Source organism: Mobula hypostoma, chromosome 10 (genome assembly GCF_963921235.1).
Source record: "Mobula hypostoma chromosome 10, sMobHyp1.1, whole genome shotgun sequence".
NCBI lineage: Eukaryota > Metazoa > Chordata > Chondrichthyes > Myliobatiformes > Myliobatidae > Mobula > Mobula hypostoma.
Window position 1 is genome coordinate 57,595,915 of NC_086106.1, and position 127,646 is coordinate 57,723,560.

Consider the following 127,646-nt stretch of genomic DNA (forward strand, 5'->3'; position numbering starts at 1 on the left):
ATGATGGCTCTTTTCAGTTAGAAAGGAACAGCGTGTGCGTGAGTGGATTTTAGGTGAGTAGGGGGTTGCACAGGTCCAGACCCACCCTCTCGACATCCCCTCCCAGATCCAGCGGCATGGTGGGGTCCAAGACGGCTGGGGGGAGTTCTGTTGCAGTGAAGGGCCAGACCAAGCTTCGATGCAAGAGATGCCCTTTCCGCGCTTCAAGACACGTTTGCTAGAAGGCTGTTGACCCTACGAGAGGGTTCATTTGCCCTTTGACAGGTCTTGTTTATCATCCTGCAGGGTGTCTAGCCACCCTCCTCCTTCCTCACCAAGCAAGCCTGGTGGGGGAGCCGGTTTAGTCGCCTACCACCCGAACATGCGACAGGTAGTACTGGTTTACATGGTACCAGTAGCACTCAGACCAGTAACCTGACATTACATTAGTTCTGCTGCAGTTAGTGTAACACCCGTCTGTGGATTGAAAATGGACACTAGCGATTGAGGGTAATCTCGCTCCATCACAAATACCGGTTGAAATGTTTTATGCCCAAACCAGACTCAAACCCTCCCTGTCAATCTATGCATAATTTTCCTCTGCGGCAGTCAGGGGACGTGATGAAAAGGCAATGGGGCGTTCACTTCCGTCACTCAGAACGTGACATGACTGCACCTATACCATAAGGTGAGACATCACAGACAAGCTTCACTGGACCTTGTGGATCATAATGTGAGAGCACAGTGTTTGACATCACCATTTCCTTTGTCTTCTGGAAAGCTATTTCACACTGCTTTGTCCACTGCCATTTCTTCCCGATCTGTAGAGATGAGTTCAAGGGGTGGAGTACAGCTGGGTTTGGCAGGAACCTGTTACAGTTACATAGAACATAGAACATAGAATAGTACAGCACAGTACAGGCCCTTCAGCCCACAATGTTGTGCCGACCCTCAAACCCTGCCCCCCATATAACCCCGCACCTTAAATTCCTCCATATACCTGTCTAGTAGTCTCTTAAATTTCACGAGTGTATCTGCCTCCACCATTGACTCAGGCAGTGCATTCCACGCACCAACCACTCTGAGTAAAAAATCTTCCTCTAATATTCCCCCTTGAACTTACCACGCCTTACCTTAAAGCCATGTCCTCTTGTATTGAACAATGGCGCCCTGGGGAAGAGGCGCTGGCTATCCACTCTATCTATTCTTCTTATTATCTTGCACACCTCTATCATGTCTCCTCTCATCCTCCTTCTCTCCAAAGAGTAAAGCCCTAGCTCCCTTAATCTCTGATCATAATGCATACTTTCTAAACCAGGCAGCATCCTGGTAAATCTCCTCTGTAGCCTTTCCAATGCTTCCACATCCTTCCTATAGTGAGGTGACCAGAACTGGACACAGTACTCCAAGTGTGGCCTAACCAGAGTTTTATAGAGCTGCATCATTACTTCGCGACTCTTAAACTCTGTCCCTCGACTTATGAAAGCTAACACCCCATAAGCTTTCTTAACTACCCTATCCACCTGTGAGGCAACTTTCAGAGATCTGTGGACATGTACCCCCAGATCCCTCTGCTCCTCCACACTACCAAGTATCCTGCCATTTACTTTGTACTCTGCCTTGGAGCTTGTCCTTCCAAAGTGTACCACCTCCGGGCTGAACTCCAGTTATTGACAAATCCTAAAAAGGACCACAACTGTGGCATGTCCTTTTGAATTTGGGACATCCAGTGCTTCTTGAATGACCTCAGAACACTTGTGTAAATCTTGTGCATCAATGGTGTGACCACAATAAGTGATATTTGGTTTAAAGAATTCACACTTCTGTTGTGTTCTGAGCCCATAATCTTCTAACATTTTTAACACAGTCTTAAGATTTTTGTCACACTGACTGGAAATAAGGATGTCATTCAGGTACATGGACAACCTTGCAGCACGTGGCCCATCACTTTCTGACAGGGTGAGGGTGCAGATGCTACTTCAGAAATAAGCTTATTACAATGATAAAGTGCTTTGGGAGCGTTTATTTTGAGAAACACATTGGACTCTTCTTCCCTTGTCATCTGTAGGTAGGCTGCAGCTAACTTTACATTGCTGAAGTGTTTCACTCCAGAAATGTTTGCAAATATATCCTCTATCACGGGCAAAGGGCATTGATCTACTTTCAGTACTGGGTTAATGATGACCTTAAAATCCCCACAGAACCTGAGAACCCATCCTTCTTGGCTACTAGGACCACTGGTAAAAGGAGAAAAGCTGATTCTGGCTGGTTTGGTGTGAGCAGTCCAACTTCTAAGCAAACTGTACAATTTTCCACTCATTGCATTCAGTAACACTGGCACTCAACTTTCATTGGTGATTTCATTTGCTTCAAAATACTGCTCAATTCATTCAGTGTATATCATCCAATTATCTGTTGTGTAATCAAATACTGCTCAATTCATTCAGTGTACATTATCCAGTTATCTGTTGTGTAACCAAATGCACCTATCCTTCTGATGTAAACAGCTGACATTTTGGGCCAAGACACTTATTCAGGACTGAAAAGGAAGGGGGAAGATGCGAGAATATAAAGATAGGGGGAGGAGAAGGAGGACTAGCTGGAAGTTGATAGGTGACGCCAGGTGGGTGGGAAAGGCAAAGGGCTGGAGAGGAAGGAATCTGATAGGAGAGGAAAGTGGACCACGGGAGAAAGGGAAGAAGAAGGGGTACCAGGGGGAGGTGATAGGTAGATGAAGAGAAGTGGTAAGAGGCCAGAGTGGGGAATAAAAGAAGCTGAAAGGGGGAGAGAAAAATTACCAGAAGGAGAAATCAGTGTTCATGCTAGTAGGTTGGTGCTACCAAGATGGAACCTGAGCTTTTGCTCCTCTACACAGAGAGTGGACGGATTGTGACACAAGAGGATGCCATGGACCAACATGTCAGATGGGAATACATAGAACAGAGAACAGTCCTCAACACAACAGGGACAGGCCCTTCTCTCACAATGAGCCAAACTTTCTCAAAGTTAAATCAAAAACACCAAAAATCTAATCCCTCCTACCTACACAATGTCCATATCCCTTCACCTTCCTCACATCAATGAGCTATCTAAACGTCTCTTAAAAGCTTCTAATGTATTTGGCTGTACCACCATACCAGGCAGTGCATTCCAGGCATCCTTCACTCTCTGAGTAAAAAGCTTAGCCTTCACAACCACTTTGAACCTACCCCTCTCACCTTCAATGCATGCGCTCTGGTATTAAACATTTCTACCCTGAGAAACAAATACTCCCTATCTACTCTATCTATGCCTCTCATAATTTTATCAACCTCTATCAGATCTTCCCTTGGCCTCCACTACTCCAAAGAACACAATCCAAGTTTATTCAGCCTCTCATGATAGCAGATGCCTTCTAAACTAGGCAGCATCCTGGTAAACCTCTTCTGCACCCTCTCTAAAGCCTCAACATCCTTCCTATAGTGAGGCAACCAGAGCTCTAAGCAATACCCCCAGATGTGGCCTAACCAGAGTTTTATAAAGTTGCAACATAACCTCTCGACTTTTGAACTCAACACCTCGACTAATAAAAACAAGTATTCCAAAAGACTTCTTAACTACTCTATCGACCTGCATAGCCTTTTTCAAGGAGCTATGAACTTAGATCCTAAGATCTCTCTTCTGAAGAACATTGTTAAGCAACTTTCACTTAACAGTGTACTGTCTCCTTGCATTTGTCTGACCGAGGTGCAACACCTCACATTTCTTTGGGTATAACTCCATCTGTTATTTCTCTGCCCATATCTACAACTGATCTATATCATGCTATACTCTTTGCCACTCTTCAACACTATCCACAACTCCACCAATCTTGGTATTATCCACAAACTTACAAACCCACCCATCTACATTTTCATCCAGGTCATTTACATACATCACAATCAGCAGAGGTCCCAGCACAGACCCCAGCAAAACTCCACTAATTACAGACCTTTAGCTTGAATAAGTCCCTTGAACCACTACCCTCTCCCTTCTGAGCACAACTGAGTTCTGAATGCAAACAGCCAAATCACCGTGGACCTTGTGCATCTTAATCCTCTGTATTAGCCTCCCATGGGGGACTTTGTCAAACGACTTACTAAAATCCATGCAGACAACACCCACAGACCTACTGTCATCAACCTCTCTTGTCACCTTGTCAAAAAACTCAATTGGTAAGACACGACCTACCACACACAAAGTCATGCTGGCTCTGCCTGATTAGGCCCTGGGTTTCCAAATGCTCATATATCCTATCCCTAAGAATTTTCTACAGTAATTTCCTTACAACTGACGTGAGACTCACTGGTCTATAGTTGCCACGATTTTCCCTTGTTCCCTTCTTAATGTCGTCGAGGTAAAACATTAGCCACTCGCCAGTCCTCCAGGATCTCACCTGTTCCTAGAGAGGTCAAGAACCCTGCAATCTCGTCTCTTGCCTCCTTCAGTAACTTAGGATAAACCTCATCAGGCCCTGTGGACTTATCCATCTGAAAGGTCATTAGGAGGCCCAACACTTTTCCCTCCTTGGCCTCTAAATTCCCACTCATATTTATGCAGACAGCATGGGGATAAGCTGTGTGGTCTGGAGGAACACCAACACCTGTGAGCTTCACTCTAAGTTTAAACACTATCCTGACAAAATCTTTTGCTGGTTTTATGCTGATCAAAGAATTAGAATTTTATGACTAATTGTCAGAGACAATCTTTTCACCACCTTGCAGTTTGAGGAATTACTAATTAAGTAATCAGGAGCAGTTTTGGGCTTCACTTTCACAATCTCACTTTCAACAGTGAAAAATAACCTCTACATCCATACCTCCCTCTTATAGTGTGCATGTTACTGCTGTAGTGACCGCAACCAGGACTGGTTTACTGCTGCGGTGACCACAACCAGGACAGGTTTACTGCTGCGGTGACCACAACCAGGACTGATTTACTGCTGTAGTGATCACAACCAACCAGGACTGGTTACCAGAGGCTTGGACTGTTGATCTATTCCATTCGTCACAAATTACCATGGGAACTGAGAATGTAAATTTGTTTAATTACTTGGATTTTACTCTATCAGGTAGGTGAGGTTTCAGATAGGAATTGGCTAGGACTGCGGAGAAAAAGAGGGCAGTAGAATAAAGCTGATGGGATTTCTCCATGAGGAGCTAATTGGAATCAATGGGCCAAACAGTCTCATTCCATGTGTAACAATTAGGTAATTCTAGGATTCTACAAGTGCAGCTATTATCAGCTTGCTCTTCGATTCTCTGAACTTCCATGGGAAGCCTTCCCTGGTTTGCTGTGGCATTCACCTGCATATGATAACAAATTTGCAGTGGCCAATTAACCCAGCAGCCCACACACCCTTGCGATGTAGGAGGTAATCCATTTAAAGGTTAAAGATTGGCTTCATTTGTCACACATCCATTAAAACATACAGTGAAATGCATTCTTTGCATCAAAATCAAATCAGTGTTGGGTTGTGCTGGAGTCAGCCTGCAAGTGTGGCCGCGCATCTACTGCAAACATAACGTGTTCACAACTCATTGATCCGAAACGTACGTACATCTTTGCAATGTTGGAGGAAACCAGAGCACCTGGAGGAATCCAACACAGTCATAGGAGAATGGACTAACTCCTTATAAACAATCGAACGCCGGTATTAGAGCCGGTGGGAATCAAATGTCGGTATTAGAGCCAGTGGGAATCGAACGCTGGTATTAGAGCCAGTGGGAATCGAATGCTGGTATTAGAGCCAGTGGGAATCACATGCCAGTGTTAGAGCCGGTGGGAATCGAATGCTGGTATTAGAGCCAGTGGGAATCCCACACCAGTGTTATAGCCAGTGGGAATGAAACAGCGGTATTAGAGCCAGTGGGAGTCACACGCCAGTATTAGAGCCAGTGGGAATCACATGCTGGTATTAGAGCCAGTGGGAATTGAACACTGGTATTAGAGCCAGTTGGAATGAAACGCCGGTATTAGAGCCGGTAGGAATCGAAAGCCGGTATTAGATTCAGTGGGAATCACACGCCGGTATTAGAGCCAGTGGGAAACGAACACTGGTATTAGAGCCAGTGGGAGTCACATACCGGTATTAGAGCCAGTGGGAATCACATGCCGGTATTAGAGCCGGTGGGAATCGAACGCCGGTATTAGAGCCAGTGGGAATAAAACGCCGGTATTAGAGCCAGTGGGAATGAAACACCAGTATTAGAGCCAGTGGGAATGAAACAGCGGTATTAAAGCCGGTGAGAATCACACGCCGGTATTTGAGCCAGTGGGAATCTAACGCCGGTATTAGAGCCAGTGGGAATCAAACACTGGTATTAGAGCCAGTGGGAATCAAACACTGGTATTAGAGCCAGTGGGAATCAAACAACGGTATTAGAGCCAGTGGGAATCACATACCGGTATTAGAGCCAGTGGGAATTGAACGCCGGTATTAGAGCCAGTGGGAATTGAACGCCGGTATTAGAGCCAGTGGGAATCACACACCGGTATTAGAGCCAGTGGGAATCACACGCCGGTATTAGAGCCAGTGGGAATTAAACACTGGTATTAGAGCCAGTGGGAATCAAACAACGGTATTAGAGCCAGTGGGAGTCACACGGCGGTATTAAAGCCAATGGGAATCACACGCTGGTATTAGAGCCAGTGGGAATGAAACGCCGGTATTAGAGCCAGTGGGAATCACACATCAGTATTAGCGCCAGTGGGAATCGAATGCCAGTATTAGAGCCAGTGGGAATGAAACACCGGTATTAGAGCCAGTGGGAATCACACGTCAGTATTAGCGCCAGGGGGAATCGAATGCCAGTATTAGAGCCAGTGGGAATGAAACACCGGTATTAGAGCCAGTGGGAATCACACGTCAGTATTAGCGCCAGGGGGAATCGAATGCCAGTATTAGAGCCAGTGGGAATGAAACACCGGTATTAGAGCCAGTGGGAATTGAACACTGGTATTAGAGCCAGTGGGAATCAAACACTGGTATTAGAGCCAGTGGGAGTCACACGTCAGTATTAAAGCCAGTGGAAATCGAACACTGGTATTAGAGCCAGTGGGAATCAAACACTGGTATTAGAGCCAGTGGGAATTGAATGCTGGTATTAGAGCCAGTGGGAATCACATGCCGGTATTAGATCCAATGGGTGTCACACGCCGGTATTAGAGCCAGTGGGAATCACACACTGGTATTAGAGCCAGTGGGAATTGAACACCGGTATTAGATCCAATGGGTGTCACACGCCGGTATTAGAGCCAGTGGAAATCACACGCTGGTATTAGAGCCAGTGGGAATCACACGTCAGTATTAGCGCCAGTGGGAATCGAATGCCAGTATTAGAGCCAGTGGGAAAGCATTGTGCTAACTGCTACATCACGGCGTTGCATTAGGCCACCCCATGGAAACCCAGGTGACAGGGATAACATGCAAGCTGTACACAGATAGTCTCCAAGGCCAGGAGTGAGCCTTTTGTTTCTGGAACTATAAAGCAGAGGCTAAACCCAAGATGCCACATTGCAATCTGACTGTGCACCACCCCTGTAGTCCTATCAACTTTGTCATTTTTGTGACACCTTATCACCTTTGTCGAAACGGTGACTCTCAAGTTCATAACTTACGACAGTATGTAATCAGACAATGGTCCCGGTCTCAATCAGTGCTGAAATATTTAGCTTTATGGAGCATTTCAGTGGTTTCTCAAACCACCTTGTATGCTTCATTAATACAACAGATATTGCCAGCCTGCTAATAGGGAGAAAAAGAAAAAAATTAGATTTCCCCTCAAATGCATATTGATAAAAGTGACATAATCCTGCTATGTCCATTGAAGGCTTATTACAGGAGGCTGCAATGCTGAAGGCAGTATTGCTGTTGGAATTAGCTGAAGGCTGATGCTGAATGCAACATCACAGGATCCTATAACGCTGGAGGCAGAGACAGTGAAGGTAACAGGATTCCCTAAGGGTTCATTTGCAGGTTAAGTCAGTGGTGAGGAAGGCAAATACGACATTAGCATTCATTTCAAGAGGACTGGAATATAAAAGCAAGGATGTAATGTTGAGACTTTGCAAAGCACCGGTGAAACCTCACTTGAAGTATTGTGAGCAGCTTTGGGCCCCTTATCTTAGAAAGGATGTGCTGAAACTGGGGAGGTTTCAAAAGAGGTTCATGAAAATTATTCCAGCATTGAACGGCTTGTCACATGAAAAGCATTTGATGGCTCTGTATTCACTGGAATTTGGAAGAATGAAGGGTGTCCTCATTGAAACCTATCAAATGATGAAAGGCCTTGATAGAGTGGATGTGGAGAGCATGCTTCCTATGCTGGGAGGGTCTAAGACCAGAGGACACAGCCTCAAAATCGAAGGGCATCCTTTTTGAATGGAGAAGAGGAGGAATTACTTTGGCCAGAGATTGGAGAATCTGTGGAATTCATCGCCACAGACAGCTGTGGAGGCCAAGTCTTTATGTATATTTAAGGTAGAGGTTGATAGATTCTTGATGGGTCAGGGCATGAAGGGTTCTAGGGGGAAGGCAGGAGATTAGGGCTGAGAGAAAAAATGGATAAGCCTTGATGAGAGGGCGGAGCAGACTCGATGGACCAAATGGCCTAATTCTGCTCCTATATTTTATGGTGTTATGGTCTAAGGCAATTTTGCAAGAGGCAGCAATGCTGAAGATATTAATGTTGCACCTTCATTAGCAATGTGTGAAATTTGGTTGTGTATTTAAAATTCAATACTGCCAGCCTACCCAGCTTTAGGCTGAAAATTACAGATACTTAGTTGAGAAAATTATGCCTATAAATTTAATTGTTTGAGAATCTGTGCAGAATTATGTAGCACACCATTAAATGCATGAAGAATAAGAAAATGAGTTGAGTGCATATGAGTTATAAACTTAAACCTGGCTGAACGCAAACGTGATGGGGCTATAAACATACCTGCACACATTGAGCCCGGTTAAGTGGTTTGCTGTCTCTATCCCTCTGGTTTTTTCCAAGTTTCATTCAGCTAAAACAGCAATGAACATCTCCCCTCAGGTCATTAGCCATGCTAGATCAGATCTTCACGTTGTCCAATGAAAACCTGCATTTCAAATTGTACAGATGTCAGACTTCATTGGAATTTTTTTTTAAGGTTTAGCCCTTAAAAGCATATTATTCTTTAGTTTTTGCAGAAGTATCAGCAGGCCCCATTCCCTGAGTGGGGTGCAAAGGTCGAGGTGGTTCAATTGCTCAGTGGCCTTGTTTTAAACATCTCAGTGCTTGCAATGCTCATTGTCGAAATGCAGGTGGGATCGAACCCTTGAACTCTGGGAGACTCTATAAGAAATCCTGCCTTTGCTTTTGATTATCTCTGCATTAATTTATAGGTTTGGAAAAGGCATCAAACCAGGCTCACCAAGGTCCAGTAGCAAACATACATCTGTATCTACTCCCACTCACTGGGAATACACCACATCTTCTAAAGGAGCCAAGGAAGGTTTAACGATGACACATTGAATGAGGCTTTGAAGAGACAGCTGTCCATCTAGAGATGATTTAATCGAACAAGAGGTTTTTAATGGCTTTTGGTTTTAATGCAGCATTGGGTATCTGAATCATATAATTTATTTGGACATCAGGGTTGGACAAGAAATAACCAGGTTCCTACCCAAAGCACCAAAGTAATAACTGGAGTTTTTGGATAACAGAATTTAGAGAGCAGGGAAGATAAAAATATGTAAGGAATGCAATGTCTTGGTGTAATGTGGGGATCAAGCAAAGGAACAAAAATTGGAAGAAAGTGGTTGGGGATCTTGTTCATTAGCAGTTATTAAATCCAGTTCATAAATAATATTCTTTTGGCAACGGTTATATACTTGCTTTTACAAAAGGCAGTGAAAATGTGAGATTGAAGAAAATCAAGCTACTTAGATCAGTGGGTGGTGGGACAGGCACACCCGAAATCTGTATCAAGGCATAATGGGTGAACGTTAGGTGATAATGGGTGAATATTAGGTGCTCTGATGAGTGGCAATTCCTGTCACTGAAGTGTTTCCACAACCTGTGGACTCACCCTTAAGGACTTTGCATCTCATGTTTTCAATATTTATCCTTAATTATTTATTTATTTGTTTGTTTGTTTATTTATTGTGTTTGCACAGTTTGTTGTCTTTTGCCCACTGGTTGTTTTCCTGTCGGGTATGGTCTTTCATTGATTCTATTGTGTTTCTTGGATTTACTGTGCATGCCCACAAGAAAATTAATATCTGTTGTGTTCACAATAAAACCATATATTAAACACAAATTTAAAAGAAAGAACTCAATTAGAACAGAAAGAAATCCATTTATGTGCAAAGTGATCCTAGTGTTTCTAAGCTATTTACTAGGGTTGAGGTGGTCAAGAACCAAGTGGTTGAAGGGAGGTAACTGTTCTTGAATCTGGTTGTGTGGCACCTCAGGGTTCCATACTTCTTGCCCAATAGTAGCTGTGAAAAATGGCCTGGCCCGGACACTGGGGATCTTTAATGATGGATGTTGCCTTCCTGAGGCAGCGCCGCCTGGTGGTGGGACGAGGTGTTCCTGTGGTCTATTGGGCAAAGTCCACTGCTCATGGCAGCTTCTAACGTTCCTGCCATCAGTGGTGAGGACCACAAGTGTGAGATCAAGGGAGGCAGGGGAGCGTTTGCAAGATTGCCTTGAATTAGCAGACTGGACCATATTCAGGGATGCATCTGTGGATCTGAATGAATATGTCACAACCATTAACAACCTCGAGAACCAGAAGGCCTGAATGAACCAGGAGATGCACAGTCTCCTGAGGGCTTGATCGGAGAAGTGTAAGTGCGAACTACAAGACTATCATAGGAATGAAAAGGCAATTCCATGTGCTGTTAGAGTCACAACAGCTATGGCAGGGTCTGCACCTCCTGATGAGCTCAACACCTTTTATGCTCGCTTTGAAAAGCAGAATAATACCACACCAGTGCAAACCCATGTGGTGTTCAGTGATTCTGTAATCTCTGTCTCAGAGGCTGACGTCAGGACATCCTTCAAGAGGGTGATTACTTGCAAGGTGTCAAGCCACAGTAGTGTACCTGGCTGGCTCCTGAAAACTTGTGCTGGCTAACCTAACTGGCTGGAACATTCAGTCTTCAATTTCGAACTGCTGTGAGCTGAGTTTGCCACCTGTTTCAAAAGGGCATCTATCAGACCAGGGCCCAGGTGGAGCAGGGAGAGCTGCCTCCTACCACTCATATCCAATGTGACAGAGAGCTTTGTAAAGTTGGTATAGCTAGGATTAACCGCTGCCTGTAATAGTCCGGTCCGTGAAGTCTGCATTCCGGTTCACAGTCCGGTCTGTGGAGTCAGGACTCCAGGTTTTCCAGCTGTCCTTTGTTTTGGTTGGGTTAATCATAGCACCTGATTCCCATCTTGGGGCTTGGAATATAAGCAGCCTTGGGGTCGAGTGTGGGCTGCTGGTTTGTCTTGTCAAGATCCCCTGGGAGAAACCTGCTGGTGGAAAGCTAGAGCAGCCACTTGCTATCTTTAGGCTGTGTTGGAGAACCATCGCTTCATGAAGCTTTGCTGTCGATAGTCGGAGCTGTCTTTGTGGTATGGATTTGGCTGTTTCCCGGGCCAGCTGAGTGGCCGTCAGCCACTCTGAGCTAGGTAGGGATCCGGCTGTTTCCGTAGCCAGCCGAGGTTGTTGGCCGTAACTGTGACTCGGAGCAACCCCGATGCAGAGATGGACCTGTCTGTCATTCTTCGGTGTCTGTCTCCTCTTGTCCTTGCCTCTGTGGGATAAGTCTGACCGTTCTGCCGTTACCTGATGGATGGACCTGTCCCACCTTGGTGTGGAGATAAAGTTGAGTCCCGGCTTGTCTAAGGATAGGTCCCAGCTCTATGTCTATGTACTGTCCAGTCTCATGTTAGTGTCGTGTTAAAGATGAGTCCCGGCTTTTTGAAGGATAAGTCCCGGCTCTACGTTGATGTACAGTTCCCAGTCTGTCTCCGAGCTCCAGCCTCCGAGTTATCAGCCTCAAGCCTCAAGACCCCAGCCCCCGAGTCCCCAGTGTCAAGCTTCAAGACCCACCCCAGCCCCCAGCCTCCAGCGTCAAGCCATGTCATGTCCTTGCCTAGTTCTGGGGTCCGAGACCGAGGCAAGACCAGGTTCTGGGTCCTTGTCCAGTCTCTGGCTCGGAGTCCAAGCCCAGGCTCCTAGTGCATAGTTCCTTGTCCAGGTTCCCCGTTTCACGTCCATGTCCTAGCCCAGGTCCTGCATCCTAGTCCTGTTCCTAGTACTTCAGTGTCTGTGTCTTGCATTTGGGTCCATCCTCAACACCCCCCTTTTGTGACACTGCCTGAGCAGGACCTGGACGTGACACGATTTGCTTGCTGCCACAACAGGTTTACAGCGAAGACATACTCACTGGTTCTCCACATTGCCTTGGAGCACCTGGACAGGAGGGAAATATATACCAGACTGCTGTCTATTAATTTCACTGAATACCATCATCCCCTCAGCATTAATTACCAAGCTTCTAAACCTGGGCCTATGAACCTCCCTCTACAACTGGCTCTTTGACTTCCTTATCCGGGGACTACAGTCAGTGAGCCTCGGTGACACCATCTCCTCGTTGACAGGCACACCTCCAAGATGTGTGCTTAGCCCACTGCCCTCCTGTCTCTACACTCACGGCTGTCTGGCCCAGCACACCGTGTATAAACTCGCCAATGACACTACTGTTGTTGGTGGAATCTCTGACGGCGATGACAGGAGTGAGGTAAATCGGCTGGTTGAGCAGTGTCACAACTACCTTGCACTCAGCATCAGCAAGACCAAGGAATTGACTGGGAATCCAGAAAGGGAAATTCAGGAAAACACACACCAGTCCTCACTGAAGGGTTACCAGTGGAAAGGGTGAGAGGGTTCAAGGCCTTGGGTGGCCAGTGTCTTGGAGAAGCTATCCTGGTCACAACACATTGATACAACCACAATAAAGAAATGTCATTGATTCCGCTTCATCAGGAGCCCGGTAAGATTCGCTATGTCATCAAGGATCCTTGCAAATCTCAGTAAGTGGACAGTGGAGAGCATTCTGACTGGTGTATCACAGCCTGGTACGGAGCCTCCAGTGCACAGAGTTGCATGAGGCTGCAGAAGGTTGTAAACTTGGCCCTTTCGATCAGGGCTGCAGCTCTCCCCGCCATCAAGGACATTTTCAGGGGGCAATGCCTCAAGAGGCTGCACCCATCACTAAGGTCCTTCACTGTCCAGCGCATCCCCTCTTCTCGTTACTATCACATGGGTGGAGTACAGGAGCGGGAACTGCCATGTTCAGTGATTTATGAACCGCTTCTTCCTCTTTGCCACCAGATTTGCTGAACCCATAAACATCATGATTAATTTCTTTTGCACTATTTCTTTATTTTGTAATTTATAATAATGTAATGTCTTTGCACTGTAGAGTTGCTCCAAAAAGCAAATTTTGTGACATACAAGTCAGAGATTATAAATCTGATTTTGAGCTCTTTAGGTTTGCTGACTTTGAGGGAGGTGGCATGTCACCTCTCAGCCAGGTGTCCTGTCTCACTCTGGTAAACTGACTGACTGCCACCTGTAATGCATCCAACAACAGCTGTGTCACTGGCAGATTCGAAGATGGCATTGAGCTGAGCTTAGCCACACAATCGTGCGTTCGTAGCGTGTCAAGCAGGGGGCTAAGCTTGGGATCTTAAGTTGCACTTGTGCTGAGGATCGGCAAGGAGGAAGGGTTATCCTGTTTGTCTTGTTCACCATCTCGTTCACTCCTCGCTGTGTGAATGTCTCAGCAGCCACAGAAACAGCACCTCTTTCAAGCGCAGTGCAAGGGCTTCGAGCAAGGCTGACAGGCTTGCATTTCACAGTTAAGTTACAGCCTCATACCCCCTGCTAATCCAAGCACTCAATTAAGAGCACACGTTGCACTGGGTGTGGGTAGAAATCATTGTTATGAGGAAGCAGAACAAATCCCCAGGCTGAAATTTACAGCTTATTGCCAATCAGAGACTTCAGATGCAATTAGTAAAGGATACAGAATGTAGGATTCCTGAATTTGGAGCAGGACTTCCTTCAACTGACAGCAAAACAACATTTGGACTGTGGGTAGTTATAGAACATACCACAAAACATCCTCAAGATAAATAACTACATGTTGAATTTTGGAAGAGTTTCTGACTTCAGGGTGTAACATTTTGATATTTAGTGGTCTTTAATGTGGGTGGAGAGCTCGTAGCTTTCTCTACGATATGGAATGATTTTTTTTCATTTTCATCAACAATTGAAACATTAAATAATTAAAACCTACACTAAAAAATGAAAATACCTTGCGATTGTAAAGTAATGTGTAGGATTTGGGAACACTTCCAAGGTTTAAAGATGAGGCATCTTAGCAATTCATTCAGCAGTGATATATAATGGGTCCCATTTTATGTTGCAAGTTGTTCAGTTCCTTTCATTATACTGGAGATGTTTTTGATCCCCATTAGCTATTTTACATTTTTTATTATTCTGTAATCCCTGAAATTACCTTTTCTAATTAGAATTATTCACATGTGAATTGCTTAAACTGCATATTAATACCTTTCAAGAGACATTTTCCAGAAGCTCACACAGAATTATAACTTCAACAGTGCTTTATTTGCTTGCTGTTGTTAAGTATCAGAGTAACTCTCCGATAGTTAAGCACTAAGAACATTAAAACAATATCTTTTTGCCATCTCTATCAATAAGTATACCTCCAGTGTCTCTGTCAAATTATCATATTATTTGCTTTCCCTGTCTGCATGTTTAAAATGTTTTATTCCTGCCATGTTATGTGTTTGTTGTTATTACATCAATTCTGCTGCTTATATTTGAGAGTGTTAAGTAACAGCCTATATTTAGCATTAATATCCATTTTTTTACCCAAATCATTGGAACAATGCAGAATTGGCTCCCTAGGATTTGTTTGCAATCTCTGCAACACCTTATAATTTTAGAGACTTATCAAAAACTTTACTGAGGCTTTTTCAGCTTCAATTAGGAAATATCCTGCCACGCATGTACAGTTTGATTTTGATGCTTTTAGTTCATGCTTTCCTGAAAATTCTTGAAAATAGAGCTGCGTTCTCACAGCGCCATAGACCTGGGTTCACTTCTGACTCAGGTGCGTCTGTGTGGAGTCTGCACGTTCTGCTTGTGACTGTGTGGGTTTCCTCCCAGCGCTCTGGTTTCTTCCCACTTTCCAAAGACACACTGGTTGGCATGGTAATCGGCCGTGCCAGTGAGTGGTAGAATTGGGAGGAAATTGATGTAAATGTAGGATTAATGTTGTTCTGGTGTAAACGGGTGGTTAATGGTTGGCACGGACTCAGTAGGCTTAAGTGTCTGTTTCTGTGCTCAAGTTTAAAATCTTGTTTACAGCAGATACAATCACACACGAGCTCCCCAGTCTGCCTTCGATCATCTAGACAATCAAAGAACATACATCAGGCTGCTGTTTATTGATAACAGCCCCGTGCCCAATGCCATCATCCCATCACTATTAATCATCAACCTCCAAAACCGGGGTCTCTGTACCTCCCTCTACAAACGGCTCCTTGACTTTCTTATCAGGGGACCATAGTCTGTGCAGATCAGTAACAACATCTCCCCCTCACTAACAATCAGCATCGTCTAACTGCTGTGTTCCGAGGTTTTCACCTGTTTCAACAGGATGCATGTTCAGATCACTATCTCGCAGGCTGAGTGGTGTCACAGCGACAACCCCACATTCAACGTCAGCTAAACCAAGGTCACTGGTGAGCAGGCAGCTTCAAGTTCCTGGATGTTAACACATCAGGTATATTCTGAGCCCAACGCACATGGAGGAGGCATGCCAGTGGCTGTACTCAGAAGTTTGAGGAGATTCAGGATGTCGCCAACGACTCTTATCAAATTTCTATAGAAGTATGGTGGAAAGTACTCGTAGCTGTTGATCACGGTCTGGAATGAAGGCTCTGATGCCCAGGACCACAAGACACTGCAGAGAGTTATACTCTCAGCCAGCTCTGTCACAGGCACAATCCTACCACCATCTACAAGAGGAGGTGTCTGAAAGCAGCATCCATCACTGAGGACTCTCACAATCTTGGACATGACCCCCTTCTCTTACCATCGGGAGGAGGTACAGGATCCTGAAAACCCACGCTCAATGGCTCAGAAACTGCTTCTTCCCCTCAGTCACCAGATTTCTGAATGGTCCGTGAACCCACATGTGACAAAGTAAGGGACTTCACAGCATATACAGTAAGTCAATTATAACAAATCTGATTCTGCATTGAGAGATTGCACTTAAACACAGTGTCATCTGCTTTGCTTCCAAGAACTTGAACGTCTTTTTTAACATTTCACTTAAGGTAATTGAATCTTTCCTTGATCTGGGGTAACAGACTTGGCATTGCCTTCTTCAATCCTTGGCAAACATGGCTGCTTTCCATGACCTGGACCACGGCCTTGAGTGGTGCGTGGAAAACTTAGTGCTCAGTCTCTCTTGGATACTCAAAAATTGCTTCAAGGAACAGGTTCTTTTCCCTACCACTTCCTGAAGTTACAGGTCACACCCTCCCTCAAAGTTCAAAGTACTTTCATTATCAAAGTATACATAGAAACATAGAAAACCTACAGCACAATACAGGCCCTTCGACTCACAAAGCTGTGCTGAACATGTCCTTACCTTAGAACTGTCTAGGCTTACCCATAGCCCTCTATTTTTCTGAGCTCCATGTAGCCATCCAGGAGTCTCTTAAAAGACCCTATCGTTTCCGCCTGCACTGCCACCGCCAGCAGCCCATTCCACACACTCACCACCCTCTGCGTAAAAAAACTTACCCCTGACATCTCTTATGTACCTACTTCCAAGCACTGTAAAACTATGCCATCTCGTGCTAGCCATTTCAGCCCTGGGAAAAAGCCTCTGACTATCCACACGATCAATGCTTGTCATCATCTTGTACACCTCTATCAGGTCACCGCTCAACCTCCGTCGCTCCAAGTAGAAAAGCCGAGTTCACTCAATCTATTCTCATAAGACATGCTCCCCAATCCAGGCAACATCCTTGTAAATCTCCTCTGCACACTTTTCTATGGTTTCCACGCCCTTCCTGTAGTGAGGCAACCAGAAATGAACACAGTACTCCAAGTGGGGTCTGACCAGGATTCTATGTAGCTGCAACATTACCTCTCAGCTGTTAAACTCAATCCCATGATTGATGAAGGTCAATGCACCATCTGCTTTCTTAACCACAGGGTCAACCTGCTCAGCAGCTTTGAGTGTCCTATGGACTCAGACCCCAAGATCCCTCTGATCCTTCACACTGCCAAGAGTCTTATCACTAATGTGACATCATATTTGACCTACCAAAATGAACCACTTCACACTTATCTGGGTTGAACTCCATCTGCCACTTCTAAGCCCAGTCTTGCACCCTATCAATGTCCTGCTGTAATCTCTGACAGCCCTCCACACTATCCATAACACCCCAAACCTTTGAGTCATCAGCAAATTTACTAACCCATCCCTCCACTTCCTCATCCAGGTCATTTATAAAAATCACGGAGAGTAGGGGTCCCAGAGCAGATCCCTGAGGCACTCCACTGGTCACCGACCTCCATGCAGAATATGGCCAGTCTACAACCACTCTTTTCTTCCTGTGGGCAAGCCAGTTCTGGATCCACAAAGCAATGTCCCCTTGGATCCTATGCCTCCTTACTTTCTCATTAATCCTTGTATGGGTTACCTTATCAAATGCCTTGCTGAAATCCATATACACTTCTTCTACTCCTCTACCCTCATCAAAAATCACATCCTCAAAAAATTCAAACAGGCTCATAAGGCACGACTTGCCTTTGACAAATCCATGCTGACTATTCCTAATCATATGCTTCTCCAAATGTTTGGAAATCTTGCCTCTCAGGATCTTTTCCATCAATTTACCAACCACTGAGGTGAGACTTACTGATCTATAATTTCCTGGGCTATCTCTACTCCCTTTCTTCAATAAGGGAACAACATCCGCAACCCTCCAATCCTCTGGAACCTCTCCCATCCTCAATGATGATGCAAAGATCATCGCCAGAGGCTCAGCAATCTCCTCCCTTGCTTCCCACAGTAGCCTGGGGTACATCCTATCTGGTCCCGGTGACTTATCCAACTTGATGCTTTCCAAAAGCTCCAGCATTTCCTCTATCTTAATATCTACCAGTCTGCTGCAAGTCATCCCTACAATCGCCAAGATCCTTTTCCATAGTGAATACTGAAGCAAAGTATTCATTAAATACCTCTGCTATCTCCTCCAGTTCCATACACACTTTTCCACTGTCACACTTGATTGGCCTATTCTCTCATGTCTTATCATCTTGCTCTTCACTCAGTTGTAGAATGCCTTGAAGTTTTCCTTAATCCTGTCCGCCAAGGCCTTCTCATGGCCCCTTTTGGCTCTCCTAATTTCATTCTTAAGCTCCTTCCTGCTGGCCTTATAATCTTCTAGATCTCTATCATTACCTAGTTTTTTGAATCTTTTGTAAGCTCTTCTTTGTTTCTTGACTAGATTTATAACAGCCTTTGTATACCATGGTTCCTGTACCCTAACATCCTTTCCCTGTCTCATTGGATGTACCTACTCAGAACCCCACGCGAATATACCCTGAACATTTGCCACATTTCTTCCATCTGTTTCCTTGAGAACATCTGTTTCCAATTTATGCTTCCAAGTTCCTGCCTGATAGCCTCATATTTCCCCTTGCTCTAATTAAACACTTCCCTAACTTGCTTGTTCCTATCCCTCACCAATGCTATGGTAAAAGGAGATAGAACTGTGATCACTATCTCCAAAATGCTCTGCCACTGAGAGATCTGACACCTGACCAGGTTCATTTCCCAATACCAGATCAAGGACATTCCCTTCTCATGTAGGCTTATCTACATATTGTGTCAAGAAACCTTCTTGAACATACCTAACAAACTCTACCCCATCTAAACCCCTTGCTCTAGGGAGATGCCAATCGATATTTGGGAATATAAATTATACAACCTTGAGATTCATCTCTTTACAGGCAGTTACAAAACAAAGAAACCCCAAAAGAATGCATTAAAAAAAAGATTGTCAAACACCTAATATGCAGAGAAAAAAACAAGTCATGCAAGCAGTAAGAGTAGGCAAATAGCATTCATAACTGAAGTTTTATGAAAGACACCAAGACAGGCATCCCTGCCGCCGGAGCAGAGCACAGTATCAGTCTCAGTGCTGAGGTGCAAAATCATCATGGAGCTGTCAGCCGAACCGAACAGAACTGAACCCTACCATTGCCTCGAGTCCCAACACCTTGGCACTTAAATCGTCCAAGCGTCAGGTCGTTCCTTGTTCTTGGACAGCCCTGAGGCCTGGAACCTGCTGCCTGTTCAGCCCGTACCCGACCTTTCCAGCTCGGCCTGGTGTTTCAATCAGTCAGACATCAGGACTTCCCTCGCTCCCATCGTGCCTCTGTCTCCTCCCATTTCCGCTCCCCTCGCCTCACCTCTGCCTGCCTCTCTATTGTTAGTGGTGATGGCTATCAATAAAGTGTTATTTATAAGGTGTCTTGTAGTTTCTATTTGGCTGCCATTCAGTAGTCGCTGGGCATCACCAGCGCCACCTTGAACTGGTGTTGGGAGTACTCAAGCAGCAGGAGCTACTATTAAAGGCCAAGTAAGTGTGTGTTGGTTCAAGTGAGAGTGTGCTGGGCCAGGTGAGCATGTAACAGGTTGGGTGGGCAAGTGCTGGTTCAAGTGAGCGTGTGTTGCGTAGGGTAAGCATGTGTTGCATTGGGTAAGAGTGTGTTGGTTCAAGTGAGCGTGTGTTGCATTGGGTGAGTGCGTGTTGAGTCAGGTAAATGTGTGTAAGGCTACATAAATTCTAAACTGCAAGGTGCAATTTAACATAAAGAAGATTGAGTTTGTTCAGGCAGAGCAGGGATCAGAATATATTTAACAGTTAAAACCCTTTGTAAGTTTAATTCAAGTGTGGGTTGCAATTTCCATGTACAACACAGCTGCGGACACATCAGATGTCTGGGATCTAGATTCAGAATCAGAAAACAAAAGGGAAAGCAAAGCAAAAGTAATTTCAATATAGGCATCACAGCGGAATATTGAGACATGATCCCTGCTGTGGATTACTATAATCATACAGAAAAAGGCTGAGGAATGTCAATGAAGTCTGCTGTAGCAGAAGCCATTTATTAAATTAACATCTTCTCGCTCTTCCTGATGGTCCCTGCCTTTGAGGAGGCGCTGGTATACCTACCGTACAACCAGTCACCTGGTGTAGCTGAGTGCGGTGCAGCTCCAGGTGAGGAGTCAGATAAATTGTTTTAGGAGTCTCATACAGACCCAGGTAAGAATACCAGGTTTTCTCCACAGAAGGAGACACAGGACCCTGCAAAAGCTGGAAACTGGAGCTTAAAGTCAAGCTGCTTGGAAAATCTCAGTGGGGGAAGCAGCATCTGTGGAGGGAAAGGAATTGTCGATGTTTCAGGCCAAGACCCTGCACCGGGACTGGTCATTCTGAAATACCAGAGTGAAGATTTCCTTTCCCTCCTGAGATGCTGCTGGACCCACTCAGTCTCCCCAGCTGTCTGTTTCACTCTCCACTGAGGTTCATTTTGACCTGCAGTATCACCAGCCATGCAGACTTTAGATTTAGTTTCCACCCTCATTCGTCCCTGCACATTTCATATCCTCTAAACGTTCGTCAGTGCAAACAACCTATATTCTATCAACTCTGGCCTCGTGTTCAACCATAATTAACAGTATTGGTGGCTGCACCCTGATGTCACAGAATTCCCTTTTGAAACCTCTCTATCCCTCTGCCTCTTTCCCTTTTTAGGTTGTTGTCTCTTTAAATCACCTCTGAGGGCAAGCTCGTGATCACTTTCCAAACATCCCCCAATGTGCAATAGCAACAAGTTTTATTGAATCACACATTTATGAAACAAATTGCGAGTTCACCTACATTAACAACGTGTTGTAAATGTTGGTGATTAATAATTAGTGAGCTAATGGGTTCTCACAAGAATCCACCAACAGCAAGTTAATACTTGCCCCCAGTGCATTCCTAAAACTGAATGAATATCGCCTGAGTCATTAATCCCACCTCCCTATAACAATTCCAGTGATAGATGCCAGTTCACTGAATCCCAAACCAAAGATGCCTCCATGGTGAATTTTCAACCAAGTTCCACCAACTCAAACAAAGCCTGGTTCCACGTAAATATTGAATTTGTTTCATGACCTCTTGGACATGTGTTCTATATTGGGTCTATATTCAATTATAGATCTTAAGAGGACCCACCAAGAGACTTGCACTTAGAACATAGAACATAGAAATCTACAGCTCAGTACAGGCCCTTTGGCCCGAAATGTTGTGCCGACCATGCAACCGACTCAAGAAACTGTCTAGAATTTCCCTAGCACATAGCTCTCTATTTTTCTAAGCTTCATGTGCCTATCTAAGGACCTCTTAAAAGACCCTATTGTATCCATGCACCCATCACTCTCTGTGAGAAAAACACACCCCTGACATCCCCTCTGTACCTACTTCCAAGCACCCTAAAACTATGCCCCCTCATGATAACAAACCCTGGGTAAGAGCCTCTAACTATCCACACGATCAATGCCCCTCATCATCTTGTACAACTTTATCAGGGCACCTCTCATGCTCCGTCACTCCAAGGAGAAAGGGCCAAGTACACTCAACTTATTCTTATCGGGTACGCCCTCCAATCCAGGGAATATCCTTGTAAATCTTCTCTGCACTCTCACTATAGTATCCACATTCTTCCCGTAATAAGGTGACCGGAACTGAACGCAGTACTCCAAGTGGGGTCAGACCAAGGTCTTATATAGCTGTAACATTACCTCATGGCTCTTGAACTCAATCCCACGGTTCATGAATGCCAATACACTATACGCCTTCTTAAAAACACTGTCAACCTGTGAAGCAGCTATGAGCATCCTGTCAATACAGACCCCAAGATCTCTCAGATCCTCCACACTGTCAAGAGTCTTACTATTTATATTATATTCTGTCTTCAAATTGGACCTATCAAAATGAACCACTTCACACTTACCTGGGTTGAAGTCCATCTGTCATTTCTCAGCCCAGATCTGCATCCTATCAATGTTTCTCTGAAACCTCTGACAGCCCTCCACACTATCCACAACATCCCCAATTTCTGTGTCATCAGAAAATTTACTAACCCATCCTTCTACTTCTTCATCTAGGTCATTTATAAAAAAATCACAAAGTGGACAGGTCCCAGAACAGATCCCTATGGAACACCACTGGTCACCGACCTCCATGCAGAATATGAACCATCAACAACCACACTTTGCCTTCTGTGGTCAAGCCAGTTCTGGATCCACAAAGCAAGGTCTCCTTGGATCCCATGCCTCATTACTTTCTGAAGGAGTCTTGTGTGAGGAACCTTATCAAATGCCTTACTGAAATCCATATACACTACATCCACTGCTCTACCTTCATCAATGTGTTTTGTTGCATCCTCAAAGAATTCAATCAGGCTTGTAAGGCACGACCTGCCCCTGCCAAAGCCATGCTAACTATTCCTAATCAGATTATGTCTCTCCAAATACTTTAAATGCAATGCAAGTAAAATCAGCAGCTTGGTTTATTGAAAACTTGGGCTTTGCATTAGAAGATTAGCAAACCTTCAAATGCCATCTCTGAGTTATACTTGTAAGTTTGACTAGTGTGTAACTGGCGGTGGGAGGGGTGGTTGCGGGGGGGTTTTCTTTGTAAATGTGCAAAACTGGTTGGCAATAGCTGGCAGTCCAGTGGAACCCAGGAGAAGAGCTTGTTCGACATCTGATCCATGATTTGCCGTATCAAACTGTCAGTGCTGGGCTGGAATCAGCGGAGTAGGGTGGAGCTGACACTCAACGTTTGCAGAAATATTTAATGTCATTACAAATTTGCTGCACACTTGAGTGCTTGGCGGAGGGTGCGGATGCATTTTTGCTGGTGGGGGGGAGTGATTGTCACTTTGCTGCTGCTTGTGCATGGGAGGGGAGAGCTGGAGGGGCTTTGGGGTTCTAACATTTAACTGTCATTCATTCTTTGGGGCACTTTTCTGTTTTCATGGATGCTTGTGAATGATGATGTGGAGGCCAGAGCAGGTTATATTTAAGAAAGAGATAGAGAGATTTCCAGGCACAAAGGATATGGGGAAAGAAATGGTGTTGAGAAGGAGGATTATATTTTAGGTTCCAAATGCTACATGTTAATCTTTGCTTTGATGTTTCTGTTTCCTTGTTAAAGCATCGTTCCAGAGGAGTTTTGGCTGTTGAGTTAGACTGGAGAAGTTGAGAGCATTCCTCTCTGAGCAGAGGAGGCTGAGGAGAGATTTGATAGAGGAAAATGAGGTCACCTTGGGCTTGACAAGATCAGGGGTATCAGTAGAGTGAAGTTGTTCCAATTAGTCAGCTCAGAGCATAAGAGGGATGCTGGGAAAATTGTTTCATGCAGTAGTTTGTAATCCTGATCCCAACACCTGGAAAGGACCCCGTGATGGAAAGAGTATATAGGGTTTTCACAGTAAATTAGTTTGGTACAAGCAGGAGGATTGCTTGATCAGCCAAACAGCTTTTCACAACGATGTAATATTTCTAGAATCATCCCACACTAATCCCATTTTTTTCATTCTCCCCACATTCTAATCAACTTCCCCTCCACCACACCCCGAAGATTCTACCACTTACCTGCACACCAGGAGAAATGTACAGTGGCTCATGAACCCGTCAAACCGCATGTCTGGAGGAACGTGGGAAGAAACCGAAGCACTTGGTAACGCACGTGGTCGCAGGAAAGACGTGCAAAGTTCTCATGGACAGTACAGTATCCGAGGTCAGGATTGAACCCGCGTCTCCAGCAGTTCTACCCGTTGCACCATTCTGCCACTCTCTATATGGGTGCGACTGTTATGAGGTTAAGTTTGCAATGCGGTGGGGAAAATGAACCATTTGCTCTCTTTGGGATCAGGGAATGTCCTACCACCTCTCCCTGGCACGCTGCTTTGTATTTATCCCCAGAATGTAAGATCCTCTCTATGGGAATTTGCTGTGTACAGACTGACAGTCACCCTTCCTATCTTACAATATTTCATCGGCTGTTAATATCCCGTGGCTGTGCCTGATCGAGATAAATACAAGTCTTATCCTCAGTTTGGTTGTGTTGTTCTTGTTGAACTGTGATCAGCTGGAGGAGGAGAATTCATTGAAACATGCCTGGCGCTGAAGAGGTTATATCTCTCAGTCCCTCCCTCTCTCCTCTTCCCTCGGCGTGTAGCTCTATTCTGACTTTCTCGCTCTCTCTAACAGCACTGGCTGACCTGCGGAGTACATTCAGCAAGTGCCTACAGCGGCTCCTTCCCGCCCCCTCGCTCGCACTCTGCGCCGAGGTACGGGGTCCGGACAGGCGGCGGGAGCGACTGGACAGGACTCCATGCCTGGACCGAAGGATCGGCCAAGGGGAAGGCATGAAGCGATTGGGTATAAGGGTTCTGAGCACCACAGTTTTCCTCTACTTGTTGGAAGCAAACGGTAGCCTCAGGTAAGTGTTCAGGACCTTGGACAGCGGAAAAGGAGGAATTTGAACTGTTCCATATAAAGTTTAATCAAAAATACTCGACCATTGATTTAGCTTCAGATAATGCTGGGTTACTATGTCAACCAATATTCTTAAAAACAAAGCGACGCGTGACCATTCTATTCCAGTATTACTGCAGTTGATTTATTCTGGACTGTGGGGCGCTAAGCGTGGGTGAAGTCTCCTATCTCAGCATGCTCAGCAGAAGAAAGTTATTTGGTCCCAGACCAGTGCCTAGGAGCAGCTCTCTCTGGCCTCTGCCTGCCCCCATTAAGCCCCCTTATTGTGGTTTGATGAGAAATATATAATCTCCAAATAGCCACACTAGACAGAGCTTTTATATTCTGCAGCCCAAGTACACGTTTAAATGTTCATAGAGTAGTCCAATGCTCATTATATACCATGGTCGTATATGAAGGAATATTCCCCAAAATATTATGCAATATGTGAATAGCAGAAGTAGACAAAAAAAAACCAAGTGTATCATATAACTGTGCTATACTGCATATAGGAGACTAGGGATAATGCAAATACAAAATTTGTGCACTATGAACGAGCCACAGCATTGCTGTGGAAGATTATCCAGCAGCCAGTCATCTCCCAAAATACTAGAGGATGGGCAATAGCATGCTGAAAGACAAATGATTTCGGGAACAGTTTGAAGGTTGATAGTGAGACTGAGAGGCAGAAAGTTTAGAGGGGCAGATGGTGGGAACAGCCGACCAGAGGCAGAGCACTAAAATCTAGGGGTGTGTGAGAGCCCAGAACAGTGTCAAGGTGACAGAACATTGTAAGATGATGGTGTAATACACAGGGAGTGGAGAGTCTGCAAAGAATTTGCAAATTTGAAAATGGAGTTTCTGTAGTGACAATGCTCGCATCACCTTGAAGTACTTCATTGGCTTTGGTAGTGCACGTAGCTGGATGGCGTTAGGAAGACCACAAACATATTCAGTGTCATATACCTGTAATGAAGAAGTTACATGTATAATAAATAAAGGCATCCGTTAGTCTTGTGAGACCATGGATCTGCGCCTGGAGAGTCTTCACTCTCCAGGGCGCAGGCCTGGGCAAGGTTGTATGGAAGACCAGCAGTTGCCCATGCTGCAAGTCTCCCCTCTCCACGACACCAATGTTGTCCAAGGGAAGGGCATTAGGACCCATACAGCTTGGCACCAGTGTTGCCACAGAGCAATGTGTGATTAAGTGCCTTGCTCAAGGACACAACACTTTCCCTTGGCTGGGACTCAAACTCACGACCTTCAGGTAGCTAGTCCAATGCCTTAACCACTTGGCCACGTGCTCACAAGTTCCATATAATCTCAAGATTATAGTTCCACCAAGCCATAGAGCTGCACATGCAGATTCACTAACAGTGACACCACGTTCTGTCATGCACACACATGCATAAATGCACATATGCCCAATCACACAAAAGCTTCAGCTATACACGTATGTATGCACAAAACATATAGATACACAAGGGTGCATCCATGCACGCAATTATAATCCGCACACACACCAAGGCACAATGCATATATAAACATGCATGCATACAGACATGCGTACTTATGTGTGCATGCACATATGCACGTACACAGTGACACAATGCACACAGACATGTGGTTATACTCATACAGATATGCACATTCACACACATGCACACAAACAGGCACACCTAAAGACAGACAAATCAACATATAAGCACACATGTATATTGTCATAGGTATAAACACACATGCTCAGACACCCACATATGCTGCTCTGCTGTCATTCCTGCCAACATCTCTTTCCAATTTATTTTCGCCAACTCGTCTCTCATACCATAGTAATTTTCTTTACTCAATTGAAATACTGCAATATCAGACTTTCTCTCTATCAAATTTCAAGTTGAACACAATCATATTGTGATCACTGGTTCATAAGGGTTCCTTTTCCTTAAGCTCCCTAATCACCTCTGGTACATTACATAACACTCAATCCAGTATAGCTGATCCCGTATTAGACTCAATGACAAACTGCTCTAAAAAGCCATCTCGTAGGCATTCAACAAACTCACTTTCTTGAGATCCATTACCAACCTGATTTTCCCAATTGACCTGCATGTTAAAATCTCCCTTGACTATCATAACATTGCCCTGCTGACACGCCTTTTCTATTTCCTGTTGTAACCTGTGGTCCACCTCCCAGCCACTGTTTGGAGGCCTGTCTATAACTGCCATCAACGTCCTTTTACCCTTGTAGTTTCTTAATTCAACCCACGAGGATTCAACATCTTCTGATCCTATGTCGCATCTTTCTACTGATTTGATGCCATTCTTTACCAGCAGAACCACGCCACCCCCTCTGCATCCCTCCAATACAATCTGTAACCATGGACATTCTGCTCCCAACTACAACCATCCTTCAGCTGTGATTCAGTAATGGCCACAACATCATACCTGATCATCTGTAATAGTGCAACAAGATTATCCACCTTATTTCTTATACTCCGTGCATTGAGATATAACACTTTGAGTGCTGTATTTGCTACCCTTTTTGATTCTACATCTCTAATGCACTGATACTCACCCTGCTGGCTTTAATTTTGTCCTATCATCTGCCTGCCCTTCTCGACAGCTTGACTGCATGCCATCTTTACTTTTTTACCATCTGTCCTATCCTGAGTCCCTTCACTCTGGTTCCCAACCCCCGCCAAATTAGTTTAAACGCTCCCCAACCGCTCTAACAAACCTGCCCGCGAGAATATTGGTCCCCCTTCGGTTTCAGCTGCAACCCAACCCTTTTGTACAGGTCATATCTCCCCCTGAAGAGAACACAATGATCCAAGAACCTGAAGCCCTGCCCCAAGCGTCAGCTTCTCAGCCACGCAATTATCTGCCAAATTATCCTGTTTCTACCCTCACTGGCATGCTAAATAGTTGAAAAGAAGTAGCTGTTTTGAATCTGCTGTTGTGGGTCTATATGTTTAGTTTTCCCTGAGGTACACCCACCACTGATGTTAATTCAGTGCTGTTAATTCCCAAGTTTTCCCAAATACATTTCCCAATATCTCTCAGGTCACCTGATCTCAACCATGTCTCATTAGGACTAACTGTGGCCTTGTGTATCCATTGGATTACTATGGCCCGTTGTCCCATGTGGTTCATGCCAATTCCATGAGTCCTGTCCCATTCTAATTCCTGTTCCTTACTTCCATCAACTCCCCTCCCATTTTCCCACTCAGCTACACATGAGGAGCAATTTATGACAACCAGTTAACCCACTAATCAGTATTTCTTTGGGATGAAGGAGGAAACCGGTGCACTTGTCAGGGAGGGGAACCTGCGGTCACAGGGAGAAAGTGCAAATTCCACACAGTCCCCATCAGAAGTCGGCATTGATCCTGGGTCTCTGGCAATGTAAGACGGCAGTTCTGCCTGCTGCATCACACTGAGCCTGAGAGAGAGGTAGCCCGTGTTAGCCACTGTGCCGTTTTCATTGCTACTCCTACCATGAATAACATATACCACTGCATTGTCTCCCCATCCAACAGAAGCTCTGACTGCTTGATTCCTCTCCAAGGGACGGGGAAGGGGCCGAAATCAAGAAGAGAAAGCTTCGTAACCAAGCATTCAGTCCTCATCTCCCTTTCCATTTCACAGGCCAGCACCATCAACAGAAGCTGAGAGAAATCACCCCACCTCTACACCACTGTCTCCATCTGACTTCCTTGACAAGCTCATGGGGAAGACCTCAGGCTACGACGCACGCATCCGTCCAAATTTCAAAGGTAGACTTCTGTGTCCTCCTAGACTGGGATTTTCTTTTTCCAGCTCCTGTTGTGCTCTGGGGTTCCTCACACCCTGGCTTTCCTCCTGCAGCTCTGCTCCTCCTGCCTCTGAGTCTCCAGAGAAGGCCATTCAGCCCATCCTTGAACTGCTGAGCACGGTGACAAGGATGGCCTCTTGTGGGTCTTCACTGAGCCTTGGGAACCCAGGGACAGACCTTCCCATGTTAGGAATGGCTCCATTCAGGTGCTGGGGGATCCAAGTGAAATATTTACGTGTTATTGGTCAAGTACTTTCATCAATGGGGAGCTGGAGAAGGCAGAGGTTCCGGCATTGCGCTGGGTCACAGATGAGGGGCAGTCCCTCCAGTGAGAGAGGAGGAGGAGGCAGGTAAGTACTTGCCCTCGTAATACAGAACTCAAGAACAGGAGGAACTTGGACCAGGAGCAGACCATCAACCCCTCAAGCCTCCCCCATCCTTCAGTATGACCATGCTCACCTATGGAGGCCTCAACTCCCCAGGGTGGAGAAGGGGAGTTGATTGGGATTTGGAAGGCTGTACAGAGAATAGGAATCTGCTTCAATAAGGATTCCAGGGAAGGATAGTGTGATCCTACTCATAAAACCTGGCTATTCCTGAGTTCATCACACAAACATTGGAAAGTGACTCCTCAGTCCCTGAGGTCAGTTCCAGGCTGAGGTGAGAAGGCTTTTGCAGAGGGGATGAGGGCCAGGGATGGACAAATGATGGTACAGTATGGTCTAATGAAAGGATGGGTCAGGTTTGAGAGGCCAAGAGATCTCCAGCTTTCTCACGGAATCAGAACAATTACAAGATCATGAGGACACGGGTGATGGTCAGTGAGGAGTGCCATTCTACCCGACCCTCCAGCACTGGTCACTTCAGGCAGTGAGCTTGCCACAGTCTGGTTGAAAGTGTTCTCCTGGGTGTTATTTAGGAAGCCTGCATCCTCTGTGCCTTTGCCCCAGGTAAAGTCCGGGTCAAAGTCTAAGTCGGGTTTATTGTCATATGCACAGGTGTGGTCACGTCACAATCACACAGCATCAGAAAAGCAGCAATCATAAGAAAAACACAAATTAAATATAAATTACACACATTTTTTACAAGAACACAATTTGGAAGGAAGTCTATTTTAGTGCAAAGTGATTCAAGTGATTCAAACCAATCAATGTAACTGCACAGGTTATTTAGTATGTCTGAATAGTTCTTACATTTTTATCCTTTTCCTTGGGTCATTCAAAGTTCAAAGTAAGTTTATTACCAAAGTACATATATCACCATATAGAATTCCGAGATTCATTTTCTTGTGGACATTCACAGTAGATACAAGAAACACAATAGAATCAATGAAAGACTGCCCACAACAGGATAGACAAACATTCAATGTGTAATGAGCTCTTTGTGCTTGTGTGGGGAACCGGAAAGTGTTGAGCTCTGATGTTTTCAGAACTCCTGAATTGGTTAACTGTTGTTTAATGAGAGTCGTTTAGCGTTCCTTGTGTTTTTTTTTCTCAAGCAACTCTCTCTTTGTAATGCGGTCTCCTGTTGCTTTCTGGTTAAACTTGTTGGGTTTATTTTAATAGACTTGGGGGTTCCATGTTACTTGTACTATTCAAGTGGACACTCAATTGGTGGTAATCTAGGGGTCCTAGTTTTGAGAATGCGGTGTCACTCAGCTGAGCCACCAATATCCTGTTGGAATTCTTATGAATAAACTTAGCTCAACGTCTCTACCTCGGAGTTTGTCTTTTCTCTGCACTTGGGTTCTGACATTGCCGGTGCACAATGTGCAAAAGAATCAAATTGTGCAAAAAAAAACAATAATAAATAAATATCGAGAACAGGAGATGAAAAGTCCTTGAAAGTGAGCCCATAGATTGTGGGAACAGTGTAGAGATGGGGTGAGTGAAGTTGAGTGAAATTATCCCCTCTGATTCAAGAGCCTAATGGTTGAGTGGTAATAACTGTTCCTGAACCTGGTGCTGTGAGTCTCTGTACCTTCCTGATGGTAGCAGCGAGAAGAGACCATGGCCTGGGTGGTGAGGGTCTTTGATGACGGATGCTCCGTGTAGATGTGCTCAATGGTGGGGAGGGCTTTACCCGTGACGGACTGGGTCACAGTCACTACTTTCTGTAGGATTTTCCATTCAAGGGCATTGCTGTTTCCATACCAGTCTATGATGCAACCAGACAATACATTCTCCACCACACATCTATAGAAGTTTGTCAAAGTTTTAGGTGACATGCCAAATCTTTCGTGGGAGATTCTTCGCAAGCTTCTAAGGAAGTAGATGTGCTGCCATGCTTTCTTTGTCATGGCACTCACATGCTGGGCTCAGGACGGGACCTCTGAAACACTGACACAGAGGAATTTAAAGTTGCTGATCCACCCCACCTCTGATTTTACCCTACCCACTCCCCCAATAAAAACTGGCTCATGGACCTTTAGTTTCCTCCTCCTGCACTCAATAATCAGCTCCTCGGTCTTGCTGACGTTGAGTGAGAGGTGGTTGTTGTGGCATCATTCAATCTCCCTCCTATGTACCAATTTGTCACCACCTTTGATCCAGCCCACGACAGCAGCCTTGTAATACTTGCAAAGCCTAACTGCTCCTGATTTGTTCTTTATTTCAACCCAGAGTCTCAGTTGTTTATCCCTCTGACTGAGATTCTATATTTAACCAATAATGCCACACACCTCAGCCTTTATTGTCCCCACACCTCCTTGAGCTTAACTAATAACATAACCAGAAACATTAAACTTCCAGATCCTGCCCTCCTTTAACCATTGATTTCATTTGTCCATCTGTGCCCTCATCTACCCAATTCAACAAAATGCTACCATTCATGTTTATAACAGCAAACGCAGACTGATACTTTCTTGTCAAATTTATAACCAACCTTTTCACTGGTTTTCAAACGCTCCACTAAAATGTCTACCTTCTATTTCCAATACTGACGTTCTCCCATCTGAATTTTTGCCCAGCTTTTCACCCTCCTGCTGAGTGGGTTAAATCCTCCCCAAAAGCAGTTGACAGCCTGCCCACCAGATTCGTCTTGGTCCTGTCTGAGGACCTGCTCGGAACTGATGCCAATCCTCCGTGATGCACCTAACAGGTTAAATGCGACTTATTCCTTCCTTCCGGGATGGGTTCAAGGGAGATAACAGCTCCTCCTGTTCAGATGTAACAGCCTCAAGTGGCTGAATGCCCTCCTCTATTCCCAAGTCCTCAATGCAAGTCAGAGAAGGTGACAGAGCTCCTCCTCTTCTGATGCACCTCCCCATGGAGTCTAAGGAAAGTGTTGTGGCTAATGGAGACTGATCACTTCACTTCACTTCACGGAAGGACTTCCTCATGGTGGTGACTCAGACACAACAGCCTTCGGTCACACCTTCCCTGACATTCCCCCAAAGGAAGCAGGCAGGTTGGAGAAGACTGACCCATTCGTAACTCCTCACATCATGAAAGAGTCCATACCTGCTGTAAACAGACCCAGGCTGACCAGGGGCCAGTAACACCAGAGCCACAACAATGCCATACAACAATTATTTCCGACAAAAGGACCTAGCCACTTTTCTCTGGCATTATCACCCAGCAAGTGTGAGGGCCGAAAGCTACTCTGCCTGCAAGACTCAACAGGCTGAATGGCCTTGTCTACAGTGGATCAAAGAATGCTGACTGGGCCTCTGTTCCTTCCACAGTTAATTATTTATCCTTACTAAATATTCCAGAAAACAGAAACTAGAACAACGATGTTGGGGGGTTGGCTTTGGTGGATGTTAGTGAGAGATTTGCTTATAAAGCCAGTAAACGCAGATGAATCAAAGATTAAATCAATTGAGTTGGAGAAGGGGAATGGGCTTTCATGGACAGATGATATGCTGTGGAGACATTACTGTGTTACTGGACAGGTGGTGTGTTCTGGACTGTTCCTATAATGCTGATATTTTCTGGAGCATTGAGTGGGTGGAAGGAATTGTGTGATTTGAGGGAAATGCACAGAGTTAACTAACCCATTTTTCTGTTGAAATCGCCAGCTGTGCCTAACTACCACTGGCATCATCTTCAGATTTTTCTAACTCACTTCATCCTTTGTTGCCAAGGGCAACACATGGGCAGGTTAGTCTTGGAGAGTGGCCAGCCATCCTTGACTTTTCAGGCCTCTGACGTGGGGACCAGATGTCGAAGCTAGCCCACCAAATGCGAATGTTGTAAAGGACTTCGTGTTCCAGGAAGAGCAGGTCCTGAAACAACACAGTAGAACCATTTAGCCAGCCGTTTGCTTTGGTCTGCCAGGGCCACAGTACCGCAACCACAACAGTGGAGGTAGAGACTGCACATCCTGCATTGGCCACAGGACCCACAGAGCAGAAGGGGAAGTAGTTCACCCTCCATTCTCAGGGGCTTCCTGTGGAGAGAAGGAGTACCCCCTCACTGGAACAACTCAATTGGCAATAAAAGCAGAAAATGCTGAAAAGCTGAGCAGATGAGGCAGCACTGGAGAAAAATTAAATAGTTGATGTTTCTATTCTCTGGCCCTGCTTCACTTGATCTGATGAAGGGTTGGGAACCCGAAACATTAACTGTTTCTCTCGCTACAGATGCTGCCTGCCCTGCTGAGTCTTTCCAGCATTTTCAGACTTGCAGTCCCTGCTGTCTTACTGGATTGACTTCAGATGGTACTTTATTAATTTGGCAAGGGAGCCTCATCTCCCTACTGTGGAGACACCAAGTAAGGATCTGTTCAGAACTCACTTCCGCAGCCATTAAACCAATAGTTAAATTTAAATTTGAGATTGACTGACAGAATCAGGGCTTTTGGCTCACTGAGTTCGTGACAACCACCGAATACTTGTCCTAAAGTAATCACATCTGAAGTAACTAAGGAATATGGGGAAATGGTGGGTGGGAAGCTGAATAAAACCAGACGTGATATTAATCGTGGAACGTTCTCAAAGGATTAAATTATGGTGCTGTATTTGTGAGTAGGTCACTGAGGAGATTGAGGGGAGTCTGGTGCTTTGATAGTTCAGTAGTTGAATTGGTAAAATGGAAGTTCATCAGTTCAAAGGGATGGTTACAATGTAGATATTGAATTCCAGCTGAAGTAAAAGATGGTGTAAATGTCTGCATTTCAGACTGGAAAGAAGTGTGAAATGGTGTTCTCCTGTAAATTTTATAAGAACCATAGATCTGTTCACGTGCATGAATGATGTGGACTTAGGTATAATGAGGATAATAAGCATGCACATTCCAAAACTTAGCAAACAGTGAGGAAAGTTGTAACAGGCATTAGAGCTCATGAATCAATCAGAAATACCAGCATGCTCTCAGTAAAAGAGATTTCACACAGAGAAGTATAAAACTGTGTCGTGGGAGGAAGAACAGGAAGAGGCAAAGTAAGCTGATTGATTACAAGCTGCTATAAGACACCCGGGGCGTACAGGAACACATTCGCTAAGTGGCAGAATAAGTTAGTACTATTAAGAGCCTCTTGAGATGGAGCAGAAATTTAGGATCCTACTGACCTTCACAAGCCATGATTTGGCCTTGGCTGTAGTATAGTGTTCAGTGGATGTTGATTACGTGGACTTTAACAAGGCATTTGACAAGTCTCGCATGGGAGGCTGGTCAAGAAGGTTCAGTCGCTCGGCATTCAGGATGAGGTAGTAAATTGGATTAGACATTGACTTTGTGAGAGTGGTCGTAGATGGTTGTCTATTATGACAGGAGGCTGTTACCTGACATGCCATAGGATCGGTGCAGGGTCCATTCTTGTTTGTCATCTCTATCAATGATCTGGATGATAATGGGGTTAACTGGATCAGCAAATTTGCAGATGACACCAAGATTGGGGATGTAGTGGACAGTGAGGAAGGCCATCATGGTTTGTAGGAGGATCTGGATCAGCTGGAAAAATGGGTTGAAAAATGGCTGATGGAATTTAATGCAGACAAGTACGAGGTTTTGCATTTCAGCAGGACCAACCAGGGTAGGTCTTACACAGTGAATGGTAGGGCACTGAGGAGTGTGGTTGAACAAAGGGATGTGGGAATACAGGTCCATAATTTGTTGAAAGTGGTGTCACAGGTAGACAGGGCTGTAAAGAAAGCTTTTGGCACATTGGCCTTCATAAACCAATGTACTGAGTACAGGAGATGGGATGTTATGTTGAACTTGTTTAAGACATTGGTGAGGCCTGATTTGGAGTAGTGTGTGCAGTTTTGGACACCTACCTGCAGGAAAGGGGTAAACAATGTTTAAAGAGTGCAGGCAAAATTTACACATACATTGCCAGGTCTGGTCTGTGTTGTAAGGAAAGATTGAAAAGGTTTGGATTGCATACTTTAGAATGTAGAAGATTGCTATAGATTGGATACAAGTACACAAATGTATGAGGGTTATAGATAGAAACATAGAAATCTACAGCACATTACAAGCCCTTTGGCTCACAATGCTGTGCCGACCATGTGACCTACTCTAGAAGTTGCCTAGAATTTCCCTACCGCAGAGCCCTCTATTTTTCTAAGCTCCATTTACCTGTCTAAGGGACTCTTAAAAGACCCCATTGTATCCGCATCCACCACCTTCGCAGGCAGTGCATTCCACACACCCACCACTCTCTGAGTGAAAAATCTACCTCTGACATTCCCCTTGTACCTATTTCCAAGCACCTTAAAACTATGCGCCCTCATGTTAGCCATTTCAGCCCTGGGAAAATGCCTATGGCTATCCACACGATCAATGCCCCTCATCATCTTATACACCTCTATCAGGTCACCTCTCATCCTCTGTCACTCCAAGGAGAAAAGGCTGAGTTCACTCAACCTATTCTAATAAGGCAAGCTCCCCAATCCAGTCAACATCCTTGTAAATCTGCTCTGCACTCTCTCTATAGTATCCACATCCTTCCTGTAATAAGGTGACCAGAACTGAGGTCTAACTAAGGTCTTATGTAGCTGTAACATTACCTCACGGCTCTTGAACTCAATCCTATGGTTGATGAAGGCCAACATACCATCCGCTTTCTTATCAACACTATCAATCTGCACAGCAGCTTTGAGTGTCCTATCGATATGGACCCCTAGATTTCTCAGATCCTCTACACTGCCGAGAGTCTTACCATTAGTATTATATTCTGTCTTCAAATTTGACCTATCAAAATGAACCACCTCACACTCGTCTGGGTTGAACTCTATCTGCCACTTCTCAGCCCAGTTCTTCATCCCATCGATGTCCCACTGTAACCTCTGACAACCCTCCAGACTATCCATAACATCCCCAATTTTTGTGTCATCAGCAAACTTACTAACCCCTCCCTCCACTTCCTTACCCAGGGTCATTTATAAAAATCACTCAAAGAAGAAGACTCCCAGAACAGATCCCTGTGGAACACCACTGGTCACCGACCTCCATGCATCAGGGGTCCCCAACCTCTTTTGCACCGCGGACCTGTTTAATATTGACAACATTCTTGTGGACTGGCCGACCGGTGTTGGGTGGGGGGGGTTGGTGTTACTCACGACTGGAATATAGGTGATAAGTCAACTAAGTCACTTATAAGTGGCTAATACACTCAATTTCATGTCTAAAAGGGTTTATCTAACGACTTTAATATTAAACACACAGCGCATATTTTCTCTGTATGAGTATATAAAATCTTTGCGGCACACCAATATCGCTGAATCAGTGGGAGCCCTGGGCTTGTTTCCCTGCAACAAGACGGTCCCATCGAGGGGTGATGGGAGACAGCGATACTCGAAGGGGGTTCCTTATGTCCAGTCTATTCCGCAATTTAGTTTTCGTTGCATTCATTGCAGAAAAGCTCGCTTCGCAGAGATATGATGTTGGAAATGGAAGCAACGTTTTCAGTGCTTTCGTGGCTGTCTCAGGATATTTAGCCTTGACTTTGATCCAGAATGCTGGCAGAGATGTTATGTCAAACATACTTTTCAGCCCATCGTCATTTGCAAGCTCGAGGAGTTGATCTCCTTCCCGCGCTGACATGGATGACGCGTGGGTAATGACCTCGCGTGTGTTCAAGTTCCAACAGTGGGCGTGACAGGGAATGAGGAAAGGTGCAGCTGACTCCTATCGCCAAATCATATCGTCTCCTCGCGGCCCAGTAGCACATCCTGGACCGCTGCCTTGCAGAGTATGAACCATCCATAACCACCTTCTGTGGGCAAGCCAATTCTGGATCTACAAAGCAAGGTCTCCTTGGATCCCATGCCTCCTTACTTTCTGAATGAGCCTCGCATGGGGAACCTTATCAAATGCCTTCCTGAAATCCACTTAGACTACATCCACTGTTCTGCCTTCATCAATGTGTTTTGTTACATCCTCAAAGATAGAGTAAATGCAAACAGGCTTTTTCCACTGAGGTTGGGTGGGACTGCAACCAGAGGTCATAGGTTAAGGGTGAAAGGTGAGAAGTTTAAGGGCAACATGAGGGGAAGCTTCTTCACTCAGAGGGTCATGAGAGAGTGGAATGCACTGCCAGCGTAAGTGGTGCATGTAAGCTTAATTTCAACATATAAGAGAAGTTTGGATAGTAGAGGTATGGGGGGCTGTGGTTCTGGTGCAGGGTGATGGGAGTAGGCAGTTTAACTGGTTTCGCTATGGACCTGATGGGCTGGAACGCAACTTTCTGTGCTGTATACCAGCGGTCCCCAACCACCGGACCGGAAAGCATGTGCTACCGGGCCACGAGGAAACAATATGATTTGGCGATATGAAACGATATGAGTCAGCTGCACCTTTCCTCATTCCCTGTCACGCCCACTGTTGGAACTTGAACACATGCGATGTCATTACGCACGCGAGGTCATTACGTGCACAAGGTCATTACGCACGCAAGGTCATTACCCACATGTCATCCATGTCAGCGCGGGAAGAAGATCAACTCCTCGAGCTTGCAGATGACAATGGGCTGAAAAGTATGTTTGACATAACATTGCTGCCGGCACTCTGGATCAAAGTCACGGCTGAAATTCCTGAGATAGCCATGAAAGCACTGAAAACGTTGCTTCCATTTCCAACATCATATTTCTGCGAAGCGGGGTTTTCTGCAATGAATGCAACGAAAACTAAATTGCGGAATAGACTGGACACAAGGAACCCCCTTCGAGTATCGCTGTCTCCCATCACCCCTTGATAGGACCGTCTTGTTGCAGGAAAACAAGCCCAGGGCTCCCACTGATTCAGCGATATTGGTGTGTTGCAATGATCTTATATGTTCATACGGGGAAAATATGCGCTGTGTGTTTAATATTAAATTCGTTAGATAAACCCTTTTAGAGACGAAATTGAGTGTATTGGCTATTTATAAGTGACTTATACAAACAGTTGACTTATCACCTATATTCCAGTCGTGATTAACATCCACCCTCCAGCTGGCTGGTCCACAAGAATATTGTCAATATTAAACCGGTCCGCGGTGTAAAAGAGGTTGGGGACCCCTGCTGTACACTTCTCAATGACCCCATGACTCCAGGGCACCACATTTTGCGAAGGTTTGGAGCGAGTGCCGTCAGTTGTCCCTGAGTGTTTCCAGGATTTATTGGAGGAAAGGGATGATGAAGTGCTGCTTAACTGTTTAACGAAGTAGGAGCATAGAGATTAAACAGTAAAGCAGCAGCGTGGACACAGAGCTAGCAGCACTGGTGCACAGTCGTTTACTTAGAGAAACCGGAGAGATGGGAGAAGGCTGAGTGAAGAAATCAACATGATGTGGAATTCTGTTAGAGTTTGCCAGGACAGACTGCTTCCACTGGCAGGGATGTCATCAGCAGTGCAAACTAGTTCAAGAGTCATTCAGACAACATGGAGAATTTACCAAATGGATCTTACTGAGGTCTAAAATGCACGTCTGAAGGAAAGATTGAAAGTTGATTGCCAACAGGATTTAAAAGGATTATGGGAGAAACATATACTTGACTAACAGAAAGACCAGAGAGCTGAATTAATTAGAAAGTTCTTTTGAAGCTCTGTTCCCCCACCCCCCAGCTCTCTCTCTCTCCACCTCCCGTCTGCTTCTCACCATCTCTCTTTACCTTTGCCCCACTCTCTAGCCATGTGTCTCATTTTATTTCTCTCCCTCACTCTCATAATTACTGTTTTCCAGGTCCACCTGTGAACGTCACCTGCAATATTTTTATCAACAGCTTTAGCTCTGTGACTGAGACGACCATGGTAAGCACTGACCCGTCAACTCCCCAAAGACACCCAAGATACCAGGGTCAATTTACAGTGGCCAAATGACCCCGCAACCCAAATGACTTTGGGATGCAGGAGGCATCCAGAGCACTTGGGGGAAACCACAGTCACAGGAAAAATGTGTAAACTCCTCGTAGACAACATCGGAGGTCAGGATTGAACCTCAGTCTCTGGTGTTCTGAGGCAATGTGTCAACCCACTGCCCACAATGCCACCAATTTCCTTGGGCAATAACTGCTGTCCTTGCCGTAATCCCAACATCCTGTGAAAGGGACTAAATGAATGGAGCAGTAATGGTGAAAGTCTTCAATCTGTAACGTTTGATACCATGTTTGATTGCGTCCCACAGGACTATAGGCTCAATGTGTTCCTGCGGCAACAGTGGAACGACCCCCGTCTTGCATACAGTGAGTATCCTGATGACTCCCTTGACATTGATCCTTCAATGTTGGATTCCATCTGGAAGCCTGACCTGTTCTTTGCCAATGAGAAAGGAGCCAGCTTCCACGAGGTGACGACAGACAACAAGTTATTGCGCATTTTTAAGAATGGCAATGTCTTGTACAGCATCAGGTGAGAGCCGTTGTTTTGTACAGATGTTGATTAAACGTGGGATGGTGGAGCAAAGCCGAAAACGTTCTCCTTACAGCAGAAAGTGATAATAAAATTTCTGCAAAATGTCTAAACAGGTGGAGTTTTGATGGAATAAAGAGTGGGAGGAGCGTTACCTTTTATCTGCTCTGCGTCTGAGATGGTCACAGTAATGTCAAGAGAACTTTCCTCTGATCGTAACTGCTGTGGGAGAGTGTGGTAGGATGGCACAGGGGAACTTTACTCTGGAATAATCACTGCCCTGGAATGGTTTGATCGAGTGGTACATCTAATGCACTGTACCTAAGTTGCAAGCGTATGATGGGATAGTGGAGAAAGAATATACTGTTTACTAAGTCTGTGTTGCATTCTTGGAAGTGCTATCCTAACATTAAACTCATGCTTGCCCTCTTGCTCAAGTGGACACTAATGCTTGGAGCAATGCTGGTGCCTTTTTCAACTTGGGCTGTGACTTAGTCAGGTCTTTTCTCTCATGGGTTTGCCAATACCTGTTGAATATATTTGTGTGGTGATGGATTGTCTCATAGTAATCCTGGCACGTCATGTATGAACCATATGGCAATGTTCCCAAAAAATGCAAAATATAATTGCAAACCTCTAATAGATCAGGCCAATTTAGGCCTGCTTTAAAACTGGTTTTGATCTGTGATGGGTATCATCTGTTCCCACAACCATGACTATGCTATTTAAAGTGCAGTGGTCATTTATTCTCAGAGCAGGAGACCAATACTGAGTGCCATGTGCAGGAGACAGAGAGATTAATGTTCGGTGTTTAAACAATCTGACTCTCTGATACCAATTCACCTTCTTTATAGAACAGAACGTAGAAGAGCACAGCACAGAAAAAGACTCTTCAACCCATGATGTTGCGTCAAAATAATTAAGCTAATGATACCTAATCCCTTCTGCCTACTCAAGATCATCTCCCTTTATTCTCTGCATGAACCTGTCTAAGAGCCTTTTAATGCCAATGGCTTCACCATCAACCTTAGCAGTACCCACCACTCTCTGTGCGAAAAATTTCTCCTTTGAACTTTGCCCCTCTCAACTTAAATGCATGCCTTTTATTTTTAGACATTTTGCTCCTAGGATAAAAATACCAGCTGTCTACTCTCTGTCGCTCATAACTTTATAAACTTCTGTCAAGTTTCCCCTCACTCTCCACCTTTCCACCATGGTTTATCCAAGCTCTCCTCAAAGCAGGTGCTACCTAATCCAGGCAACATGCTGGTGAGCACGTTCAACATTGGAACCCAACTCCGTAATCAGCTATTTCAAGGCTGGCTTACGTGTGGCGATTTCATTCTGAATCAACCAAGTCTCACTTTCAGTCACTTAAGTCAGGCTAATACAGTGCAGAGGGGAGGTTCTGCCAGGAGTGCTACCTACTAGGGCAGGACGGTAGCCCAGTAGTTGGGCTAGTGGACATGTGTTCAAGTCCTATCGTAGTAGCTGAAGAATTTAAATTTGAGTTAAGCATTTTGTATTAGGTCATGTATAATGATGACCACAAAACTAATGGAGTGTGGAAATGTGGATTGGGTTCAAGGAATCTGCTGTCCTGACCCAGTCTAACTAGATATGGGTGAACCCAGACTCTGATGTGGGCTAGCAAGCTCCTCAGTCAGGGTAATTAGAGATGGCTAATAAATGCTGGAGATGGTCGGATGAATAGTATAAAAGCTCAGATCCCTCAGCCTTGGACTCAGTCTCGGGAATAGTCCCCAACTCTGGCACTTGCTCCCTGCTAGACCATTACCAAGAACGCATCAGACTAACCAGTCAGACGCTATTCCTTCTGTCACTGCAGGCTCACCTTAGTTCTCTCATGCCCCATGGATCTGAAGAATTTCCCCATGGATGTTCAGACATGTGCCATGCAACTGGAGAGCTGTGAGTAAATGGACCACATGTTTAACTCAGTGTGTTAACTGATCTCAGTCGCCCCCTCACTGCACTTTGTCCTACCGCCTCGAGACGTTCTTTCTCTGTTGTTTTTAGCATCTCATTCTGCCTCTCTGCAGTTGGCTACACAATGAACGATTTGATATTCCAGTGGCTGGAGGAGGAGTCTGTTCAAGTTGCCGAGGGTTTAACACTCCCACAATTCATCCTGAACGATGAGAAAGACCTCGGTTACTGCACCAAGTCCTACAACACAGGTGAGGGGGCTGCTGACACTCACTGGTAGAGTTTAGCAGGGCAAGAACAACTTGTGACATCATAGTAGGCCATTCAGCCCATTGTTCCTGGGCTGGTAACCCTAATCCAATTTCCCACATGAGGCTTCTCAGTTTTTCAGTACACTGAGGATTTCCTCCTGTGTTAACCTTTTAGGCAGAGAGTTCCAAACACTTCTAGGGGATAACCTTTCCTCATTCCCCTCTTAATCCTTCCACAAATGCTCTCAATCTATTCCCTGGTTGCCAAGTCCTTCCTAATTATTGTATGATTTACATATGATTTTTTTGTATTCTATCTCTGAGCAGCAGTGAACTATCTAATTGGTCTATCAGAGTTCTCTTTGGGAACTAGTTGACTTGATCAGCATTTCTGATCTGGCTGTTGTTCACGGTTGCACTTAATTAAAAAAATCCCGCCCGTCATCACTTTACACACCTCAGTAGAACCTCCTTTCGGCCTCCCTACTTCCTGACCTCTCCAGCTTTTCCTCAGAGTTACTATCTTTCCCAGCCCGGCACAGTCCATCTTCAGTGCAGCCACACTTTTCCCTTAATGTAGTGACCAGAAAACTGTACACAGTGCCCAAGACGTGATGAATTTCTGGCTTTTCCATTTGATCGATGATTAGGTTTGGCTGACTAATGACCCAAGTATTCTATATACCTCAAGGCATGAATGTTGTCTAAGAGTCGAGCTGGATATTTTTTGTTTTAAAAAATAAACTTTTTTCATAACAATATATTAAGTAAGATACAATACACCCAGTAAATCTTTACCATCATTGCATTATCAAGTCGTCAGATCATCACATCATGCACAAACCAAAGTGACCTCCCAACAGAAGACTTCAAGTGTGCGCAGGGCTGTTACATGGGTGGCTTCTCTCATTTGGCTGTGCTCTGTTCCATCTCAACAGCCAGCCAAAAGGACCACAGTATTGAACATCCTACCCTTAGTAAAGGTGGGAATGGGGGGCTGGCTCACTCAGACCACCTCAAGGCCTTTCATTGAGGGAGTCACTGGTTAAGAGGTTCCTGCAAGAGTAACTGCACCCTGAGCTCAGAAACCAGGATGAGTTCTGTTTGAATCCCATCCCCCAGCCACGAGTTTCCACCCCACCAACTCCAGCCTCACCACCACCATTACCCCAACGACAACCACCATCAACCCCAGCACCAGCAAATTGACCCACATAACTCGCTACTAGCTGGCCCGCTACTACCACCCTCAATACTCATTATTGCCTCCACCTCTGCTCCTCACTCCTTCCACCAATGTCACCATCCTCACTCACACCCCAGCTTCCTGATCACCCCCCCAAACCTACTCTCTACCCCGCCACGACCCCCAGCGCCTCTGCGCACCAGGATGAAAGGGATGCAGAGGGAACGTCCCCACCCCCCCCCCCAGCTCCATACCCAGGTGAAAAGGAGCTCGACAGTGAGAGACTTGGGAGCTCCTCATTAGCAAGAGGCCACTTGACCCTTCTAGCCTGATACCCCCGAATCATGGCAGATCTGTGGTGATGCTCTCATTGCTGATCTTGGTTTCCCAGGTGGACGGTTTCTGGGGGCTGGAGTCTTGGCCAATCCCATGGCCCGGGATGTTAACAATTGCCCACATGGAGAGCAGCATCAGCAGGTGGAGCTGTGTGTGGTGTGAGCTGTAATCTCTCTCTGTTCCCCTTTGTCTGACACAGGCAAGTTTACCTGCATTGAAGTGAAGTTCCACTTGGAGAGGCAAATGGGCTACTACCTCATCCAGATGTACATTCCCAGCCTGCTCATCGTCATCCTATCCTGGGTGTCTTTCTGGATTAATATGGATGCTGTTCCGGCCCGGGTCGGACTGGGCATTACCACTGTTCTCACCATGACGACGCAGAGCTCAGGCTCCAGGGCCTCACTACCAAAGGTCAGCTCATCTCCGCTGAGATCAAACATACCAGTTATCGTAGTCACAGAATCACACAGCAAGGCACAGCCAATCTCATCCATGACAGTCCTTTGGCCCATCTACTTTCATCCTATTTGCCTGCATTAGGAACATATCCTTCTGTCGTTGCCCATTTAGGTGCCCATATGAATTCTACTTATCCGGGCCAGGTGGAACTTAATGCAGGCAAGAGTGAGGTGTTGCACTTGGCAAAGACCAACCAGAGTAGGACTTACACAGTAAGCGGTAGGGCACTGAAGAGTGGTAAATAAAATTATCGAAGTTATAGATAGGGGAAAATGCAAGCAGGCTTTTCTCCACTGAGGTTGGATGAGACTACAACTCGAGGTCATGGGTTATGGGTGAAAGGTGAAATGTTTATGGGGAACTTGAAGGGGAGCTTCTTCGTGGGAGCTAATGTGGGCAAATGGGATCAGTATAGGTGGACACAAAAGTCAGCATGGACATCTGACAGGCCTGTTTCTGTGCTGTAGGGCTCTCTTATTCCACAAGTACATCCACTGGTTCCAATAGATCTCCTGTTTGCCCAATCCAATGATTATTTTAGGTTGTTAATTTTGAATATTCATCTTACTCCAAAGTCTCTAGCTGCTCTATCTACACAAGTCCTCGGAACGAGTCAGAGGATGCCTTCCAGACTACTAAAGGGTTTGGTAGGGTAGAAAATGTAACAGGGATACAAAACAGAGAGCGGCAGGTATAAGATAATAGAATGGAGAATTCAGGAGAAGCTACAGGTGAAGAAACCCATTGTGTTTTGGGAGGGTGAGAAGATGGGGCTTTTGCACCAGTTGTGAGTATCCCCATGCATCTCGGGGTTGAGAGGATAGACACTGCAATATGTGATTTAGCAGAAGGTGATCCAATGATCCAATCCCACACTAACTCCAAACTCGTTTACAATACAAGCTGGGGAGAGGCAGAGCTTTTACAATTTGCCTCTATCCCCTCAGACTACGGAAGGAAGAAAAATAACCAGAGTTTCTGGTTCACCATCCTGCAGGTGATTAGAATATGAAGAATGGGCTGTCGATTGACTGGAAAAGCAGCCCCACATCTCCCTTGCCTCAACCCATACACAACTACCGAGCTGCAGATCAGTGAAAATCCTTGCTGCACTTCCTTTGCCTTTCCCTGTGGTTCATTCAACCAGCTTGACCCGGCGGTAATCATCATCTTTCACCCAACAGGTCTCCTACGTCAAAGCCATTGACATTTGGATGGCCGTGTGTCTCCTGTATGTTTTTGCTGCTTTACTTGAATACGCCGCAGTCAATTTTGTATCTCGACAGCACAAGGACTTCGTAAGGCTACGGAAGAAGGAGCAATCGCAAGTGGCTGTGAGTCTCAATCTTCCATCTAAATCTGTTTTTACCTTTCTCGGGGTCACTCTGCTGTCCAACCCTCAGCACCTACTCTCTTATAGTGACTTCAATAGGTCAATAAACCCAGCGTGTGAATGCCGATGGTAACAAGGTGAACAGTTACTTTCTGATAGACAAGTAGGAAAGCTGTGTACCACCAAGACAGAAAGATCCTTACATCAGCAAAAAGATGTAGGGGAACAAACTAAACAGATTATCATAGAGTCATACAGTTGTACAACTTGGAAACAGGTCCTTTGACCCAATATACCTTGCCAAACTACCATAATCCCAGCTTCCCTCTTTAGGAAAGCACCCTTCAATGCCTTGACTATTCAAATAACTCTTAAAGGTGATTGCATTTGAGTCCATCACCTCTTCTGGCAGTTCATTCCAGATATCAACCACTCTGTGTAAGAAACTTGCCCTCCAGATCTGCTTTAAGCTTCCTTCCCCTCATCTAAACCTATGACCTTTTGGTTTTGATACCACAAACAAGGAAAAAAGTAGTTCTGACTATCTACCTATCTATGCCTCTCATAACTTTACCTATCTCTATAAGGTCACCCCACAACCTCCTGCACTCCAGGGAAAACAAGCACAGCTTGTCCAATCACTTCCCATAGACAATGTCTTCCAATCCAGACAATATCCTGGAGAATATCCATCCGAGGGTCGTCAATTATCTTATCAGTTAATTTTAAAAAGTAAACAAAGGCCTGTTATTAATTTCAGGAGGAATTAATTGAACAGTAATAGAAATGTGTTAAATTTACTCAGAACATTGGCATGACCACACCTTGTGTATGTGATACAAAACCCAATATATCAGAGCTAGCAATTGAAAATAAAAATAGTAAAAGCTGAAACCACTCAACAAGTCAATCAGGAAGTGCGGAGAGAGAAACAGCATTAATGTTTCAGGTCAACAACCTGGTCTGAGCGATGGTTGTCAATCTGAAACAGTAACTCTAATTTTTGAACAATACAGGGAATAAACTAAGTTAACATTTTTATTTGCAGACTGAACAAATAAAACTCAGCAGTTATGATTTATGAGCAAATCTATTATTAGCTATCATTAATAATTAGTACATCTAATAACTACTTCTGCTACTTATTGCTAAAATCAGCCAATTGAGCAATCAATAATTGGTTAACAATCAGTCATATTGAGCAATCAATGAGTGATCAATCAGAGATCAATAACAAGCAATAAATGAGTGATCTATAAACAATTTTTGTTTGATCAATGTGTGATCAATAGTGGGCAATCAAGAAGTGTTGGGCAAGTGATCAATAGGGGGTCAATGCAATCAATGGTTTCAATGAACAGACAATTGGGATCAATGGCTGATCAATAAGAGGCAATGAATAAACAATCAATGAGTAATTAATGGTTGATCAGTAAGTGATCAATGTTTTTTATGAATTGACAATCAATAATAGGCAATTAATGAGCAGATGCAGCAACTTTGAGTGAAAGGCACAGGGAGTTAATCACAAACTGGTGTATCTGTGAGACTGACAAAGCAACATAACTTGTCAGGTTCTAGTGATGAACTGCAGTGAAGTGAGTTCTTCAATTGTACCACAAGATGATGGTGACATTATGAGTGCATCAGCACATGTGTCAGATACTGTACATGCCATAATTCTTCTCATCAAAGTCAAGCCCACATCATATAAACTTCTCCCCAAGAGCTGTCTGTAAACGTCCTCCCTTGGTGAAGTGAGTGAAGAGCTCAGGCCCACAAAGTACCCATGCCCATCTCCTATTTTTTTATAGTTAAGTTAGTAGGCTTGTATTCCGTACAGGACAACCCTGCTTTGCCTGGAGATGTGCCATTGCTGGTTGTAATGAGGGATGTCCAACCACTCTCCCTAATCCTCATCTCCTTTGCTTTTCTTTTCACTGGGCCATGTGCACGACGGGTTGGTTAACCAGGCAGAAAGAAGAGACTCGCTAAAGCCTGAAGATGATCCAAAGAGCCGGGAAGCAATATTCGAGACAGCAAACCAATTCTGCAGCCTGGGCTTCAAGGTAATTTTGTGTTGTGTCTGTGACCTGTACAAAGGGAGATATGCTCTCCTTTCCACAACTGATTGAACATATGGTCTGGGCATATCTGGATGGATGGAGAACATCCTGGAAAGTGTTAGATTATGGTGCACAAAGACTATGTGGTTTCCTGAACAGGCTTACTATCAACGTGGGGTTATAGTGGACATGTGGTTGGTGGGTGGAGATTAGAGAAGGTCTGGGTGAGGGCTGAAAATGGTGTGGGAGGCTGGATGTGTTGCGGAAGGGTGTAGTGAGGTAGGTTAGTACTGGAGGAGGATGGATTGAGGTTTGGGATGCGGGTGGGGGGTGAGTGTTTTGTGAGTATGTGGGATTATGAGTGGATGAGGGTGCGGGTGGGTTGGTAGAGTATAGGTGGGTTGGGATTGGAGGGGTGTGGGGGTGTGGGGATGTGGGTCAGGATTGGGGGTTGGGGTTAGGGGTGTAGGGATGTGGGTGGGGATGGGGGTGTGGGTGAGTTCTGCTGGAGGAATGTCGATGGGTTGCAATGGTGTAGGGTTGGACAGGGTGGGGGTGTATGGTGATTGGGTGTAGTGTGGCCTGTAGAGGTGTTGGGGACTGGCATATGACAGGTCTGGGTGTGGGATGGGTTGGGATGGGTGGAAGGCAGGAGACAAGGAAAGGGAGCATAAAGAGATCAGAGGGAGTGTCAAAGGAAAAGAGAAAACTGAAAAGGAGAGAGATTAGACAGGAAGGAGGATTGATAGAGAGGAGAGAAGCAGAGAGGTACCTAGAGGAAGACAAAGTGAGTGATGGAGAGAACAAGACAAAAGCTGAACTTCCACTGGGAAGAGAGGACCAAGTTGTAATTGGGATTGAAGGACAAATAAAACGCAAGTGAGGGAAATTTTGAAATAAAATCAGAAAATCTGGAAGAAGTCAGCAGATCAAACGGTATGTGAGGAGAGAAACAGAGATAACGTTTCAGTCCAAAGACTCTTCATCAGAACAGTGAAACGCAGTTCATTTACTGTAAGTTTTTCCTAAAGTAACCAGCTACGACAAAAATAATGATATAAAATAACTTCTCACTATTAGCATCCTATGGAAAATGAGGCAAACTAATTCTTTACAAATGCATGTAAACACAGTCAACAGTTAGAGTTATGGTGCAAGACTACATCACTGGAGTGCGATTCAACAGGAAACTTCACAACTAAAGGCTTTGAATCCTTTCATCACTCTGGGAAAGAACACCTTGACCCCCTTCACTCACATGAGCTGCTTATCACATTGGGACATCCCAGCCTGATCGGTATTTCCAGCCCACCAGGGAGTAGCCCTTCTCCCTCCATCGCCAGTGGCTCTGCAAGCATGTCCTCTGTGGCCCCCTGGCCCAGGATCTCACTTCTATTAAGGTCGTGTTTTGGTTTACCAGCTGCCCTGAAGTGGGCATCTAGATGGTGCTCAACATAGACAGACAGAAAGAGAGAGAGGACATTGCCTAACACAGTGAGGGCAAGAGGTAGAGAAGGAGAAAAAGAGAGGGTAAGAGGACTAGAGAGGGGGAGTTGACGATACCCAACATGGAGAAAGAGGGTAAGGGAAGGACGGAGGAAATGAAGTTGGGAGAGAGAGGACCATGCCTAACTTACAAAGAAAGAGTGAACACCAGTATTGATGACTTAGAGAGGATAAGAGGGCAGAAGTGAGAGACCTAGAGGACTCTGAAAATAACTGTCCTGTTGTAGAGAGAAGTGTGCTTGGGCTGAAAGACTTGCAGGGAGAGGTCTACATGAGCATGTGTGTTCGCTCACCACTGATTGCAGGGGTGTGCTGTCTGTCATCTCCTGACGGATATCCTTGCTTTGTTCTGAAATGGCAGGTTGCAGAAGTGCAGGAGGAAAACCGTTTCTTCTTCCAGGGCTATGGCCTGGGGCACTGTGTGCCTGTGAGAGATGGAACAGAGCTGGAGGCGACAAGCCTATTTCAATCTGCACAGCGCCCACCGAGGGACACAGAGTCCATCCGACAGAGATTCGTGGACAGGGCAAAGAGGATTGACAAAATCTCCCGAGCTGTTTTCCCAGTCACATTCCTGATTTTTAACATTTTTTATTGGTTGACGTACAAGATCATCCGGCAACGGGATATTCATGAGGTTTAAATCTCCAGGGTGTCTACTATTCCATGCTCCATAACCGCATCACACACACCTTCACTTACTCTCTTACACACTCTCACACACACTCGGAGGTGGCCCCGTGAGCAGAGGACGGGTGGTAGATTCAGTAACTCCATCACTATCTGTTGATCAGCTTCCCCATCTCCGATATATCATCTCTTCAACCATGGCTACAATCTTCTCATTTCCATTTTTAATCTTTGTCAAACAACTTGACACTTTGTGTTAAATGTGAAGTGTAAGTTCAACTTATTGCATCCCTTTAATAAATCCATGAAATGGTTATTTATGATAAACTGTACCATCGATTAATTACTTGCACATGGAAAATTATAGAATCAATTAATGACTCTCAAGGACAGGTACAAACACAGTTATAGATTTAGCTAAACATAACTGTATTCAGTACCAATCTTTTCTTAAATTACAAACTCTACCTTGTGCCTTGGTTTTCAGACGACATTGTATCCTTTCTCTCAGTGAATCCCTTCACGCTGCCTTTCTCTGCTAGAGTTTTGAGAGGTCACACTGTCATCTCTTCAGCCTCTTCCTCTCACCCTGTACTTCCAGCGCTCACAGTTCTGCTGTGACTGCTTCCAGCTCACCTGTCATGTCCCAGCTATGCCAATATCAGGGAAACCATGGCCACTGTAAGTTCCCCACAGGAAACAGTGGAGCTTCAGGCCCACGTGTCTTCCACAACGCAGCCCTCCCTGAAGGCACATGTTCAATCCGCAGTTGATTCAAGCCATTCCGTAACTCTGTTAAAAACAAGCACCTCCTAGACACTGAGCTCCTTTCCAGGACGCCCTCAGGCCCCCTCCTCTACAACGGGATTAAACTTGTCAAACCCAGCTGATGTTACCTCCTATCGCCCTGTGCTGAGACATCCCCATTCCAGCTTCCAGTGGAGCGACACTGGATACTCCAAACTGACCATGAGCTCTTCCTCTGCTGTTTGAGATTGTCAGTGCTCCCATTGCACAGCTGTCCAAGTGATCTCCTGGACCTGCACTGCTCGGTGCAGTTCCTCCCTCCCTCTGGAATATCTCTCCCTCCCTCTGGAGCATCTCTCCCTCCCTCTGGAGCATCTCTCCCACCCGCCGGAACATCTCTCCCTCCCGCCGGAACATCTCTCCCTCCCGCCGGAACACCTCTCCCACCCGCCGGAACACCTCTCCCACCCTCCGGAACATCTCTCCCACCCTCCGGAACATCTCTCCCTCCCGCCGGAACATCTCTCCCACCCGCCTGAACATCTCCCCCACCCGCCTGAACATCTCTCCCTCCCGCCGGAACATCTCTCCCTCCCGCCGGAACATCTCTCCCTCCCGCCAGAACATCTCTCCCTCCCGCCGGAACATCTCTCCCACCCTCTGGAACATCTCTCCCTGCTCTGCTGTAACATCTCTCCCTCTCTCTGGAACGTCTCCCCCACCCTCTGGAATGTCTCTCCCACCCTCTGGAACATCTCCCCCACCCTCTGGAACATCACTCCCACCCACCGGAACATCTCTCCCACCCTCTGGAATATCTCTCCCTGGTCTGCTGTAACATCTTCCCCACCCGCCGGAACATCTCCCCCACCCGCCAGAACATCTCCCCCACCCGCCGGAACATCTCCCCCACCCGCCGGAACATCTCCCCCACCCGCCAGAACATCTCCCCCACCCGCCGGAACATCTCTCCCTCCCGCCGGAACATCTCTCCGACCCTCTGGAACATCTCTCCCTGCTCTGCTGTAACATCTCTCCCTCCCGCTGGAACGTCTCTCCCTCCCGCCGGAACATCTCTCCCTCCCGCCGGAACATCTCTCCCTCCCACCGGAACGTCTCTCCCACCCTCTGGAACATCTCTCCCTGCTCTGCTGTAACATCTCTCCCTCCCGCTGGAACATCTCTCCCACCCTCTGGAACATCTCTCCCACCCGCCGGAGCATCTCTCCCACCCGTCGGAACATCTCTCCCACCCTCTGGAACATCTCTCCCTCCCGCCGGAACATCTCTCCCACCCTCTGGAGCATCTCCCCCACCCGCCGGAACATCTCCCCCACCCGCCGGAACACCTCCCCCTCCCGCCGGAACATCTCTCCCTGGTCTGCTGGAGCATCTCTCCCACCCTTGAACATCTGTCCCTGGTCTGCTGGAACATCTCTCCCTGGTCTGCTGGAGCACCTCTCCCACCCTAGAACATCTATCCCTGGTCTGCTGGAACATGTCTCCCTCCCTCGAACATCTCTCCCTGGTCCGTTGGAACATCTCTCCCTCCCCCTGGAGCATCTCTCCCTCCCTCGACCATCTCTTCCTCCCTCTAGAACATCTCTCCCTCCCTCGAACATCTCTCCCTGATCTGCTGGAACATCTCTCCCTCCCTCGAACATCTCTTCCTGGTCCGCTGTAACAGCTCTCCCACCCTCTGGAGCATCTCTCCCACCCTCTGGAGCATCTCTCCCTCCTGCCGGAACATTTCTCCCTCCCTCTGGAGCATCTCTTTAACTCGCCGGAACATCTCTCCCACCCGCCGGAACATCTCTCCCTCCCGCCTGAACATCTCTCCCTCCCGCCGGAACATCTCTCCCACCCGCCGGAACATCTCTCCCTCCCGCCGGAACATCTCTCCCTCCCGCCGGAACATCTCTCCCACCCGCCGGAACACCTCTCCCTCCCGACAGAACATCTCTCCCTGGTCTGCTGGAACATCTCTCCCTCCATCGAACATCTTGCCCTGGTCCGCTGTAACATCTCTCCCTGGTCTGCTGGCGCATCTCTCCCACCTTTGAACATCTATCGCTGGTCTGCTGGAACGTCTCTCCCTCCCTCGAACATCTCTCCCTGGTCTGCTGGAACATCTCTCCCTCCCCCTGGAGCATCTCTCCCTCCCTCGAACATCTCTCCCTCCCTCTAGAACATCTCTCCCTCCCTCGAACATCTCTCCCTGGTCTGCTGGAACATCTCTCCCTCCCTCGAACATCTCTCCCTGGTCCACTGTAACATCTCTCCCTCCCTCTGGAGCATCTCTCCCACCCTTGAACATCTATCCCTGGTCTGCTGGAACATCTCTCCCTCCCTCGAACATCTCTCCCTGGTCTGCTGGAACATCTCTCCCTCCCTCGAACATCTCTCCCTGGTCCGCTGGAACATCTCTCCCTCCCTCAAACATCTCTCCCTGGTCCACTGGAACATCTTTCCCTCCCCCTGGAGCATCTCACCCTCCCTCGAACATCTCTCCCTCCCTCTAGAACATCTCTCCCTCCCTTGAACATCTCTCCCTGGTCTGCAGGAGCATCTCGCCCTCCCTCTGGAGCACCTCTCCCTGGTCCGCTGGAGCATCTCTCCCTGGTCCGCTGGTGCGTGGTGCCATGACCTCTCCACTAATGGAAGGTCTCTAACAACTGCCTGGCTCCATTGGCACGCATCATTCACCAGCCTGCAGTGAATGGTCATGAGCCCTCAAACATCCAGCAGTCAGTACTGCCAGCCATGGCTTTTGAAGAATGTGTTTGATACTCAAGGAAGGCCAGCCTTTGCCAGCATTGCCCACCATCCCATTCTCCACTACTTGGTCTCCTCATAGCCCTCCACTCTTTCTCACACACTCCTCTCAATCTCCTTACCATGCACTCCCTGTGCATCTCCTCAACTTCTGTTGGGAAAAACTCACCTTTAACTTTACTGAATTAGCCACTAACACAGTGTGTCTACAAGGTCAGAGGCTGGAATCATGCTTCTAACTCCTAACACCCCTAAGCCCTTGCACCATCTACAGGGCTCAAGTCAGGAGTGTAATCGAACACTCTCCAATCACCTAGACAAGCCACCAGGCTAAGCACGGCTCCAGCGCCATATTTGAGTTTGCTGGAGACACCAGTGCTGTTGGCCGAATCAAAGGTGGTGATGAATTGGCATTCAGGTGGGAGTTTGAAAATCTGGTCGAATGCTGCAGGAAGAACAACCTCTCACTCAACATCAGCAAAACAAAAGAGCTGATTATTGACCACAGGAAAACAAAACCGGAGGCCCATAAGCCAGTCCTCATTCGGAGGTCAGAGACAGTGAGGGCTGGTAACTTTAACTTTCTTGGTGTTATCATTATCAGAGGATCTATCCTGAGACCAGCACGTAAGTGGCATCACAAAAAGGTACAACCGTGCCTCTACGTTCTTAGACATTTGCACAGACTCAGCATGTCAAATGTCTATAGACGGCCAGTGAAAAATATCCTGACTGCTTGCATCATGGCCTAGTATGAAAGCACCAATGCCCAAGAACAGAAAATCCTACTTAAAGTGATGAACACAGCCCAGTCTGTCCCTACCATGGGCACATCTACAAGGAGCACTGCCACAAGAAAGCAGCGTCCATCATCAGGGAATTCCACCATCCAGGCCGTGCTCTCTTCTTGTTGCTGCCCTTCAGCGGGAGCTCAAGTCCAGGTTCTTTCAGAAGTGAGCCGGACACCGGATTGCATAGAGGGTTTAAAAGAAGCAAGTGGGAGCAGTCAACAATTTTTCTGAGTCACAGTCCAGTGGAGACACTGGATTGTGTAGAGGGAGAGAGAGTTTAAGAGAAGCAAGCAGGGGTGGTCGGCACTTTTTGTGTGCCACGGTCCCAAGGAGACATCGGATTGTGTAGAGGGAAAGAGAATTTAAAGGCAGCAAGGTTGGCATTTTTTTGCACACTACAGTCCTGAGGAGGCATTGGATTGTGTATAATTAGTCACTTGGCGAGCACCAATGAAAGAAAGTTAGGTTTAAGTGGAGCAGCCACTGTGGGAGCGGGCCAGTGTTGGAGTGCAGCGTTGAGGCTTTGGTTCTCAAGGCTTCAGCAAGGAGAGGCGTTGGATGTAGTTAGAATTTTGTTTATTATTTATTATTTCTTTCTTTTTTATTGCACACTTAGAGCAGTGGGGATGCCAGGCAGGCTCCTCGTGGGATGTGAGGAGGGAGGGAGACCTCTATCACTGACTACTACACATACAAGAAGTGCTGCAGCTTCTAACAGACTGTGTTATGGAGCTGGAGCTGGAGCTGGATGAACTCCAGATTATTTAGGAGATGAGGGGTTGATAGACAGGACATACAGGGAAGTAGTTACAGTCAAGATGTAGGACGCAGGTAACAGTGTGACCATCAGGAGGGGGAAAGGAGATAGGCAGTCAGTGCAGAGTACCCCTACACCCATTCCCCTTAACAACAGCTTTGGGTACTGTTGGGTGATGCGGGGGGAAGTGTGAAATGATCTAACAGAGGAAAGCCAGGAAAGCCACAGTGATCAGGTCTCTGGCTCTGTGACTCGGAAGGGAAGGGGGGTGGGGTTGTGGAGGAGAAGAGGCACTCTGTGGTGATAGGAGATTTGTTAGTTAGGGAAACGGACAGGAATGAGATTCCCAGATGGTTTGTTGCCTCCTGGGTGCCAGGGTCAGGGACATCTCGGATCGAGTCACCCTTAAGTGGAAGGGTGAACAACTAGAGGTGTGGTCTACGTTGGTACCAATGTCAAGGGCAGGATGGGTGACGAGGTTCTGCAAAGTGAGTTCATGGAGTTGGGTACTAAGTTAAAGGGTAGAACCTCCAGGGTTGTGATCTCAGGATTGCTACCCATGACACGAGCTAGTGAGGCCAGGAGTAGGTAGGTCATACAGTTTAACACATAGCAAACTAGTTGGAGTAGGAGGGAGAGCGTCAGACCATTGGTTTCTCTTCCAGGGAAGGTGGGATCTGTACAGAAGGGACAGCTTGCATCTAAAGTGGAAGGGGGTTAATATCATGGTGGCAAGGTTTGCTAGTACTGCCGGGGGGGTTAAACGAGAGTTCAAGGGGGATGGGAACCAGGGAACCAGAGCACCAGAACAAACAGTGGTGTGATACAATGGGTGGCAGTGTGAAATATGAGGAGGATGTTATGAGAATGCAGGGTGACTTGGACAGGTTGAGTGAGTGGGCAGACGCATGGCAGATGCAGTTTAATGTGGATAAATGTGAGGTGGCAAGAATTTGGTGGCAAGAACAGGAAGGCAGATTACTATCTGAATGGTGTCAAGTAAGGAAAAGGGGAAGTACAACGAGATCTAGGTGTCCATGTTCATCAGTCACTGAAAGTAATTGTGCAGGTACAGCAGGCAGTGAAGAAAGCTAATGGCATGCTGGCCTTCATAACAAGGGGAATTGAGTATAGGAGCAAATAGGTCCTCCTGCAGTTGTACAGGGCCCTGGTGAGACCACACCTGGAATATTGTGTACAGTTTTGGTCTCCAAATTTGAGGAAGGACATTCTAGCTATGGAGGGAGTGCAGTGTAGGTTCACGAGGTTAATCCCCGGGATCGCGGGACTATCATACGTTGAGAGATTGGAGCAACTGGGGTTGTGTACACTGGAATTTAGAAGGATGAGAGGGGATCTGATTGAAACATATAAGATTATTAAGGGATTGGACACGCTAGAGGCAGGAAACATATTTGCGATGTTGGGGGAGTCCAGAACCAGAGGCCACAGTTTAAGACTAAGGGGTAGAAAATTTAGAACCATATAACAATTACAGTGCGGAAACAGGCCATCTCGGCCCTTCTAGTCCGTGTTGAACTCTTACTCTCACCTAGTCCCACCGATCTGCACTCAGCCCATAACCCTCCATTCTTTTCCTGTCCATATAGCTGTCCAACTTAACTTTAAATGACAACATCGAACCTACCTCAACCACTTCTGCTGGAAGCTCGTTCCACACAGCTACCACTCTCTGAGTAAAGAAGTTCCCCCTCATGTTACCCCTAAACTTTTGTCCTTTAACTCTCAACTCATGTCCTCTTGTTCGAATCTCCCCCACTCTCAATGGAAAGAGCCTATCCACGTCAACTCTATCAATCCCCTTCATAATTTTAAACACCTCTATCAAGTCCCCCCTCAACCTTCTACGCTCCAAAGAATAAAGACCTAATCTGTTCAACCTTTCCCTGTAACTTAGGAGATGAATCCCAGGCAACATTTTAGTAAACCTCCTCTGTACTCTCTCAATTTTATTGACATCTCTCCTATAATTCGGTGACCAGAACTGTACACAGCACTCCAAATTTGGCCTTACCAATGCTTTATACAGTTTCAACATCACATCCCAACTCCTATACTCAATGCTCTGATTAATAAAGGCCAGCATACCAAAAGCTTCCTTCACCACCCTATCCACATGAGATTCCACCTTCAGGGAACTATGCACCATTATTCCTAGATCTCTCTGTTCTACAGCATTCTTCAATGCCCTACCATTTACCATATATGTCCTATTTAGTTTAGTCCTACCAAAATGAAGCACCTCACATTTTTCAGCATTAAACTCCATCTGCCATCTTTCAGCCCACTCTTCTAACTGGCCTAATTCTCTCTGCAAGCTTTGAAAACCTACTTTATTATCCACAACGCCACCTATCTTAGTATCATCTGCATACTTACTAATCCAATTTACCACCCCATCATCCAGATCATTAATGTATATGACAAACAACATTGGAACCAGTACAGATCCCTGAGGCACACCACTAGTCACCGGCCTCCAATCTGACACAGTTATCCACCACTACTCTCTGGCATCTCCCATCTAGCCACTGCTGAATCCATTTTACTACTTTGATATTAATGCCTAATGATTGAACCTTCCTAACTAACCTTCCATGTGGAACCTTGTCAAAGGCCTTAATGAAGTCCATATAGACAACATCCACCGCTTTACCCTCGTCAACTTTCTTAGTAACCTCATCAAAAAATTCAATAAGATTTGTCAAACATGACCTTCCACGCACAAATCCATGTTGACTGTTCCTAATCAGACCCTGTCTATCCAGATAATTATATATACCATCTCTAAGAATACTTTCCATCAATTTACCCACCACTGACGTCAAACTCACAGGCCGATAATTGCCAGGTTTACTCTTAGAACCCTTTTTAAACAATGGAACCACATGAGCAATACACCAATCCTCCGGCACCATCCCCGTTTCTAATGACATTTGAAATATTTCTGTCAGAGCCCCTGCTATTTCCACACTAACTTCCCTCAAGGTCCAAGGGAATATCTTGTCTGGACCCAGAGACTTATCCACTTTTATATTCCTTAAAAGCGCCAGTGCTTCCTCGTCTTTAATCATCATACTTTCCATAACTACCCTTCCTGTTTCCTTAAAACGGAGTTGAGGAAAAACTTCTTCACACAGAGGGTTGTGGTTCTGTGGACTGCTCTGCCTCAGAAGGCAGTGGAGGCCAATTCTCTGGATTCTTTCAAAAAAGAGTTAGATAGAGCTCTTGAAGATAGCAGAGTGAAGAGATATGGGGAGAAGGCAGGAACAGGGTCCTGATTGTGGATGATCAGCCATGATCACAGTAAGTGGTGGTGCTGGCTCGAAGGGCTGAATGGCCTACTCCTGCACCTATTGTCTACTGTAATTGTGGCAAAAGGTGTTGCTCAGCCTACATACAAAGTCAGGAAACAAAAAGCTGAGCATGCTGGGACTAATATTCGGAGCTGCGTATATTACAATGCAAGGAGTATCGCAGGAAAGGTGGATGAGCTTGTGCAGTTGTGACATTGCAGCCATTATTGAGACTTGACTGCAGGTGAGGCAGGACTGGCAGCGCAATTTTCCAGGGTTGATTTAGGTATGATAGAGTGGAAGGGATTAAAGGGAGGAGAGGGCAGCATTACTGGTCAGGGAAAATGTCACGGCAATGCTCAGTCAAGGCAGACTGGAGAGCTTGTCTAGTGAGGCTTCATGTGTAGAACTGAGGAGTAAGAAAGGGGTGATCACATTAATTGGATTATATTACAGACCACACAACAATCCGCAGGATTTAGAGGAGCAAATTTATGGACAGATCACAAGCTGTTGCAAGAAACACAAGGCTGTGATAGTAGGTGATTTTAACTTTCCACATATTGCGTTGGACACTGATAATGTGAAAGGGCTGGATGAGAAAGAGTTTGTCAAATGTGTTCAGGAAAGTTTCCTTTATCAGTGCATAGAAGTTTCAATGAGAGAGCGTGTGATATTCAGGAAAGAGGCAGGGCAGGTGACAGACGTTTGTGTAGGGGAACACTTTGCATCTAGAGATCACAATGCCATTAAATTCAAGGTAAGGGACCTCTATTGGTGCAGCGTGACCTGTACAAAAAGGACGGGTTACACTTGAATCCTAGGGGGACCAATATCCTGGAAGGGAGATTAGCGGGGGCTACTGAGGTGACTTTAAACTAGAATGGTTGGGGGGTGGGAATCAAATTAAAGAGGTTAGGTGTGAGGAGGTTAGTTCACAACAGAGGGATGGGAACCAGTGCAGAGAGACAGAGGGGTGTAAAGTGAGCATAGAAGCAAAAAGTACAAAGGAGAAAAGTAAAAGTGGCAGGCCGACAAATCCAGGGCAAGCATTAAAAAGGGCCACTTTTCAACATAATTGTATAAGGGCTAAGAGAGTTGTAAAAGAGCGCCTGAAGGCTTTATGTGTCAATGCAAGGAGCATTCATAATAAGGTGGATGAATTGAAAGTGCAGATTGTTATTAATGATTATGATATAGTTGGGATCACAGAGACATGGCTCCAGGGTGACCAGGGATGGGAGCTCAACGTTCAGGGATATTCAATATTCAGGAGGGATAGACATGAAGGAAGGGGAGGTGGGGTGGCGTTGCTGGTTAAAGAAGAGATTAACGCATTAGAAAGGAAGGACATAAGCTGGGAAGATGTGGAATCGATATGGGTAGAGCTGCGTAACACTAAGGGACAGAAGACACTGGTGGGAGTTGTGTACAGGCCACCTAACAGTAGTAGTGAGGTCGAAGATGGTATTAAACAGAAAATTAGAAATGTGTGCAATAAAGGAACAGCAGTTATAATGGGTGACTTCAATCTACATGTAGACTGGGTGAACCAAATTGGTAAAGGTGCTGAGGAAGAGGATTTCTTGGAATGTATGCGGGATGGTTTTTTGAACCAACATGTCGAGGAACCAACTAGAGAGCAGGCTATTCTGGACTGGGTTTTGAGCAATGAGGAAGGGTTAATTAGCAATCTTGTCGTGAGAGGCCCCTTGGGTAAGAGTGACCATAATATGGTGGAATTCTTCATTAATATGGAGAGTGACATAGTTAATTCAGAAACAAAGGTTCTGAACTTAAAGAGGGGTAACTTTGAAGGTATGAGACGTGAATTAGCTAAAATAGACTGGCAAATGACACTTAAAGGATTGACGGTGGATATGCAATGGCAAGCATTTAAAGGTTGCATGGATGAACTACAACAATTGTTCATCCCAGTTTGGCAAAAGAATAAATCAAGGAAGGTAGTGCACCCGTGGCTGACAAGAGAAATTAGGGATAGTATCAATTCCAAAGAAGTAGCATACAAATTAGCCAGAGAAAGTGGCTCACCTGAGGACTGGGAGAAATTCAGAGTTCAGCAGAGGAGGACAAAGGGCTTAATTAGGAAGGGGAAAAAAGATTATGAGAGAAAACTGGCGGGGAACATAAAAACGGACTGTAAAAGCTTTTATAGATATGTAAAAAGGAAAAGACTGGTAAAGACAAATGTAGGTCCCCTGCAGACAGAAACAGGTGAATTGATTATGGGGAGCAAGGACATGGCAGACCAATTGAATAATTACTTTGGTTCTGTCTTCACTAAGGAGGACATAAATAATCTTCCAGAAATAGTAAGGGACAGAGGGTCCAGTGAGATGGAGGAACTGAGTGAAATACGTGTTAGTAGGGAAGTGGTGTTAGGTAAATTGAAGGGATTGAAGGCAGATAAATCCCCAGGGCCAGATGGTCTGCATCCTAGAGTGCTTAAGGAAGTAGCCCAAGAAATAGTGGATGCATTAGTGATAATTTTTCAAAACTCGTTAGATTCTGGACTAGTTCCTGAGGATTGGAGGGTGGCTAATTTAACCCCACTTTTTAAAAAAGGAGGGAGAGAGAAACCGGGGAATTATAGACCGGTTAGCCTAACGTCGGTGGTGGGGAAACTGCTGGAGTCAGTTATCAAGGATGTGATAACAGCACATTTGGAAAGCGGTGAAATGATCGGACAAAGTCAGCATGGATTTGTGAAAGGAAAATCATGTCTGACGAATCTCATAGAATTTTTTGAGGATGTAGCTAGTAGAGTGGATAGGGGAGAACCAGTGGATGTGGTATATTTGGATTTTCAAAAGGCTTTTGACAAGGTCCCACACAGGAGATTAGTGTGCAAACTTAAAGCACACGGTATTGGGGGTAAGGTATTGGTGTGGGTGGAGAATTGGTTAGCAGACAGGAAGCAAAGAGTGGGAATAAATGGGACCTTTTCAGAATGGCAGGCGGTGACTAGTGGGGTACCGCAAGGCTCAGTGCTGGGACCCCAGTTGTTTACAATATATATTAATGACTTGGATGAGGGAATTAAATGCAGCATCTCCAAGTTTGCGGATGACACGAAGCTGGGTGGCAGTGTTAGCAGTGAGGAGGATGCTAAGAGGATGCAGGGTGACTTGGATAGGTTGGGTGAGTGGGCAAACTCATGGCAGATGCAATTTAATGTGGATAAATGTGAAGTTATCCACTTTGGTGGCAAAAATAGGAAAACAGATTATTATCTGAATGGTGGCCGATTAGGAAAAGGGGAGGTGCAACGAGACCTGGGTGTCATTATACACCAGTCATTGAAAGTGGGCATGCAGGTACAGCAGGCGGTGAAAAAGGCGAACGGTATGCTGGCATTTATAGCGAGAGGATTCGAGTACAGGAGCAGGGAGGTACTACTGCAGTTGTACAAGGCCTTGGTGAGACCACACCTGGAGTATTGTGTGCAGATTTGGTCCCCTAATCTGAGGAAAGACATCTTTGCCACAAAGGGAGTACAAAGAAGGTTCACCAGATTGATTCCTGGGATGGCAGGACTTTCATATGAAGAAAGACTGGATGAACTGGGCTTGTACTCGTTGGAATTTAGAAGATTGAGGGGGGATCTGATTGAAACGTATAAGATCCTAAAGAGATTGGACAGGCTAGATGCAGGAAGATTGTTCCCGATGTTGGGGAAGTCCAGAACAAGGGGTCACAGTTTGAGGATAGAGGGGAAGCCTTTTAGGACCGAGATTAGGACAAACTTCTTCACACAGAGAGTGGTGAATCTGTGGAATTCTCTGCCACAGCAAACTGTTGAGGCCAGTTCATTGGCTATGTTTAAGAGGGAGTTAGATATGGCCCTTGTGCTACAGGGGTCAGGGGGTATGGAGGGAAGGCTGGGGCGGGGTTCTGAGTTGGATGATCAGCCATGATCATAATAAATGGCGGTGCAGGCTCGAAGGGCCGAATGGTCTACTCCTGCACCTATTTTCTATGTTTCTATGTTTCTATGTAATTATGGAAAGGATAGGTCTGGTCCTCAGGTTGAGATTTTAAGTTGGAGAAAGGCCAGATTTGATGGTATCAGAAATGATCTGGCAACTGTGGATTGGGACGTCTTGCTTTCTGACAAAGGTGCACTTGGTGAGTGGAATTTTGAGACTATAGAGTTTTTATGTTCCTGTCAGAATAAAAGGCAAGGATAACTGGTTTAGGGAACTTTGGTTTTCAAGAGATATTGAGACCTTGGTTAAGAAAAAGAAAGAGGTGCATAGCAGGTATAGGCAAGTAGGAACAAATGAGGTGCTTATGGAGTATAAGAAATATAAGAGAATACATAAGAAGGAAATTAAGAGGGTTAAAAGAACACATGAAGTTGCTATAGCAGACAAGGTGAACGAGATTCCTAAAGAATTCTACAGATATCTTAGAGCAAAAGGATTCCAAAGGACAAAATTGTTCCTCTGGAAGGTGACAGTGCTGAAAGAGATGGAGGAGATCTTAAATAGATTTTTTGCATCTGTATTTACTCGGGAGATGGGCACAGAGTCTGTAGATGTGAAGCAATCCCTGTGGGAGGCTGGTACAGAAGTTGTAGGGACGCCAGCAGAGGTATTTGAAACATCCTTAGCCACAGGTGAGGTGTCAAAGGATTGGAGGATAGGTTATGTTGTTCCGTTGTTTAAGAAAGGCTCTAAGAGTAAGCCAGGAAATTATAGGCTGGTGAGATTGACATCAGTAGTGGGAAGTTATTGGAAGGGATTCTAAGAGATCAGATATGTAAGTCTTCGGATAGACGGGGACTAATTAGGGATAGTCAACATGGCTTTTTGTGTGGTAAGTCAGTCTAACCAATTTTATAGCATTTTTCAAGGAAGTTACCATGAAAGTTGATCGAGGCAAGGCAGTGGATGTTGTCTACCTGGACTTTAGCAAAGCTTTTGACAAGGTCCTGCATGGGAAGTTAATCAATAATGTTTAGTCACTCGGAGATAGCAAATTGAATTAGGCGTTGGCTTCGTGGAAGAAGCCAGAGAGTGGTTGCCTCTCTGACTGGAGGCCTGTGACCAGTGGTATGCCACAGGAATCAGTGCTGGGTCCATTGCTGTTTGTCATCTAGATCAGTGATCTGGAGGATGGATCATTAACTGGACCAGCAAATCTGTGTATGATACCAAGATTGGGGATGCAGAGAACAGCAAAGAAAACTATCAAAGCTTGCAGCAGAATCTGGACCAGCTGGAAGATGACAAAGAACTTAACGCAGTCAAGTTTGAGGTGTTGGAACAACTAGGGTGGGTCTCACAGAGTGAGCAGTCAGGCACTGAGGAGTGCAGTGGAACAGAGGCGTCTGGCAATACAGATCCATGATTCCTTGAAAGTGGTGTCACAGATAGAGAGGGTGGTAACCCTTTACAAAGCAATGTATTGAGTTGGAATGTTACGTTGAAGTTTTATTAACGTTAGCGAGGCCTAATGTGGAGTATTGTGTCCGGTTTAGGTCACCTGCCTACAGGAAAGATGCAAAGAATATTGAAAGAGCGCAGAGAAGATTTACAAGGATGTTGCCAGGACTTGACTACCCGAGTTCTAGGGAAAATAGGTTTGGACTTGGTTCCTAGAATGGAGAAGATTGAGGGCAGGTTGATCAAGGTACAGTATACAAATGTATAGGGGGTATAGACAGGGTAAATGCAAGCAGGCTTTTTCTACTGAGGTTGAGTGGGACTACAACTAGAGGTCATGGGTTAAGGGTGAAAGGTGAAATGTTTAAGGGCAACATAAAGGGGAATTTTTTCACTCAGAGGGTGGTGAGATTGCAAAATGAGCTGCCATCACAAGTGGTGGGTCTGGGATCGATTTCAACATTGAAAAGAAGTTTGGGATAGGTATATGGCTGGGAAGGGTATGGCGGTGTGGGTGCAGGTCGACGGGAGGAGGCCAATTAATGGTTCAGCACAGACTCGATGGGCTGAAGAGCCTGTTTCTGTGCTGTTGTGTTCTACGACGATGACTCTTCACCCATCAGGCTCTTGATCAACGTGAATAACTTCACTCACCTTAACTCTGAACTGATCCCACACCCTGTGGACTCACTTTCAAGGACTCTACAACTCGTGTTCTCAGTATTGTTTTAATATTTGTTTGTGTGAACAGTTTGTCTTCTTTTGCACATTGGTTGTTTGTCAGTCACTGATTCTATTGAATTTCTCTGTTCTACTGTGAATGCCTGCAAGAAAATGATTCTCAAGGTAGTATACGGTGACATATACATACTCGGTAAATAAATTTACTTTCAACTTTCAACCCTGAGTGCAGTTTCAACAACACTCAAGAAGCCTAACACCATACAAGACATAGCAGCCCATGTGAGAGAGACTCCATTCGTAACCACTCATTTATTCTGCAAATAACACACAGTCGCAGCAGTTTATACTTTGAGTGGTGAGTGCGTGGAATGGGCGGCCAGCGGCAGTGGTGGAGGCAGAAACAATAGGGACTTTTAAGAGATTCCTGGATGGATACATGGAGCTTAGAAAAATGGAGGGCTATGGGTAAGCCTAGGTAATTTCTAAGGTAAGGACATGTTCGGCACAGCTTTGTGGGCTGAAGGGCCTGTATTGTGCTGTAGGATTTCTATGTTTCTATCTACAGAAAACGCAACTGCTGCTAGACAGCACCTTCCAAATCCACCATCTCTACCAGTATACACCTTTTTTCTTCTCAGAAGGTGTTAAATCTCTGGAATTTTCTGCACTTGAGTTTCACTGGAGACCCAATCATCAGATATATTTAAGGTAGAGATGGATCAATATTTGAAAGATTGAGCAATTGAGGATTACAGGGAACTGCCGCAGAAGAGAAGTTGAAGCCACACTAAAGATCATACATAATCATATTGAATGGTGGGGCAGGCCTAAGGGGCCAAGTTCTCCTGGTGTCCTGGTGAAATGATGCCCGACTGACACACACTACATATCCTGCAGGTGGATCACTGTAACAAATACGGGGAAATATCAGAATCAGGGTCAGGTTTATCATCACTGAGATCAGTCATGAAATTCATTGCCTTGTGGCAGCAGTATAATTCAGTCATAAATAATTACTATAAGTTACATAAAATGAAAATAGATAAATAGTGGAGAAGAGGAATAGTGAGGCAGTGTTCATAGTTTCATGGACCATTCAGAAATTTGGTGGCAGGAGGAGAAGAGACTGTTCCTAAAACGTTAAGTGGGAGTCTTCAGACCCCCTGTAGCATTTCCCTGATGGTGGTATTGAGAAGAGCACGTGTTCCGACCCCTGTAGCATTTCCCTGATGGTGGTATTGAGAAGAGCACGTGCTCCGACCCCTGTAGCATTTCCCTGATGGTGGTATTGAGAAGAACACGTGTTCCGACCCCTGTAGCATTTCCCTGATTGTGGTATTGAGAAGAGCACGTGCTCCGACCCCTGTAGCATTTCCCTGATGGTGGTATTGAGAAGGGAACATGTTCTGGATAATGAGTCCCTGATGGTGGTATTGAGAAGAGCACACGTTCTGGATAATGAGTCCCTGATGGTAGTATTGAGAAGTGAACACGTTCAGGATAATGAGTCCTTAATAATGGACGCTGCCTCTTGTGGCACCACATTTTGATGCTGCCCTCGATGACGGGCATGCTTGCGCCCATGATGGATCTGGATAAGTCTACAGCTTTCCGAAGCCTCTACGATCCTGTGCATTGGCACATCCATACCAGACAGTCACACTCTCCTGTCAAAATGTTTGGAGATGACCCAAATGCAGAGAGAGACACTGAAGCGGGTCGACAGTTCACTGACTTTAATGAGAACTGCTGCAGAATTTTATGGAAAAGGAAAACAATGAGCGCGGGCCAACAGGGCCTTTTACAAAAACTCTCAAGCTGAAAGTTCAAGGCCAACACCACAGCTGAGAGCAATATCTAAATACTAAACGATCGCCTCTCTCCAGCGTCAGTTGAAGTTGTTGCCCTGTTTCCCGGACAAGGACGTGGGTAAGCAGAAAGTGTGGTGTTGCTGCGCTTTATGTCAAGTTTCAACAAGACTACAAGGAAAGGAAGGGGGTTAAATACCAGCATAATGAAACCGTGATTAGCTGGAACCTGATGCACAGCCTGCCTGCAGGGGTGGGTAGACCCCGCAGCAAGTCTATGGTTGTGACACTCTTCAAGGTACAGCTGCAGAGTCTTAGGTAACGTACCAAATCTCCTCAAACTCTTGATGGTATAGCCACTGGTGTGCCTTCATCATGATTGCATCAATATGGTGAGCCCGGATAGATCCCCTGATATCGTTTCCCTTTCCCACCATAGAATCCTTAATGAGTTTCGATGTGTGCATCTCCTTCCTGAAGTCCACAATCAGTTCCCTGGTCTCGCTAATGTTGAGTGCAAGGTCGTTGCTATGATGCCCACTCAACCAGCTGATATAGTTCACTCCTTTCTGCCTCCTCGACGCCATCTGAAATTCTGCCAACAGCAGTGGTGTCATCAGTAGATTTACAGGTGGCCTTTGAGCTATGCCTAGTCACACAGTCATGAGTGCAGAGAGGGTAGACCCAGTGGGCTAAGCTCAAATCCTTCAGGTGCTCCTGTGTCGATTGCCCGCGAGGTGGTGATGACATCACAAATCTCTACTGACTGTGGTCTCCCAATGACGAGGTTAAGAATCAGATTGCAGACGGAGATACAGAGGCCTGGTTTTGAATCTTGTTGCTTGGTACTGAGAAGATGATAGCGTTGAATGCCAGGCTGTAATTGATAAACAGCAGCTGTGATGTCGGTAACACTGTGTTCCCAGTGGTCCAAAGCCCAGTAGAGAACCAGTGACATTGCATCCACTGGAGATGTGCCGTGGTGTTAAACAAATTGCTGCTAATTTTTCACCTATAAAAGTTGGTGAGGATCAACAGGACATGCCAAGTTGAATTAGCTTTCTGAGGAAGTAGAGGTGCTTGAGTGCGTTCTTGTCATGTGTGGTTGGACAAGGACAAGCTAACTGTGATGTTACACCTAGAAACTTGTCACCTCCAATTGTTTGGCTCCTCTGAAGTCCACTAATTCAACATTCCCCTATTTATAGCAGTTTTCCATCAGAAAATTGAGAAGTGTTTTGGGGACAGGAATCTCATTTTGAAACCGAGCTGCCTGATATAAAAATTGTGCTGCTGCTTCTATCATTCCAAAATTTCTCAATATAATAAGACTGTTATTTCCCCAGGTATACGGCGCTGCCTGTCAAAGTGAATGCAGCTGCCAAAATCGATCCAAAATCAAAACAAAACTATTGTCTGCAACCCCAGACAGAGTTGTTATACTTGCATGACATGCCCGCAACTCCAAAGAGTTAAATTTCTTACTCCGATCCTTTATTGGAAATTAGCAGATATACAATTAAGCATCAGTAAGTGTTATCCACAGTCCCAAGCTACAAACTTCAACAGAATAAGCATGATTATGTAATTTATCTCCTTTGTTTTTACCACGCCTCCCCCACCCCCACACTCATGGTCAAAGAACACTGAGGCTGTCTACAAGAAGGGTCAGAGCCGTCTCTATTTCCTGAAGAGACTGAGGTCCTTTAACATCTGCCGGACGATGCTGAGGATGTTCTGCGAGTCTGTGGTGGCCAGTGCTATCATGTTTGCTGTTGTGTGCTGGGGCAGCAGGCTGAGGGTAGCAGACACCAACAGAATCAACAAACTCATTCGTAGGGCCAGTGATGTTGTGGGGATGTAACTGGACTCTCTCACGGTTGTGTCTGAAAAGAGGATGCTATCTAAGTTGCATGCCATCTTGGACAATGTCTCTCATCCACTACATAATGTACTGGGTGGGCACAGGAGTACATTCAGCCAGAGACTCATTCCACCGAGATGCAACACAGAGCGTCATAGGAAGTCATTCCTGCCTGTGGCCATCAAACTTTACAACTCCTCCCTTGGAGGGTCAGACACCCTGAGCCAATAGGCTGGTCCTGGACTTACTTCATAATTTACTGGCATAATTCACATATTACTATTTAACTATTTATGGTTTTATTACTATTTATTATTTATGGTGCAACTGTAATGAAAACCAATTTCCCCCGGGATCAATAAAGTATGACTATGACTATGGCTAATACTATGACTAGTTACCATAACACATAATAAACACCCCACCTCAGGGTACATGGCTCCTACAGGAATATAAACTGCAACAAACTCAGGGTGATCTGACAACCTTCTGCATAAAGGGTGATCCAGATTGCATCTGGAGCACCCTCGCTCAGTCAGACAGTGGTACCCCAAGAGGCATTTTTCCTCTGCATCGTCCATAGAGTCACAGAGGGCAGCACAGTGGTTAGAGCAACTGTGAACTATGCCTTAGTATAAGTTAATGTCAGAAGAAATCAGAGATGAGTTTATGGCATGTTGTGTGCATGACTGAGAGAGATGGGATTACTTGATTTCATGACTCAAATACGTCTCAGGGCTAGAGGCAAATAAGAGGGAGAAGATAGTATTGATGGGATTGCTCGCATGAAAGCTGATATGGACCCAGTGTACCAAGTGGCCTTCCTCTAAGTCATTTTTAGATCATGACACTTGCATCACTCTGCTGATGATTGGATCGACTGACTGACGAAAAATTACCCAGAGGGATTTTGTCCCAACTTCGTGGATGGGCACATCTCCTCAACCTGCTTTCCATGTGTTTTTCAGGAACTGTGCAAGACCAGTGCTACTGCCCTCGAGTTGCTTGGCCTGCCATTTCACAGTCCACCATCTTGGTGGATCTAGAGCCACCTGCTGTCCCGACTTGTGATGTGCGGCAGAGTTCCTCTCCTGAAGGACTTCAGTCAACCTATAGTCACCCTTACTGACAATAGATCTTATTTTTAAAAACGTGGGTTATTACCTGGCGATCTGCCCAGTGCAAAATAAATGCAGCACTTCAGATTGTTAGTCCATGCCTCTGCTTTAGTAGTTTGGTAATTAAAGTTTCTTTCAAAAACAAGCTTTATTCCTAGCAATGTAATCGCTGTATATCCTTCTTTACATTTATGGGTCTTCAAACCAATACGTACTCCTACAATTGCAACATCACTCACAGGGGTTCTTGGAGCAATACCTCCTGCCAGTGTTTGAAGGGTTGTTACACAAGATCCAGCCCCCTCACTGTCCAGTGGTGACAGTTCTTCCCCACGGGGCTTTAGCAGCGTCTGCTCAGCATGCGCTCCTTCATCCTGGACTGACCTGTTGGCAGCCTTCACTTGCATTAGGTCGAAGCAAATGAGATAATAACACTGTCCATAGTCATGACGAGTACTTTATAACCCCTGCCCAACTCTCTCCATCCTATAACATCGTACAATCACTTGTCAGTGGGGCTTTAGCTTTGGATGAGGAGAGACTGCTGGCATTTGTTGGGCCCATCTATCACTTTTCCCTGCTCCTCTCTTTGTGACCCCAGATGCTTTAGATTTGGATGGTGACGCTGGTGTCTACACCCTCTCCACCAATGCCATCCCCTAGTTGTCCTTCCCTTCCACCGCATGGCATCGGTCACCACAGCCAGGTACACAGCCCATGGGGCAAGGGAAGTCAAGGGTAATTGTCCATCTGCACGTTCTGTTTGGTCCAGTATTCAGGATACACCAGCTTCCTTGCTGTAAGTTAGAGGCCAGATTTGGATCCCAGCAACCGCTCAAACATTGTACAAGTCCACAGAGGGTGAAAAGCATCAGATAGGCAGGTAAAGCTGTGTGCTGAGGTGTTCCTGGGCAAATGGACTTGCTGTCAATAGTAGAGTGAATACATCACCAAGACAGAGGAAGTATCAGGCGTGTACATGGAAAACTGAAAAAATAATCATTCTTTCTCTTTGGTATGTTAAGTATGCTTTAGCAATTTGAATAAATGTTTTCTGCTCTAACTTGCATCAGCCACAGCACGCTCTATGTTCCCTTGGTACACATAATGTTCATCAGCTGCTGAACTTATACTGAGTCAATGTGGTACTAAATTAGTGTATGTAATTACTAGAGACTTATACATAGCACCAAAGTGACACAGCTCATAAAGACACTTCCTCACAGCTCTAGGTACCCAGATTCGATCCTAATCTCCAGAAGCACTGTCCGTGTGGAGTTTGCATGATCTCCCTCTGCCTGTGTGGGTTTCCGAGAATCATGGGTTGATTGTTAATTGGCTGCTGTAAACTATCCCTTGTGTGTGGGAGAGTAGTAGGATCTGGGGAGTAGGTAGCCGTGGGGAGAGTAAAATAAGATTAGTGTCAATGAATCGTTGATGGTCAGCATGGACTTGATGGGCTGAAGGGCCAGTTTCCATGCTGTATCTCCCTGTGGTTCCGTGATTTGACAAATGTAAGTAAAGGCAAGGCTCTGGTGGACTGTTTCTCCAATGAATGAGGTATTAAACAACCACCAGGATGGTGAAGCAGCACCTCTGGGTCCAGAACCTCTCGCCAACGGATTGATATGTTCTTGGAGGAATTGGCTGTGAGTCTGTGCGTCCGCTGGAGGCTGAAGACAGCCTGCCTTGAGGTTGGAGGACTACGTATGTGCGTGGGTGATCGTGACGGGAGGGAGGAACAGGGCTAGTTTTGCTATTGTTGCCTTAACACTTGCACCCTGTGTTGTTCTGCCAAGCATTGTGGGCATGGAGTGTTGGCACCGGAATGTGTGGCAACACTTATGGGCTGCCCCCACACACCCTTGTGTGTTGGTTGTTAACCCAATCACATTTCACTATGTGTTACAATGGACATGATAAATAAATCTGAATCTGAATCATAAACACAGTCGGTCTCCAGACACTCTCCCCCATCAATTAGCTTCAGATAATTACTAATTAATAAAAGGAAGGAAATTAAAGCAGTCTGTTTCTTAATGGCCCTCTAGTTCCTTTCTCTGTCTTCAGTCTGGATGGTGCTTAAGAGATAAATCTTTCCATCATGAAGGCTCCAGAAAGGTCCTACAGGTTTGCACTACTTCCAGGAGTTCAAATGTGCCCAGGATTTAGAATAAAGACACTTTTCAAGGTATGAGAAGGCAGGTGTTCAAAATTATGCAGATGTGTTAATACTGGACAGGACAGGGCAGGTGGGCGTAGTGGTTAGCACAACGCTTTACAGTACAGGGGACCTGGGTTCAATTCCCGCCACTGCCTGTAAGAAGTTTGTGTGCATTCTCCCCTGGTCCGTGTGGATTTCCTCCAGGTGCTCTGGTTTCCTCCCACAGTCCAAAGGTGCACTGGTTTATTAGTCACTGTAAATAGCTCTGTGATTAAGCTAGGATTAAATTTGGGGATTTCTGAGCAGCACAGCTCAAAGGGCCAGAGAAACCTATTCTGCACTGTATCTCAATGAATATGGTAAATAAATTGTGTTTGTTGAGCTGTGGAGACCAGCCTCATATTCTCAGGGGTGAGAGGGTCAGTCAGGGTTCAATTATTCACTGTCCCACCTTCAGCCAGTGGATAACTTGATCAGGACACGGAAGTTTCTCATATCTTGAATAGGTATGTGGTGCAAGCAACAGGGGTTTAGAGCAGAGGTGATTAAATGACAGAGGTGGGTAAATAACAGGAATTCTGCAGATGCTGGAAATTCAAGCAACATACATCAAAGTTGCTGGTGAACGCAGCAGGCCAAGCAGCATCTATAGGAAGAGGTGCAGTCGACGTTTCAGGCCGAGACCCTTCGTGGGTAAATAATGTCACATGGTCAAGGAACAGAGTGGTTTCTCCTATTTCAAAGCTCTGTGGGAGGACCGTCTACTCCTGTGGATTTAGTACTGAGATGGGGTCTCTGATATTAAATCATTGAAACCTATTGGTACAATTGGTGATTTAAGGACTGAGATAGATTTCCAGCACAGTTAGGCACCACAGGTGTTCTGGTACAGTTGAAGATCTGGGGCTGGGATAGAGTCTGAAACCATTGGAGATCTGGGGCTAAGATGTTGGGACAACAGATCCACCAGTACCTCTCCTGGTACTCACTGAGTCTGTTGAGCAATGGCTGTGGTTGTGGCTTTGTTTGTGGGTATGTCCCAGGGTTGAAATAAAATGCCCATGCACAGTAGACTATCTTACAAGTAAATGGACCAATGAAGTCAGACATTCACTTCCATAGTTAATCAGCAGTTTAATCACATTGTTCCCAGAACCCTGACCACCTTCCCACCTTCACTTTCATCACCCTGACACCTCCTTCAGCTGCCTGGGTCCTACTTAATGTATAACTCTTCCTAAATTTCTGCTTCTCCACGAACAAGAAACGAACGTCTTTGGCCAAGATTGTTGCCACATGGAGCTCCCATGAGAGCTTGTTCTGACATCAAGGCAGCTGTGTAACATTTTTGTATTTTTTCTTTTGTTCTATGGTTTCTGCGGTAGATTTCCAAGGCCAGCTGGAGGAAATGGGTAGGATAGGGAGCATGTACGGGGGCACATTATAATTACAAGACCCTTCTCTCCTCAGCTAGTCCGAGTTCGCACAACTGATGAAGTAGCCTCACCCCCAGTCTGAGAGCAAGAGGAGATGGAGAGGGACGAGAAAGGAGTTGGGGCTGGTGGGGGAGAGGTGGAACTGGGAATGGAATGAAAGCAAAGCAGTGGATGATGTCTGCTCCAAAGAAATGCTGACCCATGGCTGAAGGAGTTTGGTTTGGTTTGTATTTCTTGGAGTGTGGAATTATGAAGAGTGAACAAATTTAAAGATATAAGACCCTGAGAGGTTAATGGTGAGATGTTTTCGCTAGTTGGAGAGTCACAAGTCACAAAACTGGGCAATATAGAGGGCAACCCTTAAAATCGCCATGTGTATTAATTTCTTCCAGCAGAGGCTGGTGAATCTTTGGAGTTTGCTGTTTTAGAAGGTTTTGCCTGGATCACTGGTGGTATTTAAAGAGGAGAGGGATATATTTCTGAAATGCTGGGGGATTGAGGGTGATGGGACAGAGGAGAATGTGATACATCAGCATATCAGCCAGGACCACATTGAATGGAGGGGGGGCCTGAGAGACTAAGTGTTCTATTCCTGCCCCTATTTGCATTGGTTCCTGTGTTTCAATAGAACAGTGAGCACCCATTCGTAAAATATCGACTGTTTTGCTTGAGGACCATGTCCATTGTGTAGGCAAATGTAATAGCCCTAGATCTGTAGTTGGGAAGCCACAGGCAGCTTTCCAGAGTCTTCACAGATCCAAAGAAGTCCATTGGTAATTGTGAACAGACTGATCAATGTACAATCACTGTGTCAACCCGCTTGCCAACTCATTTCCCTTCCTTCAGTACTCTGAATGATGGCTCTAATTGAAATGGATACACTGACAAACATGGGACCAAAACCAGCGTAGAGCTTAGTAAACAGGGTCATGGAGAGCTGGTCTCCGGTGGATTGCTGACTTCCTACCATCTGATGTTCTTTAAATTGTATTTCTATAGAGACCAGCGACTCATTAAAGCATATTAATGTTGGCCAGTGGTTTATTGTTGGAGAATTTATAATTATTGCAGTCCCTCTGTTGCAGATTGAATTTTCTGTCAAACACCCAGCCTGATCTTCCTGGAATTGCTCCTCATTTGACCTTCCTACTCGCTTCCCACCAAGTGATGAGCTCTCAAAAGCAACTGCAAGCTCTCACGTTCTTCACCATGACTGCCTGGGAGCAGGAATAGGCCATTCGGCCTATCAGCCCTGCTCACCATTCAATGACGTCTGTACCTCATCCGTGCCTGTTCCATTGCTTCTCAGGCAATCCCTCAGTTAGGACGACCTGTCTCCTCAGAGCAGAAAATTCCCACATGTGGAATCCTTTAACATATCGTGGAATATGCAGCCCAGCTGCAAGAGTTCAGCCCCGTGGCCAGCCAGCTGACACTCACACCTGGACAGGACCACTTGCTTATCCCACTCACCCTGAAATGTCCCCAACATCAACCCAGACTCCCCCACTCCCAGTAACACAAATCCCCCAATAGCACTCAACAGCACCAGTACAACATCAGAGCTGGAAGTGATGCGCATTCCTCTCTCTGTCACAATGGCGGGGGCATTGGGAGCAAGGGTGGACCCAAATGCAAGACACATCTTGTGAAGTTACTTAGATTTAGTTTATTGTTCGATATCAGGAGAGCTAGGCAGGAGCAGGAGTAGCGAACTGGACAAGGACTGAGGACTACGACTCGGCTGGGACCAAGGGTCTGGGCTTGGACTCGGAATCGGCTCCCAGAACTAGAGGAGACATGAAGAGCCTAGGATATGGACTCCGAGCCTGAGACTGGGCAAGGACCCAGTACCTGGGTCTTGCCTTGGGCTCGGACCCCAGAACCAGGCATGGACATGACATGGGCTAGGGAGAGGAGGAACATGGGAACACAGAGCCTCAGTCTCGGGAGAGCAGGTACATGGAAACATGGACACATACCCAGAACACAGAGTTGGGACCCCTCCTTGAGTACAGGACATAGAGCCGGGACTCACACACAGAACAGAGAGCCGGGACCCCTCCTTGGGTACAGGACATAGGGCCGGGACTCACACACAGTACACAGAGTCGGGACCCCTCCTTGGGTACAGGACATAGGGCTGGGACTCACATGCAGAACAGAGAGCCGGGACCCCTCCTTGGGTACAGGACATAGGGCTGGGACTCATGACCACCCGCGGGGCAACAGCAAGATGGCCTGACTTACCCCACGGAGGCAAGGACAAGACAAGACAAGACATGACTCCCCGCGGGGCAACAGCAAGACGGCCTGACTTACCCCACGGAGGCGAGGACAGGACAAGACAAGACCAACACAAATGAACACCAGACAGTACCTATCTAGCTCCGGTGATGGAACTAGACCGAAGTGCAGGCGGGGGCTGCAGACGAGGGCTAGAAGCGAGAGGGGCAGAGAAGAGATTCAGACACGGGGGTAGGACAGGAACCACAGACCGCCAGGGCCAGGACTTGACTTGGTGCTAGAATGCCGCCAGGGCCAGGACTTGACTTGGTGCTAGAATGCCGCCAGGACCAGGACTTGACTTGGTGCTAGAATGCCGCCAGGACCAGGACTTGACTTGGTGCTAGAATGCCACCAGGATCAGGACTTGACTTGGTGCTAGAATGCCGCCAGGATCAAGACTTGACTTGGTGCTAGAATGTCACCAGGGCCAGGACTTGACTTGGTACTAGAATGCCGCCGGAGCCAGGGCTTGACTTGGAGCCTCCGGGTAGTGGCGAGCTCTCGACTGGGCCTGGGAACAGTAGACAGCGGTTCTTGATTCCCTCCAGCGGGTTAACTGACGGACCCACCCCTCAGTGAGGAAACTTTGCAGGCTCGCTTCGGCGAGGTAACTGGACAGGGTTGCTCCAGTGAGGACAAGGCGAATTACTGGCACTCGCTTCGGCAGAGACTAGGCTTGCTCCGGCCAGATGACATCGGCACACTGTACCTTAGATGACTTTGCAGACGCTCCCCTCCGAATGGCTGAAAGCCAGAGACTATAAACTACCAATTCAGCCGAGTATTAATTGCCTCTAATCACCAAAGTCGAGGGACACGGGAAAACAGGGAATCAACAGTCCGGATCATAACATAAATCAGGTAAATTTAAAGGGACCCCGATCCGGACCATGACACTCTCTTCTCTACGTTAGCATGGCCACAGGGTTTAGGAGGTGCTGAGGAGATACTGATACAGCCTTGATGAATTGTTATGTTGTATCTAGACCATGTTAGGTGAAGCACCACTACCCAGGTAGATAACTTTGAAGGGACTGATGGGTTGCCTGACAGGTGACCACATTGTCATGGTGGTCATCAGTACTGGGTAGGAATGTTTACCCCTATGGTGACCTTAAAGTGAACGAAAACTGAGGAGGTGGGTTTGGACAGGAGAATGGACAAAGTACTCACAGCACGGTTCTTCAATCAAAGATTCAAGAACAAAAGGAAAGTGGTACTTCACATTGCGGGACAGAGAAAATACTGCTTTGTTACTAATATTGACTTGAATGTGAGAAATTGTTCCAAAGATTATTCGTTCTGCAGTGCTGAGTGGATATTGTGGGATTGAATTGATACTGGGGTTTGTGTTAATATTGGAGACATTTGATAAATCTCCGGGAGTGAATTAGTACCGGCAGATGAGGTTAATCATAGGGGATTATATTAATATTGGGGGCAGTGTATTTATACTGGAGGATTTTGTTCATTTTGAGGAATTGTGTTAATAGTAGTAGGTTGTGTTTATACTGGGAGATTAGATTGACACTGGGGAACTGGGTTGGTACTGAGACATTGTCTTAACACTGAGGAATTGGATTAAAAGTTGGGGACTGGGGGTGTTGTAATGGTTGATGATATTGGAGAGCCACTGGGTCAATTCAATAATGTTTGGACAAGGTACTGGTGTTTGGGGATGTCCTTTGACAGCATGCCAAACATCACTGTGCGGGATTATCTCGTATTTATCATAGTGCTATTTATCAAACGCTGCAAGGTGGCTGTCACTGCTCCTGCAGTGGAATGGAGGTTATGTTTGCAACTGGTTGGTGTTTAAAGTATCGGAACATTTCATGATACTTGCCTGAGTTATTTAATTACAATTTATGTTTGTCCTGCTTATTAAGTAGATTTCAGAACTTGATGTAACATTCCATTAATGATAGTCTAATTCTCACCTTTGACTGTGTAAACAGTCTCATCCCAGAAGGAATTACATTGGACCCTTAATGTTTAACTAATTTAATTAAATTTAAATTTTGAATTTAAACTAATGCGCATCTAGAGTCACAGCTAGAAACAGGCCCTTCGTCCCACTTTGAGAACACGTCGACCATCGACAATACATTGATGCAGATCCCAACTTTATTCAACCCTAGGTTCCCATTGAGATGTTTGAGCAGTTCATAGAGCAAAAATATCTAGAAGACTAAAAGAGAAATGTTCTCGATTTTTAAACAAAAACAAATGTTTTTATTCTATAAAGTATTGAAAGTACTCCATTATATAAAACATGACTGCCGAATGGTATGCTAGTCTTGGGATGGTAAATTTCTTTCACATGCCTCTGAAGCTCAAACTGATATTGCAGCAATAAATCTATTTGAGCACCGGTGAGATTAAGTCCAAACAAACAGTAATATTACGGGAAGAACTTTACACAAGCACTAGGAGTGGGTTTATTATATGTTAGCAAATATATTAGTTGTAAATGTGCTCAGACAACAATGATGACCTTCCTACCAGATACTGAATTAGATTTCACATTTTAAGAAGTAAATTTTGAATTAAAGTCATGATTTAAATTAGTTGGATTTCAAGAGATCATAGAACTGTGTGTCATAGGAGTGAGGCCCTTTGGCCCATTGTGTGCATGCCAGCCACTTACCAGCTCTGGGTCCATCACCCTGCAGATTGCAGCTCCTCAAGGCTGATCCAGGTGCTAGTTAAACGTGTGGAGGGTATGCCCACTACCGGTCATGTCCCCAGCATACAATCATGAAAGCGACTTTGCTCATTTTCCCAATTCACTTCAATCTGCTCCTCTGTTACAACCCTCTCTGCTCCTCATTTACAACCCTCCCTGCTCCTGTTACAAACCCCTCTGCTCCTCTGTTACAAACCTCTCTGTTCCTCTGTTACAAACCTCTCTGCTCCTGTAACAACCCTACCTGCTCCTTATTTACAACCCTCTCTGCTCCTCTGTTACAAACCTCTATACTCCTTTGTTACAAACCTCTCTGCCCCTCTGTTACAAACCTCTCTGCTGGAGGAAAATATCTTTCCCGTTCACCCTGCCTTGGCCATCTAATAACTTTATATGGTACATTTCCATTACAGCTCTCCACAGTTCCAAAGTGGGCAACCCAAACCCAGGCCTGAACAATCTCCCTCCATAGCCAGAATTCTCCAGCTTGTGAATTCTCTCGCATCATCCCCAGTGCAGTCAAATCCTTCCTGTGGGGTGGTAACTGGAACTTCTCTCCACACACCAGCTGTAGCCCAACTGATATGATCGCTCTGCTCTTGTATTCTGTTTGAGCTGATAACTACAAATATCCCATGTCTTCTTAATCATCCTATCCACGCCTATTTCTGCACCCCTATTTCACGAGGCCATCGAGAGACACGACACAGAAACAGGTTCTTCTGCCTTCCAAGCCTCTGCCAACCTTCACCTTCTCATTTACACTAATCCTTATTCTCCCCACATTCCCACCAGCTCCCTCCAGGTTCTCCCACTCATCTACACCCCAGCACAGATTTGCAGTGGCCAGTCAGCCTACCGACCCTCATGCCTTTGGGATGTGCGAGGAAACTGGGACACTCAGAGGAAAACCCAGCAGTCACAGGTAGACTCCACATATAGAAAGGGCTGCAGTTTATGACTGGACCTGGGTCACTGAAGCTATGAAGCAACAACTCTAGCCACTGCACCACTTTGTTGCCCCTAATTTTTGAGGATACGTGCTCAAAGATCCCTCTGTCCATTTTATTTCTCAGTACCTTACTTTTCACCCTGACTTTAGGACCACAAAAGCACCCCGTCCTCCAACACCAAACCTATGGCCAAAGAGCCTGAGAACATTATGGTCTGCAATGTGTTCTTTTTTTCCTTTGCTTATTTTATAAGCCTGGCACACCCTGGATTGGCATGCTGAGTAATCCATCAGACCCCTTAATATGACCTCTCTCCCTCTTTCATCCTCTCTCTCGCTCTCTCTCTCTCTCTCTCTCTCTCTCTCTCTCCCCCCCCCCCCTTGCTCCCTCCCCATCTTTCTCTTTCATTCCTCTCCCCCACTCATCTCGTTCTTTCTCTTCCCACCTTTCTTTGTCTCCCTTTTTCTCTTCCCTTCCTTCTTTCCCTCCCTCTCCCTCCCACCCTCTCTTCCTCTCTCTCCACAACCCACTCCTCTCTTTATTCTCTCCCAGCTCTCCCTTTGTTAAGCTGTCTCCCTTTTTCTCTCCCTCCTCACTCTTTCTTCCTGTCCCCACCCATTCCTCTCTTACTCTCTCTCCTCAGCTCTCTTTCTTTCAATCTCTCAATCTATTTCTCTCTCCCCCTCTCTGTTTGTCATTTTTACTTCTACATTCTTCCTCGTTAACCATGATACCTTTACCATTCTACTCCCAGTGCTTCCGCATTTCCTTTCTCATTTCACCCCTGCACCTTTACAGGCTTTGAGTCATGTTGAGATTTCAGGCGGGTGCCATTAGTTTCCCCTTTCTCCCTTATCCTATTTTCCTGAGGATCTACAGGCTCCAGGCCCAGGAGCTTGCCCTTTCCTTTCAAATGCTGAACCCTTACCACTTTCCCCTTGGTGAGCGTCACTGCCCTGGTCACAATTTGCATAGAAACATAGAAAACCTACTGCACAATACAGGCCCTTTGGCCCACAATGCTGTGCCGAACATGTATTTACTTTGGAAATTACCTCGGGTTACCCATAGCCCTCTATTTTTCTAAGCTCCATGTACCTATCCAGGAGTCTCTTAAAAGATCCTATTGTATCTGCCTCCACCACCGTTGCCAGCCTTTACCTTCAAACAATTCTTTTTGACAAGTTATATCTCACCTGGGAAAGATGGCCTAACTCAACTCAGAGCTTTTGCTCCCAGTCCACCTTTATCATTTATCATTTTCTATGCTAAATACAACAGGGCAATGCTTGCTCTGCTCAAGGTACTGTCCCACTATACACTTGTCCAAGGCGTATTCTTTTAATGACTCATTTTCTGTTGGGCTCCTTACTGATCATAAAAGCTCTTGAATGAATTTCAAGAATGTTCTCTCCACTAGTCCTTTCCCAGTCAGTTTTGAGTTGGCTAAAATCCCCAGATACTATTTCTTGGAAACTTCCCAAAATACTGGCTCGAGTATCTCCCTCTGATTGCTCACAGAATTGCAATGCCAAGTACTTGAGATGGTCCATGAGCCAGTCCTTTAGCACTGGTATGTAGCACCTGCAATATTCTCTAGTAGCCTTGGAATAAATTAGTCTTTAGTCAATACAGGTTCTTGTGACTTTTGTCCCAAGACAATCAAGTACTACCAACTTGTACAACCCTGCTTCTGAATGTCACTCTTGCTCAGACCTCCACTTTATCATGTTTTCTCTGCGGCTTCTTCTTGTCCCTTTGTGGTTGAGTGGTTAGGTGGTAAATCACCACTTCCCTTTCATTACAGCAGCAATCTGCCCAAGGTTTCCTCTGTGCTGGCTGTGATAAACTCACAACACATTTGATGTCTGTGTCACACCAACAGCTCTGCTGAGTAGAAGAAGCATTGTGTGATAATTGGACAAGAAGTCAGTTAACTGATGGGTTTATGGCTAATCAGCATGACAGAACCTACCACTTCAAGGCATTCTTCGGAGCTCACACCGAAACGCTTAACTAGAGGCTGATCGCAAGAAGAGATTAAAGAATGCTCAGTACAATTTCACCTCTTGAAGTTTCCAAACAGGTGTGATGTGAATTTGGGTCCACTGCGTATCACATGTAGCAAACTTCAGTTTCTCACCTGCTCTTACAAATTTAACATCAATCCATTTATAACAAACACCAAAACACCGTACAACTTCTGACAAAGAGTGGTGTGGATTCTCTACAGTTCTGAATGGCCACCCCCACATCTCCGGGGGGTCCCACTCTGTGCTCTTGACAGATTGCATGCTTTGGCAGGTAGGTGGATAGTGAAGAATGCACATGGGGTACTGATCTTCATCAGCCAGAGCATGAAGTATAAGAGCATTAGGTCATGGTCCAACTACAGAAGCTTGGCCAGACCTCAGCTAGGGCACTGCATGATGATCTGGTCACCACACCACAGGAAGTACATTATTACACTTGGGAGGATCCAAAGGAAACTCACCAGGACATTGCCCAAAGTTATCAAGAGAGACCAGATGGAGCTGTTGTGTTTTTACTGGAGTGGGGGAGGCAAAGGAAGAACCTGACAGATTTAAAAGGAGCATGGACGGCATGAACAGTGGGAAACTTTTTCACCATAGCCGAGGTGTCTAAGACCATAGGACAAATGGAGTGGTGTATGGAGTACGAGGTTTATGAGGAGACCAGAGGAAGAATTCCCCATCTCTTCCCTGAGGGATATTTGGAATCTGGAATGCATTGATTGGGGCGGGGGGGTTAGTGGAGACAGAGACTCTCCCAAGATGTATTTGAACAAGCACTTGAATCACCAAGACATGGAAAGTTATGGACCAAGTGTTGATAAATAGAAGTGAGGGGCAGGGATTATGCAAAGAGCCTGTTTCGATGCTGTATTGTTCTCATCCAGAGCATTCTCCATGCCTGGCCAACATGCGAATCTTGGCTCATTTTCCCACTGCTGATTTCTGTAATCAGCAAATATCTATGGCCCACTGTCTTAACTCTGACTGTCCACAAAGGCCCATCCACTCACTAGGTGCCCAGAAAAACATGGGTGTCCCAGCACCTACCCTTCTCCAATCCAGCTCGACAGGTGCTGTTGAACAACATAACACACGAGAGACTTGAAGAGTTGCTTCAAAACAAGAATTGCATTTTGTAGTTCATCAGCTGCTGTGACCAGTTATTGTGCATTTGGAGTTGAGATATCAGACAGTCTGCAGTATGGGAAAATAGTCATGGAGTCATGCAATAATATATCGTAGAAACGGACCATGCTGGCCATCAATCACCCGTTCATACTACTTAAGGAAGGCATTTCTGTTTCTCTACAAATCAATGACAGGCAATTTGAAAAACTTCTAATGTGACTGGAGAAAATCACATGCAAGCTATTCAAGGATGTTGTTGAAAATTTTATTTCCAACTACAGAGCAACAAACTATGTGCAGCTGGTTGACAACATGCTTCAAGCATACAAAATCATGAAGTACAACATGTCACTAAAGATTCATTTCCTGCATTCACGTTTAGAATCTTGGTGCTGTCAGTGACGAGCATGGTGAAAGGTTTCACCAGGACATTGCAGTCATGGAGAAATGGTATCAGGGCAACTGGAACCCATCAATGCTGGCTGAACATTGCTAGACACTTCGGCGAGAAGGCTCAGACACTGAGTACAAATGAAAATCATCAACAAAACATTTTTAGCTTAGTTAAACTATTGCAAAGTGTCAACACTGTTATGCAATTAAACACACTACATTCAGTAAAAGTTAATTTCTTGTTCTCCAAATTCTTATGTGATACAAGCAGTTTGAAATTATATTTGTGTTCAGCTTCAAGCAGTCTATCAGAAACAAAAAAAAATTCTGAGGAAGCAGAACCTGCAAACATATTTGTTGTCTAGTGAAAGTTATGCAGAATTAAGATTATGTCATTTATATTGATCCTGTGTGTATTGTACTGCAGTGGTTCTGCAAACAGCTAATTTTAATGGCATTTGTACACAAGGTATGTATGCAAACTTGACACAGACAGCACGCAAGGTTAGGACTGAATGTGGATCTCTAACTGTGTCACTGGACTGCCCAATGACACCTATAAACAAACCACCTCGAGTCTCAGAGCAGGGGTCTGGACATTATTGCGGACATGTGCTATGTCATGTATGATGATGTCATTACACCTGTATATCATATGCACACACTACACACATATGTACCCCAATCCATATCATGTGTACGACACTCCCCATCGATATCCTTGCCACTTTCTTGTCCTTAGTTTAAACTACACGTTCCTCTCCTATCACAACACTTTGCACAGCTACAGCTGGTTCCTGCTCCATTGTTGCTGCTGCCCTGTTATCACCCCCGCCTTCTCCAATCTGTTCTCTCTGTAATCAAGAACTTTGCGACCACCTATAACTCACATTCTGTAATGGCCACCACATGTCATACTTCCACATGTCGATCTCTCCAACTACATCACCTTTATTCTCCAGCCTCCTCACAAGTACCATCATTGTTCTTTTCCCCACCCTTTCTTTCTTTCTTCCACCTTCCAGACTCATTTCTCACTATGCTTCCTTTGAAATCCAGTTTCTCTTTCCCACATCTGTGTTTGCCGCTCGGTTCCTTCCCCTTCCCGTCTTTCAGTGATGCGCAACTCAATAGCTCTGTAACAGTGGTGAGTAGAGTGCCAGAGACGCAAGTTCAAACATTCCTGCAGGCCTTTCAGCTCAAATGTTGGCCCAGTCCCAGAATCAGTTCCAATCTAAGACCCTCCCTTGTACACCATCTCCTTAGCCCTCTCCTCATCCAATGGCAAGTCATACTAAAGGTGATAGATCCACCCTGTAATCTACCTGTAGAACCTTATTCTACATTCTATTATTGTTATTGGTACCAGGATGGGGCACAACACGGGCTTAATGTTCTCTCAATGTCATACAACTGTTCACTGAGAGTTCAGAGTCATCATTCTGTTATGACTATGATTGAAGACACCGGAGCGGAGACACCGAAGCCGGTGGATATAGAAGTCTTTATTCAGCAAAAAAACAGACAGCTTACTGGAGACGCTCTTGGAAGAAGTCCTGACCCAATAGTACATGATGTTTTTAGATCAAAGGTAATGGCAGGACAATTCTGTAGTTACAATGTATCCACAATGCTTCCTTTGAATTTTCAAACACTTAAATCTTCACACGAATACTCCATATACACAAAATGAATGCTAATCATTATTGTCTCTAAGTTGCATTCATGCATATGCAGACATCTCAGGTCAATGAGTGTTCCTTTGCAATCGACCCCAGTCTGCAGCTCCAAGAACACCATTGTTCTGGGCTTCATTTTAGACTCAATCTACAATCTAAGTTCATGTCTGAAGACTGGTTGTTGTTGAAATTGATATTTACCATATACCATGACTCCAGAATATGCCCTAACAACACAATCCCGTCAGCCAGCATTCTTAAGTTTGACTGTTACGTGTATCCTTCACTGGTCTCTTATCAAATCTTAGTAATGTTAATGTCATAGAGAGATACAACACTGTCCATGCTGACCATCAACCATTCATTCACTCTAAATCAACATTAATCCCATTTGCTATTCTCCCAACATTTCCACCACTCACCCGCACACCAAAGTAGCCCACAGGGACAGATTAATCTGTCATCTCGCATGTCTTTAGGATGTGGCAGGAAACCAAAGTCCCTGGAGAAACAGTCACAGGGAAGATATGCAAAGTCCACACAGACAACACTCAAGGTCAGTTTCATACTTGGGCCTCTGACACACTCCAGCTACTGTTACAGAGTCATAAATTTGTTCATTACAGAACAGGCCCCTTGTCCCAAGTCATCCATACCAACCATGATGACTATCCACACGAATCCCATGTGCCCACAATATTAATTGTCTCTCTGTTCCTTTTCGTATCCATGTACCTGTATCTTCCACTTCACCTGGCACCTCATTCCACGAGACTTCTGTGTGAAAATTTTATCCGTATCTGCCTTAAGTATCTCCCCTCACACTTTAAATCTGTGTCCTCTTGAATCACAAGAGTCATGGGGCAATATAGAACTGTCAGGTCCTTTGGCTGAACAAGTCCATGGTCTCCATCTTGCAGGCTGGCTGGTGTCAATTTCCTGTATTCAATCCATATCCCTCCAGATCCCTACCCTCCATGTACCTATCCAACTGTTTCTTAAACAATGCTATTGTACCTGTCCTAACCACTTCCTCGAGTTCTGCACTCCTCTGCCTTAGCCATCTTATCCCTATGTCCATTGTAATGTTATAAACCTCAGCCTTCTACACTACACTTTGAACAACCCAGCCTAATCTATCTTTCCTTGTAACTCTATGACCTTGCAACCCTCCATGCACAGTAACTTCCTGGTGAATCTCACCAAATCTAAAGCTACCAAATCCTTCCTGTAGAGCAGCAGCCCAACAATGTACATAATACTCTAAATGCAGCCAATCCAACACTGACATCTCAACTCTTATATTCAATGTGTCAGCAAAGACAGGCAAACATGCCAATTGCCTTCTTCACTACCCTAACCACCTATGTTACCAATTTCAGAGAGCTGTGATCATACCCCAAGATCACTATACAGCAACTCTGGCAGTGAAGTGATCTGGTAATACTGCTGCATTTGGCAACATCGCACCAGTTCTTCAAGGATTAGTTAAAGGTACAATTTCTAGATACGCCTTCAAAGTGAAACAATCTTCAGATTGTGAGAGCTCTGTGCAGGGACAGGAACAAATGAGAGATTATTAGACCTTTCACTGAACCATTTTCCCTGCAAATCACCCTGGGCTTTGAAAATATTATAGAGCGTGATCATTATAATCCAGCAATAACAATAAGAAGCTGAGTGTGGGTCAACAGAGACTCCTGGCTAAAAGTCCAATTAAAATGGAAATGTGAGTGAGTCCCACACTAGACAGGCGATGGTGTCATGCATTAGTATCTGTCCCGACTCTGAAACCTTCTTGGAGCGGCTGGATCAAATATTCTGTTAGAGTAAGCCCAGTGTGGCTCAACCTGTCATCAGCTCACACTCTAGGATTAGAAGCTGAAATATTTTAGTAGTTGGTACAAGCTGGTACATCTCAAACCAAAGCACTCAAACCCACTCCAATAACACACACAAAATGCTGAAGGAAGTCAGCAGGTCAGGAGAGGAATCCTGCGTTTCGGGCTGAGACCCTTCATCAAGACCGGAAATGAAGTGGGAGGAAGGCAGAATAAGGAAGTGGGAGAGGGGAAGGAATACAAGCTGGCAGGTGATAGGTGAAACCTGGTGAGGGGGGTGGAGGAGAGGGGCTGAAAGGTGATTGGTGGAAGAGGAAAAGGGCTGAAGAAGAAGGAATCTGATAGGAGAGAAGAGTGCACCATGGGAAAAAGAGAAGGAAGAGGGTCACCAGATTAGGTGATGGGCAAGTGAAGAAAAGAGAAATGATAAGAAGGGAGTCAGATTTGAGAATGGAAGAGAGAAAGGAGAACACGGAGGAATTACCAGAAGTTTGAAAAATTGATGTTTATACTATCAGGTTGGAGACTACCATCCCTTAGATCACAGGGATATCAGGGAGCTCTGAGGGCAAGTTTCTCAAACAGAGTGTGATGGAATCTGGAAGGAGCTGCAGGGAGATACAACTATGGCTTTAGAATTCCTAGGGATAAGTACACAGACAGGAAAGAGGAGGAGTGATACATGACTAATGCAGGCAAATGGGATTGCCACAGACAGGCATCATGACCAGCTTGGACAAGTTGGTCAAAAGCGCCCGTTTCTATGCTCTGTAATTCTGTGACTCGATGACATAGTTTAAATCCAAAGTAGGTTACAGTGTCATAAGAAACAGGAGCAGGGACAAGCCATTCGGCCCTTCCAACCTGGCTGATCCTTCTCTTCAGATCATTTCTCCACACCTTTCTTGTATCACTCAGTATTCAGGAATCTTGAATAAAGTCATTTCTCGCCACTTAAATCCTTTCTTTCAAACTAGTCATACTCCGCTCCGGCGGGGGAAGCAGCTAACCTGACAAAACAGGCAAGAATTTTGTAAGTTTTGATGAACTTTAGAGAGTACAGACACAGTCTACTCAGTCACTCTCCATACGACAAGCCCTGGAGACAGATCAGTAAACCTTCACCATAGAACCCACCTCCCCACCCCCACCCTGAGGCAAGTGCATGCTTACCATAGACCAAAACTGTGCCCAATACTCCAGGCACTGTCTCAGCAAGACTACCTGCAACTGCAATTTCCTCCTTATCTCTGTGATCTAATCATCTCGTAAAGTGAAACGACCTGAACGGTGACTCTTGCTGTTGTTCTCGATCTCTAAATACTTCAAGCAACCAATGCTGTAGTGTTTTTAATATCTCAGTGATATTTGCGTAGTATTGTAAATATATTCTTTGATTAAGCATTCTTTGTTTGTTTTGTCGCTTGACCAGCAACAATGAATATATAATTGAGTCAAGTTTTATAAACAAACATAAACATTTATTAAACTCTGCTCAACAATAGCGAAAAATATTCAAACGACTAACTTAATCGGAAGTTAACTGCTATACAGCAACTCTGGAACAGTTCTTAAAGTGGTAAATTCAAACACAGTTCTTAAAGTGGTAAATTCAAACACAGTTCTTAAAATGGTAAATTCGAAAGTCCAAGTGATTTGCACAGTCAGTAAGGAGAGACTTCTCTGGAGACGAATTTCTTCGAAGACGTGACATTACTGCTGATTCTGTCCAAAGGATTCATGACGAAGGAAATAAAACAGCTTAAAGGAACTGGCCTTTTCCAGGCAAATGAACATTGCAAAAAACCTTCCTGATATTACAGATGTTATCCCAGATGCAGGTCACTATTTCTGAACGAAGATTCAATCAGGTCGATTCTCTATGAAACCGCTGAACAACACCAACTTTATTCAATCCTTTAGGTTCCTGTACTTTAATAAGGTCTTCACTCTCCAATACTAGACTTACAATAAAAAGTAAAACTCCACTTTAAAAGGAAACTGCATCATGAGACGAATACACAGCATAACAGAGTAACTGACGAATTAAACAACAAACTAAACTGCATAACCACATGGGTTACCCGTTATATACCTGTTGAGAATATGTCATCACGTGACCTCACACTGGTGGGAAAATCACATCTTCCCACCATCACAAGACCATTACATCATGCTCACAAGATACTCAATTACATCATGGCCATAAGACAGTCACAAGATACCCACAAGGTATGTAAAAGTTTATATAAATAATTAGGGGTTATATGTAAGTATGTGAATGGTATACGTCATTATGCTACTATGTCATATGCACATGCCTCACTAAAGAAAAGCAAAACTAAGTACCCGAGTATCCCCATCTCTTGTGTTACTCTTTTGATTAGATTCTGGAGTTACAAAACATAACAGTGGTGATGAGTAAGTTTTAAAAGTGAACCCAAGATGTCTACATACCTGTCCTGTTGAAGCGCAGTGCATGTTTCTTCACAAGGGGAGAGAAGTGTTTTGAATTTTTTTTTAAGCACAATGCATGTTTCTTCAGAAGAAGGGGAGAAAGAAGTTAGAGTTTTAAAAAAGGCAGTAAACAGATGAAATTCACAGGTTCATAAACAGTGAGTACCAGATGATAAATATAATACATTTTTCAAAAAGCAGAAATGGCTGGCTACATTGGAATGATAGATGTGTTTGAATGCACAGCAGTTAACTGGATGATATATACTGAACGAATTGAGCAACATTTTGAAGCAAATCAAATAGCCAATGAAAAGCAAGTATCTGTGTTTCTGAGTACAATAGGTGGAAAAACAAACAGTCTTCTTAAAGGTTTGACTGCCCCAACCAAATCAGTCAAAATGAGCTTTGCTGATATTATAAACATACTGCAGGAACATTTAGAACTGAAAGCGTTATAGATTGCAGGACACTTTAGACTTCATAATTGGAATCAAAAGGAAAGGGAGTTCATTTCAGCTTATGTGGCTGAATTGAAGAACTTGACGAAGAATTGTCTGTTCAATGATGTGCTTAATGGAACACTGAGAGAACTTTTAACTTGTGGAATTTTACAAGAAAGCATTCAAAACAAGTTTCTAACTGAAGCACAACTCTCATTTAAAAGACCAGTGGAAATTGCTGTATCAATGGAAACAATGGCCACAGATGCAGCTGAGTTTCAGTCAGGAATGAAAGTAAACATGAACAAAATTGCAACATCTAAACAGAAACTTGTCTGACCAAACAAATTGTGTTACTGTTATGGCAGGGTCTCACATACACCAGACTAATGCAGTTTTAAAAGCAAAATTTGTAGAAAAACAACAAATTAGGACACATACAAAGAGCATGTCAGGCAGATGAAAATAAATGGATTGCACAGAGAGGAGAAAAAGATAAAAAGTCAAGCTACAGTTTCAAGAAGAGCGCCTATCTGCATGCTGTTGATGAAAAATCTGATAATGATGAGAGTGACACAGGACTGAGTAGCCTTGAGACTTACTGCGTGAAAACTAACAAGAGACAAACAATATGACTTACACCAGAAGTCAACAGCAAATTCATTAAAATGGATTGGACACTGGCTCAGCTGTTTCAGTCATTCCCAAAAATGATTTTGAATGGTATTTCAAAGATACTGAACCGAAGCCTGTAGGTAGCCAACTGAGAACTTGCACTGGAGAAAAGATAACTCCTGTGGGAATGACACTTGTAACAGTGAAATACAACAACCAACAAGTCACATTGGGCTTTATGTGGTAAAAACAGAAGGTTAGCATTAAAGGGCAGTAACTGGCCGAGACAACCACAACTTAATTGGAGATCTATCCAACTATTTGCATGCAATTGAATCAACTGAAAGCAAATTAAGGAAGTTACTGGATGATGCCACGGCAGTGTTCAAGTTGGCATTGGAAAACTCAAGAACATCAATGGTAAAATAGTGTTAAGTGAAAATGCCACGCGCTGTTCGGTTCCTTATACCATCTGTAACAAAGTAGCCAATGAGCCAGATCACATGGAGGCTGAAGAAATTCTTTTCAAGGTTGAGTGGAGCCCATGGACAATACCAGTGGACCCAGTAGACAAGAAGAATGTGTCTGGCATGATCTGTGGTGATATTAAGGTCAGCATCAACCCAAACTGCACAAGGAAGAGAGAAAGATAAGAAGTGAAAAACTGAGAATAGATCAGTACCCTCTGCCCAGGATGGAGAATACTTTTGCAAACCTTTCTGGAGGAAAATGTATCAACAAAATGGACTTAACTGATGGCAACATACAGATGGAGATGGAAGATGAGTCCAAATTGCTTCTCACCATAAACATTTATAAAGTGCTTTATCGCTGTAATAGGCTTAATTCTGGTGTAAGATGTGGAGCAGGTGCTGTAAGGTTGCTCAGGCACTCAATGTTAACCTGGATGACATCATTGTTAATGGTGAAAATGACAAGGAACATCTTCAAAATCTCACGACAGTGTTAAAAATATGGGCTTAGTGCAAGATACAAGAAGTGTGAACTCTTTAAACCAAGCATCACTTACTGTGGTCACACCATTGACACACAAGATTTACACAAGTATCCTGAGAAAATTCAAACAGTGGTGGATGCTCCAAGGCCAAAGGATTTGGCGTAGTTGGGGTCCTTTTTAAGATTTGTCAATTTCTATAACAGGTTCCTGCCAAATCTGGCTACTGTGCTCCATCCCTTGAACTCATTACTACAGATTGGGAAGAAATGGCAATGGATGAAGCAGTATGAGGTGGGTTTCCAAAGGACAAAGGAAATGGTGACATCAGACACTGTATTCATACATTATGATCCACATCATCCAGTGAAGCTTGCCTGTGATGCGGTTATGTCACACATTATGAGTGATGGAAGTGAATGCCTCATGACCTTTGCATTGCATTCTCTTACCATTGCAGAGGATGCTCAGGTTTACAGAGAGGCCTTGATTGGGGTGTAAAACAATTCAACTAGTACTTGCATGGGAGAGAGTTTACCCTCATTAATGGTCAGCAACCACTAATGTCCAATTTCAACCTGCAGAAGGGTGTTCCACTAACAGCAACAGCACGAATGCAGAGGTGGGCCCTGTTTCTTAGAGGACACAATTAGAAGATTGAGTTCAAGAAGACAAGTAATCATGGAAATGCTGATGGATTTACCTTTATGTTTCCCTTTGGAAAAGGAAATACCTGAAAAATTTACAAAAGAAGACACTCCTCTTGACATATTCTCCCTAATTCTCCCTGATGTCAGCTGAAGATGACACATCAATTGGTTGAGGAGGGCAGAGATAATCTAAAGGGAAACCAGAAAAGACCCCACACTGTCTCAGGTCTACATGGCCACCCAGAATTGCTTTAATGTGCAGCAGAAATTCTAGTTCATCATTTTTACCGGTGCTGGGATGAACCTGCCCTTAACAGGTGGTTGCCTTATGTGGAGACTGAGATTTGCTATACCATCCAAGCTAAGAGCTAAAGTGTTGGAGGAGCTAAATGCTAGTCATGAAGGTGCAGTCAAAGTTGAAAGCATTGGCTAGAAGCTATGTCTGGTGGCCTGGGTTATATCAGCAGATTGAGTAGCTTGCCATGCACTTTTCAGGATGCCAACATGTCCAGGAGATGTGAAGAGCAGCATTTCTCCATCCCTGAGAATGTCCTGCGTACCCCTAGCAGAGGGTTCATGTGGATTTTGCAGACCACTCATGGGAACAAATTTCTTGGTAGCGGTGGATGCAGCTACAAAGTAGCCAGAAGTGTTCCCAGTAGCCTCCACTACGGCCTCGCACATTGTTGATGCATTCAGAAGGCTCTTCGCAAGGACTGGTGTTCTTAGTCAGTGGCAATGGACCACAGTTTGTTGTGGAACAGCCAAACCTGACAATGAATGGAATAAGGCATATTACATCTGCACCGTGCCACCCAGCTACAAATAGTTTGGTGGAGAGGTTTGTCCAGAGTCTAAAGACGGCACTGTGAGCAAAGTCAGGAGAACACACCGCACTGACACTGAATCAGAAGCTCACCAATTTCCTCCTTGCATATCACAATGCAGCACATTCCACAACCAACAACTCACTGGCTATGCTGTTCCTGAGTCGTCCCCTGCATTCATGTTTGGACCTCCTAATACCCAATCTCAGAAAGAGTACACAGGACAAACAGTTGAGACAATTTGAGGGCTCCTCAAATAAGGAGATTCAACCTTTCACTCCTGGACAAGCTACCCTGGTGAGGGACTACAGGGATGTTGAAAAGTGGACACTTGGAAAGATTAAGGACATAACTGGACCCCTCTCCTACGCAGTGGACAATGTGTCTTATGTCATCTGGAGGTGACACATCGATCAGTTGAGGGGAGCAGAGTCAATTGTTGGAGAAGAAAGGTGTCCAGAGCTGTCAGAACCACCTCCTGCAGTCCCTGAGTCAACTCCTACTACCAGCACGGAGAAGGCCCCAGAATCTGAGATTGTTTCACGGCCACAAGTCTCACCTGCCAAGCAGAGTGAACACCCTTGTCAAGAAAGACATTATCTGACAGGAGTAAAAAATCCTCCACATTTAATCTTTTGGCCTGAATGGGACAATTTAAAATTTACTATGCTGTGGCTATCTGTATGGTACTGTGTGTGTGTGTGTGTGTGTGTTTGAGGGAGAGACCAGAACATAGAAATTTACAGCACATTACAGGCCCTTCGAGCCGGCTGGTGGTGCAGTGGCATAGTAGCCCATAGCCCTCTATTTTTCTAAGCTCCATGTACCTATCTAAGAGGCTCTTAAAAGACCCTACTGTATCCACTTCCACCACCACTGCCGGCAATGCATTCCAGACACCCACCACTCTCTGTGTGAAAAACTTACCCCTGACATCCCCTGGGTACCTACTTCCAAGAACCTTAAAACTATGCCCCCTTGTGTTAGCCATTTCAGCCCTGGGAAAAAGCCTCTGGTTATCCCCACAATCAATGCCCCTCATCATCTTATACACCTCTATCAGGTCACCTCTCATCCTCCATCGCTCCAAGGAGAAACGGCCAAGTTCACTCAACCTATTCTAAGGTACGCCTTCCAATCCAGGCAGCATCCTTGTAAATCTCCTCTGCACTCTCTCTATAGTATCCTCATCCTTCCTGAAGTAAAATTTAAAGGCATCCGTTAGTCTTGCGAGACCATGGATCTGCGCCTGGAAAATCCTCACTCTCCAAGGCGCAGGCCTGGGCAAGGTTGTATGGAGGACTGGCAGTTGCCCATGCTGCAAGTCTCCCCTCTCCACAACACTGATGTTGTCCAAGGGAAGGGCATTAGGACCCATACAGCTTGGCACCAGTGTCATCACAGAGCACTGTGTGATTAAGTGCCTTGCTCAAGGACACAACACTCTGCCTCAGCTGGGGCTTGAACTCATGACCTTCAGATCACTAGTCGAACGCCTTAACCACTTGGCCACATGCCCACACACCTTCCTGAAGTGAGGTGACCAGAACTCAACACAGTACTCCAAGTGTCAAGAACCTGTCAATCTTCACCTTAAGTACACCCAATGACCTGGCCTCCACAGCTGCCTGTAGTAACAAATTCCACAAATTCACTAACCTCTGCTAAAGAAATTCCTCCGCATCTCTGTTTTAAATGGATGGCCCTCTACCCTGAGGCTATGCTGTCTTGTCCTAGACTCTCCCACCATGGGAAGCATCCTTTCCACATCTACTCTGTCTAAACCTTATTTGAAAGGATTCAGTGAGATTCCCCTCATCTTTCTAAATTCCAGTGAATACAGGTCTAGAGCCATCAAACATTCCCCATATGATAACCCTTTCATTCCTGGAATCATCCTTGTGAACCTCCTCTGGACCCTCTCCAATGCCAGCACATCTTTTGTGAGATAAGGAGCCTAAAACTGTTCAAAATACTCAAGGTGAATCCTCACCAGTGCCTCATACAGCCTCAGCATCACATCCCTGCTCTTATATTCTAGACCTCTTGAAATGAATGCTAGCATTGCATTTGCCTTCCTAACCACCTACTCAACCTGCAAATTAACTTTTAGGATGTTCTTCACAAGGACTCCCCAGTTCCTTTGCATTTCAGATTTTTGGATTTTCTCCCCATTTGGAAAATAGTCTGCACATTCACTTCTTCTACTAAAGTGCATGACGATGCATTTTCCAACATTGTATTTCATTTGCCACTCTCTTGCCCATTCTCTTAATCTAAGTCCTTCTGCAGCCTTCCAGTTTCCTCAACATTACCTGTCCCTCCACCAATCTTCATATCATCTGCAAACCTGACAACAAAACTATCTATTCCATCATCTAAATCATTGATATACAAAATAGAAAGAGAGCAACACCTTACATATTTGAGTTCAGATGCATTCTATATTGAGTTGGAGTTTATGGCTAAGCAGGGAGGAGTGTTGTGTATTTAATATTTCAGTGATATTTGAGCAATACCGTAAATATATAGTCTGATTAGGCATTCTGAGTTTGTTTAGATAATTTATGATGGGTTATATAGAGAAGTACGTGAATGGCATACATCATTACGCCACCATGTCGTACATGTGTGCCTCACTAAAGAAAATCAAAATGGATTACACAAGTATTCCTGGCTCCCATGTTTTTCTTTCAATTACTTTCTGCAGTTACAAAACGAGACAAAGGGGGCTAATGTTTGTGAGATTTGTGCCTGAGGCTTTTTTCTCTGAAATGTTTTCAATGGACAGAGTGAGGGAATTTTCACATCCCTCACCTTCACTGCCAAAGGGATTTATTGTTTCCCAGAGAGAGTGAATGCAGCACAGTCCCACCTTACTGCAATGCTCATACAGCCATACACACCCACAGACACACACACTCACAAGCTTAAATCACGCACTCACTCAAACATAACTGTAAACATGAAAATACATGTTTTCCTGCAAAAGCCAATGATTCGCTGGCTGACAAAGCTTATTCTGCTGAGAAACATTGCTTTAATTTCTCTTATTTCTCAGATGGTCTAGTCGCCATGGTGACAATCTAGCGGCTCTCCTCCCTCAGGTCACAGCTTTATTGATGGTGTGAAAACAGAATTCAGAGGATAAACTAATAAAATTCCACCTGTTGTAGATAATGGAAACAGCCAGCCCACTGAATCCACCTTCTGCACTTGGTAACCATGGTTAGCTTTTAGCCTTCATTAGAAACATGAACTTTGTTTTAATCATTAGCAAAATCCACTGCAGGATATCTTCATTTTACTGGTAACCACCTGATGATCTTCTGGGCAGTTACAGCACTGGGAGGGTGTTCCTGAGCTCCTAAAAATAAATTCTACTAAAAATCAGACCTGGAAGAGGGTTAGCCAGAGAGCTGAAAGAGGTTCAGCTCTTCCAGCCTGGAGCAGGGCAGTGTGAGCCACCAAAGGAACTAAGTATAGAGATAGAGAAAGCTTTCACCGAAAATCTTCAGTGATCTGCGGATGCCGAGTGTCACCAGAAGGATTGAAAAGGTCACAAAAAAAGGCACCACTGTAGGCCACTCAGCCCCTCAATCCTGTCCAGTAATTCAATGTGATCATGACTCCTCTTCTGTACCAGTTCCCCAGAACATCCAATTCCACAATCTTTCATATTTATCTGTCCCTAACCTTGGCACAGAATTCCAGAGATTCAGTGACTTCAGAGAAGAAATTTCTATGCACCTCAGTTTTAAATGACCAGTCCTTACCTTGTAACTCTATCGCCTTGTTATGATTCTCCCATTAACGGAAGCCAGTTAACAGCTACCTTGTCTTTCAAGAGGGTGATGCTTCACAAGGTGACAGTGCCCAATGGAGCATCTGGTAGGGCTCTGAAACCCTGTGCTAACCAGCTGGTGGGGATGTTCAGGCATTTTCATTCTCTCATTGCTACACGTCAGAAGTTTCCACCTGTTTCAAAAGGGCATCAACCATACTGGTGTCCAAGAAGAGCAAAGTGAGACGCCTTAAGGACTATTGTCCAGTAGCACTCACATCTGTGGTGATGATGTGCTTTGGGAGGTTGGTTATGGCTAGAATCACCTCCTCCTTAGGCAAGGACCTGGACCCACTGCAATGTGCCTATCGGCACAATAGGATCTCCAGTGGATGTGATCTTATTGGCTCTTCACGCAGCCTTGGATCGCCTGGACAATACTAATATTTACTTCGGGCTGCTGTTTATTGACTACAGCTCAGCGTTTAACACAATCATTCCTACAGTTCTGATCAAGAAGCTCCAAATCCAAGGCTCTATACCTTTCTCTGCAACTGGATCCTTGACTTCCTAACTGGAAGACCACAGTCTGTGTGGATTGGAAATAACATCTCCACCTCCCTGATGACCAACACTGGCACATCTGAAGTATGAGTGCTTAGCCCACTGCTCTCTCTCAACACCCATGACTGTATGGCATGGAAGAGCTCAAATATCTTCTACAAATTTGCTGACAACACAACTATTGTTGGCAGAATTTCAGATTATGATGAGGAGTGCAGGAGTGAGATTTAGCAGCTAGTTGAGTGGTGTAACAGCAACAATCTTGTACTCCACATCAGTCAAACAAAAGAATTGATTGTGGACTTCAGAAAGGTTACGATAAGGGAACACATACGAGCCCTCATCAAGAGGTCAGAAGTGGAAAAGGTGAACAATTTTAAGTTCCTGGTTGTCAACATCTCTGAGGAACTATCCTAGGCCCAACATATCAATGCAGTTACAGTTGTAACTCTCAGACTCGCCCAGCACATGTTCGTATAGGAGGAGACAACTTCTGGCCCCGCCAAATTGAGAACTCTCATTTGTGTGGATGCTGCGTGATGTGTTGCCCAGTTACAAATCTGCTCTGCAAAGTATCAGACAGTACACTGTATGCAATTAAGTGATTTAACTTCATAAAACTTAATCTGAATATAGGGTTAGTAAAGAAAATAAAAACAACAAGGGCCCATTTTAAGAGAAAAGTCAAAAGTGCACATCGGAGCTCACAAATACGTCCATTCATCAACCATCGACCTCCTCCGAGCGTCGCCAACCTTCGGACCCTCTCTCCCAGTCCATTCCATCCGGTGGACTACCAGCTCTCTCCACATACGTCTTCCTTCTTCTCCTCGCGCCGACCAAAGACCGCGAAAATCTCTCTTCCAGGCTCACAAGAAACAACAACAGCATTCCAAACCACGTTATCTCTAGTCATAACCCAAACATTGCTGCTACAGAGAAACCACTACATTAGCAGTGAAGCCTTACAGCGTGCTACACTATTAAGGAACGACAGTGGTTATATTTCATTAGGAGTTTGAGGAAATTTGGTATTCACAAAAGACCCCCACAAATTTCTACTGGAGTACCGTAGAGAGCATTCTATCCGGCCGCATTGCCATCTGGCATGGGTGAGCCACTGCACAGGATCAAAATAAACTGCAGAAAGCTGGAACCTCAGTCAGCTCCATATGGGGCACCCCAGCAGCCAAGGCATCTTCAAGGATTGATGCCTCAAAAATGCCTGCAACCATTGTTAAGGACCCCATCACCCAGGACATGCCTTCTTCCCATTGCTACCATCAAGGAGGTACAGGAGCCTGAAGATTTAGGTTCTACTCCTCTGGCATCAGATTACTGAATGGACATTGAATACTACCATGAATATTACCTTTATTTTTTTTCTCTTTTTGCTCTACTTACATTCTTTAACTTTTTTTTTAGATATTCATACTTCTTACTGTAGAGTCATAGAAAGCTACAGCATAGAAACAAGCCCTTCAGCCCATCCAGTCTGTGCCAAACCACTTCAACTACCTAGTCTCATCGACCTGCACCCAGGCAATAGCTCTCCCATCCATGTACCTGTACTAACTTCTCCTCTATGTTGAAATCAAAATCGCATCCACCACTTACGCTGGCACCTCGTTCCACAGCCTCACCATCCTTTGAGTGGAGATGTTTTCACTCATGTTCTCCCTAAACATTTCACCTTTCATCCTTAATCCATGGCCTCTAATTGTAATCTCACCAAACCTCAGCAGAAAATGCCTGCTTGCATTTGGCTTATCTATACCCCTCATAATTTTGTACACCTCTACCAAATCTCCTCTTAATCTTCCATGTTCTAAGGAATGAAGATTTAACCTATTCAGTCTTTCCTTATTACTCAGGTCCTCTAAACCCAGCACCGTCCTTGTAAATTTTCTCTGTACTCTTTCAACCTTGTTTACAAACGTTTGTACATCTTTCCTGTAGGTAGGTGACCGAAGCTGCACACACAATACTCCAAATTAGGCTTCACCAACTTCAACATAACATCCTGTCTCCTGTACTCAGTACTTAGATCTATGAAGACCAATGTGCCAAAAGCTCTCTTAACAACCCTATTGACCAGTGCTGCCACTTTCAATAATTATAAACCTGTATTCCCAGATCCCTCTGTTCTACCACACTCCTTAGTGCCCTACCACTTACTGTGTAAGACCTACCTTGGTTGGTCTTTGTGAAGTTCAACACCTTGCACTTGTCTGCTTCAAACTCCATCTGCCATTTTTAGCCCATTTTTCCAGCTGGTCCAGATCCCTCTGCAAGCCATGATAGCCTTCCTCGCTGTCCACTGCACCCACAATCTTAGTGTCATCCGCATTTGCTGATATAGTTAACCACATTATCATCTAGTTCATTGATATAGATGACAAACAACAATGGACCCAGCACTGATCCCTATGGCACTCCACTGGTCACAGGCCTCCAGTCAAACAGACAACCATCTACTACCACTCTCTGTCTTCTCCCACAAAGACATTGTCTAATCCCATTTACTACCTCATCTCCAATGCCGAGCAACTGAACCTTCTCGACCAAATTCCCATGCGGGATCTTGTCAAATGCCTTGCTGAAATCCATGTAGACAACATCTACTGCCTTGCCTTCACCCATTTTCCTGGTAACTTCTTTGAAAAACTCTATAACATTGGTTAGACATAACCTACCATGCATAAAGCCAGGCTAACTAACCCTACTCAATCCCTGTCTATCCAAATATTCATATATCTGGTCTCTTAGAACACCTTCCAATAACTTTCCCACTGCTAATGTCAGACTCGCCGGCCTATAATTTCCTGATTTTTTCTTGGAGTCTTTCATAAACAGCAGGACAACACTGGCAATCCTCCAATCCTCTGGTACCTCACCTGTCACACAGGATGAGCTAAGTATCTCTGTTAGGGTCCCTGCAATTTCTACGCGTCAATTGTCCACCATGATTTGCCTCAAGACAGAAAACACCTCCTCCTCTGGAAACCATATCGATCCATGACCTCTCTGCAGAACCCCAGAATATTGAGCTGCCAGTCCTGCTCCTCCTGTAACTAAGTCTCACTAACGGCTACAATGTTTTAATTCCATGTGTTGGTCCATGCCCTGAACTCATCTGCCTTTCCCCCAATACTTCCTCCATTGAAATATACACAAATCAGAACATTAGTCCCACTATGGTCAACCTTTTGCTTCCTGACTTTCTCTGAGATCTTATCATTTGTCCCCACAACCACTCTGGTTCCCATTCCCCTGCATCTCGTCTAACACCCACCCCCCCCCCATCCCATGCAATATTAGCAACCCTTCCTGCTGATTCACAGTGTAGAGTTTTTAATTACTGAGTTTAGCAGAGTACTGTGGCCACAAAACAACATCTTTCACAACACATGCCAGTGATACTGAACCCTATTCTGATTCCATTAGGATCTTCTGTGTTTGTACAAGGTCACCCCTCAGACCTCTGAAGCCCAATGAATACAGACTCAAACTGTCCACATTGTCTCGACAGAGCCTGGATGACTCCATGGAACCATGATGCCGTGGCCATTACAGAGACCTGGTTGTGAGAAGAGCCACTCAACATCCAAGGATTGAGATGTTTCAGAAGATGATGTAAAAGAGGAGGGGAGCTGCACCACTGATCAAGGAGAATGTCCGAGCAGCACTCAGAGGAAGTGTACAGGATGGCTCACCCAGTGAAGCAATATGGGTTGAGCTCGGGAACAAGAAAGGTGTGATCATTACAATGGGGGTAATCCATGGATGTTCCTTTAACCAGAGGGAAAAAGAGGATCCTAAAGAGACAGGAGGCAAGATATACACCAAGAGCCAAGGGGGAAAAAGGAAGCTGAATACAGTATATTGTTAGACAGGGAAAGCGAGATGGGAATGTACAGGGAACTAGATAGTCAACAGATGGAGAGCAAAAAGGACATCTACTAGAGTGGTGTTGGAAGATAGAAGTGGTGAGAGCCTGTGAGAGCCAGTGAGAGAGGAAGAGAAAGGGGGGGGAGATAGAGAGAGAGAAAGAAAGAGAAAGAGAGAGAGATATAGTAAGACAGTGAGAGCGAGCCAGCAAGAACAAGGGAGCAATAAAGAGAGAGAGCAATAGAGAGCAAGAGAGCTATAACAAGGGAGATATAATGAGAGAGAAAGGGAAAGTAGGAAACTTTCCTGTTCTATACAGGGGATAGAATGTGAGAAAGAGAGAAGGGATAAAAAGAGAGGGATATATAGGGGTGACAGAGGGGAGAGAGAGAGAGGGCAGGAAGCTAGATAGAGAGGGGGTAGAGAAGTGGATGATGGAGGGAAAGAGAGAGTTAATGAGAGAGAGAGAGAGAGTGAGAAAGAGGGAGGGGAGATCAGCGAGAAAGAAGTAGATAGAGAGATGGCCCACGTGAGCCAAAGACAGAGTCTGGACAGCACGTTTGGTGAGGGTTGATGGCATGGCTGAGTGTAGCACCACAGGCACAGAGAGGTAGCTGGTAAATGATACTGTAAGCTGGTCGGTGCCCGCACCTTCACCGAGGTTGAAGTTGGGGGGTTAGAAGGTTGTACACAGTGGTAATCCCTCCCCAGCATAAGCAGATCAGTGACTGAACAAATCTAGACTCTAGAACTCATTCCTTAATGTGCCCACGCCATCCAATCATTCCTTACAAGAGAGACAGCCCCAGGAATAAGCAGTACCTAGTCTGGAGAATATTCTTACAAAAACCTTCATTAAATATTCATAACTTATTAAGCTGTGCGGAGAGGCAATGTTGATATGCGTCACTGCATGAAGACTAATTCACTTTTCAAACTCATTGAAGCCAAAGGCAAATGCTTGCTCAAGCACTAGAACCTGCAGGTGGGGCTGTGACCCCTGTGAGTGGTGAGAGATGAGCAGAGGTGAGGAGTGGGTGTGTTCAAACAGGCCTGCTGATAACTTTGTGCTAGTGCAAGCTACACACAAAAAATTCTCTTAACATTCCCTGGCCCTGGAATAACTGAAGACGGCTGCTCTAGTGTTGCAGAGATTTTTTTTCTGGGATTACGGGTATAGAACATAGAACAGTATAGAACAGGAACAGGACCCTCAGCCCACATTATTACGCTGAGCTAGTAATTAAAAGCTTATTAAATTAGTCTCTTCTGCCTCCACAAGTACGTAGCCTTTCATTCTCCGCACAGTCATGTGACTATCTAAGCGCCTCCTAAATGCCTCCAATGTATTTGCCTCCACCACCAGCATTCCAGGTACTCACTAGTCTTAGTAAAAGTTTTAGCCTGCTCACCTCCTTTAAATCTAACCCCTCTCACCTTAAGTGCACATGGCTCTAGCATTAGACAATTCAATCCTGGGAGAAAGTTACTGGCTGTCTACCCTATCTATGCCACTCATAATATTATAAACTTCTGTCAGATCTCCACTCAGCTTTTGCTGCTCAGGAGAACACAAGTTTGTGCTGTCTTCTCTAATACCACATGGCCTCGAATCCAGGCAGTATCCTGGTAAGTATCTTGTCCACCCTCTCCAAAGCCTCCACATTCTTCCATTAATGGGGCAACCAGAAATGAATGCAGGGCCTAACCAGAGCTCTATAAGACTGCATAGAGAGAGAATCAAATAACTGCTACAGCTGGGATGCAGACCATTTGCCCCATTGAGTCAATGCAAAGTCACATTCAAATTGCTCTCTTCCCCAGTAGCTCCAGGAATTACTTTCCTTCTCTGGCTCTTAAATTCCCTCTTGAAAGTTCCAGCTGTTTGGATTGCCAGTGACTTACAGATCTCTGTTTTCCCTTGTGGCCTTTGTCAGGCAATGTCCCCTGCCTCCTGACCCATCCATCATGGGGGCCCTATCCCAGCTTCACCCCTGACTGCCTCTTCTCGCCCTTCTTCACAACTCCTGACTCACCCTAGAGCTGAAGACCCTTCAGTGTTTTGCATGGTCCATTGAGCCTATTCTTGTCCTCAGCTGCCAGGATGGTGTATCTAAGAAGCATTTAGAGCCCACCCTTTAACAGTGAAGTGAGGCTCCTTTTGAACCACTGCCATCTTTCAGGTGATGGTGCTCCCCTGGTGGTGATGGAGAGGGAGTTCCAGAAGTTAGATCCAGTGATGCTGAAGTACCTGGAAATATTTCCAAATCTGGGTAGTGTGAAATTTGGAGGGGAACTGACTGGTGGAGGTGTGATTCTCAGCTGTGAAGCCATCCTGGCAAGCATTCCTTGCATTCCTTCTAGGATTTCTCAGCTCTCCAAATTGCAGTGGTTTGAATTAGAATTGATGCCCCAGTTGTGCCCTGACAGGTTAGAAAACAGAACATAGAAGAGAGTAGCACAGAAGAAGGTCCTTCAGTCACAATGTCTGTGTAGATCATGAAACTAGTCAAAACTATTTCCATCTGCCTGCACATGTTCTATATCCTTCCAGAGAAGTTTACATAACTTCCTGCCATTTGAAATCCACACTTGATAATAAACTCAACAAGCCATTGGCTCCCTCAACTTCTCCTGATGAGGTAAAATATCTATGAACTTCTAATGCTGGATCCTGCTGTTGCTCAAGCTTTCCATCCCTGATGTCACTGAAGTTAGTTAGGTTGAAAGATATCCCTTCCTCATTCTCATTGTCATCACACCAACCCAATTCTCAGCCTCCCTTTCCCCAACGCAACACATCGCTTCAACAAGCTTCCCACAGGGCCCATTCTGCAGGGCTACTGAATCAGTCCCACCTCCATCGCCTCCACTCCAGAACCAAGGTAATCCCCAGTTCAGTCATCTGCCTGCAGGACAAAGGCAACACGTGTGTATGTGTATATCATGATGCCAGGGGGTCGCAGCCAAGAGGATGGGCTATTCACTCAGTGGCCATAAAACCAACCCACCCCTGCTTTAACATCAAAAATATAAGACCATATATATAGGAGCAGAAGTAGGCCATTTGGACTATTGAGTCTGCTCCGCCATTCAATCATGGGCTGATCTAATTCTTCTAGTCATCCCCACTCCCCTGCTTTCACCCCATACCCTTTGATGCCCTGGCTAATAAAGAACCTATCTATATCTGTCCTAAATACACCCAATGACTTGGCCTCCACAGCTGTTTGTAGCAACAAATTCCACAGATTTACCACCCTCTGACTAAAGTAATTTCTCCGCATCTCAGTTCTGAAAGAACATTCTTCAATCCTGAAGTTGTGCCCTTTTGTTCTAGAATCTCCTACCATGGGAAATAACTTTGCCATAGCTATTCTGTTCAGGCCTTTTAACATTCTGAATGTTTCTATGAGATCCCCACTTATTCTCCTGAACCAGGGAATATAGCTCAAGAGATGCCAAATGTTCCTCATACGGTAACCCTTTCATTCCTGGAATCACTCTCGTGAATCTTCTCATAACCCTCTCCAATGTCAGTGTATCATTTCTAAAATAAGGAGCCCAAAACTGCACACAATACTCCGTGTGGTCTCACGAGTGCCCTATAGAGCCTCAACATCACATCCCTGCTCTTACATTCTGTACCTCCAGAAATTAATGCCAACATTGCATTTGCCTTCTTCACAACCGACTCAACCTGGAGGCTAACCTTTAGGGTATCTTGCACAAGGACTCCCAAGTCCTTTTGCATCTCTGCATTTTGAACTCTCTCCCCATCTAAATAATAGTCTGCCAATTTATTTCTTCCACCAAAGTGCATCTACAGACACTTTCCAATATACATTACAGTCGGCCCTCCATATCCACAGGGGTTTGGTTCCGGGACCTCCCGCAGATACCAAATTCCACGGATGCTCAAGTCCCATATATAAAATGGTGTAATATTTGCATATAACCTACGTACATCCTCCCATGTACTTTTAATCATCTCTAGATTGCAGTACTTATAATACCTCATACAATGGAAATGCTATGTAAATAGTTGTTACACTGTATTGTTTAGGGAATAGGACACTTTGGAGGAGGCTCAATAATACTAATGTCAGGATCTGGGCTCAAACAACAAGTGCTGGAGAGAGGACTTCCAGGGATTTTTTTTCAATCCTGATCCATGGTTGGTTGAATCTGCAGATGCGGAACCCACGGATACGGAGGGCCAACTGCATTCCTAAATTAAACACAGGAAATATAATGCAATCGGTACATGCCTCTCTGTACATGAATTATGCCGTCAAGCCAATACGTTCCATGTACAAAGTACCAACATCACTCACAGATTCAAAGAACCATACAGCTCAGTAACAAGCCATTCCACCCCACATCCCCGTCCATGCCAACTGTGATGACTATTGATGTTAATCCCATTTGCCGGTATTTGATCCAACTGCTTCCTTATCCAAGTGTCTGTCCAAATGTCTTTTAATTGTCCACGACTTCCTCTGGCAGTCATTCCATACACCCACTAACCCCGTCAGCAGAGCTCCCTTGCAGACATCTTGTTCTGGAAGACCAACAAGTTTAAGAGCGTTGTTCAGCAAGTTGATGAACTCCTGGCAGCTCCCTTGGTGGGATTTAACCACCACCACTATCCCACCCCCCTAGATCCAACTTTCTGACTGAAAGCTTGCTTAACTAAATGGTGAAGATTGGATCTCAGTTTAGTGATGAGGGCTTGTGAAGGTCGCTGGACAGGATATTATAGCTGCCTTCACTGCGCACCACTTGAAGAAAATTGAACTCCCTGCAAGTGTTGCCAACTCATTCTAATCCAATATAGAGGATAACATGATGTTACTTTTGCCACTTGTTCCACAGTAATAGTTTCACAGATAGAAGTGAATACCTGATGCTGGGCAGAACTGTGAACGGAATTCAGAATTACCACTTTGTGATATGAACTTCTCACAGACAAAGACTCTGCTTGACTCAATACATTGAGTGGGTAGTCAGAGACCTTTTTCCCAGGGCAGAAATGGTTAATAAGAAGGGGCATAATTTTTAAGGTGACTGGAGGCAGTATGGTGGGGGGGGGGGGGATGGATATCAGAGGTAAGTTTTAGATTCAGACAGTGGTATGTACTGGTAATGCCGGGCCAGCAGTGGTGGCAGAGGCAGATACATTGGGGCAGTTAGGAAACTTACTGTGGATAAACACATGGATGAAGGAAGGACTATATAAAAGGGAAGGGTTAGATTGATCTTAGGGTAGTTTAAAAGGTTTGCACAACAGTGTGCGCCGAATGGCCTGTGCTGTACTGTGCTGTAGTGTTCTATGTTCTGTATTCTATATACCACCTAACATTGCTCTCATCATAAAAATTCAAGCTGTCTCTCAAGGAAAATAAAATACGCTTGGAGGAGCTCTGTAGATCAGTGGCTATGTCCAGATGAAGAGTTTCGGCCCAAAACATCAACTGTTTATTCCTCTCTGTAGATGTTGCCTGAGCTGCTGGGTTCCTCCAGCATTTTGTGCATGTTGCTCTGGATTTCCAGCATCTGCAGAATCTCTTGTGTTTCAGAAACACTCATGCTTCAGGGTAAAGATCCTTCATCAGAATATTTGTGTATTACATATTCCTTTACCAAGAGAGAAAGCAAGTCAGGCAAAGTACTGGAGATGGCAGGGGAGGGCGCTGGGTGCAAAAGAAGGGAGTGTCTGTGACAGGGTGAAATAGCAGGCATCCTTTGAATGGGCCGTTAACTCCTTTCTCTGTGTAACATGTTACTAATACAACATAGAACAGTACAGCACAGGAACAGGCCCTTCGGCAAACCCTGTCTGTGCCAACCATGATGCCAATTTAAACTGCACATCTGTTTGCACATACTCTTTGTCCCTCCATTCTCTGCACGTTCATTCGTGTATCAATGCCTCTTAAAATTCACTATTCTATCCACTTCCACCACTTCCCCTGGCACCTGCCACTCAGTATAAAAAAATTGCCTGCAAATCTCCTTTAAACTTTCCCCTTCTCACTTTAGTGCTAGTCCCTCGAGTACTTGACATTTCCACCCTGGGTAAAAGACTCTGATCATCTACCCCATTTATGTCTCTCATAATTTTATAAATTTCCATCAAGTCATCTCTCAGCCTCTGACATTCCAGGGAAATCAGAATCCAAGTTTTTCCAGCCCTTCTCGTAGCTAATACAGGTCCACAATCCCTTATCCGAAACTCTGAAATCTAAAAAGCTCCAAAAACCGAAGTTTTTATCACCAACAGCTGACGTCACTCAGGCGTGACGTGGCAGCACTAGCGGAGGCCGCCAGACGTCAGTTGTGGCTCAGCACTTGTACTGGTTACACATGCATTTGCAGTTCGCTGATATTTTGTGTACACTGTTGACTCTGTGTTTAATTTCACTGTGAAAATGTCAAAAAGAGCTGCAGATACCCCTATGGGTAACAATGAGAAAAAGAGAAGGAAGCATCGATCATTATCAATAACGCAGAAAGTGAAGTTATTGCAGAAGCTCGATCGTGGTGTGTCTGTGCGGCATCTTACTGAAGAATATGGTGTCGGAACTACCACTGTATATGATTTAAATAAACAGAAAGACAAGTTACTGAAGTTTTACAATGACAGTAACGTTCTACATTTATTCCAATAAGTCATTTACTATGTGTCTGATTTGGTTCGTTTGAAGCTGTATATTTTTATGTTTTATTGAATTTTTTTTCTTGTCATTATTCCCTAAACAATACAGTATAACAACTATTTACATAGCATTTACATTGTATTAGGTATTATAAGTAACCTAGAGATGATTTAAAGTATAAGGGAGGATGTGCGTAGGTCTGGAGCTCCGCCAGGTCCTAAACTCCACCGCACTGAGCCAGGTTCAATAAGGGACCTGAGCATACGTGTTTTTTGGTATCCGCGGGGGGGGGGGGTCCCGGAACCAATAAGGAGGGATTCTGAAAGGCAACTGGCCCCAAGGAGTTCGGATAAGGGATTGTGTACCTGTACTCTCTAGTCCCAGCAACATCTGGAGAACTTCTTCTGCACTGTCTGCAAAGCCTTCACACCTTCCTGTAATGTGGCAACCAGAGTCACACACAATATTGCAAATAAGGCCTAACTGGAGTTTAATACAGCTTCCCAACCTGTGTACTCAGTGCCCCAACCGATCAAGGCAAATATACTGTACATCTTCCATACTGTCACAGTGTCGGTCTTCACGGTGGAGGACACGCCTAACGTGCCAAAGACAGATGATATGGATGCGATGGGAGGTGAGGACCTCGAAACAATAGCTATCACTAAAGAGGTAGTACTGAGAAAACTTGTGGGCCTGAAGATAGACAAGTCCCCTGGTCCTGATGGAATACATCCCAGGGTACTGGAAAGAAATGACAGAGATTATAGTACGCTTTGGTGATAAATTACCAAAATTCTCTGGACTCTGGGCAGGTCCGGCAGATTGGAAGAGGTGAATGTCATGCCACTGTTCAAAAAGGATGTAGGCAAAAGGCATGTAACTATAGGTCAGTTAATTTAACATCAGTAGCTGGGAAAACACTTGAAGCTGTCATTAAAGAAGAAATAGTGAGGCATCTGGAAAGAAATGGACCCATCAGGCAGATGCAGCATGGATTCAGCAAAGGCAGGTCCTGTTGGACAAACCTACTGGAGTTCTTTGAGGATATAACAAGTGTAGTGGATAGAGGGGAACAGATGGATGTTATTTACTTGGATTTCCAGAAGGCATTTGATAAGGTGCCACATAAAAGAATCATCCATAAGATAAGGATGCATAGAGTTGGGAGTGATGTATTAGCATGGATAGAGGATTGGTTAACTAATAGAAAGCAGAGAGTTGGGATACATGGGTGTTTCTCTGGTTGTCAATCAGTGTTGAGCGGTGTGTTGCAGGGGGTCAGTGCTACACCCGCAACTGTTCACGATATACATTAACGATCTGGAAGAGGGGACCAAGTGTAGTGAATCTAAGTTTGCTGATGACATTAAATTGAGTGGAAAAGCAAACTGTGCAGAAGATATGGAGAGTCTGCTGAGAGATATGGATAGGTTAAGTGAGTAGGAAAGGGTCTGGCAGATGGAGTACAATGTTGGTAAATGCAAGGTCATCCACTTTGGAAAGAAAAAGGAAAGATTAGAGTATTATTTAAATGGTAAAAGATTGCATTATGCTGCTGTGCAAAGGTACTTGGGAGTGCTTGTGCATGAATCACAAAATGTTGGTTTGCAGGAACAGCAGGCTATCAAGAAGGCAAATGAAATGTTGGCCTTCATTGCTAGAGGGATTGAATTTAAGAGCAGGGAGGTTATGCTGCAACTGTACAGGGTACTGGTGAGGCCGCATCTGGAATACTGCGCTGCAGTCCTGGTCTCCTTACTTGAGGAAGGATGTACTGGCTTTGGAGGTGGTACAGAGGAGGTTCACCAGGCTGATTCCAGACATGAGGGGGTTAGACTATCAGGAGAGATTGAGTCACCTGGGACTGTACTCGCCGGAATTCAGAAGAATGAGAGGAGATCTTATAGAAACATGAAAGGGATAGATAAGGTAGAGGTAGGAAAGTTGTTTCCATTGGTAAGTGAGACAAGAACTAGGAGACATAGCTTCAAGATTCGGGAGAGTAGATTTAGGATGGAGATGAGCAGAAACTGCTTTTCCCAGAGGGTGGTGAATCTATGGAATTCTCTGCCCAATGAAGCAGTGGAGGCTACCTCAGTAAATATATTTAAGACAAGGTTGGATAGATTTTTGCAGAGTAGGGGAATTGAGGGTTCTGGGGAAAAGGCAGGTAGGTGGAGGCGAGTCCATGGCCAGATCAGCCATGATCTTATTGAAAGGTGGAGCAGGCTCGACAGGCCAGATGGCCTATTCCTGCTCTAATTTCTTATGTTCTTATGCACGGTCGTAGGACCAGACCCTAGTGCGGAGGAATGGTAGAGTCTCTCTGTCATGGGGCGGGGTGGGGGGGGGGTTCTATCAATGACTCAGCCCAGGAGCAGAGGAATGGCAAAGACTCCATGAAGAGATGAGACAAGAAGTTAGGCATAGGTGTACCAGCAGAGCCTCGGAGGGCCGACTGAGCAACACTGCGAGACAAATCATCCTCTATAACACAGTAAGACTGCACTAAAGGGCTAACTAGAGACTCCTTTGAATAATCATCGAATGCGGGAAACATGCACCAGTCACAAATAACTTGACAAGACTAAACCGAAAACACAGGAGCTTAATGGCTGTAGTTAAGATAACAGTTAGTAAATACAGGTGCTTGAGAAATCTGAAAGGTCAATGTTCTATGACGAACCGCAGAGGCCAGTAGCACTCAGGACACTGTGCCATCCTGTCGACTTGTGTTGCCACGTACAGAGAGCTATGGGCGGACCCAACATCACTTGGCATATTAAACATTGAGAGGTCTGCTTGATGAACAGACTGACGCACTGGGGCGGGGTGATGAGCAGGTAAGAATAAAGATACGGAAAAGGGAAAAGGGACGGCAGCACAAAGAGCTGTTACATCCCTACGACATTGTGTCACAAAGAGTAGGACCTGACACAGTTATATCCCTACGACATCGTGTCACAAAGAGCTAGTCCCAGCACAGTTATATCCGTACGACATTGTGTCACAAAGAGCTGGACCCAACACAGTTATATCCCTACGACATCGTGTCAAAAAGAGCTGGACCCCACACAGTTATATCCCTACGACATCGTGTCACAAAGAGCTGGACCCCACACAGTTATATCCCTACGACATGGTGTCACGAAGAGCTGGATCCGACACAGTTATATCCCTATGACATCATGTCAAAAAGAGCTGGACCCGACACAGTTATATCCCTACGACATGGTGTCACGAAGAGCTGGACCCGACACAGTTATATCCCTACGACATCGTGTCAAAAAGAGCTGGACCCCACACAGTTATATCCCTACGACATCATGTCACAAAGAGCTGGACCCCACACAGTTATATCCCTACAACATGGTGTCACAAAGAGCTGGACCCCACACAGTTATATCCCTACGACATCGTGTCACAAAGAGCTGGACTCCACACAGTTATATCCCTACGACATCGTGTCAAAAAGAGCTGGACCCCACACAGTTATATCCCTACGACATCGTGTCACAAAGAGCTGGACCCCACACAGTTATATCCATACGACGTCGTGTTACAAAGAGCTGGACCCCACACAGTTATGTCCCTACGACATCATGTCACAAAGAGCTGGACCCAACACGGTTACATCCCTATGACATCGTGTTACAAAGAGCTGGACCCGACACAGTTATATCCCTACGACGTCATGTCACAAACAGCTGGACCCGACACAATTATATCCCTACGACATCGTGTCACGAAGAGCTGGACCTGACACAATTATATCCCTACGACATCATGTTACAAAGAGCTGGACCCAACACAGTTATATCCCTACAACATCGTGTCACAAAGAGCTGGACCCAACACGGTTACATCCCTATGACATCGTGTTACAAAGAGCTGGACCCGACACAGTTATATCCCTACGACATCGTGTCACGAAGAGCTGGACCCGACACAGTTATATCCCTACGACATCGTGTCACAAAGAGCTGGACCCGACACAGTTATATCCCTACGACACCGTGTCACAAAGAGCTGGACCTGACACAGTTATATCCCTACAACATCGTGTCACAAAGAGCTGGACCCGACACAGTTATATCCCTACGACACCGTGTCACAAAGAGCTGGTCCCAGCACAGTTATATCCCTACGACATTGTGTCACGAAGAGCTGGACCCGAAGCAGTTACATCCATACGACATCGTGTCATGAAGAGCTGGACCCGACACAGTTATATCCCTACGACATCGTGTCACGAAGAGCAGGACCCGACACAGTTACATCCCTACGACACCATGTCACAAAGAGCTGGTCCCAGCACAGTTATATCCCTACGACATCGTGTCACGAAGAGCTGGACCCGACACAGTTATATCCGTATGACATCGTGTTACAAAGAGCTGGACCCGACACTGTTATATCCCTACGACACCATGTCACAAAGAGCTGGTCCCAGCACAGTTATATCCCTACGACATTGTGTCATGAAGAGCTGGACCCGAAGCAGTTACATCCATACGACATCGTGTCATGAAGAGCTGGACCCGACACAGTTATATCCCTACGACATCGTGTCACGAAGAGCTGGACCCGACACAGTTACATCCATACGACATCGTGTCACGAAGAGCTGGACCCGACACAGTTATATCCGTATGACATCGTGTTACAAAGAGCTGGACCCGACACAGTTATATCCCTACAACATCGTGTCAAAAAGAGCTGGACCCGACACAGTTATATCCCTACGACATCGTGTCACAAAGAGCTGGACCCGATACAGTTATATCCCTACGGCATCGTGTCAAAAAGAGCTGGACCCCACACAGTTATATCCCTACAACATCGTGCGACAAAGAGCTGGACCCAACACAGTTATATCCATACGACGTCGCGTCACAAAGAGCTGGACCCGACACAGTTATATCCCTATGACATCGTATCACAAAGAGCTGGACCCGTCACAGTTATATCCCTATGACATCGTGTTACAAAGAGCTGGACCCGACACAGTTATATCCCTACGACATCGTGTCACAAAGAGCTGGCCCTGACACAGTTATATCCGTACAACATCGTGTCACAAAGAGCTGGACCTGACACAGTTCTATCCTGACCTCAGCTCGTCATTTTATCTTATTGTCTGCCTGCACTGCATTTTCTCTGTAATTCCAGCAGTTTATTCTGCATTCTCTTATTGCCTTTCCCTGTACTGATCTGATGAATCAATGGATGGAATGTAAAATTGTATCTTGGCACAGGTGACAATAAAAAGCAAATCTACCAAGACACGAAGAAAGAGCAAGTTATTTGTCATTGGAGAATTCTGCAGCCTACAGTAATGCTCGTTTTAACAGCTTAGCTCTCTCCCTGTTTTACATCCTTCCTGCTCTCATCTCTCTTCCCTCTGGCTCTGCCTCACTCACTCTCACCTACCCCAGACAAAGGACTCACTTTTGCTCGCAGTGCTCAGGAGGTGCTGCACCTCCGGGGGATCAGGGTAAGAGGACTGTGAGCACAGCATGAGCAGAGTTAGAGTCTATTCTGTCATCCAATTGCATTGTGTTTCTCTGCATCAGTGCCAGTCTCCCACAAGTCTATCAGCCTCAGGCATGGAAGCTCCAACTATCCCTTTGCAATCGCAGAGATATCCAGGCTTCCACCTGTCTCTGCAGATACACCTCGTGACGCCACCCTAATCAATGGTCATTCCTTAACCACAGGCCATCCTGTGCTGTTCATTCAAACAAAGAATGAATGATAGAAAATGTTAGAACCTCAAAGCCCCCCCCACCAACCCCTCCCCAGTACAGGCAGCAGCAAAGCAGCAACCCTCCCCTTCTTGCTCCCGCAAAAAGCATCAACCCCCACCACCCGCCATGGAAGCAACAGCAAAACGCCCCAGAGACCATGATCTAGAATCTGTCAAAAACTACTGTTCAACCCAAAGCACCGACAGGTTCAACAGACTCCGCAGCTCCTCAGTGCAAGTGGTGTCAATATTCTCTGACATTGTAGCATCTCCTTATAAAACCTTTGAAATCAGAGAAAGAGACCACTGAGCAATGTGGCTATGGAAGTTCAGCAGCATCAACAGTTACTGTAGAAAGAGCTTCACTGAATACAGAACAGCTTAGCAGTGAAAAAATCAATGAAAGTGAGTTTGTTCCTTAACTTGTTCATAATCTCCTGGGAGGAGGTGCACCAATCTTTCAGGCACTACAATACCAAGTCAACATGTGACACAGATGGAACTCCTACTCCATGTCCCTGTTCTAAATTCAATTTAATATATAATCCCCAATTCAGATAAGAACAAACTGATTTAAAAAACATTTTTCCTCTTTCTCAATAGAATGAACAGCGCAAAGCTCTTTACATCCTTAAACACGGGAAAGTCTACAGGTACTGGAAATCTAAAGCAACACACACAAATTGCTGTAGGAACTCAGCAGGTCAGGCAGTAGCAATGGAAATGAATAAACAGTAGATGTTTCAGCCGAGACCCTTCATCAGGACTGGAAAGGAAGGGGGAAGATGACAGAATAAAAAGGTGGGAGGAAGGGAAGGAGGATGACTAAAAAGTGACAGGTGAAGTTAGGTGGGTGGGAAAGGTAAAGGACTAGAGAGGAAGGAATCTGATAGGAGAGAAGAGTGGACCATAGGATAAAAGGAAGGAGGACGAGATCCAGGGGCGTGATAAGCAGGTGAGAAGTTAGAGGCCATAGAGGGCAACAGAAAAAGAGGGGAGTGGGAGGGAAAAAATGTGTTTACTGAAAGGAGAAGTCAATGTTCATGCCATCAGGTTGGCAGCTACCCAGACAGAATATAAGGTGTTGCTCCTCCACCCTGAGGATGGTCTCATCTTGGCACAAGAGGAGTCCGTGGACCAACATGTCAGAATGGGAACATTCATAGTGCTATTTTGTCAGTACAGTCGCAGAATTAACAGCTTTTTACAAAAAAAATTGCAATTGATGTGACCGCTGAGGTGATCATTTTTTTCTTTTTCAAAAATATTTTGAAAATTAAACTTTATTCATAGTAAAATAGTGTACAGAAAGAAAACATGCAGTGCAAAAGTCTTCACATGTCCATGTCACTGGGTCAGTACATTTGGTAGTGTTAATACATTATTGTCCACAGCACTGGTGACACATGTGGCCCCCTGGGGTGATAGACCCTTTCTACTCACACCCTCCATGTCCAGATTCTGTCAATAAGGATCCCACAGAGCCTTTGCATTGGCTTCAGTGCATCCCTCTGCATGTCCTCGTGCAGCCTGGGCTACGCCAGTAAGCGGCATTCCCTTATTGACATCATGTACTGGAAGACAAACAGGTTTCAGGCAGACCAAAGAGCATCTGTAACTGAGCAGATGACCTTCCAGCAGCTCTTGATGCTGTCTATATGTGTGTCCTTGGGAACAGTATGTTAATCAGAGTCCTCTGTTACATAGCTGCTCAGGATCAACCAAGACAAGGATCCCTACTTCCTTTTCCACACTCTGTAAAGTGGGTGACGGTCTCCTCCACAATGCAATCATTGAGTGATATTCCAACTGTTCAGGAAGGTTCTGACCAGCCAAGTCAGACATTGGTGCTTGTCTGTGAGTTTTGGCAATTGAGAAGCTCTGCAGATGACTTGGACAGTCGGCTTTAGAAAATCCCCCTGACAGCATTCATCACGTCCCTTTCCTGCCATTTCCATGCTGACCACTGCCTGATGGGCTTCTGATCAGAGGGGATTGCTTGGAAGAACTTTTCCATGAAGGACCACATCCAGCTGACCGGGATGTTGCACAGCAATGGGGCCAGACCCATTCTTCGCAACACCCGGTAAAGGTACAGTAGTACCCAAGCACATAATGAACTTGGTGCCTATCTACTTCAGATCCACACACAGACACACATCAGAACGTGGGCAATGGTGGCTATATTATTGCCCTATTCTCCACAAAGTTGTTCATCAGCAACCATCGGACTCATTCCTTCTTGAATGCCTAGGTGAACCAGAAGATGGTACGAGTGATTTTGAAAGGAGGAGTGGTGTTTAGGCCACGCCTGCATCAAGTACCATAGCCCAAGAACACCTCACACCTTACGATCAGATATTGAGAAGGTGCACCTTTCACAGTCTCAATTATTGTGCAGGTCAGTGGGACTAGGCAGAAAATGGTTCAGCACAGCCAAGAAGGGCCAAAAGGCCTGTTTCTGTGCTGTAGTTTTTCTATGGTTTCTATTGCTTAACTTTTCTTGTCCACTCTGGCCAATTCTTGTTACATTCATCAGCTGCTCTGAACCAGATCCCCAGCACCTTCATGCAGTCAGACCTGATGCTGAAAGGGTCATTAGATCAAGAGGGCCTGTTGCTGAAGTGCCTGATTTCACTGTTCCCCCAATGACAACCCAGAATGGTTGCCAATACTGATCAGTTAGTGAAGTGACGATGGATCTGAACAAACCCTGCCTTAGTCCAGAATGAGGAGGAAATTATCATCAGTTGAGGAGGATGTTATCATCAATTGAGGAAGTTATCAATTGATGAGGAAATTATCAATTGCGAAGGAAGTTGTCAATTGACGAGGAAATTATCATCAATTGAGGAGGAAGTTATCAGGTTCCCACCCATTGATTTGGGTTGCTCTACAGATTTAATTCCTGATTTCCTCTCCAAAACCCATTTTGGAGAGCACATCCATCATGTACATTTGAGATATTCAGACAATACTGATGCAAGGTGGTTAGGAAGGTATCCACTCTCTGTCCTGCATGTAGGCTATGGTATCTCTGAGCAGCGCAAGGCTACCAAATACAGCACCAGTTCGGTTGGGGAGTTAACCTGTTCAGAATAGTTTTGAGCCAGATAGCAATGACCTTAGACACGATCTTATAAACTATATTCAACAGTGAGATGGGTTTCCAGTTCCTGAGGTCATCCTCTCCCCTATCTTCTTGATGAGAGTGAAGATACCTTACTTCATGGATTCTGACATGCTGCCAGCCAGCAGTGTAGCAATGTACACGGCCAGGAATTTAGGACCATCCATCACATAGAGCTGAGTACAACGCAACCTGTAGGCCATGCCTTACGGGGGATTTATTCAAGTCTAAGAGATGGATGGAATCAGCCATCTCTGGGGTCAATGGTTGGTCGAGAACCCCCCCCCACCCCCAACCCCCTCTTGCTGTTGTTGAAGATGCTGTGATACAGAACAGGAATTTCTGGGAGGCTGCACCATATGCGTCCTTTCTGTCATACAAATAGGCAGATCTGTAGATCATCAACGTGATTGATGAAGGGTGATGCTCTCTGCATGTAATTTTTTAAGACCTTTGTGTTGGGCATGTGACCAAGTGGTTAAGACGTTCGTCTAGTGATCTCAAGGTCGCTGGTTCGAGCCTCAGCTGTGGCAGCGTGTTTGTGTCCTTGAGCAAGGCACTTAATCACACATTGCTCTAGAGTCTGTGCGAGGAGTGGAGCCCCACACAGACTTCCAATCTACGCCTTGTAAGGCATGAAAATGCCTGACACAGGCCTCTCATGGTCTGAGTCGACGTTCCCCCCTTTGACAAGGTCTCTCATAATAGGTTTATCCAGATTATTAAGAGGCATGGGATTTTGGTTACTTGTCTGTTTGGATTCAGAAATAGCATATTCATTAGAAGAGGGTAGTGGTCCGTGGGTCTTAGTCTGGCTCAGGGTCCTGGCTAGTCATGTACCATAGGGATCCTCACTGAAACCTCAAAATGACTTGGATGAGAATGTGGATTGGTGGGTTAGTAAGTCTGTAGATGACACAAAGTTTGTGGCCTTGTGGATCATGTAGGTTGGTAAAGGATACAGTGTGATATAGATCATTTAGAGACCAGGGAAAAGGCAGATAGATTTTAATAGTGCCACTCTTTGCGAGATGAAATGTAGAGGGAAGTCACAGCTTATGGTAGGACCCTTAACTTCAGTGATGTAAAGACGGATCACATGTCCAAGTCCCTAAAAGTGGCCGTACAAGTCGATAGAGTGGTAAAGAAAACATATGGGAAGTTTGCCTTTATCGGTGGAAGCACTGAGTATGTCAGGAATTATTGGCTTCCGGTTAAGATGGCGTTACTGACCATGTGTGACAGCTTCCTGGTAGTCGAAAAGCCTAATAGTCTGAATAAAAACGTCACTAAAAATATCTTTCCCAGGGTAAATTGTGTTAAATTATTGCCGCAAACAGTGAAGGGGCGAGTGATGGCAAGGCCAGTTCGGGGGATGAATCATTGTAGATGGAGTTCCGATACCTGTACAGCTGGCCTGGGTGCAAGGCTGGATCACACTGGGTGCCAAAAGGAGAAATCGGGACCCAGGCAGAGGAGATTTGATTTCAATGCTCCGACAACTGGCCCAGGTGTGAGGTAGGATCGCTCTGGCACCAAGCTGATTGAAGAAGTTGAGAGTGGCTTCAGGCTGAATGACGAAATCTAGGCCCAGAGTGAGTCACTGGGCAGAGTGGTCTTAGCCCAGGGTCCTCCTTTGCATCATTGTCCGGGTCCTGGTGTGAGGTGCCTCATGCTGTTTAGGCAATTTAAACAGCAGTCCAGACCAGAGGGGAGAGCCGATTTTGCTTGCTCTCCACAATCTTCAGTCCTCTCTCCAGGGTGTCTGAGCCCTTCACTGTTCCATTGTTAATCACCGGCCCATAGATTGAAAAGAGAGGGTGTCGGTCGGGATGAGAGCCTATTTCGCTCATTCTCCATGACGCTGAGGCTATGAAGACAGGGCCAACTGCTGTGCTCCTTGCCCGCTATTATGATGAACTGAGAAGCGAGGCTTTGGGCCTACTCCGGGGTTCCGACCTAAGGACTCAATTTTGGTTCAGAATGTTGCTGTTCGCTTCAATTGTTTGAATGATTTTTTCTTTGCTTTCTCTTATGCATCGAGTGTTGATCTTTTATTTCTATTTTATATTTTTTTCTTTAATTGGGTTCTTTCAAGTTTCTTGCTTTGTTTTCCTGCAAGCAGACAAAACTGAAAGGTTGTACAATTTATACATACTTTGATAATAAATGTACTTGAATCTTGAATTTATGTTGCATCTTTACAAAACTCTGGTTGGGCCATATTTGGACTATTGCATTCAATTTACTCAGAACACAGACAAGGGAAGAGAGGGGGAAAACGCCATAGCTCTGTCACATTCCGTTTATAGTAGGATGATCTGTTGTCTGTACAGGAAGGATCTGACCGCAGGAGGCCACTCACAGCCAAACAAGCGAGGTCTTGGTACTCGTCAATGAATTTCTGGCCATGGAGCATTTTGAAAGCTGGTTTGGACACTCTGCTCAGGAAACCAGTCCACTGTATCAATAGTCTCCCTGTGCCACTGTTAACTGTAGGATGCTGCACACTGACCACTGTACGGTGGACAGATGGAAGTATTCATCTACAAAGGGAAGGTGATGCAGCAGGCTGGGATGTAGCGCGGTAGAAGGGCCAAGGTTTACCTTCCACAACACCAGAGACAGGCACCGGCACTTGGTACCCGCGTGCTTTGGATCCACACACAAGTGGGGGTCATCAGGATGAGGGATATACTTTTGCCTCTATTCTTTGGGGACTTGTGCACCATGCCCCATCAGGCTCAATCCATCCTGGACCCCCAGATCAACTGGAAAGCATCCCAGGTGATTACTGAGGCAAAGGAGTAAGAAAAAGGCCACACCTGCACCAAGTACGGCAGCTCTGAGAGCAGATTGTACTTCTTCCCAGTTATTCACAATCCCCTCCAGCCAATTCTTGTTATATCCCCAGCACCTTCCAATTTTTTTTACAATAAACTTCATTCATAAGTTTTTAGAAAAATACAAGAATACATTATGCAAAGTCTCTTCAATTCTTTCATTTACAGACAATACATGAAGTCATGTTCCACTACATTTCTTAGAAGGTTCCCGAGCAACAATGGGCAACTCTCTGGGCCTTTAGAATCCTGCATGAGCTGACACTTCGACATCAAGGTGATTGCCTTCGAAGCGCCAGTTCGTTTTCCAACCGTGACAAAGTTTTACCTGCACTCAACCTCAATTCACCTCTGTTCGTAGCACGTTGTCATGATATCTAAAATGGTTAACATTCCGTCGATCAGATTGGAAAGGGTGGGCCAATGGGAAGGACGAGACTCTCTGGCTGGAAATTATTTTCCTATTTTACCTTGTTAGTTCGGTTTGGGGAGAAGATGATAAACATCTGCGAGCGAGTAGTGCTGCCCGGGCATTGTGGGGAGAAGGTCACATTTTACAAAGGAATTGTGGGGAGAGGGCCACCGTTCCAGAGGATTGTGGGGAGAGAGAGAGAGTGTGTGTGTGTGTGTCAACGTTCCAGGGAATTGTGGGGAGAAGGTCGCCATGTTTGGGGATAGTGGCGAGTGGGGCCGCGCTGCAGGGCATTGTGGGAAGAAGGTCACCGTTCCGGCGAATTGTGTGGAGAGGATTACCCCGCCGTCGGAACTGAAGCTCTGTCCTCGCTTGTGTAGCCCTTGTCCTGTTCGCAGGGACAGGGTCCGGGGAGATCAGTGGGCATGGAAGTTACATAGAGAGAGATCCCTCTGGACCTCTGGAAAGCGGAGAGAGTGAGGGAGGGTGGGATCCTGTTGCAGGCGACGGGCTTTCAGTGTAACTGGGGGGATTGCTTTAATGCGGGAGGAAGGAGATTTAAAGGGGACCTGAACATTGGGAGTGTTTGATATCTGAAGTACTGCCAGAGGAGGTTCCAGAATCAGATGCAATCATCACATTTAAGAGGCACTGACATATAAATCATTTCAGTGGCGTTATGCAACCCAGAATATCCCATTGACTTGCTGTCGTTATATTCAGCTACGGGAGCATTTTATATCACGTGTCCCTATTTTCGCAGGGTCCCCGGCAATCACTTCATCGGGGATCAGCCAGAATGTGCCAGCATTTCCAAGGCACCACCGGGCTTGTGCCGGTATCTTACTGGGTAGCTGTGGGAGAGTGGTCAATGTTCACAGTGTGTCAGTATCCAGCAGTTTGTCGATATTCACAGAGACACCCCATTGTGTGCCAGTACTGACTGAAGGTCCCAGGAGTGTGTCAGTATTTGACGGGGTGTTACATACCTCAAGGAGATCTGTGATTTTTTTTTGTTTAGAAACATAGAAAGTAGGTGCAGGAGTAGGCCATTCGGCCCTTCGAGCCTGCACCGCCATTTATTATGATCATGGCTGATCATCCAACTCAGAACCCCGCCCCAGCCTTCCCTCCATACCCCCTGACCCCTGTAGCCACAAGGGCCATATCTAACTCCCTCTTAAACATAGCCAATGAACTGGCCTCAACAGTTTCCTGTGGCAGAGAATTCCACAGATTCACCACTCTCTGTGTGAAGAAGTTTTTCCTAATCTCGGTCCTAAAAAGGCTTCCCCTCTATCCTCAAACTGTGACCCCTCGTTCTGGACTTCCCCAACATCGGGAACAATCTTCCTGCATCCAGCCTGTCCAATCCCTTTAGGATCTTATACGTTTCAATCAGATCCCCCCTCAATCTTCTAAATTCCAACGAGTACAAGCCCAGTTCATCCAGTCTTTCTTCATATGAAAGTCCTGCCATCCCAGGAATCAATCCGGTGAACCTTCTTTGTACTCCCTCTATGGCAAAGATGTCTTTCCTCAGATTAGGGGACCAAAACTGCACACAATCCTCCAGGTGTGGTCTCACCAAGGCCTTGTACAACTGCAGTAGTACCTCCCTGCTCCTGTACTCGAATCCTCTCGCTATAAATGCCAGCATACCATTTGCCTTTTTCACCGCCTGCTGTACCTGCATGCCCACTTTCAATGACTGGTGTATAATGACACCCAGGTCTCGTTGCACCTCCCCTTTTCCTAATCGGCCACCATTCAGATAATAATCTGCTTTCCTATTTTTGCCACCAAAGTGGATAACTTCACATTTATCCACATTAAATTGCATCTGCCATGAGTTTGCCCACTCACCCAACCTATCCAAGTTACCCTGCATCCTCTTAGCATCCTCCTCACTGCTAACACTGCCACCCAGCTTCGTGTCATCCACAAACTTGGAGATGCTGCATTTAATTCCCTCATCCAAGTCGTTAATATATATTGTAAACAACTGGGGTCCCAGCACTGAGCCTTGCGGTACCCCACTAGTCACCGCCTGCCATTCTGAAAAGGTCCCGTTTATTCCCACTCTTTGCTTCCTGTCTGCTAACCAATTCTCCACCCACACCAATACCTTACCCCCAATACCGTGTGCTTTAAGTTTGCACACTAATCTCCTGTGTGGGACCTTGTCAAAAGCCTTTTGAAAATCCAAATATGCCACATCCACTGGTTCTCCCCTATCCACTCTACTAGTTACATCCTCAAAAAATTCTATGAGATTCGTCAGACATGATTTTCCTTTCACAAATCCATGCTGACTTTGTCCGATCATTTCACCGCTTTCCAAATGTGCTGTTATCACATCCTTGATAAATGACTCCAGCAGTTTCCCCACCACCGACGTTAGGCTAACCGGTCTATAATTCCCCGGTTTCTCTCTCCCTCCTTTTTTAAAAAGTGGGGTTACATTAGCCACCCTCCAATCCTCAGGAACTAGTCCAGAATCTAACGAGTTTTGAAATATTATCACTAATGCATCCACTATTTCTTGGGCTACTTCCTTAAGCACTCGAGGATGCAGACCATCTGGCCCTGGGGATTTATCTGCCTTCAATCCCTTCAATTTACCTAACACCACTTCCCTACTAACATGTATTTCACTCAGTTCCTCCATCTCACTGGACCCTCTGTCCCTTACTATTTCTGGAAGATTATTTATGTCCTCCTTAGTGAAGACAGAACCAAAGTAATTATTCAATTGGTCTGCCATGTCCTTGCTCCCCATAATCAATTCACCTGTTTCTGTCTGCAGGGGACCTACATTTGTCTTTACCAGTCTTTTCCTTTTTACATATCTATAAAAGCTTTTACAGTCCGTTTTTATGTTCCCCACCAGTTTTCTCTCATAATCTTTTTTCCCCTTCCTAATTAAGCCCTTTGTCCTCCTCTGCTGAACTCTGAATTTCTCCCAGTCCTCAGGTGAGCCACTTTCTCTGGCTAATTTGTATGCTACTTCTTTGGAATTGATACTATCCCTAATTTCTCTTGTTTGTTTGAGAATAATGTAATGGTCTTTTGGAGGTCACCTGATGCAGTTTTCCCGCCGATGTGAGGTCACGTGATGACATGTGCACCACGGGTATATAAGGGAAGACCTCAGATGACGCAGTTAGTTGAAATCTCGGACACGGGGAAGAAGTGAGAGACGTGGAAGCTGGCTGTGTTTTGCTTGATGCGTGAATGTGGTTTGGAACCTGTTGAGGGAAAGAGAGTGGGGAAGGAACGGAAATTGCTGGGAGGGGGTCGTGTGGGTCCGGTAATGGCGGACAAGATAAGAGGCGGGGTTGAGGGAAAGAAAGTGGAGAAGCAGAGGGATAGAGATAGAGACTTGGGACCAGAGGTAGGCAGCTGGGGAGAGGTGGATTATTGTGAAGGGAGAAATAAAGGGAATGAGGAGGTAGTGAGGGGTTGGATGAATAAAAACCAAGACAAAGGGAATAAAAGAATAAGAAATGATAGCGGAGAAAGCTCTGAAAGTGAGGAAGATGAACAAGCTCAGAGAGGAGGTGTTGTCATAATTAGGTTTAATGAGAAGGCTCAGGGAGATATGAAGAAAATTAACCCATTTGTGCTCACAACAACTCTGGCAAATAAGATAGGGGAAATAGTATTTGCAAAAGTCCTTAATGATGGCAACTTATTGGTAAGATGTGCGAATGAGAAAGCACTCAAGCTAAAAGAGATAGGAAAATGCAAGGTGGAATACACTGGGAGGGTGGGAGCACGAGACAGTGGATGTAAAGGAGTGATCACAGGGATACCAATGAGTATAAATATGGAGGAGATAAAGAGGAATATCAAAGGAGGGAAAGTAATGAATGTTCAAAGACTGAAAACAACAAAGGAAGGAGTGAAAAAGGAAAGTGAATCAGTATTGATTGAGTTTGAAGAAGAAAGAGTGCCAAGGAAGGTGTTCCTGGGTTTCATGAATTACCCAGTAAGGGTGTATGTGCCAAAGCCATTGAGGTGCTATAATTGTCAAAGGTTTGGACACGTGGCTAAAAACTGTAAAAGGCAGAGGAGATGTGCTAGATGTGGGGGTGATCATGAATATGGAAAGTGCGGAACAGGAGTTCAACCAAAATGCTGCAATTGTGGAGGAGCTCATAATGTGGCATATAGTGGGTGTGAGGTTGTGAGACGGGAGACTAAAATTCAAGAAATAAGAGTGAAAAGAAAGATCACTTATGCAGAAGCTGTAAGAATGTCAAGAGAACAGAATAATGCTCCTAATGAACAGGGAGCAATAGGGATACGAGAGATGCAACAAAGAACAAATGACAGGATTTATGTAGACAAAAAGGCTCTAGTAACATTCATTGCAGGAGGGATTAATAGTACGGCTGAGGTAAAGTCAAAAAGTGTCAAAATTCAGCTGGTGGTAAAAGCAGCAGTAAACCATTTAGGGTTAGTAGGACTGACATGGGAGGAAGTGAGGGAGAACCTCAGTAATCAGTCAAGCCAGGAAGTGTCATGTGTTGGCTAATACTAATTATGGTGATTCTTTTACAATGGAATGCAAGGAGCTTACTGGCCAATAGCCAGGAATTCAAGCACTTTATTAAAGAAATGGTTGTAAAACTGGATGTAGTGTGTACTCAGGAAACTTGGTTGAAACCAACTTTAGACTTTGTGGTATATGGGTATACAATGATAAGGAAAGATAGAAATCTAGGGGGAGGAGGGGGTTGTGCTATGTTAATCAAGCAAGGTATACCATATAGGGTACTGGAAAAAGGAGATGATCAGGAATACATAGTGGTGGAAGTGTGGGAGAGAGGGGAGGGAGTGGTTATAATTAACTACTACAATCCATGTAAAAGGTTGGATTTGGACAGCCTATTAAAGATACAAGGACAAAACAGACATAAAGTAGTGTGGTGTGCAGATTTCAATGCTCATAGCACAATATGGGGGGATCAGATTACAGATCCAAATGGAAAGGTAATTGAAGATTTGATGGAAGAAAGGGATTTGGTGTGTTTGAATGATGGTAGCGGCACAAGGATAGATATAACAACAGGAACTGAGTCAGTGTTAGATATTACGTTAGTGTCTAATACCTTGGCTGGCATTAGTAACTGGGGAGTTTGGACTGCTTCAACAGTAGGCAGTGATCACTACCCAGTTTTGTGTTCAGTGGGTGAAAGAGTTGAAGTAAGACCAGGTGGCAGAACCCCAAAGTGGGTGTTTGAAAAAGCTGATTGGGGTAAGTTCCGGAAGTTGAGTGAAGAAGGGTTGACAAAGATTGATATTTCTGGAAATGTAGATGAATTAAACAGTCAGGTGACTTCAGCAATTATCATGGCAGCAGAAGGATCTATACCTAGGAGTAAAAATAGGATGAATAGAAAACTGGTACCATGGTGGACAGAGGAATGTTGTCAGGCTGTAAAAAAACAGAAATAGAGCATTCAGGCTAGTTAAAAGAACCCATAATATGCAGCATTTGGTTCAATATAAGAAAGCACAGGCAGTGGTGAGAAGAACTATACGTCAAGCTAAAAGGGCAAGTTGGAGGAGTTTTTGCGACAAGGTAGGAAGAACAACACCTGTGGGAGAGATATGGGGAATGATTAAGAGGATGGGAGGAGATAGAAGGGAATGGGAATATCCAGTAATGATATCTGAGGAGGAAACTGCAGTCTCCAGTAGGGATAAGGCTGAGGTCATGGCCAAATCATTTGTACTGATACACAGTTCAGAAAATTTGTCTGAAGAAGGGAGAAGAAGAAGGGAAAGAATAATGAGCCAACACCCAGGTGTGTTAAGCAGGAGGGAAGGAACAGATGATATAATTGATGATCCATTTACATTAGCATAAATGGTGAGAGCAATAAAGAGATCAAGACCAACCTCCCTAGGGAAAGATCTGATATGCTCTGTGATGCTAAAAAATCTAGAAGGAGCGCTCTTGAAGTTGCTGCATTTTTATAACAGAGTGTGGGAGGAGGGAAGATTACCAGGTGCGTGGAAAGAAGCTGTAGTAATTCCAATAAGGAAGCTTGTCAAGGATCTGTCAAAACCCACTAGCTACAGACCAATTGCATTAACATCAAGTATATGTAAGATAATGGAAAGGATGATAACGGAAAGGTTATCATATGAGCTTGAGAAAAGGGGAATGCTGGCAAGTTATCAGAGTGGTTTTAGAAAGGGAAGGAATTCCATGGACTCAGTGATTATGTTAGAGACTGAAATAAGGAAGGCCCAGGCAAATAGAGAGTCACTAGTGGCAGTGTTCTTTGACATTGAAAAAGCCTATGATATAATGTGGAAGGAAGGATTATTAATTAAACTGCACAAGATGGGGGTTGGTGGGAGAGTTTTTAATTGGATTAAAGATTTTTTGTTTGGTGGAAAAATTGAAGTTCGGATTGGATCAGAATTATCAAAACAGTACATAGTGGAAAATGGCACACCTCAAGGTAGCGTGATTAGCCCATTACTTTTCATCATTATGATCAATGATGTCTTCACAAAGGTACCAGTGGATATAGGTAGGTCACTGTTTGCGGATGATGGGGCCTTGTGGAAAAGAGGCAGGAACATGGACCATATAATCAGGAAACTACAAGAAGCAATTGATGAAGTGGTGGAGTGGGGTTAAGATTGGGGATGTAGATTTTCAGTAGATAAAACTCAAACTGTATTTTTTACCAGGAAAAGGGTTGAGGTAGGGAAGAAGTTAAGAATGTATGGGGTTGAATTAGAAAGGGTTGCATCATTTAAATTTCTGGGAGTTATATTTGATTCACAATTAACATGGGCAGACCATATCAGGAAAGTTGAGGAGAAATGTAAAAAAGTAATAAATGTGATGAGATGTTTGACTGGTAGGGAATGGGGAGCAAGTTGTTCAGCTTTGTATGTGGCTTTAGTGAGATCTGTATTGGATTATGGAAATATAGTATATGGATCAGCAGCTAGGTCTCTTATAAGGAAACTGGATGTGATTCAGGCTCAGGCCTTGAGAGTGTGCAGTGGGGCTTTTAAAATGTCACCAGCGTCAGCACTACAGGTAGAAATGGGAATAATGCCTTTGGAACTAAGAAGAATACAACTGATGGCAAACTACTGGGCTAACTTGCAGGGGCACAATGATTCTCACCCTACTAAAGGAGTGTTGCAGGAGTGCTGGGAAAATGGGAGGTTTCAGAGGGATACCTTTAGTCGGGTAGGAAATGATATCGCGAAAGAATGTGGAGTATTTGATCTGAGGATAAGTCCTTCAGTAGTTTATCCGGTTGTAGCTCCATGGAAGCTTGTATGGCCTGACATAGACTGGCATTTGTTAGAGGTAAAAAGGAAAGAAAGATATAAAACAGATTTGGTAAATGCATTTAACTGTCATGTGATGGAAAAGTATAGTGATTATACTCACATTTATACGGATGGTGCGAAGGAACCTGAAACAGGAGTGACAGGGTTTGGGGTGGTAATACCAGCAAAAGAAATTGGAATCAGCAGAAGAACATCTAATAAGTTAGGGGTGTTTACAGTGGAGATGCTGGCAGTGTTGGTTGCGTTGCAATGGGTGCAGAAAGCCAGACAAGCCAAAGCATTGATATGTTCAGATTCATCCTCAGTTCTAGCAAGTTTAAGGTCTTTTCACACAAACAGTCGGCAAGATGTACTTTATGAAGTCCTTCAGTTAGTTACAAGAATTGCAAATCAGGGAGGTCAGGTAAAATTTCTATGGGTTCCAGCACATGTAGGGGTGAAGGGGAATGAGAGGGTGGATGAGTTGGCAAAGAGGGCGTTAAAGAAAGAAAATGTGGAAATGCACATTAGTATCAGTAAAGCAGAGGTTAAGTGTGTAATCTGGGAAAAAGTCAACCGAATGTGGCAAGAAAGATGGGACAGGGAGGGGAAAGGGAGGCATTTATATCAAATACAAAAGAGTGTTGCAGTTACTAGGGTAGGTAATGGAAACAGAAGAGAGGAAATTGTGTGGACTAGGTTAAGGCTGGGGCATTGTACATTAAACAAAACATTGAAAATGATAGGGAAACACCAGACAGGATTGTGTGAGGAATGTCAGGAAGAGAAGTCAGTAGAACATGTAGTTCTGAGTTGCAGGAAGTATGGGATACAGAGAGAGATGATGAGAATTAAATTAAGGGAGTTGGGGATGCAGGAATTTACATTAAAAGGGTTGCTGGGCATGGGTGAGAGAGCACAAGTCCGGGTATTTTTAGCATTTTTAAGGGGTACAGGGGTTTTTTTTATAGAATATGACGAATAAACAGGAATAGGATACTAGGATGGTCAAAGATGGGAGGGTGAAGTGTAGGTTTGTATGTGTGTGTGTGTGTGTGTGTGATTGGGTGAAGGGATTTAGAATGTATGTCTAGTGCACATTCTGGAGCAGAGGGTGGCGGTAATGCATCATTAAGCTGGATGCCAACCGCCGTAAAACAAGATACAGACAGACGCAGTTAGCTTTTAGTTTTCCAGCTAGAACGTGCGTCTGTGTCTCCGTTTCTGTTGCGTATTTGTTTTTATGACGCAGTTTCATATTTAAAACGGAGTGTTATGTTCTGTTGCAAGGTACAGTAGTGCTGGACTGGCAATTTTTGCTAGATGTGTTAATGTACCTTTTTCCAGCAGCATAAAAAAAGGGAATTTGAAGAAAGACAAGCTGAAAACCAAAGGAAATTTGAGTCTGAGATGGAGAAATTAAGGATGGGAAATCAGTCTTCTGGTTCTAAGAAACAGTTTATTGCTTGTCGTGAGGTTATTTTGGCTCCTCCATTTAATGAAGCTGAAGTGGACAAATATATGCAGCATTTCGAAACAGTTGCTCTGAGTTTAAAGTTGCCAAAAGACCAATAGCCAGTGATGTTACAAAGTGTAATTAAAGGCAAGGCACAACAAGTTTATACAGCTTTAAATGCTGAGCAAGCACTGGATTATGATATTGTTAAACAGCAAATATTAAAGGCATATGAGTTGGTTCCGGAAGTGTATAGAGAAAGATTCAAAAATTTGAAGAACTCTGTGGAAGAAACCTACGTGGATTTTGCCTATGAGAAATCTGTGTGTTTTGAGAGAGGGGTTTCCTCTAAAACTGTGAATGGGGAGTATAATAAATTAAAAGAGTTGATTTTACTGGAGGAATTTAAAAGAAGCATTCCCGTTGAAGTGAGAACATACTTAAATGAAAGGGTCACTGCTACATTGCAAGAGACTGCTAAATTAGCTGATGAATGTGCTTTAATTCATAAGAATGAATTTTCTCCAGGTAGAATTTTTGAAAGGAAAAATAGCACAGAGAGTCAAGGTAAACCAGAAATTAAATCTGAAGTTAGTGAGAAAAGTAAGGATGAGGGGAGACATGTGAAGGAAAGACATTTTGGTATTATTTGTAATTATTGTAAGAAACCTGGACATGTAGTAGCTAACTACTTCCGATTGAAAAGGAAAGAGAAAGAAGTAGTCCCAGATGCTTGTGTGCAGCATATTGAAACACCTGTAAATTCACAGGGTTTAGGAAATACTAATGATGTGTCAGAGTCTGACCAAGTTAAGAAGGGATATGAAAATTTTATAATAGAAGGATTAGTATCCTGGAAAGAAGGATCCAATTCAGTACCAATAAGAATACTTAGAGATACTAGAGCTTCTCAATCACTAATATTAGACAGTGTGCTCAAGTTTAGTGATGAGTCTGACATTGCTGAGGTAAATTATATAAGAGGAGTTGGGAGTGCCCTTATGCCGGTACATT

At 45.0% G+C, this 127,646-nt stretch overlaps 1 protein-coding gene across 2 annotated transcripts; it reads left to right on the forward strand.

The window, feature by feature from the left end:
• The first annotated feature begins 24,394 nt into the window (after positions 1-24,394).
• Positions 24,395-49,266, forward strand: LOC134353319 (glycine receptor subunit alpha-4-like). Of its 2 annotated transcripts, XM_063061355.1 has the most exons (10): positions 24,395-24,650; positions 28,331-28,458; positions 38,607-38,674; positions 39,048-39,271; positions 41,121-41,203; positions 41,335-41,472; positions 43,194-43,408; positions 44,641-44,790; positions 46,763-46,858; positions 48,723-49,266. In XM_063061355.1, exons 1-10 carry the CDS (start codon positions 24,577-24,579, stop codon positions 49,002-49,004), a joined length of 1,458 nt encoding a protein of 485 aa, XP_062917425.1. In that variant the 5' UTR covers positions 24,395-24,576; the 3' UTR covers positions 49,005-49,266. The 2 variants fall into 2 exon arrangements, with proteins under 2 accessions (XP_062917425.1, XP_062917426.1); XM_063061356.1 differs by lacking the exons at positions 24,395-24,650; positions 28,331-28,458 and adding an exon at positions 28,558-28,846.
• The last annotated feature ends 78,380 nt before the right edge of the window (positions 49,267-127,646 follow it).

What these genes read in the sequence shown, in the direction of transcription:
- LOC134353319 (XM_063061355.1), top strand. Translation starts at nt 24,577, where the DNA reads ATGAAGCGATTGGGTATAAGGGTTCTGAGCACCACAGTTTTCCTCTAC. An exon ending in CTGTGACTGAGACGACCATG is followed by an intron (nt 38,675 to 39,047) that starts GTAAGCACTGAC and finishes TGCGTCCCACAG; the next exon opens with GACTATAGGCTCAATGTGTT. An exon ending in AATGTCTTGTACAGCATCAG is followed by an intron (nt 39,272 to 41,120) that starts GTGAGAGCCGTT and finishes CTGTCACTGCAG; the next exon opens with GCTCACCTTAGTTCTCTCAT.